The 144179-nt window shown below is 38.5% G+C and overlaps 2 protein-coding genes and 1 long non-coding RNA gene across 7 annotated transcripts in view; 2 read left to right on the forward strand and 1 right to left on the reverse strand.

Moving 5' to 3' along the window:
* The first annotated feature begins 9243 nt into the window (after positions 1-9243).
* LOC309505355 lies at positions 9244-11717 on the forward strand. The gene is made up of 3 exons (XR_014208399.1): positions 9244-9490; positions 10218-10252; positions 10562-11717. It is a non-coding gene; the product is annotated as an uncharacterized lncRNA (long non-coding RNA).
* A 32008-nt stretch (positions 11718-43725) lies between these two features.
* gria1a (glutamate receptor, ionotropic, AMPA 1a) lies at positions 43726-119510 on the forward strand. Of its 5 annotated transcripts, none has more exons than XR_014208152.1 (16): positions 43726-44257; positions 44422-44556; positions 68589-68828; positions 73555-73739; positions 76561-76614; positions 81353-81511; positions 81664-81831; positions 82812-82916; positions 83168-83278; positions 85430-85636; positions 86098-86525; positions 104230-104428; positions 105320-105567; positions 110135-110277; positions 113291-113425; positions 117048-117185. XR_014208152.1 is itself a non-coding variant. In XM_082177972.1 (16 exons), exons 1-16 carry the CDS (start codon positions 44176-44178, stop codon positions 117213-117215), a joined length of 2739 nt encoding a protein of 912 aa, XP_082034098.1. In that variant the 5' UTR covers positions 43726-44175; the 3' UTR covers positions 117216-119510. The 5 variants fall into 5 exon arrangements, 4 of the variants coding, with proteins under 4 accessions (XP_082034098.1, XP_082034099.1, XP_082034100.1 ...); XM_082177972.1 differs by lacking the exon at positions 110135-110277 and adding an exon at positions 110741-110855 and having other exon boundaries at positions 117048-119510; XM_082177973.1 differs by having other exon boundaries at positions 110135-110249; positions 113291-113541; positions 117048-117171.
* A 22183-nt stretch (positions 119511-141693) lies between these two features.
* Positions 141694-144179, reverse strand: part of lonrf4 (LON peptidase N-terminal domain and ring finger 4) — a 14499-nt gene continuing 12013 nt past the window's right edge. The window contains exon 12 of the mRNA XM_082177686.1: positions 141694-144179. This exon is cut by the window's right edge and continues 179 nt beyond it. The gene's annotated coding sequence lies outside the window, so the exon portion shown is untranslated.

Raw genomic sequence — 144179 nt, forward strand, 5'->3', positions numbered from 1 at the left:
GAACAGGCCAATGGTATCTTTAGAGAAAAAGGAACACTGCTTATCCCTGATATTAAACTCAAGTCTGACATACTCGAGGGGTTGATCCAAAAAATTGTTCAATACAAACTCTATGTCACAGACAGGGAGTTTGAACAAGTCGCAGATGCACTCACGAAGAGGCATCCATGTTTAGCAGAGAGGGGCTCAGACACTGGCTATGGAGGCTGGAAAGTGAGTCTGAAATACAAACTATCGAACTATCGCACACATCTCCGAAAAATTGGTTGTCCTGAAGTTACTGTAAATGAGTTAAAAAACAAGCCAGATGGAAAACAAAGTCCTGCCTACAATGTCAAGAAACCCAGGAGAGGTGAAGTGGACTACTGCCCGTCCTACCCCATTGGAGAGAATGACCAAACGCTAGAGACTGCCAGAGTAGAGCTCCTTTCTGATGTTAAAACAAGAAACAACAGAGAGACTATTAAGACTAAAATGCAGCGAACATTTGCACTAAGAAGACGTGAAGTTCTTCGTTGTGCTCCTATGATCAGCGACTTCCTAACAAGATGGCCAGCTCTCTTTGATGTGACTGAGGTTTGTGACGGGTGTTTACTAGGGCTGGGTATCGATTCAGATTTTACAATTCGATTTGATTTCGATTCGCAAGCTATCAATTCGATTCGATTTTGATTCACACAGGACATTCACGTCATATAATTGCATAGGCTTGACATCGCGATTGCGATATGATTAAATGTGCAGCACTAGTTGAGGTTATTTTATGATTAAGATAAAACAAACAAAATCTCACAGCATTAGCTATAAAATGGAGTTTGCAAGCCTATAAACAGTGGAGGAAAACTAATACTGGCTTTTGGGTAATAGATAAATAAATGTGGAAAAAAAATAGATTCGTGGCGTTTGAGAATCGATTTTGAATCGACCACATTTAAAAAAATGATTAATCGAAAAATCTATTTTTTTGCCCAGCCCTAATGTTTACTACTTGGTGAATATTTATTGTAATGAGGCATAGCTTATTGTTGAAACTGCTTTCATGTTAATTTTCTACTTTCAGGTGAATACAGAGTTTAAAAGAATCACGACCATTCCTCTACAGTCAAAATTTCTATCTCAGCTTGACCTTCACTATGCAAATTTCCTGAAGGTTTTTGAAAGGCGTCCAGGACAGCAAGGCAGAATGCTGAAAGAAATGATGTCAGCTGTAATCCAAGTAAGAACAACAGATAGTTAAAGGTGTTTTTTTTCGTGTGCTGGGTTCGCAATGTTTTTGTCTACTATAGTCACTGTGTCTGATTATGATTTTGACTATGAATTCTTGTCATGTAGTAGACATGAAACATGTCAAGTCTACACGTTGCAGTGACTGTTGTTGTGCACTATGACACTATTTGAGATGAAACAATTGATTCTTGCATCCTGACACTCATTGTAGTTTACAGATCAATGCAACACCCTATGTCAAACAGATCAGGCTGATATCAAATGTTAGAGATGAGGCAGAAATATTTCATTAAAATTTTCTATAAAATTCTTAGTGAATGAGACCCATTTAGCTTTTTTTGTTAGTGTTGAGTAGTGTCTATAGCTGACCTTTTTCCATTTCTGCTCTGACTTCTTTTTAAGGATGACATTGATGCATCACGAGAACTTGCCATCAGAGGACTCTGCATCTATCTTAATGAGGACCCTAAAGATCTTATGCAGGAGTATGTGGTAAGTGGTTATAGCTGCATAGACTGAACTTGTTTGTTCTAGTTTTAACGTCGCCGTCGTCCTCAACCACCCCCCCCCCCCCCGTACGCAAAAAATAATTTCTAGGTTGGCAGGTATGCTATGAACAGTGGAGGAAAACTAATACTGGCTTTTGGGTAATGGATAAATAAACAGGGTTCGTACGGTCATGAAAAACCTGGAAAAGTCATGGAATTTTAAAATGGCAATTTCCAGGCCTGGAAAAGTTTTGGAAAATGAATAAACTCAGAAAGTTTTGGAAAAGTCATGGAAATTTGTTTTTCAAAATATCCGTGTACTTGAATTTGTTTAATTAATAATATTGGTGAAACAAATTGCAATACTTTTTTCGTTAGGGTGATCAGTCGAATCACGTGACTCACTTGCGGCGGATTTTGATTGTAGGCCTCCAGAAAACTAGATGGGCCAAAAGAAATGGGTTCCCCTTCATGTCCGTTTCAGCGCTTTTCTGTGGCACTGAGGACAGCGACTAAGTAGCCATACCTGTGTGGCTCTTGTGTCGCTGTCCTCAGCTCAGTGCTTCAAATGAAAATAAGCTGCTTTGCGTTTTCATATTAGCTATAGGCTAGCTACCGTCTGTATGCGCCTTTCCATTACAGATTTGAGCAAAACTTTTTTTTTCTTCTAAATATCGATAAATAACTATTGCAAAATGACGGCGTTTCCATTAACCGATGTTAAGCAACTAAAACTTATTTTTTTCCTCTCGCGATCAGTCATTCCAAAAATCATGGCAACGGAGGACGTTAGTAGGTTTATATCTCAGCCACCGCCCTACAAATTATTATTATTAATGGAAGGAGACGTGTCTTATCCAAGCATTAATGTCAGGGAAAGACCCTTATGCGAACGGCACATATATAGGCTAAGTTTCTTCATGTTTCTCCCTTGATTGTAGGGCTGTACTCAACCAAAGAAAATCTTGGTCGACTGAAGTCCTGAAATTTTCGACCAAAAATCGACTAAAAATGACGCAAAAAAAAACGTTAACTTAATTAGATGCGCACTGTGCGCAGTACTTGGTAGCCTTGTTGTCCGCCTAAATGAATTATAAATAAACATAAAAAACTAGTAGGCTATTTGCAGTATATTAAATCGTTTTTGACCAAATTATTTTGCACTGAAATGAGTCTGACACTCGAGTCTGTCGGCTCTGACAGCGTTGCATCACGTGCACCTGCGCAATATCATAGCTTATGATTTCCGAAAATAGTACTATGTTGTCAACTAGTGATATCATCACAAGAACTGTTGAGGAATATGCAACATAATTTAGACAATTATTTTTGTCATACGTTATAATAATAAGTTATAACTGTCAGACACTATCATTTCACTGTGCATGTCCTCGCACCGAGCGAGGCTGAACATGAGCTCAGCTTCGCAGCTGAGACACGAATAGACTATTAACTTAAAGCTTTTACTCTTAATAAACACAAAAGGCACGTCCACTTTAATAAAAAAAGAATATTTATTAAACAAACCAGATCAAGAGCAGAAACGAAATAAAGTGCATAACTGAAAAATAAAGCATCCTAGGCTCAAAACTAACACAACCAACAGCACAGCGCAATTGCGCATTAAGGCTCCAAATAAAAAATAAAAAAGTTAGGTTATAACACTAAAACATTGAAATATGCAAATTCTGATATGTTCATATAGCCTACTCAAAACAGACAGGGCAAGCTAACGCAGACAAGTGAGCTTACCACTTTTAGATGATATATGTCATGTTTGTCGTCGAGCTGTGGAAAACTGTTGCTTGCAAACTTTGCATTCGACCTTTTTCCTGTTATCAATTTTAACAAAATGCTGCCACACTGTCGATTTCTTTGTTGTTGACATGTTAGAAGAGGACTGACTAAAACGCTCTCACAATTAAATCAATAATATTCAGCATCAAACCTTCTATAGTTATCGCTCTCTCTTGGGTTGGGCTAATCCAAAAAAGGTGAAAACAAGGGGGGGGGGGGTTTGAAGACAGACTGTTACAGTGGAACAAGGGTACTCTGAAAACACCCCCATTAGCAGTTAGTGCTTTCCACCTGACGAAATGAGCGCGCCTCAGCTCGGCAAAACTGATGAAATAAACACGGCAAAACTGATGAAATGAACGCGGCAAAAAGAAGAACCATATTTTTTTACAGTCTATGGTTTAAACACAATTTAAACAACGTAGGGCTATTATTCCATGCATTACTTATATTAAGTTGCTCAAGCAAGTGGTCAAATATTTAACTTAAAATTGACAAAAACAGCCTTTTCTTTTGCATTTAAATTTTAATAAAATTAATCTTGCATGTCACAAAGAATGTTTTTCCACCTCCACGAATAAGACGAGTGTTGTTCATTATGTCGCCTTGTTGAAGCAAATTGTAGTTTTACTTGCTTTACCCAGGTCTTCTAAAAGTAAAAAGATGACTGAAAAATAGTAGTATATAATTAAATGCATTTATGGTGAGATAACTACATTTTATTTAATTAAACGCATTTATGGTGAAATTACCACATTTTCAGGTCAATCTTTGTTCATTTTGACCACGAAACTTGCGCTGTCACTTTAATTCAGCATTTCCAGCACAGCAAAAATAGACTCGGTGCGGAAATGATCGCTGCACTGCTGTATACTGTATTTGCCTGTATGCACCTGGAGCGGATCAACGGACTGCAACCGCGTGCAGTGTGATCTAACCTGATAACATGGGTACGTAAGGAGCACTACTGTGTGCCACTTTGCTCTGCTTCAAGTCGCTAACAGCCATTTGAGCTTCAATTTCGCTGCAAAAAATAGACATTTTGGGTGACGCGCAAGTAAACCGGAAACAGATATGCCGACTTCTGGCGACAGCGAAAGTTCATCACTACCCTTGTGCACAGAGGCTATTAGATTAGTGTTTATGTACTGCAAATTATAAAAAATGCACTTGCCCAGTAAAAACTCTAAAAGCCTTATGGCTTTATCCCTTATGGTTCGTGTTATTGTTTTAATTATATACCCATCTAATCTTTTAATACTTTCTTCAGGACATGGATGAGGATCTGTTTCACAGTGCCATTGAGAAGACCACCATGGGGATCTTCGTGATAAAGCACATTGCTGAGAATGAACCCCGAGATGTGGGAATTGTCCTTGAGGGTGTCATTGTGCTTCAGGACCTTGAGAATGTGGCTTTTGCAACTACAATGTTGTTTGGTCTAATTTATTCTCTTAACCTGAAGTACCCCACAACGTTGCGCTACACTTTTGAGATTTTGCAAAAAATCATCATGGAGTTGGATGGGGGTGAGCTCTCTATCAAGGCCCAAAACTTCAAATCCAAACTTCACCTGTGAGATGTACTGCTTTTTCACAGGATGCATGAACTAACAGTTCTCTGAGTACTGCCTTTTCTTAGGCACTTACAGTTTTGAGGTTTCTTCTACACATTCAGCACAAGTTCTACACATTCAAGTTGTGCAGAGGAGTCAGAGGACAGTTTTTTTTTATTTCATGAAATCAAATTATTTGTGCTTCAATGTTCTATTTGTTTATAAAGACAGTTTCATGAATGCAGGTATGAGATATAACTCATGTTCATGATCTTGTTAAAACATTTCTTATGAAGAGTTCACATCTTCGATCTAAAATGGGCATGCATGCATATTGCGTAGAAAAGGAAGGGTTTTTTTCTTCTTTTTTTACACACTAGTTTAAGTCATGTTGATATTTAATCACCAAAGAGATTCTAAAAAGATGTCATTTCATAGTCATTTCAAGACGTCAAAATTTTGTTCAGTGCTGGACTGACCGTTTTGATGTTTACATTACACAAGGTCTGCACATTAAATGTTGAAGAGAGTCTGAGAGAACAAAGTTCTCTTTGAATTGTGCAAAATTTTGTTTTCACAGAAATTTTAGATGTTATTTTCTTATATATCTATGATATGAATCTGATGGTTTCGTAAATGAGATTATATGTCTAGCTAGAAAATAGAGACTGCATCCATCAGATTCAGTACTTGTACTTTTTACTTGCATAATTTTTAAGTGGAGTCAGGACAGTTTTTTTTATTTCATGAAATCAAATTATTTGTGCTTCAATGTTCTATTTGTTTATAAAGACACAGTTTCATGAATGCAGGTATGAGATATAACTCATGATCTTGTTAAAACATTTCTTATGAAGAGTTCACGTCTTCGATCTAAAATGGGCATGCATGCATATTGCGTAGAAAAGGAAGGGTTTTTTTCTTCTTTTTTTACACAATAGTTTAAGTCATGTTGATATTTAATCACCAAAGAGATTCTAAAAAGATGTCATTTCATAGTCATTTCAAGACGTCAAAATTTTGTTCAGTGCTGGACTGACCGTTTTGATGTTTACATTACACAAGGTCTGCACATTAAATGTGTTGAAGAGAGTCTGAGAGAACAAAGTTCTCTTTGAATTGTGCAAAATTCAGTTTTCACAGAAATATGAGATGTTATATTCTTATCTATCTATGATATGAATCTGATGGTCTTCGTAAATTAGATAAGTCTAGAAAATAGAGAATGTTACTGCATACATCAGATTCAGTACTTTTTGTACGTTTTTACATGCATAATTTTGAATTGAAATGAATGAATGTTCAATAAATGGTTTAAATTAATGCTTTTTTATTGTTTTGTACAAAAACACATTTAAGTAACCACATAAACCATTAAAAATGTGATTAAAAAAATTATGTAAAGATAACTTGATTAGATTGTGTAGAATTAACATGATCCAGGCATCAATCTAAATTAAAAGAATAATGTTCAGCTAAAATGATTGAATTATGTTAGGTTAACTTAAACGGAGCATGTACACATTACTTCATTAAAATACATGTGATTAACACAAAACTATTGTACAGAAACTATTTGAATGTGTAGGATACTGTGAACACAAACAAATTATGTGGAACCAGTGTCCATAATTCAATTGAGTAAATCCAATGGAATTTTTTTTTCAGTGTGGCGCTGTCAAATCCATCTCATGATTTTTTCATAGCTGTAAAGTACCAAATCAGATTGTGAAGTAAAGAAGGCAGGGAGAGGGTGTCAGGCATGGCGAGTGCAACTCTCAGAAGTGATTCGGAAAGTGACGCCCATAAATCATGCCAGGCATATGCAGCAAAGTGGTTCTTGTGTCTTATGAGGCTGCAGTGAGCCTCAATTTAGATGGTGAACTATAGTGAACAAACAGATGTGTACTCTAGTTCAGACGGAGCAGAGCTGGGTTGATGAGGGTTGATATGGAATGAGTGCAGTGCTTTTAAGAGCCTGGCTATCAGAGAATTTTAGATGCTACACTTGGTAAAAGCAGTCATATAAAAAGCCTGTCTGGCACAAGAAGTATAATTGTCTGGCGATTTTTTTTTTTTCTGTTTGGTGGGACATTTTGTTAATGGAATTGTCCCGTTTATATTTTTGATCCAATGTTACTGTGAAATATCAAAAGTTCTGACCAATAGTTCTGAATTCTGATCTGTAGTGCAGTTTGGGGCAAGTTATTTTTTATGTTGTAATTTTACATACATTTTATTTGTTTGTAATTTTTATACAGTTGTTATTTAGAATTTGATCAATGGAATTGTATAGACTCTTTGGATTCTATTTGAAGTGTAATTGGATTTTTGGGTTTGGCTCGCGTCCCATTTGATTGCATGGAGAGGGCGGGGTTTATGACGTACTGTATATACTGCAGCCAGCCACCAAGGGGCTATCGAAATGTTTTGACTCCACTTTTCAGTGGAAAACACACTTGTGCTCAATTCAGAACCGCACACTAGTATACAACTTGTACTACTTTTATCATATCTTTCTATAGCAGAAATAGTAAGACTAGAATGCTATGTGTGGTTCCGATCTCAGCATTGTTTTGCTTAAGGTCCCCGTACAGAAACTGAGCCCCAAAATATTAATTTGAGCATACGGTTTCGATAGTTAGCTCTATAGCTTTGACAATTAGACTGTATGACAATTAGATGCCAGTATTAGTATGCATGCTTGTCTGACTCAACCACACAAGATAAACATAGTTCTACACATGCCAAAAAAGCAAACTGCACCCCATCACACCCCATTCCTCCACACAGATATCAAAAGTCGGCCATCTTTGAGAAAAATGTTTGCTGCATGCAAGCCATGTTGTCATGGAGTAATGAGGAGTGACTGGCAGATGGCTGAAGGATAACATGTGTCATGAAATTGGCCTGTGTCCAAAAAAAGAGTGTTGATTTCACCCACATGGCTTTATTTAGTCTATCCCACATGGAAAGAATCTATATGAGGATATATGCGCATATATGAAACCTATATGCAGTTTATATGCACATATATGCTGCATATATACAGCATATATGCACATATATGATAATATATATGCTGCATATATGCGTATATATGCCACATATAGGCATAATTGAGGTGCATATATGTGCATATACAGGCCATATAGGTCTCCTGTATTGCTTCTTTATATATACATATAAGCCCTATATGTACATACAAGATATGTCTCCTATAGCTCATGGCAGGATGGTCATTTTGTAGCTCATATCTCACTTTGGAAACTGTCATACATGATGCCTAGCTCAGATAGGCACATCTATCAATTCGAAGCTCACGGAGCTGAGATCAAAAAGATAAAAATAAAAAAATGTAAAAAAATTCTGTTCAGTTTTTTGTCTTATTTTTGTTCTTGTACTATTTGATTGTTCTTAAGTAAATAAATAATGTAAATTTCTACATTTTGGGGTTTTATTTATGTTGCCTACACTGTAAAAAAAAAGTGTACTTTTACAGGTAATGGTCTGTATTTTTTTAACAGAATTTTACCGTTTTGTCATTATAGTGAATGCCTGTTATTTTACAGATATTTGCTGTAATTTAAAGGTCCACTATTAAATTTACAGGTAATTGCTTGTATTTTGGTTTTACATCAATTTACGTTTTTTAAGGAACTTGTCTGTATTTTTACAAAGTAATATTTTACAGATTTTTTTCTGTGAAATTAGAAAACAAAGAAAAGAAGGTATAACTGCAGAAATCTGCATCTATTCAATATGTTGTCCTTACAGATTATTAAGCATGTGGGGGTTAAAGTGAGGTTTTTTTTAAGGTTAAATAATAGTATTTGTACATACAGCCTACCCTACATAGGCTACAGTAGACCTGTATTGAATTGTTTTTAGGCTATAGTCTTTTAATCTTGTCTTGCAAATAGATGCTCATTTTGATCATTATTTCATTGTCTTATTCTCCCATAATTTCATGTATATTTTATTAATATTTTTCTAAATCTCCGTTGCTGCACATTCAGGTCTTTGTGTGTGTGTGTGTGTGTGTGTGTGTCTGTGTGTGTGTGTGTGTGTGTGTGTGTGTGTGTGTGTGCGCGCGCGCGCGCACGCGATGACGCAGATTCAAATTCGCCGCCATTACGTTTCCGCTGTTTAGTCTCGCCCACAACGGTCAGCTGATCAGTCGACTTTGGATCTGTATCAAGTGCAAGTGGGAGATTTGAATTCAGTCTACTCTCCTGAAGTGGATTGTGAGATTAACAGGGGTTCAATATGACACCTCATAATTCAAAGCAATCGTGTTCGTCGAGAGCAGCCGTGAGCAGGAGCCCTAGCTGTTGTCAGTTTGGATTCTTCGGAAATAGCACCCTTTTTAGTGAGCCTGGTTCGTCACAGCGGACATCATGCCAACCGATCACCGGCTGAGGTAAGAGTCTGCATGTGAACGATATTTTATATTACATTTGTGTTAAGTTTACGTTACAGTTTTCAAGCTAACATTAGCATTTTAAATGATGAGCTGGAGGCAAAACACTGAAAATGTAGCATGCATCTTTACATTTTCCATCTGTTTTAAGAAAAATCAGTTGAACCCACACCTCAAAAAAATACCTAAAACAAGCTTTCGTAGACTTGTTATACATAAAGTCCGTTTAATTGTGTATAAAATCTTTGTTAATACGCGATAGTATCTGTCAGTAAATCAATCTCTTAAATGGCGGGACATTTTTAAACACTGTCTGGAAGCTGAAAACTCTTCTCTTAAAAAATAGTAACCACGTTTTTGGCGGATTTTTATTACCATTTTTAATAACCACAGTTATACTACAAATAGGCCTAACGTTACCAAGGTTTTTTTTTTTTTTGGTTAAACCATAGTTAATTTTCATAAGGGTTAATGTGGTTATCAAGACCGTTAAGAAAACGAATTCAGTAAATACTGTACTTGTTGTTGATACAGGAAAACACATGAGGCTAGAATATGAACACCACATGATAAATTCCATATTCTGGCTGCATGCTTGCCAACACGTCAGTTGAGGTTTTGCATTGTCCCAGTGGAACATATTCTGACATATGCAAATGTAATACTGAGTTGTAAAAAAATATATATATATATATATATATATATATATATATATTTGTGATTTCAGGTCAAGTGGAAAGCAGAATGATCATGGCAAACAAGGTATGGGAAAAAGTAATTTAAAATATTGTAATGGCCGAGTCTTCTGATTCCATATGATTGCACTAAAAGTGGCAGAAAATTTAATTTGTTTTATACTATATTTTCCCATGTGAATATTCATTTGATCCTTGTGAGGCCACTGGAGCTGCACAAGGTTTGGTTTTGCTTCAGTAAGACCACGATTGTGTTAGATTCCACCCATCTATTATTATTATTTTTTTGTATTGTAACTAGGCTCTGTCATTTAGAAACATGGGTGTTCCTATCACTTATAATGACATAGGCCTATATCTCTACCTTTCATTCCAGCCAGAGGATCTGACGGTTGCTGCTCGCATTTCAGCCTACCTGATGGAAAATTCTTGCTGGATGAATGACCTTCACCTTCAATTCAACCTTGCCAAGACAAAACTGCTTATGGTTTCACTTTCAGCCAAACCATGCGATCCTGCTGATTTGCCTTATACAACACCAGAAAGATCCGGCCCTTCCTGTCGGAGTCACACAACTCCTTGTCTAAGCTCTTGTTCTATCCAGACTGGACTATTGTAATGCTCTCCTGGCAGGCCTTCCAGCATCAGTCAAACCTCTGCAACTGATCCAGATGCTGCAGCAAGACCTAAACTCACTGCTTCAGATCTATGTGTCTCCAGAAGCTTGTGTTCTGCAAGTGAACGGCGCCTTGTGGTGCCATCATCCCAAAGAGACACAAAACCACTTTCACTGACCTTTACCTGGACTGTTCCCTGCTGGTGGGATGACCTGCCCAACTTAACACATTTTCAAGAAACTGCTAAAGATCCATCTTTTCATAAACACTTGACCCAATAATACTAAATCTTTGTTTTAATAATAAATAAATAAACTTGTATACTGTGCTACACTAACTGGGACTTGTCACTGCACTTGTTGCTTCTATTGTTCTCTTAATTTTTAAGTCACTTTGGATAAAATGTAATTGTAAATGTGTAAAATAAGTTATATTAGAGTATAAAGGCATACAGCAATTGCCTTTTAATGTAGATATTTTTACATGTTCTAAATTATATACTAAGATTGTATTTCCTATCATTCACATATCTTGATGTTCAGTGTTTGTTTAATGAGTAATACTGTAAATGTGCAGGTATTTTGTACTTATACGTTTAATTAATTTAACAGAAATTGACTGTACATTTGCTATTATTAAGTACTTAATTAGAGATTGGTCAAAGTTGTGAAATTGGAAATGCCTTAACTGTAAATATACAAACTTTGAATTTGAATTTATGTATTTAATGCATTTTTATACATAACTTCATAGTTATTATACACAGGAAAAACTATATATTAAAAGATAATTACTGTAGATAGACAGCATTATTATAAAATAACTTTATAAAACCCTAAATTTACAGTTTAACTTGAAAGTTAAATGTTTTTTTTTAAATGTAATTTGACATCATTTATCCGTTTTTCCACGGTTTAATAAGCCATTATCAACAGTAATGTACTGTAATTTAATAAATTTTGACTGTAAAGTCAATTCTGTATTTTCACTGTTTTTGCCTGTAATTTTGTGAAATGGTTATTTGCTGTAATTTAACGGAATCCGTCTGGAAACTTTGCTGCCAGAGATTTACCGTTTGTATACGGGATTTTTTTTTTTTTACAGTGTAGGCCTAGTAGCTATGGATTTTAATAATTTTACTAATATATAGTAGGTAAACATATAGGTGCATATATAGGTGAACATATAGGTGCATATATGTGAACATATAGGTGCATATATATGTGAACATATAGGTGAGCATATATAGGTGAACATGTAGGTGCATATATGTGCATATATGTACATATAATATAGGAAAACGGCCAATTTTATATATGTCACATATATTAAAAACATATATCAAAACATATATTAAAACATATATGTTTATATAGGTTCTTTCCATGTGGGATTTGACGCTCTCCTGCAATATATCAGTAACATCTATGCAGTTCCTTCAATAGCATGGACTGACTCCCATTTATTTCTACTCAATGTATGGCTTCACTCGTCTCTATATATGCACTTATTGATATCAATCAATCTATCTGATGCAGTCACACATTCTTTGCTCCTGCTTTTCATTGGACATTTGAATCCATTAAGAGCAGGTTTTCCTCATCAGTCCTGGTAAGAGTGTTCTGTTTTGTTCATTTCTTGCTGTAGTCACAGCATCATTCATAACTGCTGCTGTTACATTCACAGTGTGTTCTTTATCAGCATGTGTCACGGTGTTATTTTAGGTTGAGCCCACGTGGCTTTTACACATGTATGCACTAATGCACATAAAGAAGGATCAATTAAAAGAAGAGCTTCCTTCCCAGTCTTTTACAATTTGTCACCATCCTCTAGAATTTGAAGAGCTGTTCACTCTCAGAACATCATGTCTAGAGTGTAATGTGTTAATCTGAGTCTTAATGCATTATTGTTGTGGTATTTCATGATAAAACCCACTCCTGCAGACTCCAGAGCCCACTGAAACCAGTCTTTGGAAAGCTCATTAAAATAAACCATCCAATTTTACAGTCACATTGCGAGTAGAAAAAGTGAATGTGTCTTCATCATTTTTAAAGTCAGACTGTGTAAGACTAAGGATAGAGATAATATTTCCTCACAACAGTAGAGTTGATAGTCGCTGGAGGGTGTTCACTGGGAAAGAATGAATTGCGGAAGCCGTTAGTATAGTTTTCTTTCTTTTTTTTGCACTTGTTAGATTAGCATCCATTTCACAAAAGGAATTATGCAAATCTCGTACCAGCGCAAACTAACAAAATCAGTGTTAAATGCAATTTGTATGGTGCAATTTTCGGCAGGTTATAATATGTGCATAATACAGCAGGCTACTGCAATCTACTGCTCTCACCTGTATATATGCCCTGCTCATCTGTACCATTTGATGATTTACACCTGCTATTATCAATTATATATAATGAAATGCTTTCAGCACAGTTAATATTATATTATATTATATTATATTATATTATATTATATTATATTATATTATATTATATTATATTGCTTTTAATAAAAACAGAGCATAAATGGCAAAACAGAAATACTATGGATTGAGGTATATATGTTAAAATTCTATTCTATGGTGTTCCAAGAGCATGCAGTAATATGATGTGGAAATGCTTTACAGTCTGTCTACTCTGTGTCTGTCTCTCTAAGGTGGATTCGTGTATGAATTTGATGGAGCTTGCTGCAGAGCATGAAATTACATTAGCCCTTGCACTGGCTCTGGCTTACCACACCTGTCAGCCCAGTCAAATGACGGAAGGCTTTTAGTAATAGTAATGGTAATGTTAGGGTGGACTTCTCCAGAATTTTTCTCTTCTGTATTAAACGCAGAGCTGAACATTTCATGTTCAAAGGGTCGAGTAGTTTTGCCTGCAGCCAGTAAACCCTTCTGCACTCTGACCCCTGCAGTAAACTGGAGGTTTATCTATTTTATCTATAATCTATTTTCTGTTTATCTGTCTGGAACAAAGTAAATCACAATTTTTGTGGGTTTTAACTGCCATTATATAACACCTAATTAAGATTATTTTTGAGTTTTGTAACAACACCATAATGGAAAATGAAACTAGGAAGTGTCATTTGCTAATTCTTTGAAAAGTTTCAACCACCCAGCTTTAATCCCTATGTAGGTGTTTGATTAATAACTAATCACCTCACTTCCACTTTTTGTGATCAGAAAGTCACAGAACTGCAGATAAATGACTCTAAAATTACTGAAACAGTCCCCCAGCATCATATAATAGTTGGAGGAAGGTTTTGTTGATTCATTCATAACCTGTTATATCATCTCAAGTTTATGCTGATTGTATAAGCAAACTTTAATCATTTTTAATCACTTGTTCAAATAGAAACTGTGAATACGAAAGAAGCAGACGGGAGACCTATGATTAATGGAGGTGCTGGCTCAGGGTCTCTAGACAAATACATAGAGGAGAAAGCCATTGATGGTCTCATTGATCTTTCCCCAAATTATTCACTACATTAGTATCGTTCTGATTTTTAGATTGCACCAAGAGATTAGATCCTGTCTGATGAGTACTAAGATTAATTTCAAGTAGCCTATATTTCATAGGTTTGTAAACAAGCCACAGCTTTGACCTGATCCATATAAAATGAATGCAGCTGTGAAATGCTTTTAAAACTGTGTGGGCTGCATCTATAAAAACAGCTTTTGCACTTAACCCTGAGTTATCGGCTTTATAAACCCTGGGCTGAGGTCACGTTGAACTGTGGCTAAAGCAACGTTTCATATACAGTGTGGAATATTATACAATGTTAGTTGTTGCAGTGAGTTGTTCAGCAACAGACAAGCAATCATAAATTAAAACTACACAGTGCTTACATCATTATATATTCATGAGCTTTCTATAGTCCCAGACATTTTCACATGCTGTTTAGTTTTTTTTTATCATCTCAGAAAATAACAATTATAATAATGATTAAACATTGATATTGGCAAACTCGTTAACAGCAGGAAACAGCAGGAACAGTTTCCTGTTCAAACGTGTCTGATTTGTCTAAAGTTATTGACCTCATTATTATGCAAATAAGAATGCCGACAGTGTAAAATATCTAAAAGGATCAATAACTAAGGAATGAGCAGAAACATAAAAATCTAAAGTTAACTATTTGAAATATAATAAACCGAAATGATAATCAACTGTGTGGTTAAAAAAATATATGTTCCAGAGCGAGATGTGGAAAAAGAGGCTGATTTTCTTCCCCTAACACCATGAGAACATTAGCTTATTTGTTCCACAGTATGGAGAACAACAAAAACAAGGTGAGCCAAATGGTTTCTCTCCCACCGCAAAGACAGTGTTCTCTTCAGCTGTTAGCAGATGAATGGAAATAGGTGTGATGGGAGGAGACTGATGCCTGCTAGGAATATAAAGAACTGTGACTCTCTCAAAAGACAAAGACTGCAAGGGGTTAATGAGTGGGGGACGGTGACAGGAGAGAGCCTATTATCACGCAGCTGAGATGGATATTAAATTGAGTCATTTCTTTCTGGTCCAGCTGGCAGGCTGCGATAAGGCCCATTCCACTGAACCTGTGAACCCTCCAGAATCCATCAAACTACAGAGCATGGGCCTTTAAACACCACACACCTTTGTGTCTGAGCCTCGTTTAAACTCCACAGAGTGATGGAGGATTGTAGCGCCAGGCTAATTGATAATTATTTGGTCTCCGTGAGTTTAAGATATCTGAGAAAAAGAAAGCTTGTGCAGACTTGCGTGGTTTTCAATGCCAATTTGTTTCTAACCAACCATAAAAAAGCCAGAGCTCCACAATCTGCTTCCCAAACACATATGACATAGTTGCGCATCATTAACAATTGAATTTTCAAACTCATTTTCTGAATGTGAATTTCATTTGAACCAGTGTAGCAAACAGGATGCTGAACTGTAATTTGAGACAGACAGACAGACAGACAGACAGACAGACAGATTGTTTGACTGAGCGTTTAGCTGCTCGCGGGACAGCAGCATAATCAGTACAGCATCGTAAAAGGCAATTTAGAGTCTAATTAAAAGAAACATCCCAAAACATCACTGGCCTCTGCTCATTACTGCATTACTGTGCTGGGTCAACAGTCTAAACATTTGGTTAATCATAACACAGCGAAAGCTGCCACGCAAGCCCTGCCAACATGGTAATTACTATAACTGGCACCCAAGACAGAGAAGCAGTGAGCTTCAGAGCCAGAGATGAAAAACTATTAGTCATCTTCATCAGAGTAAATTCAACAACAAATTAACACACTTTACAGCAGAGTTCCTTTTTTGTTCTGTATTTCAACTGGATCTTATTGACAACCTGAGATAATAGTGAAGATAACTTCATAATGTTATCGAGTATCCTAAAGACCTTTTGTTTTTATATTATCTTGTGTGCATCCATGATTAAAGCTTCAGGCTGCTGTGGAGACGTTGAGGTTTAGGCCTTCCAGGGGAGACACATCCATTACCTGTCCCCCTCGTGGCAGCAGAGGGCCAGACGAGCCGTCACACTCATGCCTGATTTATTGGAGCTTTTAAAGCCTCGTCATCAGCGGCCCGTTTGATTTACACAGTGCTGTCCTGACAGCTGACGACGCTTGGCAATACAGCAGCTTACTGTAAACTAGCCACTCAGGACAACGGTTTTTATCACAGCATGACTTACAGTCTGTCTCTAAAACCCAATAGTCACTCTGAAATTCCTGTGGGGGGATCTGTGCAATATAGCTATGCAGCACAGTGCGTATGTGTGATATAGACTATCTTTGTTGTTTAATAATGCTTTTTTTTTCCATTTTCCATTATACTCTATTATATTGCAGCCAGGACCACTTTTTTTTTGTCACATATAAATGTTTTACAGAAATGAGAATTTGTGGCAGTTTCTGTTGGTGTTGGCGGGTTCTGCTCTGTTCTGGGCAAACTCTAGGACAGAGCACAAATTAAACCCCTCATGGGTAACGGACCAGATCCAGCAGAATAAGATGTTACAAAATGACTGACTGATTTGCATAGAATACAACTGCATCAAATAATTAACATGAGTTTGTTTGTCAACATGAACTTATCTGGAATTTGAAGGTGTTTGAGTTTGGAATAATTAAGATAATTAATGAGCATATTAGAATGATTTTTCCATCTTCTTTTTTTTTTTTTTTTTATGAATGCAAATCACATAAACTAAATGGTCCATTCCCTTGTTCTTTTAAGATTTTATACTCATTTAAAATTCTTAATTCATAATATGTAAGGATTATTCAATTCAATTTGATGGAATTTGATTCAGTTCAAATTGGCTATTAAATAGTATTTGAGAGGATGGCTCAATGCATCATGATGCCTAGATTTTCTCAATTTATTTTTTGCAATGTAAAAATGGTGTTCACTGTGACTTTTGCACCCCACTGTATGTTTTTATAAAAATAGAATTGAATCCAGGGGATGCTTGTGAATCAATTACAGGAGTGATTCGGTGATTGCTTTTGAAACAAACCAAGGAGCTCTGCAGCAGTGAGTGCACTTGAAAGTGAGTCAAAATATGTGCTGTTTTCAGCTGCCGTGTATGTGATAAAACACTGATGAAAGCTTGTAAGGGTTGCCCCACGCTCTCCTGACCTTGATAAGGCATTGAGCTGCTGGCTGCCGAGCTGCAGCTGTTCTATGGGAAATTTAAACAGGGTCTTATCAGATTCTGCAACTCACCAACTGACTGAGTGCTGATATAAACAGAACTTACCGGGGAGGAGAAAATGTCTCACCGTCTGCATCTACACATAAAAGGCTTGGTGCCGCAGACATTTTGAGCAGTGGCGGTCATATAAGTGACTCGGGTTCGAACCTGGTCTCTGATGTGCCACGATCCAATTTCCCCCTCTCTGTCTCTCTCAAATACTTTCCTGGTGCTCTCTGCTCTGCCCAATAAAAGTGGCAAAAGCCTATTTTTTTTAAAGGGCTCGCCTCACTATAATTGCTTCCTCTGGAAATCTTACACAGTCCACATCAGGAGTCGAATGCAAAACCAGTCTACAGTTCTCCTAGAGAACATAAAAGTCATGCTGCATAATTTGCAGACCCAGAATTATAGTATTTATTACTTTAGAAAGCACTGGTGGCTATTTTAAATATATAACACTTTTGAAAAGCAGTAGTGGCTGATACAGGGCTTGGGGTAGTAGAGTGCATTTTGAAGCACGGTGATAAGTGATAAGTTATAGAAGCCATATACGCATATATTCATGGTGTTTTAAACAGGGTTTCTGCTCAACTGTGCTTGAAATGGAAAAAAGCAGTTACAGTGGTAGTCACACCACGTCCTTCTCTTTCTGCATCACTGCAGCAGATGTATCAGGTGAGGAGCACTGACCTGCTTTACACTCTAACATGCAAGTATATGTGAACATGTTGACAACTCTCAGTCACATACTGTAAAGCTCAGGTGTGCTAAGGTTTGATGTGTTGTGAGCACTGGAATGCATTTCATCTTAAAGCTGGTGTACTGATCCTCCCTGAGGTCAAATACGTTTAATCTACTGTACAATCTTCTTTGATCATGCATTAATAGTCAGAAGCACACATTAAACATTTGAACTACATGCTTAAAAGAGTTCACAGAACTTAAAGTCGGCATGAAATGGAAATTGCGATTATCTTGTTTTACCCATTGCGACATATCCTTGCACAGATAAATAATTTATAATAAACACTGTAATATTCCATTCCATTTACAACAGGCGGTTGCCAATACTTCAAGTACTTTTTCTAAACTCTTAACACAGCAACACACCTTCATCACACAATTAGCCAAATAGTTCATTTTGGACTATAAAAAAAAAAAAAAAAAAAAAAATCGGTTCAAAATCGAATAATTCGGTCAAAACACTTGCACTGGTTTTCTATCCAACAGGAACATAGTCAATCAAGCGCAATGACTGTCAAACTAGTTGGTGGCAATACAAAAAGTGTTACTTGTCATGTTTCCGTTCTACCTGTATAGAACATACAGTATGAAATCCATTTTTTTTTTTTCAGTCAGCTGTAAACCGCTCTATATTTTTTGTGTGTTTGAATTCATGGTGCATTGGATAAAAATTTGTAAAACATAGTATCTGAAAGTGAAGGAGTCATCAATACTTTATAGAATGTAAAACTGAGAATTAAAATCAGTAAGTGACAGAACTGCTGCAGTAAAGGCTTTATTAGCAGTATGAAATTGCTGCCAGTGATCAACAAAACAAAAAAGACAAACATACATGTCCTTTGGTTCAAAGTGTGCAAAAATAAAACAAAATGACAGAAAAAAGGCAGAGAAAAAAAAAGAACTGACTTGTTCTAATCTATACGATCTTCAGCATTTGCCATATGTTCTCGTCCACATCACATCTTATGTTGTTTCTCGCTACACCTTGGATAGAAATGCTTGGCATGCCTTATCCACCCCTGGCAGTCTTCAACTGAGATGCCTCTGCATCCAGGAGGGACATTTGGTCATCTGGCCTATGATCAAAGACGTTCCACCTCCAAGAAAAGAATTCCTCAATATTGGGCAAAGGAGAGTGAATGGTGGAATGCTACATTGTCTCATGCAATCACAAATGTCCTAACTTTTCCTACCACCTGTTCTGCTCCTGGCACCATTTGTTGGTGGAGGTCATCTAAAAACATAAGGCACTCTGTGTTGTAGGGACCAATCTGGCTTTTCTGCAGCACCAAACCAGCACTTGAGCGGCACACACTGTGATATTTGTTCCTCTCTGACCCGGCACATCAGCGATGGCCCTTTTCCCAATTATGTTTCTTCTTCCTCGTCTACATGTTTTTTCCAGGTTAAACCCTGCCTAGTCTACATAAATGTATTCATGCAGTGTCTGATTAGCTCCATAAGGGAAAAGAAATCTCTGAAAGATATCAAACACACAATGTTTAAATGCTTTTCAATATGCTGTGTTTAAGCATTTGTATAATTTAATTTTGTGTAATTTAAAAAAATTTAATAAAAATAAAAAGTCTATAAAGATCCACGATTTTGGTATTGGGTAAGTTTATATGTAAAGAAAATGTAGGCATTTTGGAAACGTGTTAATTGTGCAAAAGTGTATTATTTTAAAATGCTGACATCATCACACTCATGAGTTGGCTTTAAAAGCCACATGATGACCTCAACATGGAACATGACAAGAATAACTATCACTTACATGTAACTGCTCATTTTACCAGAGAAACAAATGCATTTGTATATCACAGGACAGTAGGTTACCAAACATGACAACAATTGACAATAACAACTGGGTAAATAAAACTTGCAAATGGTCAAACAATATAAACATAATCATTATTCATTGCTGGTGAATGCCTAAAACCATTTTTTCATTCTTATTTGAGCTAAAAAAAAATGTTTTAACTCAACTCTGTGACGATTTCCCTTCTCTCAGTTATACTTTCCTGTTTCCACTCCACTTTCCTTCAAAATAATGGTAAAAAGTACAAACAAATGATTGCATGGTGGTGTTTATCTGTTTCATACAGACTTACAGACTTTGTGGTTAAAAATGAATATGTCTCCATGTAGTAAAGCATAAAAACATATTTTTTTAATAGACAGAACAATGGTCCCTGTATTCTTTCCTTAATGCCAAGAAATTAGATCCTTTTGCATAATTTCTCTTCAGAATCCTTCAATTTGATGTGTGCTCTGCACAGACGGTTATGGCAGTTTATCAGCATTTTACTTATATTTGTCTAAAGTCAGGTTTAGACTGATCATCACGGCACAAGGCCATTAGAAAAAAAAAACACCTGGAAGAAATTATATTAAAAAGCATATCTTAAGCATGGCCTGCGTTCATGTTCCATCAGACAATCTCCAGCACATTACTCACTGTCATATCTCAAATGATTCAGCGTGCCATGCATAATGCATCAGTGTGAATCTTTAGAGGTTGCCTGCAGATTGCCAATGTTCTGACTGCAGGTTAATCTATCCTATATTCAGTGGGGAAAAAACAAACCTGTTGTTACCTTCTGCTGTGTAGATCTAACTTTTACACAGGTGCCTCCCCATCATCTCTCCATCACTTCAATCAAGCCACTGTTCAATTAATAGAGCCTGGATATGGTGGTTTTAATGCATGTGGTTCAGGGTCTCATTACCACCGTATTGTTCTCTCAGATGCTGTGTAATGCTTCTATTAAACTAACCAAGTAAAAAAATAAAAAATAAAATGGAGATGGAATTGCTCTGGGCTTTGGGAGTAATTGAAGGAACGATCACCTCGCTACCGTCATTATCATGGGAATCTGAGATTGACTGTGCCATCATCCTCTGTGGGTGCTACCATTTCTTCTCATTCTTCTCTCAACATCCGCTCCAATATGTCCTCCTTAATAGCTATCTTTCACTTTTATTCTTTTCCCCCAGCCTTTCAAATGACTGAGAGGTGCATCAAAGGATGCCAAGATTCTAGGCAATAACAATAAAACGCTTCTGGTGAAAAAGAGGGAAAGCAATAAGAGAAGAGTGTTCTCCTAGTGTGCCAGCAAGCAGCCCTGAGACTTCTGAGAATTAACCCATCTGCTTCAACTCCATTTTCGCTGTTGCGGATTACACAAAATATTGACGGATTTAGAGAATTAAAGAGGAGGTGGTGATGAGTTAGCATCTCCAGATATTTGGCTTTTAACTTTAATGTTCTGGCTCTTTTAATGGCTCAAGAAACACATTGCAATGTTCAGGCAGGGAAAGGGACCCAAGGGGAAGTCCACGTTGGATCTGGGTGACCAGGAGGGCTGAGGAGAGCCGGGGGATCAGGAGGATGAGGCAGAGCCAGGGAGCAGGACGGAACCAGCGAAGGAAAATAACTGGGTGGAACCAGCAAAGGAAGAGGAGCAGAGGAACTGGGCAGAGCCTGGGAACTGGCGGAGCTAGGAGACTGAACGTAACCAGCAGAGCATACTTCAGAAGTAAAGGCTGATGAAAATTTAGCATTGGAATGAATATATTACATAGTACAGTATGTTAAAATAGAAAACATTTATTTTAAATTGTAATAATATTTCACAATATTACTGTTTTTAATGTATTTTTGGTCAAATAAATGCTGCCTTAGTGAGCGTAAGAGACATCTTTTAAGAACAGTAAAATAATTGCCAGATGATGTTGCTATCATTTGGGAATGGAATTGCATTTCTTTTTTCCTATTAATTCCTTAAAAGTACTAAAAGAACTGTTAAAGAAATCATTGACGATTCCCATCCCAACTTCTGTATTACCATTGGCCATATGCTCAACGCTCGACGCTAATATCATTGTGTGAGCATGCTCATATGAGCATCCCAGGTAATGTATTCTATGTATTTTTATATTGTCCACCTGTCATCAAGCGTATTCGTTTTTTCTGTCCTCTCTGTATTACTTCAAGGCTTCTCTGAGGCTTGGAAAAGGTCTGTAAGTTTATATACATGCAGCATTTATAGTTTATTAAACTCAGTGCCATGACATCAGTTTCCCACCCCAACCCCCAATCCCCAATCCCCAACCCCATTCCGAAGGGCTGGAGGAAAATCTGTAATGGCTTCAAAGTGTTCTGCCGTTTCCATGGAAACAGCAATAAAAGCAATTAATTGTGATGCGCAAAAAAAGTGTACAAAGAGCCATCACTTCCGAATGGCCCTTGAAATTCCATCAGAGTCATTGCTTTGTCTGTCTTGCTCTCCTGCTCTCTGCATGAAGCTTTGAATTGTTCACATGCTTCGTACATTTGATTTTGCATTGCAGTTTTCCCATCATCGGATCTACGGCATCTGGGGGAGGGTGGCAGAGAGCAGTGCTCATCCCTGATGTGTGGCACATTAGCTGGTATTTGCATAATGTCTCCAGGCCTTATTAGGGCCATGCAGAAATGCTTGAGGGAGGATCTCCTGGGTCTGATCCTGCACGGACACTCATGTTTCACACCTCCCACTACTTTGCAATGCAAATGAATCACACATGTGAACAAATCAGTTAATATATATATATATGAAGAGTTCAGATGCAAAAGCCTCTATGTGACATCTGAAATTTTCTTCTAGAATTATAATTTTTATGAAGCTCGTATATTTAAGTTCAGTAATTTCACTTAAATGGCAATGAAAATTACCTATGAATTGCCATTTAAGTGAAATTGCTGAACTTAAACGAGCTTGATAAAAATGATCATTCTAGAAGAAAATTTCAGATGGCACTTAGAGGTTTTTATATATATATATATATATATATATATATATATATATTTCTGATATTAAACTTTCCCTATTTTTAGTTTTATTTTCATTATTATTATTATTATTATTATTATCATTGAGGATTTGTTTAAGGCAAGACGCTACAGGCTAAACAGACACTGGTCAGGTTTGAAATTTTAGGCTATTTTGCTTCTTTCAGACTAGTTGAAAGAAAACTTCAAAATTGAAGTGTTTATTTTATTACACTTTTTCTATTTGTATTTGTAGGTTTCAATTATAAATATATTTAAAGGCCGTTTTCTCAAAATGTTTTTTCTCATGCACTGACAGTAATTACCACGTCAGTAACACTAAAATGCACTAAACCTTCTGGTTTTATGTCTATATTATTAATGTTCTTATAACTCTTGATATGTCAACCAAATTAAACATTAATTTTGAATATGGCTTTATCAATTTATCAAGGATAAATAAGCAATTGTGCAAGTGTGAGAGGTTGGTCAAAACCAGCCTGCAGTGAGCCATAGAGAATGCATCATCTCTGTGTAAACCTCTTCTTGCAAATATTCACAAAATACTGTGTACAGAACTGTCTATCTCCGAACAGCCTTTTGTGATTGAGCACAACTTGACTTCAGGCTCTGATTGTGCCAGCAATGGAGACTGAGAGGCAGTGAAACAAAAATGTTCAATAGGAATGTGTTGTATCTGTGCACCATGGATGCTCAGGGTTAAAATAAGATGTAACAATCAATATCTTCCTCATCTTGTAATTTGCCTTTGGCTGTATCTTTCTCTCCTACACAGCCTCACACATAGCACTATCACATAGCACATGAAGGCCATGCTCTAACAGATCATGGCATTGTTCAGGGTTTTTGTTGCCCACAGTCCCACACCCTATCAGAAGATTAATTTATTTTGCAGCAATTAGTAGGCCATCCATGATCCAGAAATTTGAGGCCCTTCACAATTTTAAATTATTATATATAACCATAGCTCACACATTAGCGGTATTAATGAAAAAGGGGCCAATGGTGTTGACACCATATTGACTAATGAAAGAAAATTACATTATATTTGTGCATAATTCAGCTCCTTTTTTTTTTTAAGTATGGTGTACAGTATATAAAGAAAAAAATAAAATGTTTACAAAACATTCGTAACCTGATCACCTTCTGAGCCTAAATAGTTCATGCAATTCATGAAACCTTGGCACTTCTGCATATAATACTGTGAGGAATCCAAATGTAGATGCTTGATTTTAACCGTAGTGTCAGAATTAATTTAATTCATAGGGTGAATTGTTACATTTATTGGAATATGATCAGTAATTTGTTGGAATAATGCATAAAATGTATAATGTATAAAATGGCTACTAAACTGTTCTGTCAGAAACTGATTTTAAAAGGCTATATTTCATGAAACTTTATCAAAAAAAAAAGTTTAATTTTGAATGAAGAATTTTGAAAGGAAACTCCTAATAAAACAAATTCACTCTCAAACTCTAAAAACTCATTCATTCCATTGTGATCTTATGTAGGTACATGTATGGAAATGGCGTTAGCTTAGCATAGAAAGCTAAATTTGCAAGCTGTTCTCAAAACTGTAAACATATATTTTTAATGTACAGTGTTTTATTTTAAACTTGTTTTATAACTTCTGATTTTGATTGATTCTGTTCATAGGGTTGAAAAAGTAGGGTAAAAAAATAGGACTACATTAAACAAAAATCTGCTAAGCATGTTACAACTGGGTTAACATTCAACTTATTAATATATTTGTGGGGATAAGTGGGGACTTTAGAGTGAGCAGGGCACTGCCATTATGTAGCAGTTTTGGAACGCACTTGGTGAAGGGAGCAAAGAAACTCTCTTACTGAAACTTAACATTCAACTTATTAATATATTTGTATCCTTCTAAAATGAACAAAGATGCTTAGAAAACATGGATTTGAAAACCACATATTGCCACAATCGTATATTGGCTTCACGTTTCATTAGTCAAACATTTCTGTCATTTCCCCGTTGGTCTAGAAATGTAGCCTCCTGTGAGGACGAATATTCGCACATGTGACATTACGGCGCTCTTCTTTGCCTAACATTACAGTTCAAGAGTGGCCTGACTGTGCGTATTAATCAAGCATGCATCATAAACGCTGAATGATCAGATCGACATGATTTTGCATAAACATGGTGTCCGAGAGAGTTCAATGCGCTGCAACTGAAGAAAACACATGCAAATAGAAAAAAATCCGCAAATTAAGAAAACATCTTCATCAGTTTCACAACACATGTGTGCTCCAAATACTCACAACAACACAACCAAATACAGAAACACACAGCAAAAGTTCATAACACAACCAAATACAGAAACGCGCTGCAAATAGCACAGACCACAATGAAAATGTTTCCAGGGGAAAATTGACGAACCCGGCTGGGACGTGGTTATTGCCAAGGGGGTAATCTTTCAGAAAAAACTGAAGCTTCCCCGGGCGCCGCCATTGATTAGCAGACCATCACCTGCTGTTAGCATTCTATTGACTCCCATTCATTTTGGCGTCACTTTGACAGCGAATAACTTTACATCTGAGGCGTTTAAAGACTCCATTTGTCCATTATTTATTTCTAAAGAAACACAAAAATGTATAAAAGGCTCCATTACCTTGTATCTTACGTTATGGCCCCGTAGAAGCAGTTTTTGTAAAAATAGGCTAACGATTGCGTCATAACCACGTGACTCTCTGTCGCACAGTAGAGAAATGACCGTATGGACAGGAGGAGAAGCTCGCGCGCAATCGGGGGGACGTGGAGGCAAAATGACAAAATAATTAATAAGAATGCTTAGCAAAAGTTTCTCCTGCTCCTAGCTTATGGACACCTCCTACTCACACTCTCCGTCTGCAAGTTTCGGAAGGGAATGATTCAGATTTCTCTTGGCACAGCTACTAGAAGACAGACAGATTGCTCACGTCACATCTACGTCGTCAAGCTCAGTTTGAGTCTGCGCAGTACGCTCAGCCATCAGGAAGTTAGTGCTTCTAATTGACTTCACTTTTCTCCGTTGAATCCAATGGGGTCGCTGTGTCCATACTGTCTATGCTTATTGCTCGTGAGCATCCCTATCCTACTCCCTTCCAAGGGCAGAGCCCTTGAAGTGGGGACTTTAGAGTGAGCAGGGCACTGCCATTATGTAGCAGTTTTGGAACGCACTTGGTGAAGGGAGCAAAGAAAGACAACGTAATTTCCTCATTATTTTCACCTGGGATGTTCCCATGACAACGCATCACAGTGTCCATCAGCTGAACAAAAAAAAATAAAAAAAAATAAAACAAAAAAATAAAAAAAAATAAAATAAAATAAAATAAAATAAAATAAAATAAAATAAAATAAAATAAAATAAAATAAAATAAAATAAAATAAAATAAAATAAAATAAAATAAAATAAAGTAGACTTTGAGCTGTAAGCACGTCCCAGCCGGGTTCGTCACTTATTGGGGTCCCCTGGAAACGTTTCCATTGTATTCTGTGCTATTTGCAGCGCGTTTCTGTATTTAGTTGTGTTGTGAGTATTTGGAGCTCACATATGTGTTGTGAAACTGATGAAGATCTTTTCTTAATTTTCGGGTGTTTTTCTATTTGCATGTGTTTTCTTCAGTTGCAGCTCGTTGAGCTCTCTCGGTCACCGACATGGATGAATTATGACTTTAAGTTTTGGACGTATCAACACTTTTCAAGCTCGCATGACAAGTACGTGCTTTTTAATTACATTCTGAAATTTCTCAGTGCTGTATTGATTTTTTGTTTTATGTTTTATTTGTTATCCTGACACAAAGTAATATTGTCCCTTGACCATAGCGTAAAACAGTAGTTAAACTTGTATGGCTGAAGTCTTACAGTTACACCCAACAATAATATATCATTTTCAAATGTCATAATTTCAAAGTACACTAAGGAAGTTGTTCTCTGATTATTCATAGCACATTAAATGAATGCCATTGACATTTTTAACAGTCAAAATGCATTTAATTACCTGCTATAACTAAATGCTTTCCCCCAGTCTATTTATTATTCACTTAATTACTCATTACTGTACGTGAGATTTCTCAAATGGACATTTCAATTCGCATTTAAGCCTATATCTAAAATAGCTGTATTGAAAACCATTAAAAATGAAAAACATTTAAAAGGGTTGAGTCAACAAGACATTTTTTGCAGGGATTTGATACTAAGCTGGGCTGCATTTCCCAAAAACATTGTAAGCCTAAGTTGATCAACAATTGCCACCAATGGTCTCTACGATCAACTTAGGCTTACAATGCTTTTGGGAGACACAGCCCTGGTTTAGTCCAGCTAACCAACATATGGTATTTGGGTTGCTGATCATCCAGCATGAGATACAGTACTGCTGTTTGTACCAGACTTTCTAACTAGCTTAACCAGCAATAATATTTTGGTCTATAAATAATACCATGCTAAATGACCAGGGCTGCGTTTCCCAAAAGCATCGTAAGCCTAAGTTGATCGTAAAAACGATCGTACGACTGATCTTAATATTACGGTCTGTTTCCCAAAAGCATCGTAGCTTAAGTAGCACTTGAAAATCTTCGTAGATCTACGAGTGCTCTGGAGTAATCGTACATCACCAAGTTCATCGTAAGAAGACAGATTTATGAGGACACCTGCAGGACAACCGACAGATTACACCTTTAACTTTATTCAAATACAATGTGATTATAATATAAGGTTTGATTGTACTTTATTGTACACTTTATTACTCTTTTTTTGTTGTTGGTTAAATTAATGTATAAATTAAATAATAAAAAAGGTCAGAAAACAAAACAAAAAATAGAAATAATTTAATCTAATAATTTTAATCAAAATTAAATGAATGAACAAAAAATAAATAAAAGAAATCCTTTTAATCTGTTAAAAATTACATCTTTGTTTCACTCTATCTCCTCTAAAAGGACATTAATTTCATCTTTTTGAAAGGAATCATTTTTTTTTTTTTTTTTTTTAGCTATTTTGTCAGTGCCTCCGCCTGTAGGTGCTTTATATAGACTTGTCTTGATTGCTAATCCACAACAGATGACAATTATTAGGTTAAACGTTCCATATAAGGTTATGTTTCAGCACTTCACGAATGGACAGCGACTCTTAAGTAGCACGTAGAGCGCATTCTCGCGCGTTCATGTTAAGTGCATTTTTGGGAAACGCTCGTGGAATTGCTGCGAGCGTTCGTAACCTTGCACGTAGAAAGCGCTCTTAAGAGCTAAGATACATCGTTATCGGGAAACCCGGCCCAGATTCATGAGCTACATTTATTTATGAACAGCAAGCCAATTCTAGTCCACCAGCTAGACCAGCACTAAGTTAACCACTATAAACCAGCTTTTGTGGTAACATCTAAATGAACTGTTTTTAAAAGTCAGTGTGAGTCAGTTACGACCGACTTTACTTCAAGCATGAAAAGTATTTTTGAGCTTTTTTTTAAGCTATGGTAGATAGCACATTAATGCAGTAGTTTCTTTTTGACCACAAGGACTCCAGTTGTCAAAAACAGTATTTGAAGCCCTCTTCTGCTGAAATCGTACAAATTTGTACGAATTAGCCACCTAATACCAAAATACCTAAAATACGTACAAATTACCTTGAGATCAGGTTGTCCTGTCTAACTGAAATGTCTTATTACATTGGCCAGAAAAAAAAAATCCCTAACTGTTTTTCTTGGTTGTCCATGGAAACTTGAGCGCAGATGCGTCTTCAAAGGGTTCCTCACATTTATTAGCATTTTCCATGCTAATGAAAGTGCTATCAGCACTCTTTTCCCCTCGGCTACTCCCACAGCCCTGCTTTGTCTTGCCATTTCCTGAGGTCTGACCACCAGACACTGAGCTTGAGCTCAACCATTACAAGGCCATCAGAGAAAAGAGAGATTATTTCCACCTCCGGTCACATGGGAGCAAAAGCCACTGGGAGTCTCACTAATTGTGCTAGCAACAAAGGACTCAAGCAACCCCAAGGCCTTAGTGCTCCAGAAGTGACCTGAAAGGCATTGCCATTGAGAGAATGGTGAGACGGGCTTGTTACCATCTAATGGGCGACCGTATTTGTGGAATGAACTAAGAGGGGTTTGTTACCTCAGTCCGACAGCTGCCTTTACTCTCTGCTGACAGTTGGGACGGAAAAGGCTTTTGAATAGTAGTCTTCCCTCATCTCTGTTACCATAGTTGCATGTCCGCTCTCATCCAGGCCTGGGCAGCACAATCCCATGTGAACTCAGAAGGAGAAGGGAGAGAAGCAGTATGATGTTTTGAGAGATGGCGATAGGGCTAATCAGCGGGATCCACTGCATAATACTGGGTCTCAGAGAAAATGTAGGTTGGTTTTGCACCAATATTTAAAAGCCGGATATACATAATGTTTCTGATTCATTATGACCCAAATGACATTTGATGACCTGAGAGATTCGTCAAACTAAATCAGAATCAATTAGCCGCAGGCTCTACTGTTGTGTTGAAAAATTATTTCTTAAGGGGATTTTACACGTTCCAATATGTGTGAAGCTTTGATTGCGTGTATATACAGGCGATTCCCAATCCATACACACAAAAGACGATATAGAACGATGGCCACTGCCGCTTCTGCTCAATGCTAGAAAGTAAATATCTGAGGCAGTTATCATAAATATTGTGTTGCTCATAAAAGTGATAAATTAGCATAATAACATGCCATTTAATTCTCCATAAAATGTTTTTCCATATAGTTAATTATGAATAGCACTCAGCCTGAAGGTGCAGTCACATTAGTGACATTTCACAGACAAAAAAAGTCTATTGTCAAATGTGTAGCAAGGTATTAAACAGCTCACACAGAAGTCACTTTCAAACCAAGCAGCTTTCTGTTGGCGCCAAATCTGTGTCTTGAACAAGTTGTAAAATCTGCATGGGACAATCCTTCGCTCTACCGCAGAATTCCAGATCATGCGGATTCGTATTGAAATGACTGGACTTTGCTAGTGAAAATTTGCTGTACAATGGTAGATGTGACCGCATGTGAAGTAATGTAATGTAATTTGTGAGAAAATATTTGCTGTATTTTAAATTTCTCACTTGTTCACTCACTCACTGTTCCTTACATACCCTTACGAAAAAGAAGTTTATTCAAGTGTGCTATTACTATACTTCTAAATAGTAAACTATAAGTTTGATGTTATGTTCACTTAAAGAAAACGTACAAGTATACTTGTGTAACCGGTCCTAACCGAGCGGGATTTGAACCGGGGTCTCAGGTGTCGGAGACTGGCGAGCTATTAAGGATGCTAAAGAACGCAGCCGTTAGATCTCCTTTTGAGGCAAGTGGGGGGTGAGGTTTACACGCACAGCTCTTACTGGCCTTACTGGCCTTACTGGCCTTCAAGTCAAGCACATTGTATTGTGGGATACTGTGTTTTCCTTCAGTAAGCTCTGTTGTACCACACATTTTGACAAATTGCACAAGCAAAAGTGCACAAGCTTTGCATGTAGTTCAGCCTCCATTCTGGCACCTTTCATTTCTTTCTTATTGCTAATGAAATGGAAGCGCACACTGTATAAAACAGGCTTCATCCCCTGTCACATGTGCACACTGTGATTGGGATAGATTGGTTGTCGGGGGTGGTGAAATACTCCTGGATCAATGATATATGTACAATGAGGTAATTCTTTGTTTTTCTGTGTATTTATTCAGCAGGGATCTGAGTGTGTGCCAGGAATGCTTGTCTTGCTCTCTCTGTGGAGTGACACTGACGACTCTCTCTTCTGACACTCCTCTAGGGTGGCCCGCTTCCTCTCATCCATCCATGCACTTGTCTGCCTTGTTGACAAAGCTTCGCAGGTCTCTCTCCATCAACACCACCACCTGACAGCACAGCATTTTACGCCGCATGGAAGACTGTCGCGGAGTCAGGTAATGAGTTTGCTGACACAAACTATGCGGGTCAATAAAACTCAAAGATGTTTCGGGGTCTGGGAAATGTCTTTTCTGTAATGTCTGCCGGGAATGGGATCTTTAATATTGACCTTTGGCTATTCACAGACACCGAGCTTTTGAAGCCATTACAGAGTCTGTGACACACTTTTCACAAGAAATGTTCAGAAGCTCACTTTGAAATACTCACCGCATTCACCGTTTTGAAGTTTTTAAAAACATCCCACCAGGGAATTTTGTTTTTAGCAAATATCAAATTGAAAGATCTTTTCATAAAGATTTTCCTTGCAGAGATGTAAGAGTTTATTTATTGATTGATTGATGATCAATGTATTTTTAAACTATTCTGTTCATAGAGTACCTTAATTAGCCTTTGGCGCTGACGTGGCTTAATTCAATAAACGGGTTTTACTATAATTAAATGCATTTATAGTTAATAAATATAATATTTATTTATTAAAAAATACAGATCGCATCAAGGCGGTAAAATAATTTAGGTTTTTAATAAAATAGATTTTATTTTGGTAGATTTTAAAAAAATACTTGTATTATTAATACTAATAGTAATATTTGTAAATCATTTTTTTTAAGTTTCTGCCAGTTGGACCCCTCCAGGTGATTTGTGGATCGAAAATGAATATGAAAGGCCTTGTCCATCTGACACGGTGATGAGCCAATAATAGAGCAGTGGAGGCACCACATGTGAGTTTTCACCTGAATTTCGCCATTAGCACCCTTACATTCACGTCAGATTTTAGGATATCAATGACAACGCAATAAGCTTGAGGGTGGAGAAAGAGACATTGCCTTCCTCTGAATCCTTATCTGTATCTGGTGTCACTGTTCGACAGTCACTTTTTAGTCACTTTTGAAAAAATGACTTAAGACACTTTTTGAGTTCAGAATTTTTAATATTTACTTTTTAAAATGATTTATTAAATATTTTTTGTCTTGCCGATTATTTTCTCATCAGATTTTTCCCTCAGAGGTTTTACTCCTAGTATGACTCACTTCATGACCCCCAGTAATTGGCATGAGACCTTTACAAGATCTGTGAGCTTTAACTTCATGTTAATACAGGACAAGAAGACTTGAACCCTGCTGTACATGCCTTTAGGTGCAGTAAACGCATACATTAAATTTAAAAGGTCATCTAGGCCATAAATAATACAGAGCATTCCTCTTACAAACAAAACAGTGTCTCTTACGTTCATGTTTCATTATTTTAATGAATTCCAAGCTAATATGTGCTGTAATGTGCACTGCAAACTATTTCAGGACCCTCTAGTGACTTTTTTTAACATCCTAACCTCATAAAAAATGTAGGCAATACTGCTGTTTGAGGCAAAGAAGAACATGGGCTGAATCTATGCTGATGAGGGTACGTCTTGAGTCTAAGATTCTCCCAAAAAAGGTAAGCTTTGGCATGGTGTCTTTTTATTATAAGATATATGTAAACATTGTTGTATTAATAGGGCTACGTTTGTGATTAGGGAAATGCGTGGGTGGAGTTCACGCTACTGTATATTTAAGTTTGGAAACAGTCTAATCTTGGCTGCAAGATGGACCATGTTACACATCTTAATGGTCTCAAAGGGAAATCAAATGTGTGTTATTCCAGAATACACCTACGTACATAATGTAGGTTTCCAGAAAACGCCTACACAGCAACTATACATTAAAGGTGCTGTAATAAATTTCAGACGTTTCTCAATGTTCTGCGTTCCACCACTGAATTATCAAGCACAGAATAATTCTGATTGGTTAAATCAGATTAAAATCGGTTGGTTAAATATTTTCCCAGTCTGTCTTTCACGTCAGTGTTGTTAGCTTGTCATGGCATCATTTTCCTTTGGATTCAGAATATTTAGTCTCATAGTTTTATATATCAGGTGACTGGCTCAAAACCTGTATGTGGAAGGATGAAATCAGTCCTTATGGTCTTTTGCTCTTTCTCTAATTCCCTTCACTCATTCATCCTGTCATTCACTTTTTGTATGGCATTAAGGCGATTGCTTCAGACAGCCAAACGATTGAGATCATTAGGCGAACTGATTTAATGAACAGGAAGCGTCCTGCTTGGCCGTGGCAGGTGTGCGATACTCACACAGACAGGCACTAATTGATTTCTCAGCCAGTGATTTCCCCGGATAAATATATGAGGGCCCAACACGTCCACGCGAGCCGTCAGCTCAGGTGGCTGCGAAGGTGCTAGCACAGCACAAGGCATGATACGCAAATCCATCAGTGCTAAAAGAGCACCTTTGTTTACCTCACATGGCCTCCCAGCATTCTCGCCTGTTTCCACGTAGACTCTTATATCACAGTCAGGGTTTGAAAAGTGATGGTATGACGGCTGAAATCAGGAGTGACTGTTGTATTGTATACAGCATGATGGTTTTGTCTCTTCAGTTTTGACTTTGTTCATCTCCTGTTTTTCTGCTCTTTTTTTGTAACCCTCACAATACCATTTTCTTTATTATTGTTAATTATTAGGTAATGCGTGCAAAAAGAGGTGACTATACATAGGTATGCAGCATCTCACAAATACTTATTTTTCATGTTAAAGGGATAGTTCACCCAAACATTTTAATTAGCCCATGATTTACTCACCCTGAAGCCATCCTAGGTGTATGACATTCTTCTTTCAGACGAATACAATCTTAGTTATATTAAAAAATGTCCTGGCTCTTCCAAGCTTGATAATGGGAGTGAATGGCTGTGAACGGCAGACGGTCGTACGCAAGACGACTTACGCCAAAAGAGTAACACTTGAACTTGAAGCACAACGTAAGGACGGAAATTGACGCCTCTCGCGGTTCACACTCGTTCGTCATTACGTTGTGCGTCAAGTTCAAATGTTACTCTTTTGGCGTAAATCGATGCGTACGGCCGTCTGCCGGAAGCTAGTTATTTTAGTCAAAGTTTTAAATATGGATATTTTTCTTACACAAACGCATTGCTTCACTTCAGAAGACCTTTATTAAACCCTGCAGATCTGTGTCGAGCACTTTAATCATGAATAGATGCGCTTTAATATTCTTCCAAAGTCAAACAGCCATTCACTCTCATTATCAAGCTTGGAAGAGCCAGGACATTTTTTAATATAATGTCATATACACCTAGGATGGCTTCAGGGTGAGTAAATCATATGCTAATTTTCATTTTTGGGTGAACTATCCCTTTAAGGCTGGAATACACTCAACTTTTTGCCCTAATTTTCAGTCTAGATGAGTCAACGCTTGTTGCAGATTTTAGGCAGTCAAAATTGACCGATTTCACAGAAATTGTGTAGTGAATAATGGGCATCAGACTATGATTCCATCCGGTCATAGGATATCAAACATGTTTGATATTTTGAGCTGATTTTAGAACACATATTGTTATTATATGTCACTCATCTCTTGAGGCACATGTTTCTGCATGAGTTTGTTGTGTTTGGAAAAACTTGACAGTCTGGTTGTCTGTGATCCATAGTTGTTTAGTGTATGATGCACAGGTTTTCTCTGTAGCCATTTACAAAGTTGGGAAGAGTATGATCTTTCTTTACCTTTTCAGTTTCAAATCTGTTTCAGATATTAAGTCATGTAGTATATTCCAGCTTTTAGTGACATCCGAATCCTAAAAATGCAATTCAGCATTTGTGTAAATAAAGATGTCTTCCTCTAGACATTTTTGAAGGCAGCATGAATGAATGTATCCTGTACTGCTATTGGTGCGTACATGTCATTTAAAAAATCATCATGTTCTCGAATTGAGCAAACATGAACACAACTTAAAAGTCTACTTCAAGTTGGAGTTATGCCAAATACAGATTTAGAAGCTGTTCACACTGACACACTGTGCTGCTTTTCGATTGTGTTCATGTCTCACACATGGCACACCATTCTAAAAACACTGTGCTCAAGTTAAAAGAAGTGCAGCTTTAAAAAAAAAAAAACTTTGTTGTCCTTGCATTTCTACACAAAAATGTGTTGTGTAAATGGCCCTTTAAATTGTAATGAATCTTTATAAGTGATTGTATAGTTTAGTTTGTTCATAATTTGTACAGACTTGTTTACTGTTATTGAAGAATAGTCTGTCTGAAAATGCTAATCATATAGCGGTTGATGAAGAGACTGACTTTTGGAGGGAAACAATCCCATAATCATTCAGGGCAGAATGACAGTGGTGGGAAAAAAAAAACCCTGGAAAAAGCATCAACCACATACAGTACCTAATGTGCATATTTTGCTCTTCATTATGTAGCATGAATGCTTTAAAAAAGATTCTTGTCTTGGAAAAAATAAGATAACATTTTTTTCTGACCAAAATACTTTAACGCACATCACACATCATAATTACAATTTCTCAAAGTGGGAGTTTCTAAAGTAGAAACTTTATGGGAGTGATTGCAAGATTTTTATTCAGTAATCAGAAGTGTCCTTTTTGTCAATTTCTTCATTATAATAAAACAAGTTTTGTAGTGTTAAAATATTTACTTTTCTATATCTTGAATTTTTGTTCTATTTCATTATACATGACGTTATGGTGCTTTGGGAGGTACTGTCATACTAAAAAGTTGTTGATTTGTGCTTTAGGGTTCAGAAACAGCCACTGTTTTGCACTGTGATCCCACGGGTGTCCAGTATGTATCTGTCGATCGTTTGGGCCCCATCAAATACATCTTTACCCTTCTGCTTTCTGAGGTCGCTGTGGGGTTTGGAGAGAGCCAATGATTGGCAGTCGTGGTGATTGGCACTCATTATTAGCCTTATGACTGCTTTGCAACCTAGTCCAATTCCATTTAACAAAACCCAGCTATTGCTGTCAGCCATTAATTTGTTTTGATTGATTTTTAATGCTTGTCAACTATAGTCACATTTGGACTGAAGCAACCACAGTGTGTCTCGCTCTCTTTCTTTAACCCACGTGTCTCTGTAGCAGATCAGATTCATTTCTTAGTTTCCTGCACCTTTTATTAGAGGGCGCAAACGTATCTGTTACATAACTGTTGTACACTGATAAAAATGATTTTGTGGTGAAGTAAATACTACAGAAAAAACGATGTAATTACATGAAAAAGTTAGTTCAGGCAAGAATAAAAAAAACTAAGTAAATTCTATATTAGTACTCAATTCAACCGTGTAGAAATGAAAGCGTAAATATCAACGTTATAAAATTAAGTAAAATTACTCAACTTTTCTGAAACTGGTGTTCCCACCATGCACTGGGCCTTGAATAATTAATGAGGTTGATTTTTCACTGTTTACAGCTGTATTTACACTGTTTTATCATTACTTTTGTTGTTGGGATTAGTAACTTGCCATTTTTTGCCATTTGGAGTTAATTTTCTACTGAAAATGACACATTCAAACACAAAAACGATCCATCAAATGTTACCGTCATTGTGTATTGTCTACCAGGTATTGAGGTCTCTTTGTTCATGTGATGTGGAACTTCAGATATATAGATATGGTGTCACATAATTTTGATTGTATTAATTACATAACTATTTCAAAGTAAAGTTTATTTTTTAAAGGTGTGGTTTAATTCAATGTTATATTGTTTAAGTGAAATGTATTGCAAAGGAAACTTAAACTAAATAGATATTACTCAACCTTTTACTAGCCAAGTTAAAATTACTTATTCTCTTTGTAACTTTCACTTACCTTGGTTAAGTTGAGCTTACTTAATTCCATATGTGAAATTTACTTAAAAATATGCGTGCAAAAACTTGCCAAAGAATTAAGTAAATTTTACTTATGTTTTTTTTTTTTCTTCAGTGTAGATGTATTTCGACTGCTTTTTAAAATGTGGATCAAAGACTAGACGTAGTTCAGAAGTAATAGCTGTTTGTCAGTATATACTGTATATCTACCCGTCGAATACCCTCCATCTCTCTCTTTTATCCATCCTCATCAGTGAGAGTTTCCACCTCTTCACCTTGTCTTTATTTTCTCCTCCTCTTCTATATGAGCGTACCAAATGAATGGCCATATGGCAGGCAAAGTTCAGTATTCACAATATTTCTATTTTCCCTGAAGGAATTTATCATGAGTCAAGTGATAATAATTTGTTCCCTGAAATTTGTCATGTCTGTGTGCGGGGGTGTTCGATGTTCTGGAACCTGGCGAGGTATCGACTCCATCAATCAGTATTACCGCGGTAACGTTCTGAAAGCCCTACATCCAGCGGCAGGCAGCGGGATGGAAAGACAATTATACCGGCGGGAACATGGAATGAGCGAGAGAGACAGATGGGGGTTTTAGGCCTTTAAAAAATGCCAAACACACATATCTTTGACTCACTTGTTTTCTACCTTTCCATCAGTTGGTGTCAATCGTAGTTCTTAACAGTGTAATTTGTCCCTATAGACCCGCCATGATTCAGAATATTCAAAAATAGAGAAAATATGTTTTGTGCCACATGCAAACAAAGGGATCCGGAGACAATTAGTCTGATAAGGCAATTCTCTCCAGTCAATCAAATATGGTATTTAATTCAGTCGTAAAACCATTACCATTAGCCTGGTTAAAACCAGACCATTCTCAGTAGTAACTGAGTTATGGTCTGGCAAAGCTTCATTAATAACTCATTTCCAAAGGGGCGTCACCAACGGACGTCGCTCAAATGCCTCTGGGCGCAATTGGATAGACCTAAAACCAATCAGAGCGATCGTCATCGTGTAAAGCCATTTGCTGCGCCCCAATTCACCTAAGTTACACTACGCCATAAAAGTATGTACTCTTTTTGTGAAGAAAAGGTATTTACTTTTGAATGTGTAGCAAAAAAGTAGGCAAGCTTTGGGACATACTACTTCGTCATCTTTATCGGACGGATCTGTCGCGTGCCTCCTGTCACGTAAACTGCCCTGTCAATCATCTTGTCACAGTTAAAATCCTCTTTTAAATCTAATTTAATTTCCTACCGTTTCGGAGAGAAATGTAGTAGCACGTTCATCTGCCAGTGGGTCTTTCATTGAGACTGTCCTCATGTGTTTGCAATTTGAATATAATAATGCATTTAAAAGTTGGTGCGCTTCCCCAACGGACGTCGCTCAAATGCCTCTGGGCACAATTGGATAGACCTAAAACCAATCAGAGCGATCGTCATCGTGTAAAGCCCGCCCCAACGTTTCTGATTGGTGCCGCGATTTCGACGGATTAGAAATGGGCTTGAATGAGCTCTTTGCCAGACTACTTGCAGAGCAAATCTAAATTTGCCGGAAGTTGTCTGGGTTTTCCCAGGCTACATTACCATAACAATTTATGTAAACTTGCTGTAAATAATACATCTTTTCCTGGCTATCTCTACATGTTCTATTGAATCTACAGAGGTACAGATCTTTATCCTAAAAAAAAACCCACCACAATTGATCACAAAGACTAATTAAGTTGCAAATCAATACTCACAATTAAGACAGAGTTGAAGTTAACATGCTTCCCTGCTTCATATCGATCTTTAGCATTGAGACATTGGTCCAACAAGTCAAAAAGGCATCCTTAGCTAACAGTTAAAACTAATTATGAGAAACTGATGTTGTCTATGAGTTTACAGCTATTTCGAGCATGCAAAACCAAGTTCTATCAACATGAATGGAGAAATACTGAAATCTCAAAAACTTCTTTTCAAATCCATATTTCTGTCATGACAACTCTCTGAGTGTTTGGCATGGTAGTGGATAGCGAGGAGGAGCGAATGTAATTTGGGCCTAATGGGTGGAGCTAGAATATCCAACCACACCCTAACCCTACCCACATCTCTATCCCTCCACCCCCTTTAGAGCTCCAGAGAGGAGGAGCTGGTCGTCATTTGACTCTGCAGTGAGTACCACATGTATATTTCTGGTCTTGGCTGAATAGATTACAACCCTGCTGCTGCTGCTGCTGCAGAGCAAGTACAGGACTTACTACTGCCAATGCAAGACATGCTGCTGCTGTACAATATAGCTCACATGAATTACCCATAGCAGATCTATACAGCTGGAGCTGGGGAAGGTGGAGTGTCTGAAAGCACGCTGCAACTGCTACAGCAAATGCTAACCAAGTATTTGAAAGTTGAGCACACAAGTTCATTGGCTACTGATACAGCAGGAACCAATCAGATGTGCCCTATAGAGAATAATTTGATTGCAAGCAAATTGAGTTAAGAACTTATCAGCCTGTGCCATCCAGAATTTCATGACAGAACTTTGTCTTTCTTCCATATTGTGAAGTAAATCCGAGTGTAACATATTGTCGAAAAAGAAAAAAAGGTAGGGAGGGGACTTTGTTCTATTGGTGGTTGATTGGATTTTGAGAAGTTGGCGTTGCACTAAAAAAAACTGACATGAACTGACCCAAAATTTTTGTTTATTATCCTCAAATAGCATTAAAAAAATCCATATATTTCAGGTTTATCCAGCCAAGGCGCATGTGCAGTCCAAACATACATCTCAGGACACTGACTGTTTCTATGGGAACCGGAGCTTCTAACGGCAGCTGCAGTGACTTGATGACTTTACAAACTGGCAATTGGCTCTTTTATTTTGAAGGTGGGACTTTTTCCACCATATGGTGCACTGCAGTTTCTCTTATGCAAGTAATCTCTCTTGGTATTTGCGGTCTTTTGTCTTTTGGTTGAACAGCCATCAATTTAGTCCACAATCATGAACTAAACAGAACATGACAGACAAAATATAAACCACATTTCTATAGGTGTCATTTAACATCTGATATAATCTGTCTGTCTGTTTATATGGCCTTCTGGGAGGTATTATGTGATTAGTGGTATAGGCATAATGCTTAAGCATGCTTCCTGTGAAACCAAATGCGTAAAAAATGAAATACTACAGAGAAAACAAATGTAATTTGTACCTAAATCATTTAGTTCAGGCAAGAATAAAAAATAAAAAATAAAGTAAATTCTAAATTAGTACTCAATTTAAGCTTTAAATTAAAGTATAAATATCAACGTTATAAAATTAAGTAAAACCGACTTTACTTTCTGATACTGGTGCTTGCACTGGAGCATGAATAATTAATAAGGTTGCATTTTTCACTGTTTTCCGGCTGTATTTACACTGTTTTATCATTGCTTTTGTTGTTAGGTTTAGTAAATTGCTGTTTGTGACATCTGGAGTTCATTCCACATTCATATTCAAAAATAATTCAAAGAATGTTACCGTCATTGTGTACCAAGTATTGAGGTCTCTGCGTTCGGGTGGGTAACATATCACTGCTATTATGTAGATATGTTGTTTCAATATCTACTGGATGTTCTAAGTAAAATATACACTTTAAAAGCATGACTTAATTCAGTGTTATATTGTATTGAGTAAAATGTACTTGAAACAGAGGACTGCAAAGTAATCTTTAACTTAGTAGAAATTAGTTAAACTGTTACCGGCTTGAATTTAGTTACTTATTTTCTTTGTTGATTTTACTTAACATAGTTAAGTAGATATTACTTAATTCCATATGTGAATTTTTTATTTAATTTTAAATATATACGTGCAAAAACTTGCAAAAGAAAAATTAAGTACATTTTACTTAGTATTTTTTTCAGTGTGCAGTATTATAAACTGGAGGAAAATATATGAATTGAAGATGATTCTACGAATCAGTATCATGTCTAATGCACAGAAAAAAACACATGCTGGCATTAACCATTTGAGTTCTTTGACAGCAAACATCGTCTTGAAAAAGAGATAACATTAATTATGTAGGCCCCAGAGAAGAGTGCACAGGGCAGAGAGAACAAGCTGTGTGTACAATAATCAAAACATCTTACGTAATGTGTGCAACTCATTTTCCAAGCCTCTAACTACTTGCTCCTTTTGCCTTGATGTCTAATAGAGGTCTTTTGGGTTGAATATTATACAGGCTTAATGAGAAAGGCCTCCTCACCTTCTCACTTTCCAATGAGTAATTGAGCTTCATGGTAAGAAGCTGGTGTGGCTGATTTCAGCCCATATGCTTTATCTCGCCTCATTTGTATGTGTGCCTTCCTCTTGAACTTAGTTCATACCATCTCTTTCACACTTTGCAGGTGATGGTAAGATCTCAAAAGTCCTCTTTCATTTTCTGCAGTGCTACATCTCACCAGATTTCCTATAGTCTCAAAGATGTCACAGCAGCCAGACACCTATCATGTTTTATCACTGGCGCATTGTGCATGTTAAATTGAAGACAGGGGAAAAAAAAGGACTCTTGTTTCTCACTCCACATCCATTAAATCGCTTAAATTGTATTGTCAGTGAAAATATGCTAATTGGGTCCTCTTTTTGCATGAGACAATATTAAAAGGAAAAACAATTTTTTCATTATCCAGAGAAGAGAAATTGCCAGGGTCTGATAAATGAGTTTACCCTTAATCCTAATTATGTCAAAGACAGGATTTGCCCTTTTTCATAAACAAGTAGGGAACTTCACAAAAGACTTGACAAAGTAACATGGATAACATTTAAGCCCACACTGCATTTAAAACACCTGACACCAATATAGTTTCACTGCAGAAACTATGGTTGGTTGAGCTGGGCCCAAGTAGGTTTGCTTATCAACAAGGATAATATGACCGAATACATATGGCATTTTTACTGTATCCTCAGATATGTGATAATTTAACCTAGATGCATGATATATAATACATAGATCCATGAGAATATGAGCATCTTGAAGGGCTCATGTTTGAGAATTACTGTTGTGATGCTGCAACAGTGACTGGCATGTTGTTTCCTGCAGTGTTTGCCAGGTAATCTCTATAGCACTGAAAGTGCAGTGGATTATAAATAACCCACTGTTGTTCTGAATCAGCCCAAAAGCTCTAATCTTGTCATTGCTCTCTCCAGCTCAAAGTGGCTGTGAAGCCGGCTGTGCAGCTTTAAGTGGTAGAGATTGCCCAGCAACATCATAAAGGATGGTTTCAGTGCCTGAGCCTGTATGTTACAAACCATCAAAATTTTAACTCAGTTTAAATATTGTGTGAACCAAGGAAGATAAACCATAAAGTGGGCCTTAGAATTTACTTGGAATCCCCTGCAACATGATCAAACACAGACAACACTTTATTAATTTCTATTTATTTATTTTTTATTTTTAAATTACACAATACAATAATTATACCAAAAAAAAATACACATTTAGAAAAAATTATAATTTCTATACATTTTTAATCTATTTCTTCAAATTCAAATTGCAATTCTACATCCTGTTTGCTACCTCAATTTAAAAGGCATTGTCCATTTAGTTCTGAATGGCGCACAAAACCCTGGTAAACAGTCTTGAACCACATCAAATTTATGTGAGCTGTATACAGTTTTTTTATTATTATTATGATATGGCCTACTGGGAGGTATTATGTGATTAGTGGTATTCAGTGGCTGATTAAGACTCTTTGGTGCACCCTGGGCACTCATTTAAACTGCCTCTTTCTGCATCTTTTTTTGCAAAGTAGGTTACAACGTGAAAGGCTGATGCTCTGTAGTGGATTCACACATACATGAGCGTCGCGAGGCAGTTTCATTTCGATTGAAAGGACGCAAAACACGCGAAACCGCACAACACACTCCCAGAATCTGCATGGTGCGTTTCCACTAGCCTAGCGCGGAGCCGAGCGAGCGTTTTTAGTTCAAATTAGCTTCGCGCTCACGCGCAAGCTTTAAGCTCAACTTACATTTGGAATTTGAAAACACTCGCTCTGCTCCGTGCCAGTGGACACGCTTGTAATATGGGCGTTTAAATGAAACGCGCGTGCTCACGCAGTAGTGTGAATCTGGCGGTAGATCGCGCGTCCACAAAAAAAAAAAAAAAAAAACTTGTAAAATAATGAGTAATAAACTTTCATTAAAACATTCAGGGAAATTAGAACGTTCTGATGAAAGGATAGGCCTAGGCTAGAAATACGTTGGTTGATGAATCGCTTGTTTTAAAAGAAAAAAATATATTTGCGTGGTGCCCCCCTGGACATGGTGCACCTGGGCACTTGCCCAGTTGCCCATATGGTTAATCCGCCTATATGGACGTAATGCTTATTCTAAGCTTATTCAAATGTTTGCATCTTCCTGTGAAACCGGATGCAGTAAACTGGATTGAAATATCTAAATTAAATTATCTAAATCAGTATCATGCCTAATGCTAAGGGAAGAAACATGCTGGCATTTACGTTCTTTGACAGCTGACACAATCCTGAAAAAAGATGACACGATGACATAATTATATATATAGGCCTATATATATAGACTTAAGATGCAAAAGCCTCTAAGTCCGTCTAACGTTTTTCTTTAATATTAAAATTTTTATCAGGCTCCTATGTATAGGTTTCTACCTTAGTAGGCTACCGATATTTTTTAATGGGCTGAGGCTGGGATTTAGTGAGTTTATTTGATGAACGTATAGCCTACTATATGCGGAGAGCATTCACTAAATATTATTATCTAATTTTTGACATAGGTGGCTTTTATGGCTTTTGCATCGGAGGTCTTCAGTCTAGCTTAATATGGTTAAAAATGAAAGATGTCCAACATGTAGCAGCAGATTTCTTATTTCAATTTTTCCCCACAACAACTGTTTTTAATAAATAACATACAGTTCTTGAAACCGCTGGAATCACAATACATTATTTTAATCACTCCATGTTCTGTAAAAAAAAAAAAAAAAAAAAAAAGAAGCTTTATCGTCATTACAAGAAACCAGAAGAAATATCAGAGCCCTGCGAATATTATCTTTGACAATGAAGGACCTTGAAGTGGCAAAGGTTGAGAAGCACTTTTCTGAAACATCATTTCAAAGTATGCGCTCTTTGTTTACGCGTCATTCGCCATCGTCTCTTTGTGCGTAACAAGACAGTTAAACGCGAGAAAGATCGCTGGGTAATTCAATCATACAGTAAGTGGTTAATCGTGAACGTGAGAAGAAAGTCCACTCACGGTGTTGCGCTGGAGTGGAATACGGTTATTGGGGTCCGTCACTCATTCTCTCTCTCGCGCGCGTCCGCGGCTCTCAGAGGAAGTAGTACTGTTCGTGCTGAAAGAACGGCTGGGAGCGCAACACACAAGGACGCAGCGCGAGAGAGGACAGCAAAGAGGTGCACCTGTAATCCACGCTGTTCACTCGCCGATGTGCGGATAGTGTGAGAGCATCCAGAAGAGATATTCTACACCTCGCGCATACCCATGCTTGGGATTTGGCTTTCTTTTTCTTCGCTAATGCAAAAGGAAATATGCAGCGAAGCCTCACACTGCTCTGCACCAGTTTTCTGGGATTGTGCTTCGGTTCCAGTTTTCCAAGTAATATCAACATAGGTGAGTGAATTACAAAAGTGAAGGGTGGAGTGTTGCGTTGTGAATAAAAAAAAATTAAAAAGAAGAAATACTCGTAATTATGGTCTTAGTAAATTTACTTATTTTACCAGAAAACTGCTTGTGTTGTTTTATTAACGTATTCTGCAATTTATCTCTTCCCACAGGAGGACTGTTCCCAACCGAATCACACGAATATGAAGTGTTTCGGTTTGCGCTCTCGCATCACCAGGATATCCCTAAACTGGTACCTCAAGTGGATATGGTCAAAATGGGGAATAGCTTCTCCATGACATATGCTTGTGAGTACAACCCATTTTTACAGTGTAGAGAAAATGTGTGTAGTGAATATCAACACACTGCAGCTGCTGTTCATGTCTATCTGTTGCGTTGATGGCAGAATGATAAAATGAAGAAGTCTGTATGTGAAAGTTTTGTCTCCCTGTTGCGCATACAACGCGGAGATTAAATCGATCTTATTTGTATTAAACACTAATATATCTGGCATGGCAAACGTTTTTGAATGTATTATTGATAGGCCTATATAATTCACAACTGCATAAAGTGCATGGTTAGACGCAAAAAAAATGCGTCGAACGCGCGTGTGGAATATGTGGTTAGGAAATAACCCAATTATCAAATTAAACACATTTTAATGCACATATGCACGTAATTTGTTTGTTTCTTTTGTTATACTGTGCGTACAATTAATCTCAATTATGCGTCATGGACGCGAGCGCTTCGTTGCTGATACATCATGAAACCGTTATGTTATGCTTATAATGCGGATCATTATGAATTTATATCTATTTTGCGGAATTTTTGAGGATTGTCGGTCAGTTATGTTGGGTCATTTTGTGATTAAGTAGCTTGTAAGATATTTGTGTTTCTAGTCTTAAAGCGCACAACGTGTACCTTTCAAGCTCATAGGCTCACGAAGATGTCTAACAGCAGGAATATAGTATAGGGATATAGACCAGGGATCTCTCTCTCTCTCTCTCTCTCTCTCTCTCTCTCTCTCTCTCTCTCTCTCTCTCTCTCTCTCTGTCTGTCTGTCTGTCTGTATCAGAGATTCCCAATCAGGAGTAGCCTACTTTCTTTTATGAATAAAATTAATTATTCGATCTTTCTTTGAGAATACTTTTCATATGTGAACGTAGAAATGCTTTAAAAAATACAATCTCAGTTGTATTAGAAAGTACTTAAAGTATTGATCATGTTATGTTTGAAAGTGAATCATTGTAATAATAGCCATTTAATGATAACGCTGAGTGATATCCAGTATGAAATAACATGATTCTTATGATTCTTGAGCCTTACTCATTGGAGAATGTAAGACAAAAAAAGAAGGTTGGGAAACACTGCTCTATATCTGTCTTTGTCAGTTTCTTTTTGTCACCAAAGCATCAAAGAATATATAGGGAGAATAGAGTTTAGAGAATATAGTTTTTTTTTAAATATGACGCAAACTAGACACTTGAGTAGGAAAATCAGTAAGCAGATATCTTTCAGCTCTGTAGCATTTTAAATATTCTTTGTTCTGTAATACTACTGAGAGGACATCAAAGATGTTCACATTCAATCTAAGGATTCGTCTCCCCAGGCTACCAATATTTCTTTTTTTGATGTGAATTTTGAGCTATGCATAGACCCTCCTGCCTCATCCTCTATTCATGCATTCTGTGTGTGCCCATCCATCAGCACCTCATGCCTTCTCTCTGGTCTTGAGGAAAACCAATCAGATGAAATGAAAACAATTGCATAATGGCCTTATTAACAGATATTAGGATGCAGATCCAAACACTAATGTGAGGGTCCCCAAACAGTGCAATTAAACTTCATCCACTGATTCTGTCAGAGCTGGAGGTGTGCAGTGGGATTTGTAATGGAGTGAAGAGACAAATCAGTCCCTCTATGAATTTCACAGGGTTCTCTCAGGTGGAAAATTCAACATGCTCATTAGTCAATGAGGTTCTTGCACTTTTTCCTCACTGTCTTCCTTTTTTTCCCTCAAGATAAGACATTTGTTATTCACTGACCCATTATGAAGCTCAGTCATATTTAAACGCTGCAGCAGTTTGTCCCGGATAATCGAAGGTCTCTTGTATTGCTCGGCTGTGCTCCCATCCTGATCCGTTGCATGGTGAATGGGCAGCCCTCACACAATGAGCTGTGAGAGGAGTGCTGTGAAGGCCCCGACTCTGTGTATTGCTGAATGGCCTCTTGTGCCATGGACTGAATGTGTGTCCGGAGACGCCTGAGGAGAGTTACCCTCAGTTGCTCCCCCTCTGTGTGGGCTCAGTCCTTAGAGCAAATCACCCCTGTCAGCACCTGCCAGGGTGAACCAGAGGGGGGTGAGTACACAGAAAAGGGGGTAGGATTGTTCTGGGGAAAAGGTTGATTAAATAAGAAGTGGTGTGGCACCTATAAAGCACAGTTTTATTAATAATTGGATACCGTAATGAGAGTACACCTACCCCTCATGTTCTCTTTGGGGTCTCAGAGACCTCAAGGTGATTTTAGTAGCTAATGTTAAAAATGTATTTTCCTAACATTGATATTTTAGGTTAATACTTACCAATCTTAAGAGAAGTGATGATACATGAGCAATATCACACGAGTAGCTGTGCGATATGGCTATATATCAGCGTGGCTGTGGCCGAGTGCTGTAATTCACAGTGTGCTGATACACAGCCATATCGCATGGCTACGAGTGTAATATTGCGTTTATACAACAGTTCGACGGCACATGTGAGTAAATAAATATGAAACAACAACGGAGTGTTTTTAAATCCCTCTTTTGTGCAGAACTACTTCCTTCCGTCATGGATTCAAATCTCAAGTTGACAGTTTAACAGTTGAGCCCAAGCCTCCGTTACTATTTCTAAAACGTCACTTTAGAACTAGTAATGAAGGAGTCGCTTCATTGAAGCTTGTTGTATTATGCAGAGTACAGTATTATGGTATTATGAGAGAGAGATCGACTAAACGAGTGTGTTACTGCATCTGATAAAGCATTCATTCTTCAGGTCGATGTCCATAATATTATATCCAAAAAATCCCTTTGAATGTCCCCAAATTAATTATATCTCATGTTTAACCACTATCTACATAAGAGCCAGAGGCAAATTCCCGAAGGACTGGCTGAGATGACGCTGTTCTCTGCGGGAACATGAGTGCTGAACGGCCGCTGACGGCCTGGAGCTCGCATCTGCGAAAGTGTCTAAACAGATTGTAAAATAGGCACTATGATTATATATTAGTCACATATTTGAGGTCCAAATAACTACATTCTTCCCTAAAAAAACTCTTAAAACTACATTTTGTGACACAACAACAGTCCTAAAAATATGGAGGATTTGCTCAACCACCATGACAGTCGACGCTAGCGGAGTGATACAAACGGTGAAACGGTTAGAGTGCTTTTACTGGGTGAATAATGCACGGCGAACTGTTGTATAAACAATAATAAAACTCTCATTCTCCATTTAATGTGTTATTAATATTTGGGGTCTAAGAGACCCCTGATATAAAACATGAATGAATGCGGTTCAATTAATTGTCTTTTTCTTTAGTGTGTTTTTAGTTACATTTCTGAAAAGTGGACATTTACTTTGTGGTAAAACAGCAGGATAAAGTCACAATAATGTTTGCTTACTGGGATTTGATTGAGTAAGAGAAACGTATTATAATAATTTTAAGTTTGAAATTAGTTTTATTGTTTTTACCTTAACAAATTGTGGTTTCCGGAGAGCATCAAAATCAATAACATAACCTGAGGGTTAAGACTGTCTTTTGTGATTTTAAGTTTGGAATATTGTGTGTGCTGCTATTGATCATTGTTATATGAAATACAGCATCAGCTGAATATGATATCTCTGTTGATTTCCCAAAGCCATGTTTGATTTAATTGTTGCTGTAGTCTTGTGTTTTCATGTGTTGTATTAGCAGTGTTGGATGGTTTCTGATAACTCTTATTATATTAAGCTGGAGTAAATTTAAATATCCTGTATATTTAGAGGTAATATTAATCAGATTACCTAATGGTAAAAAAGTCATTAAAATAGTTGATACATAAATTGATAAACCAGGACCTGTTTCAAACACTCTCCCACTTTCCAGGAATAGACACGTTTTCACTCCCAATTTCAGAAGAATGTGCAATGCAATTTATTCAATGACCCCCAACCGTCTCGCTGACATTTGAAGTCCTCACAGTTAATGGTGGATTCCTTTACTTGATCCGTGAGCTGATCAATAGCCGGACCCCATGCAAATGGCTCCACAATCAATATGAGATTCTCACCGATTCCTGCATGCAAAGACTCAAGAGCCCACTTAAAGATCTATGGAAGAGTGTGCTTTCATAGACCTCCAAGAAAGAAAGCCTTCAGACCAGAAGAATATTAGCACGCTTCTGGACAAAGAACTGAATCGAGTGTATTTCCTGTTGCTATTATTGGATCTGCGTTGAGCAAAGTCTCATAATGCTCTAAATGAAACATCTGTTTTTTTACTGCTCTGCTGCTGGTGAAGAGTAGTATGTTCGTGTGTTTCCTTTTATTTGGTGTTTCAAAGTTTGTAGTTTACACCTTCGTATCTGATGTGATTGCTCTTGGGAGATGGCTGTAAACATGCATCAGAGTATCTCAGTATAAGCAGCGGCGGCTTCTGTCATAAGCCTGAAATGTCTTTCAGCACTTCACACTGAGAAGAAAATAATAACCCTCTACAGCATGTCGTACAGTCACAGGGAAATGTGTACGTTAGTGAACCTCTAGGATTGTGAGTGTTTGGAGAGTTGTCTCCGGGGTATTATGTTATTGTGTAAGAGGAGAACGAAGCGGTGGAGGGATCGGCCCTCAGCCACTGCAGGACCTCCAAATCCTGATCAGAACAACAGAATCATCTGGATAGGATTCCCTAAAGCAGGATATTCAATTAAAGTGCCAAGAGGTTCCGTCTTTAAATGTTCTTTCCAGAAAAGGTCAGAACAATCAGAGTTTCAAAACCACAAAGTCGAATTCTGTTACAGGTTGTGCTGTTGCTTAGTAACCGTAAACAACCTACAGTAAGCTGATAGATCACTCCCATTATAATCAATGTTCTGTCTGTACTTGTAGAATTTTAAGCAGTTGACACATTTACTGTCGCATGGCACTGGAAGCGTGTGAATGCACCTTGTCAGCTTCTGGGTCGTCTATGCTTTATAATTATACAATCGTTAAAAAAAATAGTTTTTTTATTTTTATTAAAGAAATTAATCATTTTATTCACCAAAGATGCATTAAATTGATAAAGTGATCCTAAATACATTTACATTTATTCATTTAGCTGACGCTTTTTATCCAAAGCGACTTACAATTGCTATATATGTCAGAGGTCGCACGCCTCTGGAGCAACTAGGGGTTAAGTGTCTTGCTCAGGGACACATTGGTGTCTCACAGTGGATTCGAACCCGGGTCTCTCACACCAAAGGCATGTGTCTTATCCACTGCGCCACTACCACCCCTATATATTGTTGCAAAAGTATAGTGTTTTTCTTTTGAACTTTCAATACATTAAAAGGTATCAGGATAAACAGAGGACCCAAGAGCTAATGCAGGTACAAACAAAGTTTTAATGATGTTTTATTAACAAAGTTCGGGAGGAGCACGTTCAGATAATTAACATGAGTGGAGAGCATGCCAAATACGCATTAAACTTTACTTCCTCTAATTGTATGTAAGTGTGAACTTGTGAAATAGTAAAGAGAACAAAGGCAGTCAGCCGCCAGGCGGGAGCAGAACTGGATAACACAATTATAATTGACTTGGCTTAATGAAACAGAAACAGCAGGGGATCCCCAAGCTGGATAGCAGCGGTCAGCGAGGATAACACAGTCTTTGACCAGTAGTTGCAGAATGGAAGGTGAGCAGTAGTCGAAGGCCACGAGCAGCAGGATGGCTGGGCAGAGCACAGTGTAAGCAGACAAGTAGACGAGAACTGCAGATAATACAGGAACGAGCATTGCAAAGGCCCCGTTTACAAGTACATGGTTATTTTGAAAAAAGGAGACATTTCCCCTCGTTTGTGCCCTTCGTTTACACGCAAACGGAGAATTCGCCTCTGAAAAAGATTCTTTCTAAAAACTCCGGCCAGAGTGGAGATTTTGGAAAACTTCTTTTGCACGTTTGCATGTAAACGCCTCGGTTACGACTGTAACCTCGGTTCCCTGAAGAGGGAACGAGCGTTGCGTCGAAAAACTGACGCTATGGGAACGCTTTGCGTGATGACGTCTTGAAGCACATGTAAAATCAGTCCAATGGTGTGGCGGAACGTCAGAGGCGGGTGACGTCACGTACCAGGAAACTATAAAAGCCGGCCCAAAACAGAAAACGAAAGCTTCGTAAAAGTCTGAAGTCGAGCTGACAGGCATGAAGGAGATATGGCAGGGCGACGCAACGCTCGTTCCCTCTTCAGGGAACCGAGGTTACAGTCGTAACCGAGGCGTTCCCTTTCAAGGGAACTCCCGTTGCGTCGAAAAACTGACGCTATGGGAACATCTATACCAACGCCTCCATAGCTACAAATGTCTGTCCTGTGTGTAATCATGTGAGCAGCACTAAGAAGACAAAACATGAGACCCTGGAGTAGAGTCTAAATCCAGAGAGTAGAACCTGACGAAGGTGTGCGGTGAGGACCAGCCTGCCGCATCACAGACGTCCTGTAACGATACTCCTGATATAAGGGCCTTAGAGGCCGCCATACTCCTAGTAGAGAGCGACCGGACAGCCAAAGGAGAAGGCTGTCCAGCCGCCTCATAAGCCAGTGAGATAGTCTCAACCACCCACTTGCTCATTCTTTGCTTAGACACTGGACCTCCCTTGTTAGGGGAGCAAAAGTCACTTTTACGCCACAGGGCAGCTCTGTGGACATACGCGTCTAACGCCCGAACAGGGCAAAGCAAATTATTCGCCTCCTGGTCCGATTTCGAAAGGGAGGAGGACCTCCAAGTGCCACGAGGGAAACGAGATACCAAAGGGTCTTTCCCCACAGACATTCCACCCAAAGGACTGTGGTAAGCACCTACGGCCGCCACATAAACCTTTAAAGTGGAGGGGGTCAGACCTGCAGTGAACCGGTCCTGCAGGAACTCCAGAACTGTACCAATTGGGCAGTTGACTGGATCCAACCGACGGTCACTACACAAAGAGGTGAATACTCTTCAGTTCAGGGCATAAAGTTTCCTCGTGGAGGGAGCTTGGACTGTAGAATGGTCTCAACAACCTCAGTTGAGAGACCTGACTCTATGAGCTGGGCCCCCTCAGAGGCCAAGCCCACAGGTTCCACAGTTCTGGGCGGGGGTGAAATATTGAGCCCCCTGCTTGGGACAGAAGGTCCCTCCTGACGGGTAGCTCCAGAGGATGCCCGTCGAGGAGGGACACAAGATCGGGAAACCATACTCTGCCCGGCCAGCGCGGGGCTATAAAAAGCAGGCAAACCCGGTCCCTGCGAACTCTTTCCAGAACTCCCGGGAGCAGAGCAACTGGGGGAAAGGCGTACAGACGTAGCCTCGGCCACGTCTGTACCATAGCATCCAGTCCCAGAGGAGCTGGATGCGTGAAGGAGAACCAAAGTGGACAGTGAGACGTCTCTCGAGACGCAAACAGATCCACTTATAATTTCCATATCAGCTCCACCACCTCGGGGGTGGAGCCACCATTCCCCGGGCCTCGGCCCCTGTCTCGACAGAGTGTCTGCTCCTATATTCTGGACCCCGGGGATGTAGGCTGCCTTGAGTGACAGCAACTTCCCCTGGGACCACAAGAGGATATGGCATGCCAGCGCAAACCCCCTTGATATAGGCGACTACCGACGTGTTGTCCGTATGTACTACACATGGTGTCCCCTGAGACCTGTGATAAAGCTCCTCAGAGCCCGGAAGACAGCTAACATCTCTAGGCTATAGAATGCCAGGAACGATGATGGTCTTCCCACAGACCTTGAGATGAGCGACCCTCAGGATCGCTCCCCAACCCGTGAGGGAAGCATCCGTCGTTAGCAGTTTGCGACGACAAGGAGCTCCCAGCACTGGGCCCTGGGACAGGAACCAAGGTTTCTTCCACATAACCAAGGCACGTAGGCATCACCGCGTGACCTTGATTGTGCGAAATGGGTTGCCCCTCGGGGAAAAACCCTCTGGTCCTGAGCCACCACTGCAGGGGCCTCATGTGCAGCAGTCCAAAAGGTATCCCGTTGGAAGCTGCTGCCATGAAACCCAACAGTCTCTGGAACTGTTTGACAGTGAGTAGCTGGCCTAGCTTTACACTTCTCACAGCTGCCAGGATGGAATCGAAGCGTGGCGATGACAGGCGCGCCTGCATCGACACTGAATCCCAAACCACGCCTAAAAAAGTGGTCCTCTAAAATGGAGAAAGCACACTCTTCTTGGCGTTCAGCCGTAACCCCAACTCTTTCATATGGGCGAGAACAACATCTCGATGTTGAACCGCCATCTAATGCGACTGAGCTAAAATCAACCAATCGTCGATGTAGTTCGTGATGCGAATACCCCGGAGGCGCAGAGGCGCCAGAGCTGCATCCACGCATTTGGTGAAAGTGCGGGGTGATAAAGCCAGGCCGAATGGAAGAACTCGATATTGGTATGCTTTGCCCCCGAAAGCAAACCTCAGGAACTTCCAATGACACGGACGGATGGAATATGCGTCCTTGAGGTCTATCGTGACAAACCAGTCCTCGGACCTGATCTGTGGCACGATTTGTCTCAAGGTTAACATTTTGAACTTGAGCTGCATGGCTGACTCGTACAGAACTCGAAGATCTAAAATGGGACGCAATCCCCCGTCCTTTTTTGGAACTATGAAGTACCGGCTGTAAAACCCGGTTTCCCTGTTGGAGGGGGGTACATATTCTATGGCCCCTTTCTCTAACAGAGTGTTTACTTCATGTTCCACAACCAGAACCTGCTCGGGGCCCACCACTGTGGGCAGGACCCCCATAAACCGCGGTGGGCGTTAATAGAATTGTATCTAATACCCTTTTTCCACGGTCTGCAGGACCCAACGAGAAACATTTGACAGTAGCTTCCACGCTGTCAAATATTCTACTAGAGGTACCAGTCTCTCGAGACTGGTTTCTGGATTTTGTTGCTGTTGAGTAGTCGGTTCGTCGCCCTGTAACGGCGCACCGGCAGGGAACGACCAAACAGACTGCTCCAGCACCCTCCTCAGAGGGGGCGGGCATCCCGAGGCCACTACGTTTCCGGGTGGACCTTGAGATATGTGCTCGCCGGAGACCGCTGCGCCCTGTAACACCGGAGGCGGCAGGGTTGGCAGAACGGTCCCCTGAGGGCACCGAAGAGAGACGGCACCGTATTTTTCTCCTGCTGTTGAGTAGTCGGTTCGTCGCCCTGTAACGGCACACCGGCAGGGAACGACCAAACAGACTGCTCTAGCACCCTCCTCAGAGGGGGCGGGCATCCCGAGGCCACTACGTTTCCGGGTGGACCTTGAGATATGTGCTCGCCGGAGACCGCTGCGCCCTGTAACACCAGAGGTGGCAGGGTTGGCAGAACGGTCCCCTGAGGGCACCGAAGAGAGACGGGCACCGTGAAAAGAGGTGTTAACCGCTCTGCTTCGGGGGGACTACCCTCATTTGTCCTGAGCCCTCAGACATCAGGACTTTTCCCCAGCAGCCTTCTTGGCGGTAATAACGGTCCGCAGATCCGTTTTACCCCTCGAAGACTGCTGGGTTTGAGAGCGCCCTCCGTGTCCCCGAGATTTTTGTGGGGGAGCACGGGAGGAAACGCTCTGTTTCTGAGTGGCGCGGTGCTCAGCGCTCTTTTTAGACTGCTCCCGCTCAGCAGCCTCATAGAAAGAACGGCGGGGGAGAAGATTCTGAAGTGCAGCTGCCTGTTTTGAAGCTTCTTGTGACTTCGCTACAGCACTATTAACTGCGTCTCCAAATAACCCTTGCGTGGATACTGGTGCATCTAAAAGAACATGTTTTTCTTTGTCCTTTATGTCACTTAAGTTGAGCCACAGATGCCTCTCAGTGGCCACCAGGCCATAGAGAGGCCGATGGATTTAGCCGTCTCCTTGGTGGCCCTGAGAGACAAATCTGTGGCTCTACGCAGTTCAGAATCACCCAATAACTCAGCCTGGTAAGCCTGCATTATGGACATTGTATGTAAACACGCTGCAGCTTGACCGGCGGCGGCATAAGCTTTATAAACCAGGGAAGATGTAACTTTTACTGGCTTGGATGGAAGTGCAGGAGCCTTCAGAGAAGATGCCGTTGCTGGAGAGAGATAGCTCGCGAGCGTCTCTTCCACCCTCGGCATCTCCCCATAACCATGCTCTTTATAATTGTGAATGGATGAATAGTGTGATGTTTGTGCAGTATACACTCGATATGACACTGGTTTCCCCCACGATCTCGACACCTCAGTGTGGAGATCGGGGAAAAACGGAAGGCTTCTGCACTGAGGCTGTGCACGAGATGGCAGGAAACGTTCGTCGAGCTTGCTTTTCGAACGAGCGCCCTGCCTATCTTCTGGCCACTCAATAGATAATCGCTCGACAGCTCTAGTGATAACATCAAGCAATTCTTCAAACGCATGATACTGAGGTGGCGAATCCTCAGACTCAGCGTCAATACTAACAACGTCCAACTCCTCAGAGCTGGACAATTGCAGTATTGGTGCCTCCATCGGGGGGGAAGAAACCGCAACGCGTGCTTCCACACCCTGATGAGAGGCACTGGATCTATCAGAAGGAGGCTGAGATAAGGCAGAGCCCGTCTCAACATCCACTGATAGATCCATTTGCGAACCCCAGGTCTGTGATTGCCGCCGTGCCTCGGCAGCGGCGGGACCAGAGCCCTGGGGAACGCGATCGGGATCGGATCACGATCGCGGGTTCGCGATCGTGAACCGAGCCAAGCGGGATCGGAGCGAACGCAATGGAAGCGCGTCGCAATGCACACAGCCACCACCCTCGAGTGCTGACTGGGTATGCTCCTCACCCAAACAAACAACACAAAGAGTGTGAGTATCACCTCCCGTTAAATAACGCGGGCAGGGATGGACACACACTCTAAACTGCTGCTTGCTCGCCATACTGAATATATATATATATGTGATATAGACAGACAACACCAAATATACAGACAGATTTCACACAGAGCGCAACTGAAGACTCAGAAAGCTTTCGTTTTCTGTTTTGGGCCGGCTTTTATAGTTTCCTGGTACGTGACGTCACCCGCCTCTGACGTTCCGCCACACCATTGGACTGATTTTACATGTGCTTCAAGACGTCATCACGCAAAGCGTTCCCATAGCGTCAGTTTTTCGACGCAACGGGAGTTCCCTTGAAAGGGAACTGAGAAAAATTGAGTTTTAGGCAGCCAACGTCACAGTATGCGACAGAACTTGCACCTGCGTCAAAAGTGCGACCAGAAAGAGGAAGTGATTCGTTGCTGTTGTTGCTATTTTCGAGATTCTGATTGGCTAACGTGGGCTTGAGCTTCTCGTTACACTGCCACGTAAAGGTTTGGCATGCTCTTGATGGCATATATACACAGGTACATGTAAGCTAACACTTTTCTGAAAACTGACAGGTGTGCACGGTGTTATTTTTGAAAACGGAGAGGGTGAAATGTCCGTTTATGAATATAGCCGGCCACGTGTAAACGTAGCCAAAACAACAATAATCTGGCACTGAAACAGGGAGAATGGTAGCTAGAAGTAGCAGGCAAAATCAGGTTGAAGAGAAAACAGGTGTGGAGACAATCAGCGCGAACGCTGATTGCGATGAAGATCAGCTGTGTGAGAGAGAGTGTGTGTGTGTGTGTGCGCGTGCGTGCGTGCGTGCATGCATGCGAGAGAGATCAGCCCTGGTTCATGACAAAAGGATCCTAAACATTTTTTATCACGCTTTCCACAAAAAAAATTTTTTTACCAGCACAACTGATTTCAATATTGATAATAGTAATAAATGTTTCTTGTGCAGCAAATCAGCATATTAGACAGATTTGTGAAGAATCATGTGGCAATGAATTTTCAGCAGCCATTACAATGGTCATCAGTTTTGCCATCACAAGAATACATTATATTTTCAAATATATTCAAATTGAAAATGGTTATTTTAAATTGTAATAATATTTCACAGTAAGTGAGAATAAGATACCTCCCTCAAACTTTTACCAGCCTCAAACTTTTGAACTGTTGTGTATATTAATTTATGAGAAATGTTTTGCGTTTCACATGAAACCAATCCTGGTCTGGACCAGTACTGGTCCAAAACCAAATGTGGATCTCTTGTTAATTGTGACCTTTGACTTAAAGCAAACATGAATAACAACAACTGCCTTTCACAATATCCTATGGCAGCTCTGCACACCAGCAGCTTAGGAAAATGCAATGCAATTTCATACATTTTGGGCATTCACAACGATAATAGGGAGGTGATTGAGGCCACTGTGTGGTGAATTTGTGTGGTGGCTTTTTATCTCTGATTTACTATAGCTGTTGGTTTTTGTGAGAGCTGTGAAAAAGGATCCAGCGAGGGATGTACTTCTCCAATGAGGAAAAGAAAGGAGCTGTCATGTTCAGTCTGAGACGAACAGAGACTCCCTTGTCTCGCACAGTCCTTTACATTAATGAGAGATACAGAGAGAACCACGTCTGCTCTCAACTGTCTTCTCCTCCTCAAAAACATGACAACCTTGCTGTTTTTTATTTTATTTATAAAACTAGAACAAAGAATGTAAAGGTGGTAAAACACTAAGGGAGTCTTTTGGTTTTCGAGCTGCAAATGACAAATCAAAGAATGAGTGCAACAAACTGAAGCATAAATTCAGTATGAGACAATCTTGCCTCGACATTGTTATCTAGTGCAAGAGACTCCACTGTCCCCATACCATCATATAGAGTCATTTTAAATAGTGGAAGCAGTCCAATTATGCTTCATTATGAGGATGCCCCATATAGCCTGAGCTTCCTGTCTTAATGAGGACACATGCGGCTGTCTTGGCTGACATCACCATAGAGAATTTAAGAAGGGTTTTTTAATTCTAATCCCTGTAGGTCTTAGTGCTTGTGAAGACGTAATCATGTACTGTATTATCCATGTTAGGAAAATGTTTTATGATGGGGAAGATCTGGCTCAGGTGTAGGGTTGAGAATCGATAAATACTACACTAAGAAAATCAAAAGGTACACTGAACCTAATTAAACTGAAGAAAAATTTTCTATACAATTAAATAAAACCTAGCAAAAACAATAAAAACACATATTGTTACAATCGATTTTTGAGTCATAAGTGTTCATTGAATCGATTGTAAAATCGATTTTCCATGTCTAAAGACGTTTCCATTTTCAACGCCAAAGATAGGCAAATCCACGGACAACTAACAGGCATTAGGATGAACATAAAGAGGGCGCTTGAGACGCGCACAAGTCAGCAATATTTCTGATGATTTATTGGCGTGAAGTTTCGTGCACAATGACAAACAGGAGTGCAACACTCTCGAAAAACAATAAGCAGAGTGGACTGCCATAACATCAATGAAAAACATTACTGCAGGCTTCAACATGGCTGTGCTTACGATTAGAAATGTCAAACAAATTTCGCCTACGTAGGCGATTGTAGACCGTAGCCCGAATCTGTATCTGTATGCACGAGACTGTCTGAATACCGGCAGAATTCACATTTTTGTAGTAAAAAGAGACACATTATACAGAAGTATAATTTGCTGTTATGTGTGTTTGTCAGAGCCTGCAGTTGCTGTGTGACGCGCTTTTGCTGCGGGCGTATCGTGACGAGCTGGACCCTCTCTGAGAGAAGGCGGTTAAAATCGATTCCCTATTTTCGTTTTCGAAACTTGTGTTGGTTGGTTCGATCGATTGTGCAATCGATTTTCGAACGCAAAGTGACAGCACTAGTAAACATGCACAAACAAGAAAATACTCGAGGAAGAATTAATATAGATAGCTAGAGATACAAACGCAGGAGAAATATTAACCACATCAACCTAAATACAGCACCGAACACTGAACTGAGGAAACCAAGGTCTTAAATACGCACAGAGTAATCAACAGAACTAAGAACAGGTGTGAAACTAAGGAGGTAACTATGGAAACTAACAATCACTTGGAATACATGCAAACAGGAAATGAACAAAATCAAACAAAAACACAGAACTAACAGAACTAAACAAATGTTTATTTAGTTATGCCCACTAGATGATAAAAATATGACAACAGAACAACATTGCACATTTTCACAATTTATGGCTTTTAACCACAATTTGACTAATAAGTAATACAGTAATAATACATATTAATATTTCTTATTATTATATAATATACATATTAATATGATGTCAAATATTAATTCTTATCTAAGAAATAACCATATTTTAATTAATTAGAAATAAAATAAATGAAATAAACTTTGAGTGGTGGATGATATTTGAAAAAAAATAATTACATTTTAAAATATGCTAAAATAGAAAACATTATAAGTGATTTAAAATCGTATTAATATTTCACAATATTACGTTTTTTACTGTATTTTTGATCAAATAAATGCAGCCTTAGTGAGTATGAGACTAAAATATCTTATCAAACCCCGAACTTTTGAACCGTAGCGTGTTTCTGTGATGCCCATACACTTTATTTAATTTAGCCTATGCAGTGTTACGTCATGAAAATCGCGAGTGTTTAGGGTGCCATTTGGGACAGGGCCTCTGATGACGTGTGCGTCGGCACTAAGGCGGCACATTAACCCCTTCCTTAAAAATGTTTTTTTAATTTACTAAAAATAGAATAGAAAATCATGATCATAATTTTCAACACGTCAGTCTGAATTTGGGTTTTCTTACAGTGAGGTTGATTTATGTAGTTAAAACACAAATGGATAAAGTAAACTTGTGTTTCACACATTTAAATGGATTTCACACACTGACCAATTATTTAAGAACTGCGCCACATTTACTCATTCTATTTAATGTAATTTAACAAGCAAACCAAATGATTTTCATGACATTCTATTTCTATGACTATTTATGCTTTTGCTTAAACATTTGCATTCTTCCACAGATGGGGACGAAAATTGCACTAAAACACTGCTATTCAGTGGTTTTGTTTTACTGCTACTACTGAATTTATTTTAGTTGAATTGTGAGTTTACCACCTGAATTGAATGTGATGAGAGAGAAAGTATGGGTTCCACGAAATAAGACAGCACATCCTTCTATTTCTCTTGTTTCCTCAGAAGTACAAAAAGACTTGTTAATGAAATCTGAACCAGGCACTTTACGATTCCAATCCCTGTGTGTGTGTGGGGGGGGGGGGGGGGGGGGGGTCAGGCTGCTGTCTCTTAAGATGCCTTGTGATTGGAGTGGACGGAGGTCTGGTTTTCTCAATTATCCGTTTAATTAGGCATTAGGTTCGTTTACACTGTTGTAACAAATTGTGGAAGAGAAAGTAAGAGACCAGCCCTGTCCCTGAATATCAGCTGATATCGGCCTCTTTTATCCTTAGCTACTTTGCTTAAGCACAAGAGCATATACTGTATGCGTTACTGATGCCTTTCTGAGGACGGCGTTTGTCCTTTCTGTGATGTCGAGGACACATACTGAGCTCAGCAGCCACTGACTCACAGCGCTATTAGCACTCTTTGAAAGTGTGACCGTTTTGTTCATCCCCTGCACACCAAGACCCGAGTGTCAAGTTCTCTGGTCAGCCTGCCCTTACACTATTCTGGCCTACTTGAGTATCCTAGACTTGAGTATATCCATCCAATCGAGGGGAAGGGTTTTCAGCTGAGAATTATTGTGCTCACATGTATTAATGATTATGTGTGTGAGAGCTTGCAGATATGTCCAAACATGCTATTTGAATGTATGCTGTAGAATGTGACGTCAACCAACACGTCTACTTAAAATAGTAGCTTGTTTCTGGAAAAACTGCTGTTTAGAAGCAGATGAGCTGTTGTTAGTTGTGTTACTATTTTTAGTTAATTTCTCCACACCATGGTCTATCAACATCCTTACTTGTTTCTGAAACAGCATTCCTGTCAACCAGACAATTCTTCATAAGCTATACGGTTTACTTTAAAATGCAACTTTGCATAACATTTGTAATGTAAAAGACTTTTTCCTTGAGCTAATTCTTAAGCCATTCACACTGATAGTGAATCAGCTTTAAAAAAAAATTGTTTTATTTTTATATTATATATATATATATATATATAATTTATTTTTATTTTTATTCAGCAAAAGTACTTTAAATTGATCAAAAGTGCCCCTATTATGCTATTTTAAAGTTTCCCAATGATGTTTTGGAGTTTCCTACACCGCAAACTAAACACAGTATTTTACCATACACGATTTTACCATACCATATCGTCAGTAAAATAAAGGGAACACAGCAATAGTTTAGGTATTGTGGTAAAGATTAAATTTAACCACTGATTCTTCACATGCTCGTCCTTGGGCAGTGAAAAAAAACTGGCTTTACCTTCACATTGTAGAGCACAGCGTCTTCGCGACATGATGCTATCCAGTATCTACAGGAATCAGCTGCAGTGTTTGAGGGTTTAAGTTTTCCCTGGTGTCTGCGCACGCAATAAGTGGGCGGGCAGTATGCTAATGTTTCGTCTTGATGTCACAACAAAACGGCGTATGACTCGTTTGAAAAAAGATTCATTTCATTGACTCAGAGTCGACTCTTACTTTTGAAAGACAATAACTTTATATACGGTGCAGGATGTTTTCATTCACTTAGAGCTATGTTACACACTACATGAAAGGTCATTTTCAAAAATCCATAATAGGGGCACTTAAAACTAATTTATAATGTTAGCAAAAATGTATGTCTGTTTCTGGTTTCAATATTGCCAATAATCAGAAATATTTATTGAGCAAAAAACTAGCACTGGAGTAATGATGCTAAAAATTCAGCTTTGCCATCACAGGAATACATTTAAATAAATAAAAACTATTTTAAATTGTAATAATATTTTGCAATATAACTGTTTTACTGTATTTTGATCAAATAAATGTAGCCTTGGTGAGCATTAAAGGCTTTAATAAAAAAATTAAATCTTAATGACCTAATTTTTTTGAAAGGGTAATATAATGGTTTTGTTGGACTTAAATGTGTCATGTGGGTTGGGGTTGGAAGGGATAAAGAGCAGGTTAAATGTATGTTTGTTTGTTTGTTTGTTTGTTTACTTCGGTTGTAAGAGTGATGGCATTCCTGTTGTTTTTATTACCCTTCCCAAACAAAAGAAAACTGAAAGACAAAGACATTTCAATAAGACAATTATTGCCCTCCAATTCTATGCTGTTATGGTTATACAGTTTGGCCTATGATGGATATGTGCTGTGTGAGCACACAGTTGTGCCACCCAGCATGTCTGCCATCATATTATGCCATATTGTCTGAGGTGGTTTTTATTCTCTTCCATGTGTATCTGATTCTCTCACTCTCAAGCTCAGGTTGTGCGAGTGACTCATTCTGAAGAAGTGAACTCTCATTTGGCCAAACCAGCGGTCTCTGCACCTGTGAGCTTCCACCCAACCAACACAGGATCACTTTTGCTGCATTGAGAGCTATTTGTGGCCTTCAGTATGAAGGACCTGTAACCCTTTATATCATTATCATTAAAGTCAATCAAACGCAGTGAGAGGTATGGCTTAGTTATTTTCACACCGTTTTTAACACTTCTAAATCTAAACATAGACTATATGTTCTAGACAGACAGACTTTTAATCAGACCTGTAAGGAAATCGTTCAAGTGTTTGTGTGGCTTTTAAATAATGCTTTAGGGCCACAGCAGTAACTCTTAATGTCAGCCACCAGGCAGGACAATTTAGTTTAGTTGTTTCCATAAAATGAAGCAAACATCACACTGAAGCTTAAACTGTCAATATTTGATTCTTTTTTATTGCAGCAAACATGATGGACAAAATGACTTGCAGTACTCAGGCTATTTGTTGTGTCTGGGTAATAGAAAAAAGAAAATTTTTCAGAGGTTGCTTCTGGCTTTCGCTAAATTGGTTTGTTCTCCTGTTGCAGGAGTGATAACAGCCGTTTCCACCCTCAGAGGCCTTGTCAGCAGACAGGTTCAGGACATGACTACCGTTATCCACAATACAAAGATTTCTCAGGATCTTCTTTTGCACATTCAGGGTAGAGCAGAAATTATCCTATTGTAATGACAATACTTGAAACTTCTGGAACATGTGGATGTGTAGAGACTCAAATGATCATTTTTTATATTATTACTTTTTATTATTTAATTACAGTAACAAAAACAAAATTGATGATTATTATTTTTGATGGAATATACTATAAATTATTTATATCAATGATTTAGATTTTGTATTATTTTTTTATTTTTATTTTTTTATATTTTGCCCTCATAATCAAAAAACATTAGGGTCCACCTCCCCATGCAACAACATCTCTTCTCTGGCCCTGTCCCAAATGACACACTTTCATATGCACTTACAGTCCTGTGGACTTACAATGGCTGCCATGTACACGTGTCCGTTAAGTCGTTGAGACCGTAGGGTGTCCCATTTATCATTTTAGTTATCAGAAGGGTGCTTGCGAGCGCCCCCTTTGTGGTCTATATGCGCCCTCGATGCGCACTTTTGCCGTGCCCGCACAGAAGCGAGCTCCTCAGCAGACTTCTTCTCGACAGTCAAGGCATCACGAAAGTGCGGACTCGTGGGAAGACCGCAAGTGTTTAGCGTGCCATTTGGGACAGGGCCTCTGATGACGTGCAGACCGGCTCTAAGGTGGCACATTAACCCCTTCCTTTCAGCAACCTGTCACTCACATCAGATCACAGAAATTAGCAAATGACAATAATCCAATCAAAATCAAGTACCGTTCTACTTTTTTTTCATTGCCAGCTGTTTCCCTCAGATGTTTGTCAAAATAGGAATGAGAAGATGAGCACAATTTTTGTTTCATGCTAATTATAAAATAATATATTGTAAAAGAAAATGTATATTAATGGTATTAGTGCAAAATGCACTAAACCTGTAACAAAGTTAAAGGATCAGGGAAGAAGGAGGTGGGAACGTTTCAACAAGTTTAATGTATAAAAATAAACAAAACACAAAACGAAAGTAAAAGCGAGAGCCCCTCACTGACGACTGCCGCACACACATAAATAAAACATAATGCAAAATAGTCCAGGCCTGGTCCTCGAGACTGCTGCGCCGCGCAGGTGAAGCTCATTATCAATCACACCACCGGTCTCATCCTGCTTTCCACAACTACCAAAACACTTCATACATGTCATTCTTCCATAACACTAGCAAAGGTTTTCACCCAACAAACCCACTTTGTCTATCATAAAACACAGACCTAAAAAACACAACATCAACATATTTTTACTTTTTTTTTTTACAAAACAAGATTGACACTCTATATTGCTTAATTCACTGCAGTAGATTACATAGTCCATGTTTACATTACAGTACAAAATTAAGTTTTCCACTTTTGAATGAATGGTAATGAAATTGAAAGACTCACTCTTGTTTATGTGTTTAGTTACATCTAATTGCTTTGATAGTATTAGATTTTTTTTTAGAATCGGGATATATTTCAATTAGTGGTATTACTGTCTTGTTCATTTTGTGTGTTGTGCTAGGTTTTGAACTTCAGTTTAACAGTTTTGAAAAGAGTATATTAACGTGCAAATTGGCTTGTATAGTACAAAGTTTTGGTGGTGTTCGCGTAAGTGAGAAAAGATATTGTCATTGAAGGCATTTTGTGCCAAAGCAATGAGATCCATATTTTAATCCACATAGATTGCTGTTGTGATCACTACGTGAAAAGTTTTGAAAAAGTGACCTAAGTATTGAAAAATGTGTCCTAGAGATTGTTAAAAAAAAAAAACAGTGATTTCAGTCCTGAGGATGTCGGTTCCTTTTTGGAAAAAATAAAAATGTTAAGACATTGATAAGTCCTCAGCCATTGTGATTGAATGGCAGTATCATAGGATATGAGCAACAGTACATGCAGTACATGCAAATGATGAGAAGCCCTCATCCTGGCTTATGTTGTCATACCATGCACATACTGTATTTGTAAAGGTCGAATTCCTTGGAAATAACACATTATGTATAGCTGACCTGGAACTGTCCACTAAGGGCATAAATACAGCAGGATACAGGCGTGATTATTACTACACATTCCCTTGAGCACCCACAGCAATACGCTCCACTGTGTAGGGTAATGACGTGTAACTCCCACCAATGAGTGTGGACAGGCTTCTGTGTGTGTGTGTGTGTGTGTGTGTGTGTGTGTGCGTGTGTGCGTGTGTGCGTGTGTGTGAGAGAGAGAAAAAGTCATGTCTTTGTGTAATTACTCCGGTGATATTTGCAGACATTTGTGTGTAGCAAGAGTGAGATTGCTGAATTATTTTAAGTGTGTGAATGTGTGTTTCATATTTGAACTGTGAAGGTAGCTTGTGTGTGTATGTTGTGTGCCAGAGGATATGATATGTGTGAGTGTGCGTCTATGTGTGTCTGTTTATACAGTGGACTGGAGGCCAAAGGAGCGAGCAGAACACCTCATTAAAGCAGTAGATGTGGATGGAAGAGGTGCTGCTCACTGTCCTTTAAAATTTAGTCCACTGCAGAGTTATTCAAATAATCCATATACCGACACGTCATCAGGCATCAACATACACCAAATAACTGCACATGAAAGAGCACACAGGCTCCAATAATCCACAGGGTTTCTGCTCACGATTGGAGGAAAAGATAAATAGGGAGTGAGTGAAACAGATTGAGAAGGAAATGGCTATTTAGTCTCCACAGTTCTCCTGAGGGAGTCTACCTGAGACTGCTTTCAGACTGCAGTTTAAAGCAGGTTTACTCTATAGTGCTGCCTGGCAAGAACCTCTCAGACATTCTGTCGTTTAAATAGACTGGCCTCACATATATTAAGTGGAACTGATGTAATTTAGGATAAGGAAAAACAGAAAAGCCAGTTCAGCAGTCCAGCTACAACCAATATACTGTTTCTTCACTGTTGCCAGTTGATTTTGGAATTAGAAAGTGAAATATTTCTCGTTTAACGGAATAGTTAACCAAAAAATATAAACCCTCACTCTCATTTTGTTCCAAACATGTCAGACTTCCTTTGTTTATCAGGATGCTAAAAGGGGGGAAAAGTAATTGTGTGTTTACATAACATTTTTAAGTTTAAAAATGTCATTTCAATAATGAAACTGAAATCATACCGGTCCGTTTTCTGTCAAATCGGACTAGCAGATAATGGGACTGTAGATTGGCTTCATTCACTATTCAGCATGAACACACTTGATCTCTGTGTGTGTGTGAACATACGTGTTGCTGTCAGTGGTGTTTGAAATGACATGGACATGAATTATTCCTTTAATTAATTATTAACGTATGGAATATGAAGCGAGTTAGAGATTTGTGATGTAGAAGAAAGTGCATGAAAAATTACCATGTTTTTTTTACCTTGAACTTCTGGCAACCACAGGCGCTGTCATTTTCTTTTTTTCTAACTGTAAATTCAACAGGATATTTTTACAGTAGCTTATAGGCTTATAGCATCAGCTTGGCTAAGGCTCTACGAGTCTCATGACCACAGACAAGCTGAACGTTCAATAGAGTCAGTCATCCCTGTCGATCGTCTGGTAGGGCCGAACAGAACTGTGGAGATCTGTTTGCGAGATGGTGCCAGAACGGGCAGATGCTGCCAGGATCTTTAGCAGGGCCACAGAGCACAGGTTGGCCAGAGGTGTTCACATCATGTTTTACGCCTCCACTCATGCTAACACAAACCACTGCAGGCGGCCAGTGTGTTCCTGTCATTAGAGGGCCGGATGACACGGCCATGTGCTCCCTGTCAGTGGGAACTTTTCAGAACAGGGAAGCAGATGTGAGCGAGAGAGAACCGCACACTTGCAGCCTGCTTCCACACTATCACACACACGTAGGAAGTGGCAACGGCCGTGTGGCAAATGGTTTTCATTGAAATTTGTGTAAATTAGTTACTGATTAAAAACCAAATGCTACTATTGTTTCTCCATTTATGTTACTATTTTTGCTTGGATTGCATTAAAAATGTCTTGGAAACTTCTTTCACCGGATATTTATTTTTTACTTCTTTTCAAATGACAAATGATGGTTGTCCTCCACTTTATAAACAATTTTGTTCCTAGTAAAGATTTTTGTGAAGAAAATATTTCTGAAAGATTTAGTAAAGACATTTCCTAAACTAGTGAGAGTGTTTTACTAGTAAAACATGTTTTAGGAGAGTTTATTTTCCACAGGGCCAAAAATAGCCATATTTGAAGAAACACTCATTGAGGAAATTGCAGTAGATTTTATTTTTTTATTTTTTGTAAAGAAATTCATACTTTTATTAAGAAAGGATACATTCAATTGAACGAAAATGAAAAAAACAAGAAAAAAAACACGGTTACGTTGTTACCGCAAAAAATCTATTTAAAATAAATGCTGTTTTTAACTATTCATAATCAACATGTATTATGGTTCATCAAAATGTATCACCATTTCCACAAAAAAAAAATATTAAGCTGTTTTAAACATTGATGATAATGAGAAATGTTTCTTGACCACCAAATCAGCAAATTATCATGATTTCTGAAGGATCACGTGATCAATGGCTGCTGAAAATTCAGCTTTGCCATTACAGGAAAAATATATACATTTTTAAGTATTTTAAAATAGAGTTTATTAGAGTTATTACATTTAAATGGTTATTTTACAATACAAAATATTGTTTTTACTGTATTTTTCATCAAATAAATGCAGTCTTGGTTAGCATAAGCATTAGGTTGGTTTGGTTTTATTGGTAGGAAAACAGAAAAACAACAGGAAATGGTGCATGGAATAGGAGGCAAAGGATCCGGAAAGGAGTGTGTCTCACACTCGCATCACTCTCAAGTGCATCAATGTGACTATCTCAGATAGCATTGCAAGTTTAAAAAAACCATGAGCAAGACACTAAAGCTGTGTTCGGTAGGCTAATATATCACTGTTATTAAAGTTAAGTCATTTAGAATGAATTATGCCTAATGATATCAAATAAAGGTAATGAATATGTTCTGCTGATGCTTGTTGCCAGGAACCAGTTCAACAATATGTTGTAGTTGAATGAGCACAGGTTATTAACAGTGTATGCATTGAAATTTTTTTTTTTAAATATGTGAAACCATTCAAGACAAGCGCATATGGTATGATGAGGATCTCGATTCAATATGCCATATGTCTTCGGTAATAGCTAACACAGAGGGATGCATTCCCCCACCTTCCTTTCTCTTTTCACTTTCTCTCTCTCTCTCTCTCTTTCTCTCTCTCCGTGTCCACAAAGCTCAGCCCAGACAGAATTAATGTGCAAGTCATCAGTCACAGAGGAAGCAGAGCCGTGTGATAAGAACACCCCCCAATATTACCTCAGAGCTCACGGCAGCGTCTGTTATAGATGTGCCACACTCATTATTGCTTAGCACCAAGCGTGTGACTTTTATAGACAATGCATGGAGAACAGTTTAATGAATGTGCCTGTGTTGAATATCACATTCTCTTTATAAGATGTAATTTACTCCGAATGAGACAATGTCTATCATACAGATAAAGTGTTTTGGCCGGATGTTAAAATGAGCCATAGTGCATGTGATGAAGGCCAGTGGTCACACACTCACACACACAAAAACACACATGCTGGAGGAGTTGGCACCCTGCACTGCTTGTGGGCTGTTGCATGATGGGGCAGGCAGTTTGGGTGATGGCCATGCCTATCGCTCCTACTCCCCCCGTGCCCCTCAGGCGGCCCCTGCTGGGATTTGGGCCTTGGGCAGCGAACAGACTGCAACTTCAATCTGTTTAGTTGCGGGACTGAAACGTGAGGGCCGGAGCCACGGTGAAAAATAACCTCCGCCAGGGCAAAGATAGCAACAACAGAGTATGATACAGCATTAAAATACACCGGGAAACCTGGTTCAAAACTGATGGAGGCCATTTTGCCACCAACAGGGAGAGAAAAAAAAAAGATACTCATCGTTCAAGGCAGCAGAGATAGAAAAGCGCCCTGCTGTTTGCTAAATGTCAGCGAGACCCTTTGTGTGCATTGATTATCTGCCTCTTCAGAAACTCCATCCGCACCATTTCCAGTCCAGTGATGCACATAGAAACGTTTACTAATTGCTTCTCGGAAATTAATAATAAAAACCAGCAAGATGCTAACAATGCGACATGAGTGATGTCTGTATTGTAAATCGTGTTCTGTTGTCGTCTACAGTCTGTTCGCAGTTCTCAAAAGGGGTGTACGCCATCATCGGCGTTTACGACAGGAAGACCGTCAACATGCTGATGTCATTCTGCGGTGCACTACACGTCTGCTTTGTGACGCCCAGCTTCCCCATGGAAAACTCCAACCAGTTTGTCATCCAGCTGAGACCCGAACTGCAAGATGCCCTGGTGGGCGTTATCGAGCACTACAAGTGGTCCAGGTTCGTCTACATGTACAGCTCGGACTCTGGTGAGGACTGCTTTTATGATCGAAATCTTTGGATTTTGGGGGGAATTGTCTAAGACTGAATTGCACCCACTTATAGCACTGTTTGTTTACACACTATTATTTACAGCATTTTATTATTATTTTGATGTATAACTGCTTCAATGATCTTGTGTTTAGAAGAAAAGAAAAAACATTTTTTATTTAATTTAATTTTGATTTCACAATTTTTTTCTCACATTGCCCTTACCATGGCAAGGTATTCATATTTTTGGGTTCTTGGCATCAAAAAGTTTTAAAACCACTGACATAATCAATACAAAGTCTCTATAAAACTGTCTAAAAGTGCTCTAAAATGTGCAATGTTTAATAAGCTTAATTTGCATAGAATGGAGGAATGTTTTCCACTCATTAGAACTCAAATACAGAATGCAACATTCTCATTATGTAGTGCTGTAGCGATGCATTTAGAAAGTCTTGTTTAAACTGGTTTGTGGGTGCTTAGTGAATAAGACTCTGGTTTTTGTTCTGATATACCATGCGCTAAACTGAATTCGCCCCTTAGAGTTCTCTTTTGAATACATTGGTTTTCTGAGACCCAATATTTTCCACCACATTGCTGGTGTGCACATTGAGTCAGCTTTTGTTCCCTGTTTGTTTGTGAACATGTTGGTATGTAATGACAGATATAGATATGACTCATGAGAGAGCTGCCTGCTTGTGTGTTGCTGGGATGAACAATAGTGTTCTGATCTGAGTGGATGCATCTCTCCCCTGCACTTGGAGCTCATTTGTGCATCTTTCTCCATGAATATCTGCCAGAATGAAACCATTGTGCCGGAGTAAAATATATCCAGCTGAAGGCTGAGGAAAGAAAATCCCAATTCCAAAACACCTCTGCACATGGTTTCATTGTTATCCCAAGAAGGGTCCAAAATTAACTCTTCTACCACACATGCCATCGTGATGAATTGAGAAAATTTACCAAACAATAAATATTTATTACAAGCCATGAAATTATATTTTGTTTGATTTTTATTTTAAAATGCATTTTTGTCCTTTTGGAAATTATTTAGCTGTTTTCTCCTTAAAGGCCTAAAGGCCTTTTTTGTTTTCCTTGATTTTTTTGTCCATAAAGTTAAAGTAAGTCAATGCATTCTTCAAATTTATTTTTTTTGTTCCATAGAAGAAAGAAATGCATACATGTTTGGAAATTTTACTTGCATTTGGTGCATGACGAGTGTTAATTTTGGACCTTTTTCCACCTACCATCCCATAGCACGGGAATTTTGATTGCCAGTCTCTTCTCACTTCAAAATAAATACCTGAAATTCCCAGATCTGCTCTAGAAAAGTCATGGGCATCCGGTGCTGCTCCACGAACAGGTAAAATCTGACACACCTGTCAGCACCAGGTGTGCTTTCCCCCCGTCCCCCCCTAGCCAATCGGCTGCAGTGTCCCTATAATGTGTCACCATCTGTCACAGACATTCAGCTCAGCCGACCATGATGGGCGTGATCTGCATATTAGTCTTTTTTAAGAAATGTAGTTACCCATAATGCTCTCACCGCCAGCCCTCTTCTTTCCAGCTCACCTTTTTGCTTTGTCGCTGTGAGTTCTGTCATCGCTGTACGCACACAATAGGTTTGATGCCTGCCTATATGCACGCCACAGGTGTCTCAGTGATGGTTTTATCTTGTTGAAGTGCTGAGGGCTCTGGGTTAAGATTGTGGGATCATTAACTCTGTGACTGAGAGGAACCAAACTGCAGGAATCCATATCACCAGCCTCTTGTTGCCTAGATACAGCGCTGCACTGTCTACTCTACGGGGTTATTTTAAGCCTTTTAAGGACATACGTGTGAGAGTGTATGTAGCCCGTATGTGAACCGAGTCACGCTGTAAGCTTCCTATGCGTATAAAACCGACCCCGCTGCCGTGTGCTGTTTTGCATGTTGGCGTAGTACTCCATTGGCGTCACACCACCCCAGATGAGTGAGAGTGAGGCTAAAGAGAGACGTCTTCCCCCGCTGGCCCTGTTCTCTGTGTGCATCGTGAGCCATTTGTTCAGCCTGCTGGGAGTGTGAGCTCCTTAATGTCAAATCACCCTGCAGTCTTAAAGTGGTCCAGCTGTACTCACACTGAGTCAAACAGGAAGAAGCACTGAGATGCAGAGGGGTCAAAGGGCAAGTGCTCAAAACAGAGGCGGACCGAAGCAGAGGAGGGAGTCAATATTTCTCGCGCCTGCCGTCAATATGTGCTTTCTTTACTTGGGAATCCAACTATTATTGACTTGTTTTTCAAACTTCACTGTAAATATGATTTGCTGTTGTCTAGTTGGACTGTTTAAATAAGTTTCTGTGACTGTTTACTCAAATCAGTTTTTCCTGTAATATTCTGAAGAATTGCACCTGTTGCTTTTTCTATGCATTTAATCCTCATTCGAGGGGACGTCAAATCTGCTGAAGCCACATGGTAGCTTTGTGTGAGAAACAGACTGAAATTTAAATCATTGTTCACTGATAATCTTCCCCTCTGGTGCCTGTTAATCACTGCTACTGAATCATTATGATTGTGAACTCAAGAACTGAAACAGTTTGATTTATGAATGAAATGAAGTTCCAAACATAGGTTTGGGAGGAGCCTAAACATTCAGTCCTGTCAATCATCAGCAGTCACTGCACCATCCTTCCTCTATTTCTCTGATTCTTCCTCTGCGCAGTGCTGTTAGAGGAGAGTCTAGCTCGGAGCTCGAGCCGAGCCTCTGGTCCGAGCCTCCTTCAAGACAGAAATTAAGACTGAATGGGCAGGCGAACTCGTGAATCTTTTATACCAGTTTTGTTAACAAGATCAACTGATTTATTGAAAAGATCTGACTCAAAATAATTACTTCACAAACTGGATAACACTTCCTAGTTATGAAGGATGTCAAGTTCTTAGTGAAAAGGACTCATATAGACTCCTTTGTCTATATCAATACTTTTATGGTGTGTTTGCTTCCTTTTAAGCTTGAAATCTACAGTCCTTATTCATTGTAATTGCATGAAAAAGAGTGACCGAATTTAATTTAATTTAATCACAGTTAAAAATTATATATATTGTATATATATATATATACATATACATATCATTTATTTATTTATTTTTCATCACAGTAATTGACCAAAATGTATCCTTTTAGTGTCCCACAATTAAAATAAAGTCATATGATGTTGAGGTAAAATGGTGTGAAGGTAAACAAGCGATGACTGAATTTTGATTTTGGGGTGAACTAATCCTTTAACTTTAAATCGTTTTAGTGTGTAGTCCCTATTGTAGTCTAGTGCACAGAATGATTCTTCTGGAACAGTCACAGTTTCCTGTAATTTATTTCGTGGTCCATCCCACCCCATAAATGAAATATTTATACCTGTTATCGCTGCTGCGGGATCCATTGGTTCCATAAATTATAATGTGTGCATCCTTGTTGCTCTCCTTTTAATTGCAGCTCATACACCAGCTGGGTGGTGTTGCATTAAACAAAGGCTATAAAATTCAAGTACATGCTTTTTCTTTATTTGTTTTTTACTTAAATTTGTTTTATGTTTTGAACAGCACCCAAAGTCCATTAAACATTTCATAAACAATTTCCCATATAAATGCTCACAGGGGAGTTACTGTATTTATGTCTCTTTGTTAAGCTTGCCACAATTTACAGGCAGCCATAGACTTTCATAGTCAGTTTTTGAGAAGGATTTAAAAAAACTGGATACTGGATTACTGGATGAACTTGGGCTTGTTGTGTGAAATACTCGCACAGCAAAAAGCATAGATGGTTGTGAAAGTGTGCAGTTGAGTGTTTGGAGAGGTTTTGATGAGTTTGGAGGAGCTGGCCATGGTGCTGAAGTACTGAGAACACAAGGAGCATAAGCTGCTCTCAGCAACAGCATAATAAGAGCAATCATGTATGCTTGTGCTTTCAACTGTCATCACGTCATGGGATCATATGATCCTTCAGAACTGTTCAGTTCTTATGTGAGAGATGCGGCTCGTGTTACAGTATGTGTTGACACCATCACTCTGTTTCAAAACCTAGTGAGCTGCTTCCACAGGCAACATTTTAAGGCATCCTAACCGTGTTCTTGGTTTGAAGGCTGATCCAAAAAGTTTATATGGTTGGCTCTAATGGCCACTAAGCACATTGTTTTTGATCTAGAGAGATTTTTGTTGGTGTCTGGGGAGAAAGCTGATTGGTCCTATGGGGGTTTCCCACATGCACATGCAATCCTATGCCAAGATCAATGTCTTCACTAATCGAACCCAATTTCCTGTCTGTGAACAGTGTGGCTTTCACTCTCCACTGGTCTGTATCTTCCTGGCAGGTTTTTCTGAAATTACAGCTAATAAAGTGGCATTTGGATGGTTAAATGATTAGTTGCTGGAGATAACAGTGTCGATACTATACAGTCTCGAGCTGCTTTAGAATGACTTTTTTAATGAATTAGCTTAGGCATATTTACACAGTACTTATGTCATATTTATGCTATACATATTTATGTCATTATTTACACAGTACATTTCACACAACTTGTCACATTAAGTGTCCCATCTTGCTCCAAAATTGTAAGTTTAAGTGCAGTTAGATTGCTTGTGAAATGCAAAATTAAAATCTAAAGTTCTAGTAAATTAACTGTGGAGTTTATTCACTTAAAATTGATGTAACTCAACTTTTTTTAGTTCTGCTAACCTAATATTTCCCATTTTTATTCAAGGACTGGCAGTTCTGCAGAAGGTTCTGGACACAGCAGCAGAGCATAACTGGCTAGTGACCTCTGTGAACGTGGAGACAATGACAGAAGCATCCTTCCTCAAAGTGTTCCAGGACCTGGACAAAAGAAAGGAGGGCCAGATCATCCTCGACTGTGAGCTGGAGAGACTCAGCTCCATCCTGAAGAAGGTAATTGGCTCTCGCCAGTCTTATTACTGTCATACATGTTGTCAGATCCTCCAGATGAATTTGGGATTCAAATTTTCGATGCAAATTTTCGATGCTTTAAATGTACTAAGACTACAATATGTCTTATAACCAAGTCAAACAGTTAGTCATCTGTAATGCTGCTAATAACCGTGCTATTATGAATATATAAGAGTAATCATTTGCAGGCTCAGATGACTCAACTTAAAATGCAATTCTGAGCTTGAGTACTTGGATGAAGCCTGTGACCACTCTTATCAGATGGAGTGGCCTGTGCAACAGGCCCCAAGATGCTCTCTCTCTCATAGAGCGCCAAGGACGGAGCAGATAAATAACACTGGGCTGACATTTGGGGTTGGCAGCGGAGCCATAGTGACGCGTCACTTTCTCTATCAGCTCTCCCCACTGCCTGGAGGAGGAGGAAGCACCCAGTTACTGTAATTAATGAGAGCGTGTCTTTTCTTCCCTTTTTCTTCTTTTCTCTATTTCATGACTCAAACAGAAGACCCTCGACAGGCCATGTTCTGTTATTGATAGCACAGTGGCCACAGTTAAGGCTGTTGCATCATTTGGTGGCAATTTCCACAGCATGTCTAGACAAATTTTTTCCTCTCTGAAAGCAATCATCCATCACCACGCATCCACCAATCATACCGTAAAACAACATTGGTGTAATTTTCCCCCACTTTGATTCTTTCACTAACACCGGGGGCCAGACGGTTTAACTGAGGAAAAACTCTCTGTACATGTTTTTCATCACTCTCTTAGCATGCAATATGTTGTGTGGAGCTTTTTAGATATAAATATTTCCTATTTTTAAGACCCCAGTAGTTTGACAAACACAGTTTACTCCTTTAGTAAGAGATGAAATCATCATTATTTTGGTCCACTTTCCTGTATTTCCCTCTGCTACAACTTTTTTGGAGCATGTTATCATATAGATTGCCTCAAGCTTAAGCTGCAGTCACATTTACCATTCCTCAGCAAAGTTTTGCAAGCAAAATCCAGTAGTTTCAATAGGAATGCATGCTATTGGGAGTTTCACATAATGGTGAAAAAGTTCCACACGCAGATTTTGCTCATGTTCAAGTTGGTCACGCAAATGTGCCGTGTTAACCAACAAAAAACTGCTTGGTTTTAAAGTGACTTCTGTGTGAAATTTTGCTGAATTTTTGCTAATGTAACCGGATCCTTGCAGACATGGACTAAAAGTCACAAAACAAATTTTAGTTTTTGAGGCTTCTCTTTCATTCCTGTGTTCTGCATTAAAGAAAAATGAAAATTCGGTCATCATTTACTCATCCTCATTTAATTCCAAATCTAAATGACTTTTTCTTCTGCAGGACATAAAAGAAGAACATTTTTAAGATTTGGTTACTTTTGACTTCAATTGCATGGACAAAAACCACTGAGACATTTCTCAAAATCTTCTTTATGTTTAACAGAAGAAAAGTCATACATGTTTGGAACAATGTGATGGTGAGTTTTACATTTTAGGATGAACTCTCGTGTGTTCTCCGCCCTGGGCTGGCCTGCCGGATGAAATCTTACTGGGGTCACCATTAATAACTAATGCTACTGTCTGTCATGGCCACTAGCTAAAGTCAGCTTTCGCAACTTTATTTTACAGAAAAGTGTGTAAGAGCAAACATCTACTCACATACATACAATTTTGTCACAGAATTGTTCTTTACGATCGCTCATTGTTATTTCTGAGTACCCCATTAGTCCCGTACATCCCGAGTATATGCAGAGGATTTTCTTTAATTATAGCCATAGAACAACTTAACAGTTTGATGGTGTCAAAGTCTTTGATACCCCTTGACACTGCACACTACGCACTCACGTACATCCACACAGGTTAAAGCTGTGACCCTCGGTCAGTGTGTACCAAACAGAACTGAGAGCGCTGCTAATGTGTTCCTCCCCCGTCAGAGTATGACTCATTGTTTTTCACCACTGTTGTACTCTTCATGCCTGCAGAAGCTTTGTTATCTCTATAGCCACACACACACAAAAACGAACATCACAAATCTTCATTCCTCTCCTCTTTGTTACTTTGAAATCATAGCCATCTTGATTCTGAAATACCCTGAACTCAGTGTAAAGATGAAAGCTCAGGATTGTAGTCATATTATGGAGATGAAATGTGCTGTTGTTGTTGTTATTATTTAAATGTTTATGCATTTTGCAAACACTTTCATCAAAGTGACTTACATTGCATTCAAAGTGACTCACATTACACATTTGATCAATTCATGTGTTTGCTAGGAATTGAAACTATAACTTTGGTGTGTACTCTTTGAAGTAAAAATAAATATTATTATTATTATTATTGGTGTTGTTGTTGTTATAGATAATAATCATTATTATTTATTAACCATAACTTTGGTGTATACTGTTTGAGGTAAAGGAACACTAAATATTATTATTATTATTATTGATTTGGTTCAAATAGTAATAATAAATATTATAATTATTATAGTGAAGTCAAATTTATTTATATAGCGCTTTTCACAATAGATAATGTTTCAAAGCAGCTTTATAGAAAATCACAATGTCAGTGTTTATACTATCTTAATATCTTAATGCATTATTGTCGGATTTAGCAAATCAGAGCTGGGCAATAATATAGTTTAACACATGCTCATTGATTACTGATTCAATTGATGAATGCAGTGAAAAACAAAAAATACAATACGTTTTTTGCAGTTATAAATAAGGCTTTATATAGTGCTGTGTTCTCCAAAATGAATACTGACCGCTGTTTTTTTTTTTCATCTTATTTGTTGGTCCATTTCAGATCATCGAGCTGGGGAAGAACGTGAAGAGTTATCACTACATCCTAGCAAACCTGGTAAGCAAAAAAAAAACACACAGCACTCATTTCAGCACTATGAGAGATCTCATGACTAAACCTCAGCATTAGGCTTTCAAATGCCACTGGACTCTTGATATTACAAGTGATTTGCATATTTTCACTACTGACCAATCGTAAGAAGATGCTCACTATGACTAACAAATGAGATGTTATATAAACGTTGCCTGGAGAACTGCTCTGTGAATATGAAAAACTACAAGTGATTTCTGCAGTCTTTGTCTGTATGTGCGCTCAACGTATGAGAACGGAGGGCTAAATTGATTTAAACAGAAATGATGATAATCGCAGCATTAATATGCTGTGGTGTGCTCCTGGATGGCACACTGCTGAGGATTTTAAATTAAACTGGTCTGGACGTTTTGTTAGATGTAATTGTAAATGATAAACGATAAAGGTTGCAAAGCAATAAAGAAAGATTTGCAACTGCCTGCGATTTCCATAATGGCCAAATTTTAAGAAGTGAGCAAATTACTCCCAGTGTCCTACGACGGGGAGCTCAATTCTATTTACACTGTGTTTGCGTGCGTGTGTGTGTGTGTGTGTGCGCGCGCATACATGGACGTTTGTATCTGAGTGAATGCCTGTGTAAGCTTCCCCTCTGTGTCCAAGCCTTTTGGGTAAAGGCTAGTTTCTATAGTAACATCACCAACTCGCTGCACCACATTTACAGGGATGCCAAGCGGAAAAAGATACAACTCCATTCACTCAGTCGAGAGATAAGAACACCTGCTACAAGTACATCCGAGAGGAGAGAATGGGGAAATATCGAATTGAGTCAAAATCAATCATCATTTTAAAAATCCAGATATTCATTCTTAAAAAGATTGATATTTTACTCTTTTAGAGGATGCATGAGTGGCTCCTGTTATTTTTTAAGATCAATATTTTCATAATAAAAAATTTAGGAGGTTCACTGTAATGTACCAGCATTTCCTCCATGACCTTTCCATCTTTAGCACCACGGTAAAATATTATATTTCACAGTATTTGACTGTTAATGTGTGGTCACATTAGCAAAATATGACCACGGGGTGAAATTGCAAGCACACTAGTCAACAGTCACGGCCGAGTCAGACTGGTAACCCGAAGGTTGTGCGTGACGTGATTCGTGAACCGATCATCTCTTCTGATTTAATTACAACTAATCATGAGTTCTTGTTGAAGTAACTATTAATTCAGGTATTAGTACATGATTATTCATGCCCTGTTATTGTAAAGTGTTACCATAAATTATCCTGGGGGAGGATGCCCCTAGACATATTTATGTACAGATGACTCTAATGATCAATTAAACAAAAGAGGAAAAAGAGGAGCTTACTCTTTTGTTTTTTGCAGTGTTGTGGAAATATCCTAATGGTGTAACACAGACAGAGACTGTGCACGCTTTCATAGGAGGCACGTCCACCATATCTCACATTAAGTCTTGTGCTTGACTGATGTGATTTGAGAACTTGTAAGGAGAATACAGGTGTCTTTACCCAGAATCTTGCATTCCTTAGATCATTCACTTGGTTTACAGTGAGTTTGTGTAGGATCAGATGTGCAAAAGCCCTCTCTGTAGTTCTAGAGTGGGAGGACCGCCTACGCCTGAAATTGAGAATAATTACGCTGAGCCAAGAGAACAAGACTGGCAAAAATGAACGAAATCTGTCAAAAACCTGTAATCAATTATAATAGTCACATACAACTGAAGGATATCATCAGTGGTGCCCTGTTCCAGGAAACAGGATGTCACTGTTGCTATGAGAGCAGATAGTTGACATGAGAAGGAATGCCAAAAGACGTGCAGCTGAACGAAAAAAAAGAAAGCAGAGAGATGCAGCCAATCATGAGAGAGCAGTGGCAGCCCTTCAGAAAGCAACTTGCTGTTGTAATCAGTAATGACTCCTGGCCCCATTTCTCCTCCATCTCTCGACTGGTTATAGACTCGTAGAGTCCCTTGCGTGATGTCTAACCAGGCAGATTCAATTCAAGGCAAACATCACTATTAAGATTAGGCCTACTAACTCCTGCTAAATCATTCAACTTAGTTCATCTTGCATTTTAACTTTAATTTCATCATTCAATTTAGTTGTCGAACATTTCAAATTTTCGTTGATGTTCTCAATCTTATTTATTAATTACCAAAAAATATTTTTAATTATTTTAGTTAACAATAACAACACTGCTTCAATGTAGGCTACTGTAGTTGTTGCGAGTATTGGGCTACAGTTGGACCTATGAGCTAGTGATTATAAAGTTAAAGAAGTGAATGATTAAAAAATATATAACCTGTCAAAATCAGAAATTTGAAACATTTATCTTTCTGAAATGAGAGTTTTGCTTTTTTGAAATTAGTGAAAGTTTCATTCTGCAAACTGCTTGACTTTGTTTTCTCCTTTAATTTATTATAAATTTGTTTGGTGAATGAGCTCTTGATTGCCTTCAAAGACTGTAGTCATGTTGATTGAGGGAAGAACGTGCCATGTTTCAGACTTGAGAGCTTGTGATGACATGCGTCCCAGTTGTGCGCTCAGTAACAGCATGGCATACGGTATGTGCAGTGATGCAGGCAGCCTGTGTATCTCTGATTGCCTTGTTCACTCTCACCGCAGAGAGTGATGAGGCTGTGAAACGAGGTTGTGTGACGCTTCAGCCCTGAGGCCAGCCGTGTGATAGCACATCACTCCAAGAATTGATTTGATGTTACAGGATACTTTGAGTTGTCCCTGTGGAATGGTAGGTTCCAGTAGGGAGACATTTATATTGGTCAGGGTTTTTTTATTTTTATTTTTTTATAAATGGGTCTTTCTTTATAAATGAAAACATACACTAGCATTCAAAAGCTTGGGTTAGTTATGTTTTTATAAAAAAAAATGTTTGGTTAAAAAATTCTGTAAAAACAATAATACTGTGAAATATTATTTCAATTTATTTCAGTTTATATATATATATATATATGTGTGTGTGTGTGTGTGTGTGTGTGTGTGTGTGTGTGTGTGTGTGTGTGTGTGTGTGTGTGTGTGTGTGTGTGTGTGTGTGTGTGTGTGTGTGTGTGTGTGTGTGTGTGTGTGTGTGTGTGTGTGTGTGTGTGTGTGTGTGCTGTGTATATGTGTGTGTTTTTAAATGTAATTTATACCTGTGATGGCAAATATGAATTTTCAGCAACCATTACTCCAGTCTTCGGTGTAACATTTCTCAAGAAACATTTCTTATTATTATTTAATGTTGAAATCAGTTGTGCGGATTATAAAAAAAATGTCTGCTTCTTTTTTTTTAAGAAGCCCTTGGTAAATGTTATACATTAATGTTGAATAAAAGTATTAATTTCTGCTAAATAAAAAACTGACCCTAGACTTTTTAACATTAGTTTATAGTTGCCTTTATATTTTTGCTAAATATATTTTCTAGCGTTGGGATCATTTTTTAGGGGTGTGTGGCACCATAATATTTAGGTTGACAGCCTCTCCTTCTGCATATTTAAATTAGTGGGCAACCAATATGGGCCAACATTGGCATATGGGACTTCCCTGCGGTGCCATTTCATTTTTGCCTTTCAGTGAGGATGTCAGAACGTGATATGTTTGATTGCCCAGTCGACACTGTCAAATGTAACAAATGTCCTAAAGATTTGCAGCATATCATATAGTCTGACATAAAAAAAACACATTGCACGGTCTGCCAAGTATACTATTCAGTCTTATGATTCTGAACAGTAGTTTATGTGTGTGTGAGGGTATGTGAGGTAAGACACAAGCGTGAGGTCATGTTAGAAGTGTAGTCAGTCTTGTTCGTTGTCCTACGGAGCAGATGTTCCCAGGGTACACAGGGACATGTTACTGCTCCTGGGGGACCAAGCGTGTTAAGGGATAAAAGATCAAAGATCAACACACTTACAGCCTGACAAGGGCTATTACACTCAAAACTGTGTGTGAGACACACACCAACGTAGTTTGTTGTTGAGCTGAACACAAACTGATCTTTAGTACACAAACATTTATATTTGAGTTTATAAGAGTAAATAGTCAGCTTCATGAAATGAAACATTCCTTGTAATACTTCAGGTTAGATTCAGTTCGGTATGATCTCTGGTACGGAGAGTGTGTGGGCTGCTCTGGGGCAGCTTGCCTCAGCTGATAGGATTGTGAGAAAAGTCCTTGAATTACTGAATAGAGCCATTGGGATTAAAGACAAACCTCCAGAAAACTCTCATGGTGTGCCACTGTTTTTTTTCTTTCTTTTTTACTTCAAATTCCTATTCACAGCTCCTGCATTTTCCAGCACCACATCGGATAACAACCGAGCTTTCTTGGATAACCAGCCTCAGTGGATGAGAGGGATTAGCCTTTTTCATTAAGTGATTGACCCAACCATTCTTTCCATTATAATTTTAAACCCTGAATTACATTTGACAGCACTCCACAGGCCCGGCCTCATGCTCTCTCGCTACACTTGACCATTATTGTGGAAATGACTCCCTCTACTGCGAATTCAACCTGCATTTCTTGTCGAGGTCTCACGCTGGAACTTTTTTTTTTTAACAATCGCAAGGGATTCGTCATCATATTTAATCTCAGATTGGTTTCCCTTTTCAATTGAGTCAATTACTTGCCTTTAATGATTGGCATTTGGTTGAAATTGGATTCTTATCTTCTTATTGACTATGGAAACCTTCTGCTCTACTGTAACTGAAATCACAGTATGTCATGCTAACATGTTTTCTGTTCTCCTGCAGGGATTTCTGGACATCGACCTGACAGAGTTTAAGAAGGGTGAGGCGAATGTAACAGGCTTCCAGCTGGTGAACTACGCAAACCCTAATATTAGTAGAACAGTGCAGCAGTGGCTGGACTTTGAAAACAAAGATGCCAAAGTTCCCAAGCGAGGACTGAAGGTACATTTCACCATGTAAAGAATGAATTCAAACCTGAAGTAAAAAAACAAAAAACATGTAATTAGGTTTATATGCATTATATATATATTAAACATATAATGTGTATGTACATTAAATAAAACTAAATACATTAAATGTACTTCTTTATGCAGTACACTGGAGCTCTCACATATGATGGGGTCAAAGTCATGTCCACAGCCTTCCAGAATCTCCGCAGGCAGAGGATAGATATATCTCGGCGCGGAAACGCTGGAGAGTGTCTGGCCAACCCACCAGCACCTTGGGGCCAGGGCATCGATATTCAGAGAGCACTTCAGCAGGTATCTTGCCCTGTTGGGACTGCACACAGATATATTTTTGAATTAACACATTGTTCACAAACATAAACGTTCAATCTGCAAGACTGACACTGGTTCTAATCTATTCTGAGTGCACAAAATGAAACCCCAATAAGCAAATTACATCTTTATTTTGTCTCATAAAGTTCACATTGATTCACCAACGAGACCATCACAATCAAATGTGACACTGCAGATAATAAAGCCTGTTGGCGATAACATTTATGCTGGTCCTAACAGCACATGACAAGTTATATTTACAAAGAGAGGGAAAGAACACCTGGCTTTGTTGCATTACCCTTAGGCAGATGTTTGTCTCTTCGCTTTGGGCAGCGTATGAATATTTAAGCGCAGAGCATAGAATTTGGCTGACGAGGTTGAGCAGAATTTGTTAGCACAAACCAAATGCGACTTATTGGAAATATTTTTTTAGAAATGCCCTCTCTTTGAGAAGCCATATACAAATTGGTATTTTCTTCCAGCCGTATCATTCGTTTTTTGAGTTCACTTTACTTAATTATAAGTGTGAGGAGGTCTAAGCAATGTAGTAAACTCAGTGTGTAGCATTCTTCTTGCAGAGGTAGGCTCTGTCACACAGTTGCCCACGGCTGTGTCTGCTGAGAGTCTGATGTGTGCTGGACTGAGGCAATTTGGTCCATCTGCTGGGAGGCTAGGGAGATTGATGTTCAACTCGGTCAATTAACTCCATCATTCGGCCTGGGAGACATTCTGTACTGTACACACAGAAGAGGCGCTGTGAGAGATGTACACCCTTCTGGGGAGGAGTACTTGAGAGAGAGAGAGAGAGAGAGGGAGAGAAAGAAAGAAATAAAGAAATAAATAAAGAAATAAAGAAAGAAAGAAAGAAAGAAAGAAAGAAAGAAAGAAAGAAAGAAAGAAAGAAAGAAAGAAAGAGAGAAAGAGAGAGAACGAAAGTCATCTTCTCTGTGTTTTTTACTCAGGTTCGGATTGAAGGCTTAACGGGACACATTCAGTTTAACGAGAAGGGACGAAGGACAAACTACACTGTCAGTGTGATGGAGCTCAGGCCGACGGGACCGAAAAAAGTAAGTACTTAAATATCAGGAAAAGGATTAGGAAGCCTCTCGATGTGACAGACTGTTTCACATTTCTCAGATGGATTTCTACTCTTATAGTTTAAACGAAACATTCACAGACTCCTGTATGGTTATTGTTTCAGAAATCCACTCTGGCCTAATAAATGAGCACTGTATTTGATGTAGTGTCTCCTGTGGGAAATCTCAGAAAGGTTTCTGATGATGCTCAAGTTCCTGTCCCTGATTTGATCTTTTCTCAGGTGGGTTACTGGAATGAGGATGAGAAATTTGTGAGCACGGCGGCCTACATGCCAGGCAGTAATGAGACTTCCGGACTTCAGAACCGCACATATATTGTTACCACTATTATGGTATGTCTTCAAATCATTTTTGTGATTTACTGGTTTAAACTTGTGCTGGTTTGAAAACACATTAAATGTTATACTACTGTTCAAATAGTTAGGGTCAGTAAGATTTGTTTTACAAATTAATACTTTTATTCAGCAACACGGGCACCTTCAGATTACCAGAGGCCCCTGGACTACCCCGAATACAAATGTCACGAGGCCATTAATCAATATAAACATTTCAATTTGTGCTCACGTATGTATAAATTCATCTGGCATAACTTTAGAAACTTTTCTTCCAATCTAATTTTTAGTGAACATCACTCTTGGTAGACATAGTTGTTTTGTTTTTTGTTTAAAAAACAGTCTGGTTCCATTCACAAAGCAGGGCTTAGCCGAAAATGCGGTTGTGATTTCTGAAAATTTACGGATGTGAGTTCGGTTATAGAATGTAGTTGTCACTTCTGTAATCTCCCATATATAAAAATAATTATGAAAAAAGTAATATTTTTGTGCAGCCAGTAGGCCCCTCCCCAGTGTAGGCCTCTGGGCTTCAGCCCATAGAAGCCAGTGCATTAATTCAGCAAGGATGCATTAAACTGATCAAAAGTGGCAGTAACGACATTTATGTTACATAAATCAAATATATGTTTCTTGAGCACCCAATCAGCATATGATTTCTGAAGGATCATGTGACACTAAAGACTGGAGTAATGGCTGCTAAAAATTCAGCTTTGCCATTACAGCAATAAATTGCATTTTAAAATGTACTTATATAGAAATCAGTGCATCAAATGTCTCTATTGATGGGTGTTCCAGGGCCCTTAGAATCTTCCTAACCTTCCCCAACATTACGGCGCCCCAAGGTCAAACAAAAATACAGGAATTTGGACAGAGCCCACCATCTCATGATTGTTCTTCTCCTTTTTTTTTATTTCTTAGAATGGCTGATGCATCACCTCCATGTTTTTATCCCTCAGTATGATGGCGGTAATGCTGTTCTGTGCAGATAAAAGCATGAAGGCTCTTTTGTGCTCTGTCTGTAAATGAGACATTATTGCTCCTCCAGCCACAGTGTTTTCATCTTATACTTAAAGGGGAACCGTGGATTGAATTGCCAGCAGTGGACAAAAGATTAATTTTCCTTTTCTTTATCCTCGTCTTCTTTGAGGCGATCTTTGGGCTTAGCCTGCGTTTTAGCGATTCTGTCGCAAGTTAGGCTTCAGAGGGCATTTATTAACCTTTCATATGTGGACTACCCGTCTCTTTCCAAGCCAGAGAAAGGGCAGAGTGAGTGGACCGGCCTCCTGATGGAAGGATGTTGGGGGAATAGGTGATGGGGTGGGGGGAAACAGTAATGGATCAGCGTGTGGGTTAGGGGCTAAGCGCTCACAAGGGTGTTGGAGGGATTGCAGGAAATAGTCTGAGCTATGCTGTTTGTCCAACAGAGACTGTTTATCAAAGAGGCTGGAAATAGTGGCATCACCACGGGTGCTCTAAAGAATGATCTGTTTCTCTTGAAAGACAGCATGTACTGTAGGCCATCTCGGAGGTCTACATTAGCAGGTAATATGGTGCCACTGTTCAGGTCTGTTTCAGCTGCATTGCAGCACAGCTGGGTTCAAATGTTTTGTTATACTGAAACATTTGCAGATATGACATTTTGAGGTTTGTTTCTGGAAAAGCTGTTTGGCAAAAAACGATATATTTCTATTTGCTTTGGCTGTGTTTGCTTTCAGTGTCAATCCTATGCTGATCAGCAAGGGGTTCTTTTCTATTCTTTGTCACCTCACTCTATTTTTCTTTCCCTCCTCTATACGCTCTCATGTTATTTGTGAGCTCCTTAGAAAAGTCCTGTTACTGAGTGAGCTGTCAGCAGGGCCTCAGGTGGCGTTTGTTGTAATCTCCTCAGGATGTCCAATCTTTCTGAAATATCACAATTGAACTGCTAACTCATATTACAGACCTTCCACAAATAGAATCACCCTACACGTTCTACACAATTGCTAGCCAGGTATGTCCCTGATGCTAAAGAAAAGTCATCTGAAAATAAACCTGTTAAGTTCACCATGTTCTAAGTAACAAACCACTATTTCTTATCTGCTTTGTCAACTATTTCTTACCCCAGCTCTCAATGTCTTAATATATGGTTTCCATCTTGTGTGTCCTGACTAGGAATCGCCATATGTCATGCTGAAGAAGAACCATGAGCAGTTTACAGGGAATGATAAATATGAAGGTTACTGTGTGGAACTGGCAGCAGAGATAGCCAAACATGTGGGATACCACTACCTACTCAAAATAGTGGCTGATGGGAAATATGGAGCCAGAGATGCTGAGACCATGATGTGGAATGGAATGGTGGGAGAGCTTGTCTATGGTGTAAGTGCTACATCTTATTTTCTTCCTACATAAATCCAGACCCGAATATCAGAGTGTTAAGGACGAATGCCAAAGAACACAATAGCTTTTTTTACCAGTTATGCTACTGATTAAAAAAATTGCTGTCATAAAATCTCAATCATTTTAATTAGCATTCCACTATTGAAAATCGAATCATTATTGTACTGAGAAAACCCGACCTCATGAGAAAAGGTTTAGCAATTGACCAAAAGGCTTCATATTTTTACCTAAAGCATAATAACACGAAATGAGAAAAAAAAAATCCTCCTGGAAAGGCATTTACTGTAGATGGAGGATAGATTAGAGCAGGTCCGATCTTCATTTACTTTGTCCTAGATCGACTTCTTCTACTGGTTCTACTGGTTCATGTGCAATTTAATAAAATATATTACAATATATACTTGGTATTTATTGCAATAACATCATAAATTCCTCTGCAGAAAGCTGACGTAGCTGTGGCCCCACTGACCATAACCCTTGTCAGGGAGGAAGTCATTGATTTCTCCAAGCCTTTCATGAGCCTCGGCATCTCCATCATGATCAAAAAGCCCACCAAGTCCAAGCCTGGTGTGTTCTCTTTCCTGGACCCTCTGGCCTATGAGATCTGGATGTGTATTGTGTTTGCCTACATCGGCGTGAGCGTGGTGCTTTTCCTAGTCAGCCGCTTCAGTCCCTACGAGTGGCACGCAGAGGACTATGACGACGGAGCTGAACAGAACCCTAACCAGCCCTCCTCGTCATCCGCCCAACCGGGTCAGGGCCAACAGAACCAGCAGAGTCAGGAGCAGAGCAACGAGTTTGGCATCTTCAACAGTCTCTGGTTCTCATTGGGAGCTTTCATGCAGCAGGGCTGTGATATCTCCCCCAGGTGAGATGCCAATTTGTGTTTTAGTTCAACGCTTCCCAACTGGTTTTGCTTTACGATTTTAAATTGGACATAAAGCGACAGCTCAATACTGAAATTGTTTATCACACAATAGTGAACAAAAATGTAACACATCACTCTAAAAAAAACGCTAGGTCATTTGGCAACCCAGTGTTGGGTAAATATTGTACAGATCACATGGTGAGGGTTTTTTCGTTTGCTGGGTTGTTTTTCCCCCCTTGGTGCTGGGTCAAAGAACCTGATGTTGAAGGTTATTCATTTATAAATCACTGTGCAGTGACTATGAAATGGCCTTGTGTCTGTTCCAGTTCATTAAATGACAATTTAGACCTATAGAGAGCTACCATTGGAGTCAATGGAGCTGTATTCACTGCATGTGCTCGGCAACTTTGTTACAAATGACAAGGATGTTACATTGTGTCTCAGCCCTGGAGTGTAGATCTGGTGTATGCTGGGATTGTAAGACTAGCGTTCCAAACAGATATTTGCTGCAAAGTACATCTATTAAAGAAAAAAGGTATAATATGAGACTACAGACGTTTTCAACTGTAATCATTTGATTACACAATTGAAAACAATTGAATTTCATTCAGTAAGATAAGATTCCCCTCTGGAAGTTTTCCCTCAGAAGAACAGAACACAAAATCACTGTTGGCAGATGTATGCAGTTTTAACCGGTTTGGCACAGACTACCCAACATTGTGTTGCACCGATCCAGCTCTGGTTGGATGTGTGAAGGAGTATGTCAGTAAAATTGACAGGAGCTGAGTTACACAAATACCCAGTATCTGAGTAAAAAAAAGATTTTTTTTATTCTAGATATTTATTAATTGGTTTATAATAGTTTCTTTTTATTATTATTGGTTCATGCACTCAGTTTATCTTTGTTGCAAATAATCTCCTATTCAATGTCATTTTTTTTTACTTAACTTTACGAGTACGAGTATGACGTCATGTCATGCAACTTGTCCATGTTGGGATTTGTCTAATTTTGCTTCTACCAGTACCAAGTGACAGATGAATTGCAGCAAAATACCATAAAGTTTGTTTGGGCACACACACATAGATGTCAGTAGAAAATGAAAGTGAAAGCAATTTCTTTTTATTAGTTGGTAAGCTGTTTATTTTGCTCTGGCACTGCTACACTATTACATGGTTAGTTGCATTTCATTATGATGATTTCTTCATCATGTCTCGTTTTATGTTTCGATTTCAGTTTCAAATGACACAAAGGTGCGCAGCAATCATATATCGTTTGCCGAAGATTTTTTAAATGTTTAAATGTCTAGTGATTTCTCAGCGGTACTGCTGTTGTGTTGCTCTTGGCAGATTACTGATATGTGCTTGCAGTTTAGCCATTTCTCATTTGCACAGCTGGTTTGTGGTATATGGCAGTATTTCTAAAGATCAAATAGAGTTGCACATCCACTTGGACCGGACACAGCAAGCCTAATTCCACAGTGTCTAATGAGAGGAAGACAGAAGCTCTTTGAAAGGCAAATTAAAGTGCTGTGAGGGCTACATTTGAGCCTTCCACTCTGTGCTGCTGGTGCGCAGGGCCAGAGATGAAGTGTCTCTCACTACACAGTTGCTGGACTCTTAAAGGTCACCAATTAAAAACCTAATTAATTGGGGGTGAAGCTGGCAACATGAGGTCAATGGCTGTGGGTTTTAAGGGCACAGGGAGGGATGGTACAGTATTTCTCAGAGAGAGAGAGAATGTCAACGGCTGAGTTCAGGCACCAGACAGCATTCGCACCTGTGGGCAACACATTGAAGTCTCGCTGATGCTTAAAGCTAACATTCCAGATGGATATCCTAGATTCCTGGTTCTGAAATATAATTAAATTTCTGTCTGATCTGTGAGTCTCTGAAAAAGTTGAAGAGAGAGGTGAAAATGTGTGGCTATGTTCTGTTCCAACATATAGTGACTTAAAGGGATACTCCACTTTAAAATGAAAATTCTGTCATCATATACTCACCCTCATGTTGTTTCAAACCTATGAATTTCTTTCTTCTGCTGAACAGAAAGGAAGATATTTAGAAGAATGTCAGTAACCAGACAGTTTCTGGTACCATTGACTTCCATAGTATATATTTTTTCCTACTATGGAAGTCAATGGTACCAGAAACTGTCTGGTTACTGACATTCTTCTAAATATCTTCCTTTCTGTTCAGCAGAAGAAAGAAATTCATAGGTTTGAAACAACATGAGGGTGAGTATATGATGACAGAATTTTCATTTTAAAGTGGAGTATCCCTTTAAATTGCATTCAAGGTATATGTATATTTTTAATCCATTCATGTATTCTCTATGAATTATAGGCTGTTCTAAACATGTAATAATAATCCTATCATGCATTGTAACAATCTCAGTTGGTGGACAATGTGGGAGAAACTGATTATTAATGCAAAACACATTTCACTCAGTATTGAAAATTATCAATAGAAAAAGTTCAGTGTAGTAGAAGACTAATTATTTTACCTAAGATTTGTGTGCATATCACTATGTTAGTTTAACAACATTTTAACGGCAAACTGTATTGGAATCAATTGAGTCTGCTGTGCGCTTTTTGTGAGGAGCTGTTTGTATGACACACAGAATCGATGTCTAGTTTGGAGTCTGGACATTTTACATCAGTCACTTATGAACTTCCGTTTCAATTCAGATTCTTCCTTAGGAAGCGCTTGTCTATGTAGACTGATGGTTTCTGTTGTTTTTTGCAGTTTTGCCTGTGGATGTCATTTCATCAACATAGCAATAATTGTACCTTTCCTTTTTTGGAAGGGGACAATTACTACCATAAGCATAATTACAAATGGGTACGTTGGCAGGGAGTCATTAAAAAAAGAGATGTGATGATGAGTAAATAATGAGTTCAGTTTCAAAGGTAACATCTCACACCTTTTAATATGGGTTTTATGTTCAGCAGTGCCTGTATGGCAACATGCACTTTAGGTACCATGAGTGCTCGCTTTTTGGTCGTAATATTAATATTTTTTATTATGTAAATCTTGCCATTAATTTGATTTGTCTACAAGATAGAGAGAGCAAAAACGAGAGTGTTTGTGTTAATGCATAGAATCTTTTGTGAATCCTCATAGGGCTCTTTTTCCACCAAATGTTTCAAACTGACTGTCCAAGCTAGTTTGGTTGGCCGTCACCACAGACACTCTCAAATGCATGCATACTCACACACACACACACAGTATAGTCAAAATATGTAAAGGGGTAATAATGGAACCGCAGTTTTAAAAAGTGATCAGAGAAACACAGGGCTTCAATATACAGAACAAACTTTAAAGGACAAGTTCGGTATTTTACACTTAAAGCCCTGTTTACAGATCGTATCTGATGAAATAGAACGGTTAAGATAAAAATTTGGACACATGCTGCTGTCCCGAGAATTTTAGGTTTATTTCGCTTCCCCCCCCCCCCCCCCCCCCCCACACAATGGTTGTCTATATGCACTGGAAGATTCCGTCCTAAAAACACATTCAACTTTCGTTTACAAAGACGTGAAACTCACCGAGTGGTCAGGGGGTGTTCACTGATATGTTCCATCAAAAATCGCTGAAAAATATGCATTCCAACAGGTTTTATCGTAGTTTTTGTCCAACTCCATTGACTTGTATAGGACGCGCTGTGAGACCGCAGCACCTTTACGGTATTACTCCGCCGCTTCTTCTTCTGCTTCTTCTGTGTATTCAATGAAATGCCCGTGGTTTGCTTGCAATTGGCAAAGGTGCATTATCGCCACCAACTGGGCTGGAGTGTCTATTATTCAAGCTCTCAACGGAAGAATCACGGGTGTGACGCGTTTGGCAAAATAGGTCCACAAAAGCGAAATAAACCTAAAATTCTCGGGACAGGAGCATGTGTCCAAATTTTTAACTTAACCGTTCTATTTCATCAGATACGATCTGTAAACAGGGCTTTAAGTGTAAAATACCGAACTTGTCCTTTAAGAAAAAATGATGTGGACGTTGAATATCTCAGTTTATTACAGCATAGCAGTGGCAAGGTACACAAAGCACCTTGGGTTCACCGGTGTTAGAATGAACCCAGAACATCCAAATCTCAAACCTTTTATCCTGTTACAGTTTTACCACTCTTAATGTAAATGAAGTTGCTGTTGTTGCAACAGCTGTGGTCTATATGTTAATGAAGTTGAGACACCCCATTGTCTGAGAAGGTCATCTGTGTCCCACACCCATTCCCATTCTACAATTGATGATGACCATTTGCTCAGGGTGTGATCAACCCAAATGGTGAAGAAACAATATAACTTGACTTCCTTCATCTCTATGATAATTAAGCCATTGTGGGGATGAGATCATTCTAAAATATATTTTGGAGTGGAATCTGGGTCGAGGCAGACTACAATTTCTTTCAAAACCAATCAACAAAATGAATAACAGGTGCGCAAATTAATTAAACAATGAAAAACCATAGAAACTAACTGAAAACTAGAACACAGAGCTAAAACATGTGACCCACCCAAAACAGAAACAAACCCAGATTATCCCCTACAGATTTGAACTTTCCTGATTTGAATATTTCCAATAATTTTCTATTCTTGACTGATCAATAGATGAACTACAATGAACTACAATCCCACAATGCAGTGCAATATGGTTATATATGGTTTATTTATGTACTTATTTTTTGCTATGTTGGTATGGAAAATGACCTTAACCTGAACTGATTCACAGTGATAAGTCTTGAACAATCCCTCAGTGTGTCATCCAGCATATCAGAACTTCCAGGCGGTATATGTCTCTGTGAGCTCCTATATGAATTGATCGTTCTGTCTCAGCCGTGATGCTGAAATGTCAGTGGTGTGAGAGAGAGCAGACCGTCACTTTCCTGTGGATGTCTCCTGTGATGGGGCGCAGAGCGGCTTCAGAGGATCTTAATTAGACTGTGTCATTTCTCCCTGTCATTTTTTCACTGTGACTCAGACTCTGCAGAGTGGAATCGACAATGTGGTTGTGATTATACCTTCTCTCTCCGTGTCACTGAAGTTCTATAAACAAGTGAGGATGGGTTGCGGATAGCGTGTCCGCATTGCGGGTGAACATGTTTCACCATCTAGAACACGTCACCTCAGACATTGCTGTATATGAGCCGACATGCATGACTGGTTCTGTTTGTGTGATGACATTTAATTAGTGACTAGAGGACGATAGAGCGAGGACGGCAGCAGCATTACCACCTCCATTACGCTTCTTTAATCATGGGTAGTCAGAGCCTCTTTCCTCTGTGATCATCTGCATGTGAATTTACACACTTACTCCTCCTGTCTAATGAGCGCGGATAGGTTGAATGGTGAGTGGTCTGGCCGCTTGATGGTAACAGTCAGGCTAGTTTGCCCAATCGTGTGCTATTTATTCTTTGGGAGAAAAAAAAAATCCTTGTTCAAATGTCAGACCTGTCACTCAAACCTACCCATCAGGCCTAATTTATGCAAGCCACTCAAGATAATGTTTATCTCCTCACACAGGTGGGCCCACAATCTTACACTGTCCTTCTCTTCTCTTCTCTTCTCTTCTCTTCTCTTCTCTTCTCTTCTCTTCTCTTCTCTTCTCTTCTCTTCTCTTCTCTTCTCTTCTCAATTATAAATAGTAAGATGTTTTGTTTTTAAAAGAAGCATAATATGCTCAGCAAGGCTATGTTTATTTCATCAGAATTAAGAAAAACGGTCATATCATAAAATATTTTTTTCCTTTGATGGTAAACGGAATTTTTAGCATCATAACTACAGTCTTCAGTGTCACATGATCCTTAAGAACTTTGTTGCTCAAGAAACAACCATGACACATTTTTTTTTTCCGGATGCATGTGTTCATACAGTGCAAAATAACTGCACTTTTCTTACTTAGTATTTTTGTCTTGTGGCATAAGTTATTATGTCTTGTTTTCTGAAATAAATAAATAAAATTAAGTGAGTTTTTGATTAAACAAAATTATCTGCCGGTGGGGTAAAAAACATCATCTTAATTCAATATTATAAATCTCACAAACAAGATTATTTGTCTTACCCCAATGGCAGATAATTTTGTTTTTTTGTCATCATAACTTGTAACATCATAATTTGTGTCATTTTACTTGTCTAGTAAATGCTTCTTGATTTTTAAGGGTAACTAAACCCTAAACCAACTTTTTTTAGTTGATGATCTGTAAGAATGGGGCTTTATTAGTGCTGTTCATTGATTCAAGTAGTTTTTTTGACATTTGTGTTTAAAGTGTTTTAATTTTACAAAATATGGTGTAAAAACGTCTGAGTGCTGCCCTCTTCAGGTTGAACAGTGGCTACTGCAGTTGAATTTTCCTATTGGAAGTTGTGGTACCCTCTGACGTCAGAGAGTACCAGTTAACCACGCCCTTACCTGCAGAGAGATATGTCACAGATGCACGCCCCCTCTCCACTGGGCTCTGCCTACTTTTCCAGCATTTTTCAAATATTGCCAGTGGGTGGAGTCAGGCTCTGACCAGGGGTTTAGTTACCCTTTAAGAATTTTTAGATATTTGGACTGTAAACAAGACAAAAATACTAAGTGAAATTTTTTTTTTTTTTTTTTTTTTGCAGTGTAGGAACAGCATTTTAAATATATACAATAGCCCACTACGACTGTCAACTGTCACCCATATTTACAGAGTGACTACAGAACTACCACTGTGTTAAAAAATTGAAAGTGAGACTCTTTAGCGCAGAATAGAGTGGTGCATGACATCAGAACGTATGAAAACTCATTCGCCGCTGGTTCCGTCGAAATTTTCGAGGTTTTATGGTTTTTTTTGTTTGTTTTTTTGTGCGAAATAAAAACTGTGAAAAACATAACTTGACGATACTTTGATGTTTCGGTCTGCAGCGTACACTGCGCACACTCACACCCCGAACTGTCTAATGTAGTTAGGCTACTTATTAAAAACATACATTTTCAAAAATGAACATAACTGCTTCAAAATTTGCACTTTTCCTTATGGATGTGTGTAATTTACGTTATAGAACAAAATGGCAAATTATAGTCATATATTATAGTCATAAAAAACTATAATCTAGTATTTAATAAAAATCATAAAAACCCATAGAATTTTTTTGAAGGAACCAGCGGCGAAAACCTGCATACCTGCACACTCTATTGTCATGAATTCCCATATGCATGTTTAGACTGAGGTCACATTGCTAAGCATTGGACCTGTATCTGATCTAGAGCCACATACTGTATGGAAGTGGCCCAAATCAGAATGGAAAAGATCAGATTCCACGTGGTTTGTGTTGTTCACGCTGATAAGAAAATAAACATCTGAGTGACATTATGAGCAAAAAGAAATTGGATTTGGGCCTGCAGTCTGACTTTAACCATGTTTGGCAATACAAATTGATGTTTTAAATTCAGCTTGTCATTTTAGTTTAAGCACTTGTTTGGTTTCCTTGATGTTTCATTTAACCCTCTACTGCATAGCGTTGCCCCCAGGCAACGGAAAGTTTTCTTAAGCCCTGTGTTCAGTACATTTTTCTTTAAATGATTGCAACCAATTAGAATGTTTGAAAAAGTATCAAAGAACAGTCCAATAAGGTTTGGGAGTCACTATCAAGCACCATTTGAAGGCGGGACGTCCTTTTCTGACACATGGTCACAGGAGCACATGGTGTGAGATGAAAGCAAGATTATTTGCTTTAGTAATCATATTTAAAATGACATGAACTGTACATAAAAAATATGTGTGTGTGTATGAAGGTGTAGAGAAGCCTTTTGGCAGGTTTTGTGAATTTCTTTTTATTTTGCATGTTCACAAATTCAGTTTTTCTTTTTGTTGCCTCAGGGCAACGTTATGCGATAAGGGGTACTTTTCAAGGATGTCTTGGACAATACCTCACAATGGCAAATAATGTGTTACAAGTAGGGAAGATGTAGGGTTCCTGGGTGCACAGGAACACCCAAAGTCACCAAAGTGACACTAATGTGCAGCATCCACAGTCATGTTAGAACAGAAAGGGGCCATCTACAAACTGTTCCCACAAAGTTGGGAGCATGAAATTGTCCAAATTGTCTTGGTATGCTAAAGCATTAGGAGTTCCTTTCACTGGACCTAAGGGGCAAAGCCCAACCCCTGAAAAACAACCCCACACCATAATCCCCCCTCCACCAAACAACCCCACACCATAATCCCCCCTCCACCAAACAACCCCACACCATAATCCCCCCTCTACAAAACTTTACACTTGGCACAATGCAGTCAGGCAAGTACCGTTTTCCTGCCAAACCCAGACTCGTCCATTGGATTGCCAGTCAGAGTTATTTAAGTGTTTTTCCCTTTTTACTTAAATGATTTCTTGACATTTTTTAATATTTTATTTTATTTTTGTATTGCTCTCTGAGAATTGTATAATGATCATTTTCTCTATGATTCTTTACCATTGTTGCATAACGTTGCCCTCAGGCAACAAAAAAATATTTTGGGGTGGGGGGGGTTGGGGGAGGGACATTTTTCAATAAATCAATAAAATGTTCCCAAATGAGCCAGGAAATGATGTGAAATAATTTTTATCATGTGTCATCAAAATTCATGCAGTAGAGGGTTAAGCAACTATTCTTTGCCAACATGCGTTTCTTTCTTTCTTTCTTTGTGCTGCTATTAGTTAATCCTATTGCGTCAGTCAAAGATCCTTACAGGATAAATGAAAAGATACTGTCAAACATGTTTTTGGGAGAAGATAACAGTTTTATGAGGTTTGTTTTTTCTTAATGTGTTATGCAACAGGCCCCCTGAAGCGAGAGAACGAACATACAATAAGAACAGGAGCAGCAACAGTTTTCTTTTTAATTATCTTCAGTGAAGCAGTCCCTGGAGGACTCCACTTAGACTTTGTTTTGCAGTTCTCTCTACGTTTCCTCTGAGGAGTTACATCGCTTATTAGATATTTAGAGTAACTGCCTGAGTCAGTGTCCAGCGTTCTGCATATTTACTTGCGTGCTCATGATCTTCCTCACATCAGTTTGTTTATTTCCACCGAAACAACTGTCTTCCTGCTTCCTATCTACTTTGTGTTCTACAGTAGAAAGACATTAAAACAGATTTGGAACATGAGAGTGAGTAAATTATGATTTTATCATTTAAATAATTGTACAAATTCATTGTAATACTAACTCTCTTTATGATTACACACATAACATGTGTTGTTTGCTTTGTGTTTTGATTATACTCTTTAAAGGTATAATTCTGAATACGTATTATAATTATTAGTATGCCTCAAAAATACGCGTGAGTGCACATGTGACTACGTTGGAGAAGAAAGAAAACTTTAATTTAAAATACTTAGTAACCCAAAAATCAATGTGTACATTTAGTATAAAGTAATGCGTTACTTCTTACATCAAAAAGGTAATCTGATTACGTAATACACGTTACTTATTGTCACGCTAAACTGTGGCTGTAATGAATTTGCACGATGATCAAAGATAACACAAACGGTCTTTAATATAATAATCCCCCCCAAAAAAACGGAAATACACGAGAATATCACGGGGAGAAAACACACAACCACTTAGCTAAAGACGACACGGGACAATGAACAAACAGAACTCAGGGTATAAATACACAGGGGTAAACAAGGAAACTAAATAAACAACAGGTGAACTAACAGACACACACTACAAAACTGGGTCAACATACAAATAGCAGGAAACAGGAAAAGTACAGAACCAGTGAAACTAAACAGACTAAAACATAAACCTTAGACTTATAATGCGCACAACACTGTCTATTTATTTATTTACTTACTTAAAGGTCCCGTATTATGCCCCTTTTCACAAGATGTAAAATAAGTCTCTGATGTCCCCAGAGTGTGTATGTGAAGTTTCAGCTCAAAATACCCAACAGATCATTTTTTACAGCATGTTTAAATTGTCATTTTTTGGTGCTCAGAAAAACGCGCTGTTTTAGTATGTGCCCTTTAAATGCAAATAAGCTGCTGCTGGACGACCCAGGGGGCGGAGCTTCATGAGCTCGCGCTCAGTCTCTCAGGACAATTTCATCTCACGGAATGACGGAATGATGATAATATCAGAAACTCTCAGTAACGGTGTTCATTTCGAGTCGGACAATAATGCCTACAGAGTCAGAGTGCTGTATAGAGATGGAACAGGTATAGTTTAGTAGTTTAATTACGGTTATTATAACGTATTAGTCATTTGCTTGAATGTATCCATTATTTATTAACAGCCTACAAGTCTGCTGTTTCGGACCAGGTCAGAATGATGATCAAACATATACTGATGAGTTTAATAAAGTTTATTGTACATCACACAAAATATGAAGCGTCAGTTTTACTTCAGAAAATCACCGTAAGAGCTGAGTAAACACAGTAAGTTATAAGAAGTGCGCAAGTACATAAACGAATTTCGGTAGAGTTGAGGGAGCATTCCTGTGGGCGGAGGTTAGTCAAAAAACTGTTCTAGTGACGTAATTAAAGAAGGAAGTAGAGGGATGTAGTCCAAACGAGCCGTTCGATGTAGGCGACTTCTGTTAAATAAAATATCTCGCTTGGCATTGAACTTTGAGCTTTAGAATTTTACAGATATTATTTATACTCGAACAACAACATTACACACTAACTAAAGTTTGAATCATGGGATCACGAAGAACGGGACCTTTAATTACATGGTTCAGAGTTACCAAAATATCGGTCCTCTGTTGAATGGTGTTATGCCTGCTACAGACTGTGCGATTTCGACAATCCTATAAGATCATTACAAATCACATGACGTGGATCTTGGACGACATATACAGCAATTAGACTTTACGATGATGACACCTATTGAATAGTAGGCTACGACATAAGTTAGTATAGAAGAATAAAACGTAACGTTGCGCTAGTGGTAAACAAATAGAGCAAGATGAATCACACTTTGGCAATTTATGTGCGCTGAAAAAAGAGGAGGAAGTGAAAGAGAATATGGACGCGGTCATGTCTAGGCATAAGAGGACAGTTTTGCATGCCAGATTTGCAAATGGAGCTTGGTAAGTATTTTTACGTTTTAACGCGTTGATTAATATGCCATTTCATGTTGCATTTTTATTGGCTGGTCAGTAGATCATACGCAGATCGTAGCAGCAAACACACTGTGAGATGATCATGCTAAATTTCTGTATCAGAAAATGATCGCAGGCTGTCTTTGGTCGCAAGACCGTGACAACGACCGTCTTTGAACCTTTCTCACTGTATGACGTAGGACCACCGTTTAGGAACCACAACCACAGAAATCGCCACGATTGGTCATCTTTCGTCTGGGACAGCCCAAAATCGTACAATGTGTTCCAGACATTAGACATTTTAGATATATGGTTCTGTCATCTGCTTTACATCCTCCCCAGGAGAAAGGCATTTCTGTGTGGGACTCAGAGTCAGATGGGTAGAGATATTCAATTCAATGTCAGATAAAAAGAGAAAACCTGCAGCGGACAAACAGTGGGCTTCTCCGAGCTGCACAGAAGCATGCTGGCTGTAGACGGGTTTCAGTCGGTTCAGTGTGGACAGAAAGCTGCTCAGTGACAAAACCCATCTCAGCCGCCTGTTTGGAGAGAAGAGAGCGCTGCCATGGCAACGCTGAAAGACATGGGTGTTTCCTCTGGAGTGGCACAGCTCACAGTGTGAGAGCACTGCTGACTGAGTACCACCATCCGCTTGTGTGTGTGGGGGAGAGGCAGGTTTAGCCTACATTATAGGGACCAAATGTCCCCACAATGATGGAAGAACAGTGAAACAGTGAGAGCTCAGTCAAACAGTCAAATGCAAAAAGGTTTATGTGACGGAGGTTTCGGTATTGAAAATGTAATTAGCTGGCATGTCAATGAAACGTCCCCACTATAGAAAGCCATGTGTATTTTAACCGGGTTTATGTGCCCTATTAGTGTCTGTAAAGTCATATTTGCATAAGAATGTATGGCTTTCATTGGTTTTCATGATTTATCAGGGGGTGATTTGTGCTTTTAGGTGCATATTGTAACTAATGCTGGTTCTAGGTGTGTGTGTATGCTGTTGCAGGGAGAGTCAATAGCCACAAATATCCCGGCCACCTTCAGTAGTAAGTTATCTTGAACAGGGCAGTGCAGAAGATTATGGCTATCATTTATATAACACAGGAGGGCAGTTATATCTCAGCAGTGGATTTCATAAGACACTTACACATCCATCTAAATAAGAGACTCTGAGCCAAGCGTGTTTTATAATGATCTGTGAGATTTATGAAATTAAAAGTGCACAAATAAAACACAGCAGTTTCATATCTCTACATACCGAGTCACATACATGTGCTCTGCAATGTACATATTATGCAGACATTAGGGAAATCACCCACAGTTTTCTCTCATTTAATTGCAGTCGTTTGCAGTAAACGGCATTTGCATAATCATCTCATTCCATACATGCAGAGTGTAAATACTGACCTCGTGAGGAAGAGGGAGCGGCTGCTTGGATTTAAGCACGGAGAGATTCTGACATGTGACCAGGAATGAGATCAGTGTGTCAGCTTCACACCGCTCAAACGGCGCCCGGCAAAAGCTGTCAAACAACATCAGAGCACTGAGCTGCATTTCCCTCTGCCAGCTTCAGATTTCTGGTGCCCGAGCCTCCTGAGCACATTTTGCCTGTGGTATATTTGCAGAGTTTGACTTTTTTCCACAGCCCACTGATGTTTTCAGGGGTGTAGGAATTATCTGAAAACTGGGTGGGAAACATACATGTTATTAGCTTGGCTCATGCATATTAGGTGATTAAAAGATTTGCTTAAAGTGCACATACTTGAAGTGGGCACTAGCTATAAGGATTAGCACTTATTAAATTCTGATACAGCCGATTGGAAAAGGCTTCCGCTTGAGCTTAAAGCTGTTGTTTTACACCGCAGGCTACTTTTTTTCCTTCCAAAACAAAGCTCTTTATATATAAATATAATGGTTATTGCAAAAAACAAAAAACAAAAAAAAAACTGTGGGTCCCTGAATCTCAGTATAAATGTGCTTGTGTAAATCAAGAAGGGGAAAAAAATATTCGAAATATTTTGAAATGCATTTAAATATGAATAATTGAAAATGTATTAGTTATAAGCATTAATTAACTATCATTTAAACAATATATAACATACAATAGTATATAGTTAGTGTTATTTTTTGTATTATTTATTATTATAGTATTTATTATTATTTGGAATTAGCTTTTTTTCTTTTTCATTTTAGTTTAAGTTTTAGTAATTTGATTGTGCCTTTTATTCTTTTTTTTTTTTTCTTTTTTTTTTACTTTATTTTTCTTTCAGTTTTGGTTTTAGTAATTTTAGTACTTAAACTTTTTTTTACTTAGCTGCCAAGGAAATATTTCTTATGTTTATTAAATTTTTTAATTTATAGTTTTTCATCATATATATATTTTATTTTAGTTCATATTTTTTCCATGCAAAGTAAGTGTTAAGATGGTTCACATTTGCTGTGTGCAGCATTCTGCAGTGTTTCAATAATCAAGCTGTTATTAAAATCACAATATGGTGACTGCAATGCTGACATTACTAATCAAAGGCATCCCTTAGTATTGAGTCATCCATTTTATTTCCACAAATAAATGTACTTCAGTATGCCTTCACATTTAAATATCGCTACTTGGTGTTGTAAATATAGCATGCTGTGTATTTGTCAGAATATGTATAGCGTATTTAATGGTAATTAGCTAATATGAATTATAAAGCTGAATAAACAGCAGACACAACACATCAGCATCTTCATGAGACCAGTTTAGCACTAACTCAACACACTTCGGCAAGTCCTGTCGTGAATCATTTTTACGGTGTAGCCTGGTATTGATTTACCACCATCATTATATTATAATACTGCTGTGTACTAAAGCATTCAGCAAATAAATTTCCCATCCTACAGTGAGTAGGTGCTTACATAGCTTTCTGTACACAGCTGGATTTGTACACATTTCACGCAATGAGAGAACACGGAAATGAAATATAGACATGAGTAAGAATCTCGTATTTTTATTTTTTTTACCTTAACAAAGGTAAGCAAAGGTACCAAAGGTACCAAACTTCCTGGTTCCGGAAGTTTTTTTCATTTTTTTTTTTTTTTTTCATTGGGATTTTAAAATAGTCTTTGTTAAAAGAGTAATACTAAGCCATGAACCAAGCCAATCAGCTATGAAGTGAATCACAACAAAAGTTTGATTTGAAGCAAAACATATTTTGGAAATAGGACAAAACGACAAAGGTACAAGACTGTGTACTTAACGGTTTTAGTGAGGAAAAGAACTAAAATCCCATGAAGCATTGCGAACAGCATATGCCATCGATGGAGAAATCTAATCAACATAAATTAGTAGGCTAGTTTTAAATGTATAAACAATATATTTTAAGTTTATTGCAAAGTATGCATATACCTATAGTATTTTTAAGGCATATGGGAGTTTGACTTGATTATGACTTTCACAGTGCTTCATGGGAGTGGGCGGAGCTAAAGAGCTATTTTGGAGCATGTTGCTTTTTTTGACTCTCTGATTGGTGTAATTTCCTGTACAGCACCATTAAAGGGTAAGTCTCACCAAAATTGAAGGTCAATATTGATTTTCACTAACGACAAAACAACAATAAGACAAAATAGCGATTTTGATGCTATTATAGAAGTGCCCCATGCACTCCCATTCAAAAGGCATTTTGACCTAAAAACGAAAATACGGTCAATATTAAATGTGCCGTTTCCATTCTAATTATGCCTTTACAGGAAAGTTTGACTCGGGTAGATTAACAAAAAGAGCCTAGGTTCAATTTTGGCGAGAGTTACCTTTAATATTTCATCAGGAATTTCACTGTTAAACACAAATATTGTAAAAATATAAGATGAAATAATGCAGACTGACGGCTTCAGCAGAAGCAAATTCCATATATTAAGCACCTCGTTGCTCTCAGTAAGTCTGTTTTTAAAGGTTTATAAGTTATCGTTCAAAATCAAGGTTTTTTTTGTGCTCTGCTCAATTTTCTGCTCCGTGTGTGAGCGTAGTGCGCTCTGCTCTGTCGCTCACGGCCCAAATGCTCCACTCATGTACTGATCACGCTCACAGGAAAAGAATGAGGGGAAGTCTGCTCAAATAACGTGCGGACATGAAATTTCTCTGTAGTAGACTTGTTTCTGTTTGCAATAGCCCTGTGCTGTAACATGGTGTGTATAGCAGTGCTGGACAACCCTGGTAACATGACGCTACCCTCTCGTTCACTGATCCACTCCCTGCTATCTGCTCACATGCTCTGATAATAATAGTTTTATAGGACTATACTTTATTTTGATAATTAGTCAAGAAATAAATCTGTTAAATCTGAGTATGTTGCATAGAACTGAATGAAGAATAATATATTGATATTAAATCCCTAATTACTTTGTTACTTTAAATAAAAGTGTGGTTATTTTGTTTTATTGGCTTGTAGGTTTTTTTTCATCTTTTATTATTCAGATTCAGTAAAATTATTGCATTTAATTTAAAAGTCTAATAATAATCAAATTATTTTAAAATAATAAGAAACTTTTTTTTTTTTTGGTTTCGGTTTCGGCTTCGGCCCAGAATTTTCATTTCGGTGCATCCCTAGTTGCACTCTATAGACCTGTTAGCTACACTGTAAAACAAAATGATTTTTTTAAAGTTCTAAATAAAGATTATTGGAAGCAAATGCTATTTAAGTTTTTCTATTTCAAAATGTCACATTTAATTCAATGTGTTGCTTGCTTTTGTTATTTTAAGATTTGTAAAAACTTTTTCAAATGAAATCCTACACCAACATTTTTCAGTGTCTCCTGGCTATCACCCATCAAGGTGGATTCACCATGTAGACAGTTAACCCCACTCTTTACTCCAGCAGAGAGAGAAGATTATGCCGCCAGGCTGCCAGGAACTCAGTTTATGCCTTCTAGTCCTGCAGGTAGACCATTTAGAACTCCCTCAGAGACATTACACTGATCTCATATGCCTGTCTGAGCTTCATTCAGGCTATGGGATTAGAGACCACCCCCAAAGATCTGGCAGGAACTAAGAGATGCTTTAAAAATATTCTTGTCACAGTGTTCTGGCCAGGATCTAGCCAGGGGTGAAGTTGTTTTTCCTTTTTTTTTTTTACCATGTAAAATTGGAATTTGATATATCTTGAATATATATATTGAATTTGAGATATCTCAGTCCAGCCTTTAAAGAATAAAATCAAATATCCGTTATGCTCTTTCTCTTAAATATATTTTTGGTTGCCCTTTTGACAATCTCTGCAGATTCAAAGGGTTCACAGGATCTTGCCTTTATATTTCTGCTTCTTGCAATCTTGACAGCCTTTCATCACGATGGGTTTCGCCTCCCTCACAGCTTAAACGATTAAACCGTGCATTTGTTTTTGTTTGTGTTTTTATCAAAGCAGCTTTTCCTGTTCCACCACACATCAAACTGCTATTTCCCCTGTAACTTTTTTCACACACCGTGTCTTGTTGTGTACTGCTTAGACAAATTTGAACAAATTGTTGTTTTCCGGGTTTATTCTTATTATTATTCATCTTATTATTATTGGTTTAAGTGCAATTACAATGGCAGCGGCTGAGTGTTCTCATCACCATTAATCCCTGACAATTAACATGCATGTATTACTTTAACATACTGGCAACTTTCTAAACGTGAGATTAATGCGCTGCTGGTGAGTTGTATTGTGATGGTCCTTATCTCGTTTCAGCACATTTCACTAAGAGTTTATAGCTGAGTGGAGTCAGAGAGCAGTGTATCAAACAGACTAGACCACCGACCACTGTAAGCATCAACGTGTGCATTGAGAAGCTACAGTACATGCCGGCCAGTATTTGTAATGCAGTTAGGATTAAGAAAATGTTCAGTGCTCCACAGAAATGAGATTTTTTGAATGGGTACACTTGATAAACTCATAATGGATCTCCATTTGAGCATGTGATTTCCATTAGTTTCTCTGAATTATTTAGCAGCACAGATACAAAGTATTCAGTTCCTGAGTGAAATTCTGTCTGATACTCATAAACCGATAATTATGTTCTTGTTGACTGATAACTGATCATGACTGATGTAATTTTCTGCAATGTTTTGTCTATGTGCACTACCATTCAAGTTTTATCAAAGTTGATATCACTGATATATGAAAACAGAAAACAGATATTTTAAATTGTAATAATATTTGACAATATTACTGTTTTTACTGTATTTTTTATTAAATAAATGCAGCCTTGGTGAGCATAAGTGACTTCTTTCAAAAACATTCAAAAAGAATTTACTGACCCCAAACTTTTGAATGGTATTGTCAATTAAAAATAAAACACTTTAAAATCAATCATTTTAAATGTTAGAAGTGAATTTAGGCACCACAGCATTATGTACAGTTTGAAAATTGTATATTCATTTTTAAATTCGCTAAATATTTACATTAACTATGGCCATGTTACACTAACATCTGAGAACAAGAAATTGTCCAAAAAAAATAATTATTATAATTTGAAACCAATTGTGTGTTTTGTTATGTTTCTCTAAAATAATTGGTTTGTTTTTTTAGTTTTATAATACAAAGACACATTTTAAAAATGGCATTTCAAGTGTACTAAAAGTTATTGAGGATATTTGCATTCACATATACGTGTATGTTTCCACAGGTCTCTCTCTGGCCGTATCGTGGGTGGTGTGTGGTGGTTCTTCACTTTAATCATCATCTCCTCATACACAGCCAACCTAGCTGCTTTTCTCACAGTGGAGAGGATGGTGTCCCCCATCGAGAGTGCAGAGGATCTGGCCAAACAGACTGAGATTGCTTATGGGACTCTAGACGCCGGCTCCACCAAGGAGTTTTTTAGGGTGAGTGGTGCCATGAATGAGGGGAAATGTTAATCTAAAAAATGTTAACCTCATTTTTTTTATTTAAGTCAAAGATATTATTCAGCTTAACTGAAATTTAAAGTGGCCCTATCATGCTATTTTAAAGGTTCCTAATTTTGTTTTGGAGGTGCCCTACAAGAGTTTTACATGCATCCAAGATCAAAAAACACATATACAATTTACATTGCGCATCACCTCATTTCTCAAAGAGTCTGAAAACGGTCAGTTTGAAGATTCAGTCTCCCTAAACCCCTCCTTTCCAAGAGCCTACGCTGTTCTGATTGGTCAGATGGCCCAGTATGTTGTGATTGGTCTACTACTCACAGCGCGTAGTGAAATGACCATTACCATAACTGAACTTCAGCTCCAGAGGCTTCCTCAGCACTTCAATACACAATGATACGAACAGTAATGCTAGCATCAGTTTTTTCATATCTATATGAGCCTGAGTCCTCATCCTTTTGAAATGCATGCAACGTGGACTTGCTTTTGCAGCGCAGCGCATAAAAAAGCGTCTTCTCAACATGTTGACAACACACTTTCAGACCTCAGCTACAACTGCAGTGTTTGAGAGCGGCTCATTGAAGATCATAGACTGGCATTATGCTAATTTGCTACAAACCTATGTAGATTTGTTTAGGAAGTAAGGCTAGACTCTTTCAGGCAGTTCAGAATCGGTTAGTTCTTTTGGGAAACGATAACTCCATTTCATCATGCACTTTGATCTTTGAAACTTTGTTGATTTTTACATTCACAAACAGCTATATTACATTAGAGGTAATTCAAAACAATTGTAAAGCAAGTGCAAAACACGTTACCACTTTTTACAGAGTGCAAATGCGTAATATTTCACTTTCTTTCCTCTTTTAGAGGTCAAAGATTGCGGTCTTTGAGAAGATGTGGTCCTATATGAAATCAGCAGACCCCTCAGTGTTTGTGAAAACCACAGATGAAGGAGTTATACGGGTGAGGAAGTCCAAGGGGAAGTATGCCTATCTGCTGGAGTCTACCATGAACGAGTACATCGAGCAGCGCAAACCCTGTGACACTATGAAGGTCGGAGGGAACCTGGACTCCAAAGGCTATGGCATCGCCACCCCCAAAGGATCAGCTCTCAGGTAAAGCCAGCTGTCCACTGTATGCTGACTGTATTTGACCATTATGAAAATAACTTCAGATGGTGGTTCAGTTGTGGTAGAGGCTGGAAACAGTACTAAATGGGTAATGCTCACCTTAGCTAACTTTTACATCTAAATTTACATCATCTACTAGTTAAATAAAAAACAAAAGAGAAAAGAGATGGGAATTCATTCAAATAAGTATGCCAATCATTTCATAGCACAAACATAGCCAAATAAAAAAAAAGATATTTGCATGTTGCCATTCCCAATTTTGCAAGCCAGTTCTGAATAGATTATGATGGACTCAGCAAACTAATGCAATCTGCTATACTTTACTGAAACGGTATAGCATCACTCCCTCACTGCAGTCCAGGCACCTAAATCAGCTCTTTAAAATGCCAAGTGTGCTTGAGTACACTGCCTAATCTATATGTGGAACTATATGTGCTGTTCTCCATCATTTGATGAGTTTGAGTTTTGCAAACAAGACACATTCATAGCAAAACAACAGGGTTGTGCTCAGAATGTCAGTGACTTCATTTAATACTTACGGCACAGCGCAAAAAAACAAACCCAAAAAATGCACATTTAGTGCCTGGATTCCAGGTGGTTTGTGAATAAGGTGGAGGTTTTTACCAAATTGGTGTGGCTTCAGTGAATTCTTCACTTTCTCTTTTGAAGGACTTTTTAATGACGTCATACATGATCATTTGCACCAAGGGCGAGGGTAGAAGTACTGTGCTAAGCAGCCTCTGCTATAACAGAACATCCTGTTGTGTGGGTGTACATATGTGTGTGGAGCTGTTCAAAATCCCGCCTCTACCTCATGTTGCCTCAAGGGGTTTTCAACACACTCCACCAGAAGTGCTTGCATAAGAAACGGCAGGAAAATGACGCGCCCTCTTCAGAAGCTCTTTAGGAAACACGTGTGTTCGCCGTCCTTTCATTAAACAGCAGCGCCGCTCGGCAGAGCCCATTGAGACACCACAGACATTATTCACGACAGGCACTTTGAAGCTATAGGTCTACTGGATGCTAATTTCAGTTTCTCTCCTTCATTCCGAATTACGAAAGCTCTATTCTCACTGAGTGACTTGTACATGAAAGAAATTGGGCAATCAGTTGTTATTCTTATGCAAGCCACTTCTAAAGATGAATGTCGACATTAACATGTTTCTTTTATATTCTCTGCAATATAAGGTGAACAGTTGTTATTTCAATTGTACACCACCATCATTAACGTCACATTTATTGTGCTTGAATGTACCCATCTGACTAATACACCATGGCCCACATGATATTACATTCATTGCAGTGCAAAGGGCCTCGCAAGGGCAATTTGGAGCTGTTGAAATAACCTCAATAACTCCATCTCTCTCTAATAAGATAAGCTCCTTGGGGAAACGACCTCATAGCAATTGTACAGACATTTTTTGGGTCACCTTATAGCAAAGCGAACATAGAGGGTGGATGGAGTGGGAAAGAGAGAGACATCAGATACAAGATGTAAATTACTTCCATCTTGCCACATAGAGCAGGACTCGAATTAAATGTAATACTAGCTTGCCATTACATTGACAGCAAGAGTGAAAGAGGCTCAGAAATGGATTCATAAATGTGTTTCTCTGTCTGTTGAGTTACCAGCTGTGCGGTGTATATCTGATTTTGAGAGAGAGCAACTCCCTTACTGACGCATTTACATGAGCCGGTAGATTCTATATGGGAACCTACTGCATTATTTCAACATGTGAAAGACAATGGGAGATTTTGCTCTCTCTGTTAAAATCAATAAACACTGAATTGAGCATTTAGATTTTTTGTGATTTGCTGAACTAACCATGTGGTGCAGTTGTCAAAATGTAATAATGCTCCTGTGTATCTTTACTGAATTTAGCATTTTATGGCTTTATTTACAGTCAACCAATTGTATTATGTATAGACATCTGGCACAGATCTATGGAAGCTTCTTTACGCCACAGAATAAAACAATTTAGATAATTGTGACTTTTTATCTCGCAATTCTGACTTTATAACTTGTATTGCAAGTTTATATCACGCAATTCTGAGAAAAAAAGGCAGAATTGTGACATAAAAAGTCACAATTACCTTTTTGTATTTTTTATTCAGTAGCGGAAACAAAGTTCCATTGTGATCAGATCTTGTTAGGTGCAAAAACTGTTTTTGTTTTTTTACGTCTATAAATCTTTTTTAATTTTTTATTCATTCAAATGAATCCTCTAATCTGCAAAAAATGCAATGACTTTTTCATTGAGATTTTAATTAAAAATCACTTTTCAAATGGACAAATATTTAAAATTGCTTACATAATTTTTAAAATGTAGTTAGAAGAAACAATGAATAAAAAATCATAATTTTCAAATGCAACATTGCGACTGAATTATTCTGATCAAAGGCTTTAATAGGGATCATTTTTACACCTTACTATTTTATATGTTATGGTCTGCTAGTCTCATCTTGCTTTAATTATCAATTTCATAACAAAGATGTTAATTGATCTTTTGAACTTGTTTTACCTTGTACTTCACTTTGTGTTTTATAGGTTAACTGTGTTTTATAGGTTTACTGACTGATGGAATAATCAGTTGTTTTGGTGCATTTTGACAGCTGTTCCCCATTTTCCTTGTCTTATCTCAAACTGACACCTTAAATCGGTTTGTTTTAGTCAAGATGTGACAGCCCTAAAGATTGATGTGTGCGCCCTTTTATCTCTATTCATCTGTGCCATTCTTTGAGTTTAGTCAATGAAATCATCTCACCCAAAGCACTGCCACCTCCTGAAGCAAATGCTCATCAAACTGAATGTAGATTTTTGTTTCTCATTCCTGAGACACTCTCTGACTTCTTTCTTTCTGGTACTTCTGGGATTAGAAAGAATTCCTGGGTTTTATCAAGCCAAAGAATCACTCCCTATACAGGCAGAGCTGCAGACGACATTTGCTCACAATGCAGATCGGCCAGCCGATTCTGTGGGTCGTGAGGAGATGTATATTTGTGCCTTTGAACTGTAAGGGGTGTTTAAGACCTGAGGATGAAGCAGAAGATTAAAAGAGAGACACACGCTTCAGATGTGGTTCCTGATATCAGTCATGGGGGGCGGGGGGTTAAAATCAAAAATTCTATTTTTATCATCATCTACTCTGTCATGTTATGTATAATGGTCTTGCTACTATGAAACACAGAAAGAGAAGATTAGCAGAATGTTCATGCTGCTCCTTTCCAAACCATGAAAGTGAATGGTGACCCAGCTCCAAAAATGACAAAAAGCACCATAAAAGTAGTCCATACTTATAAATGTATCTCCTGCAGCTCTCAAATCTTATATTTACTTTACATTTGTGTATTTTAAAATATGGTGCATTGCATTGTTTGTGAAATGAGCTAGCCAGTCAGTTTTCCAAAATCGTAGTAACAAGATCTTGACCAAAAATGTATGCACCTTTTGATTGAAATAAATATTGTGATGCTATTTCCATCAAGAGGTGCATCAATTTTTGGTCAAGATCTTGTATTGACAATGCAAGAATCAAGCACTCTATAAAGTCTACTGTAGCACATCCCAAAGTCTTTCAATGAATTTAAGGACTCAGAGGTGCCAATTTATATGTGAAAATGATTCTTCATGCTCCCTCCCAAACATTCTTTGACAATTTGAGCCTGATGAATCTTGACATTTGAGCCATGATGTGTCTTCCTACATGGTTGTTTAAGAAATGAAAAGCTACACACTCCATCAATTAGGGTTAAAATAACTGTTGCCAAACATATAACATGCTAGAAACATAATAATCACAGCAATAATAATCCAGTCATAGACTCTTAAGTATTTGCCTATTTATATCCAAACAGCGACTTTCTTTTTTTTGGCCGGGCAATATATATATATATATATACACAATATAATATATATATTACACACATACTGTGTACATATATATTACTCACAAATATATACACTGTAACCACTGTTATGGCCCCTTTTTTGTTGTTTTTATAGTTTGACAGCCCTTGGTCACCATTCACTTTCACTGGAATTCACTTTCACTGTTTTCAACAGAAAAAAAAGAAAGAAAAGGATAGAAACAGTTTGGTCTGAGGGTGAGAAATGATGACAGAATTGTAATTTTGGATCAACTATCACTTTAAGAATTTGCCTAATGTCTTTAGTCTGTTGTTTTAGATTCACATTGTTACAATTCCCTAAAAGGGAAGAACAAAATGCAGACAGCAAAAACCAAGGAAATCTAAGGACATCTTTTTTCTTCTCCTCTGTCTGAAGAAGTCTTATTCTTGTGCTTTATAAAACCTGTCTTTCTCAAAGGCCACTAACAAAAGCATTGTTCTCCATTAAAACACATGTTAACATACTTTATATACAGACTCAGGGCAAAACCACTGCAATTGCCATGCATTTAACATTTCAACCTACATAGAGCAGTGGCTGTTGTGTTCAAACCAGTTTGAGTCTGTTCTCCCATCACACTGTCTCTGAAATGGTTTATCTGGGCTGACACTGACCAAAATATTATTTCATTATCGTTTCAAGAAACCCAGTAAACCTGGCAGTGTTAAAACTGAATGAACAAGGCCTGTTGGACAAATTGAAAAACAAATGGTGGTACGACAAGGGAGAGTGTGGCAGCGGAGGAGGTGATTCCAAGGTCAGCCCCAATGTGACAAACCCAACGGGTAAAACCACCACTACCATGGGGGGTAACCGGCAACTCACGCCGACCAAACACTCTAGACGAAAACAATATGATCTAAATTGAGCTTACTTCTAGCTAATTTTGTTTGATTAATAGCAAGTAAAGTTTTGATCAAATTATGGCATATCATGGCATGTAGTCAATAATAGCCAACCACATTTAAGTTATTCCAGATGGAGTGTTTGCGGTCTGCCGGTTACCCAAAGTGATATAATAATGCACATCTTGCAGCAGGGAGCAAGGAAGCATCGCTAGATGGAGTATTAACCCATATCACTTTTACAATGAACTACCAACATGTTTCTGATATGTGTGCAGTCAATAAAAAAAATAAAAAAACACACACAACAGTTGAGTTGATATTGATGGGTATATGTTTAATGTGTGCTGAATAACATAAAATAACATGGATAATGTTATTTATGTTATTTCCCTGGTTGAAGAATCCCAGTTAACCTAGCGGTGTTGAAACTCAGTGAGCAAGCCGTCTTAGACAAACTGAAAAACAAATGGTGGTACGATAAGGGGGAGTGTGGAAGCAAGGACTCCGGAAGAAAGGTCAGTTCACACATTTGGTCCTGCTCTGTTCCCCTCAGTTTAGCCTTCCCAGAACCCTTTCAGAAGGTTCAGTAAGGAATCTGGACATGGGCGGCTCTTACTCTCTCTCCAGAGTTGTATTCTTTCATTTGGGCTGGCAGAGGGCAAATTAAAAGGCTTTTGAAAATATTTTATGCATGATTTGAAACTGCTGGTATTTTCAATGACTTTTAAAACACTTGTGTTCGGAGTAGAATATTTATATACTACTTACTGATTTACAGGTTTAAACTAGCAAGCAAAGACGTAGACATGCTAGGTCTGAAGTATACAAAATTGTGTCCTCTTCCTTATGCATGTGACTGGTGTCCAGTTACCAGTTTGGTAGTAGACACTGCCATTTTGCATTTTTAATTAGATTTTGTGTAAAAGCATCTTACCTTTTGACAGTCAGGTAAAAAAATATCAAAAACAGCTTATTTTTTTCTTGTTCATTCATCACACTGGAAATGGAAAGTCAAGTTGTGTGCATTTCTTTGTGGTATTGCAGTTTGCACCCTACAATGTTATCCATTACCGATCAAAAGATTGGTGTTGGAAAGAATGAAAAATTATTTTAAAGAAGTCTCTTACGCTCCAAGGCTGCATTTATTTGTTCAAAAATACAGTAAAAACAGTGATAATGAAGATGTTTTAAGAGTAGTATGTTAGTGTGCAATTCCGAACATTTCCGACCATTATTTTTGTCCTGTCAGAAATGACAAATTTGTGTATATGTAATAACTTACATTCTAAGATTAAATAAATTAGATAAAATTGTAAGCATATTCCTTTTTTTATGCTGACAGGTTTCTTCCCATTTTTTTGAATAAGTCAGGGAAATGTTGTATTTCAAAATTATAATATTTAATATGATTTTTATATTATTAATTCAATTGTAAGTAATAGTATGTCTAGCTCCTGGAGTCGTGAGGTGAAAAGGCCATTGTTATAGACTGGATGACTCACTGTATGATACACACACATACACACACTTTGTTTAAAATAGCCCGGTGGTCTGAATGGAGCTCTGGAGAGAGACTCTGATCATCCGTAAGAGTCAAGCCCCCTTGTGGTTCTCAGCCTCTGTGTTCTTCCTTCTGTCTGCCCTTGGAGTGTGCATGTATTTGGATGCAAACCCAGTGGACAGCTGTCTGTGCTGTCATAGGCCCCGGCCGCCACACACCCCCACCGCACCAAACCCACCTGCATGGCACACACACACACACACCACATCACACCTCCCTTAGATTGCCTTTCGGTAACACTTTACAATAAGGTTTCATTAGTTAACATTAGTTAGCTACATTAGTTAACGTGAACTAATAAGGAACTGCACTTCTACAACATTTATTAATCTTTGTTAATGTTAATTTCAACATTTACTAATACATTATTAAAATCAAAAGTTGTATTTGTTTACATTACTTAATGCACTGTGAATTAACATGACAATGAACAAGCTGTATTTTTTATTTACTAACATTAACATTAACAAAGATTATTAAATACTGTAAAAAATGTATTGATCATAGTTAGTTCATGTTAGTTAACTAATGAAACCTTATTGTAAAGTGTTTCCTGCCTTTCTTAGAGAACCGGTTCCACACCAGTTAAGCTCCTTAGATTGTTATTGTCCTTATAAAGGAAATATATCACCTTTGAACAGCTACATATCCAAATCTCCTTAGATTCATGGCCTGGGCTGCATGGGTGCCAACCACTAATATAAACATTTGCAGATGTTATACTGTGTGTATGTGTTTTAAAAGATTGTAATTTATGGAGATGCTAACTAGTGGGATAAATAAATAATTATTAAATTAATCAAAGGTGAACACAGACTTGCCTGTGTTACTGCATGAATGCATGTTCCTAAGGCCTTAATGACAATTTGTGCCATGTTTTAAGATTTATGTATAATTTAACAGTTATTATTTGTTATATAATTATTATTAGTTATGTTGTTTATATCATATTAACATCAATAGTATTAACATTTATTGAATTATTTACTAGTTAATATTATAATAGTATTTATTTTAATATAATAATATATTTATATTAGTTACTAATATAATAGGATGTTTCATAATTAATATTATTATTGATTTATGAATATCATTTAGCAATAATGCAAGATAACAGTTCAACAGTCAAAACAGAAACTAAATCTTTACTGATTATATACTCAGGTTATGTCTGAGCAGGAAACATTTTAAGCAAACTTGCAACATTGTTTTAGACAGTTCTGATTTTAGCTTTTATATTCAATGTCTATGTTTAGATGTTTGGTGATGAATGCATAAAAGTGTATATGTAATTTACAGGAATGCTTGTATTGTCTTTGTCCATGTGAATTTGTTAACGGTGTAATACAGTAACTCTCATCTAAGACGCTGTTCCTTCTCCTGTAGGACAAGACCAGTGCTCTTAGCCTCAGCAATGTGGCTGGGGTCTTCTACATTCTGATCGGTGGTCTGGGCCTGGCCATGCTGGTGGCCCTGGTGGAGTTCTGCTACAAGTCCAGAACAGAGTCCCGCAGAATGAAGGTGTCTGCGCGGGCCACTCAGGCCTTTCACTGCACCGCCTTAGACAGCAGCTACACTGAGCTGCAGAGTTACGGCCTGTACGGTCCCGACACTGTTAAGATATAAAGCACTCTGGGGTAGGAACCTCAAGTACCGCGGAAAACTAGGCCACATTCTGCCCACATAGCAGCCTAAGCTGCCCCCCATCTAACCGTCACCAGAATCAAAGCTTCTGCTGCCCACTTTCAATATCATTCTTTTTTCCACAACCTCTTCTTTTTCTGTTTCTCTTACACTGTTGTTTTAAAACTAAGGCTGTCAAAAAAAAATTTGATAAAGTAATTTATAATTCTTTAAAATTTTCTGATTATTTAATAATATTAATCAAAATTAATTGCATATATTTATATTTGCTGGGAAATATCTCTATTTTATTCATTCTTATTTAATTGGATTTTTTTTACCTAATTTTAATAAAAAAAAAAAAGTTTTTAGTTATGTTTAATTTATTTGTTTTTTTATAATTTATTTTTAATTGTTGGCGTATACAAACATGCAGACAACATTTATCTTGACAGCCCTATTTAATACTTCTAATCTAATCTAATCTCTCTTTATCTCTTTATCTCCCTCTATTTCCTGCTCCCCTCAGTTTCCCGTTGGCTGCTAGCCTCTCTGTCCATAGACTAGAGCTTTGTTTATATGCATCGTGTCTCTGTTCATTCATGAAACAGAGCAAGTGTTCCCCGGAGACACTGCAGGTCTCTGTTTTCCATCATGACTCCGAAAATAGTCCGTCTAGATTTATGATTATGCTTCATTCAGCTTGTGTGCGCCTTCATACATTAAGACCCAAGTCAGATCTTACCTAATGTACTTTTGCTAATGCATAGTTGATTAAAAGTATCTATCAGGTAATAATTTATTTTATTCAGGCCAAACTGACAAATCAGAGAAGCACCATTAAAAAAAAAAAAAAAAAAAAAGGGTCCTTGCTGAACGTAACTCGTTGAATATACAGATACCTCAGTGTGATTTTTGTAATAAGTATCTTTATGACAGGCAATTACCCAAAGTAGGATTTGTAGCAAGTTTAGCTGGGTATTACACACTCGTGTAATGCTATAATAGCACAGATTAATATAGATTTGCTTTGTTAATTCAATTGACAGGAGTCACATTTCACAGCTGTCCATTTTTCATATTAGGCGAGCTGGAATCTGAGTCATTATGGGCAAACTAATTAGTCTGCATCAGGCGTATAGCTTCATCCCCCAACGCGTTGAAGTGTAGGGCAATGAAATCATTCCTAGATTGGAAAAACGCGATTTAAAGGGACACATCATTAGCCTTGGTTTCAGGCCCACTGGCTGTGACTACAATAGCGGATTGCTCTTCACTACAGCAGCCATAAAGCGATGACATTTCTCACTTCCCCACCACCGTAGCAAATTAAGCTCGTGTTACACGCCTATCAAGACTGTTTATTGTCTACCCACAAGTCAGAGATGCTTTACAGTGTCAGCTTTGGTTTTGAGGGCCTAAATACGGTGGTCCTTGGGGGCACAATGCAACGACAGCAGCAAAGCAATTAAAAATTGACAACACAACAGCATTAGCCCACAACACATCTTTAATGCAAATAAGGGTCGTTCACATATTGAACATCATTTTGAACAGAGTGCCCAGTACAGTTATATGTAGCACAGCATGGAATTGCAACACAGGCTCATGGGAAACAACGTGCCTGTGGCAACATTTCTGTAAAATGATATTAAGTCGCTGCTTGCACATTTTGCAACACTTTCAAAGTGAAATGTCCAGTGAGTAGCGCTAAAAACGCATTCAGTTTTGTTCGAAACAGATGAATGTTAATCTGGCCATGTTTTATTATGATGCTAAAAGGTTAATGGTCTATCGCATTTGAAAATAGCATGGCACCTATACTAAACCTAACCGATAGTGTTAACAATAGCAAACGAGAGATAAAATCGCATTTGCTGAAGCAACCATGTCATTTTATCTTGCTTCTACATGTCTTTGAGCTCTTTTATTGTTTCACGGGACTCGTACCCGAGTGCTCCGCATCGCAAGAGCAATGCTGTACCAGGTGAGCGACCAAGCCAGTTTATTACCTTCAAAAAACCATATGGAGCTCATTATGTGATGCAAACATAAAACAATATTAGTTTACAAATCATGCACTTTGGTAAAAAGTGTTTTGAGTTCATAACATTAATCGATAATCTGCCACTGTATAATGTGTTTAAAAAGGAATAAAAGTGGTTTTACTGCCAGTATTGTCCCAGACAGCAACATAGTGTCGGTCCAGATCCGGCTCACATCTGGTACACATGGATTCCACACGGCCCAGATGTGGGCCGGATCTGGGCCGACACTAAAGGGGCTTTCGCACCAAGTGGTTCTAGGAACTTAGTTCTAGGAACTAGCCACCAGGGTGGTTCCCTTAGGAACGTTTTCCTGGTTGCATTCGCACCGCCAGTAAGAACTCTGAAGTGACGTAAGCCGTGCTTGTTGTTGTGACTTTTATTTCGACAGCGCGGCAGACCTTTATTTTGATGGCGCTGAGAATGCCGGCCAGCCAGAGCCACACAGTGCTTGCATTCTCCTTGTTCATTAGTTTATGATCTGTCTAACAGTCCTTTCTAATACGTTATTAGACATAACTGTTATACATAGAAAGTAGACAATATATGAAAAGGTATTAGCATATGCAGTGTGGTTGATGTCCAGTGTTGCTAGCTGAGCCGAAATACATATTCATGACTTGCTTGGTCCCCTCAAAGTTGCGTTGGATGATCTCTTTAGTGTAAAGGTTAAGAGGCCCATCTATCACTATTTTCCATGTTCGTAGAGTTAGTTTCTGGAGTAAATATAGGCTATAATCTGTGAGTTTACACAGCTTTTTTTTTTAAATGGCGGGTGCTGGTGTTTCGCGTGGGTTCGGCCAATCAGCGTATACTAAAGTCACTGGTAGTTCCTAGTGCTGGATTAGACCCTACTCTGAAGTAGGAGCTAAAGTAGTTCCTCCAAAAGGATCACTAAAATCGTTCCTAGTTCACGCCAAAATCCGGGTTCTTCCGCCAATAGTTCTAGGAACTTTGAAAAGGTTCCTCCGGTGCGAAAGCCCCTTATGTTGCTGTCTGGGGTTCATTTTAACAGAAGTAAATAGTATGTATAGGTATGAGTTTTGCAAAAATGTATGTAGATGTACATTTTTTCAATGAGCCTATAGTATGTTGTGAATTGAAAGGTTTTCAAGTGGAATAGAGTGCTACTATTGTTATTTATTATAGCAATATGGCTAATATTGGATTGTTTCCTGAAATGCATAATTATAAGAAAAGTTTCATTAGTGTTTCATCTTTTTGCTTTGCTAAAAGCGTTGTGTCGCGCCCTCCAGGCCATCATGCTGATCAATTATGTCAGGAAACCCAAAAGATGGAAATCTGTTGGCATAGACCTCACAAATGTTGTCTAACTAATTATCCAGTCATCACATGACAAAACATTTTATGTGCATACTCCATTAGGCAGATGCTTAAATCATCATCCTACTAAAATTGAGCATCTTTCAAACATTTCCATTTTCCTGTCTAACGCTGTTGTATCTCCATCCCAGCAATCCATCAACGACGCCATGCGCTGCTCCACGCTGACCAGGATGAGTGGGAATGGTAGCGGTGGGGAGAACGGGCGGATCGTCACACATGACTTCCCCAAAGCTGTGCAGACGCTGCCGTGCATGAGCCACGCGGCCAGCATGGGCCTGGGAGCCTCTGGCATGTGACCATCTTGACGGAGCGGCACGCGTCACATGTAACGCACGGACCTCCCGTTCACCTGCCGTCTGCCCCTATGTCTGTCTGCCCGCCCGCAACAGACGCACCGTACTGCCAAAATGCACTCGAAAACTCTTCTCAGTGAATAGCCACCAATAAAACTATTTTCTAAAGAAAGACGAAACATTTTAAAAAAGGGGGGAAATGTGCTGCAATAACAAGCCTGTGGGACACTTTTGGGGGGGAAAGTGTTCGTTTATGTCATGAATTAAAAAAAACAAAAAAGAGAAGTCACGTGTCTGATTCGACACTCGCGCTGTGCCAATATTATAAACCTGTTTACTTCTGTCTGAGTGTGCAATATTTTAGTTCATATCAGTGTTCGGCAATGTTGTCTCTAACTTGATTTTCTTTACAAGGATTAGCTCACAGAGATGTTTGGTTATTTTTGCACAGATGTGTTCTATGATATGACAAATACAGCATTTCTTGTAAGTTCCTTTACCTTATACTTACTAGAAAAGAGTTAAAGTAAGCTAATGAGCAAGATCTTACTCATTAAGATGGATCCAGTGCCCTGTAAACAACTTTGCTTATTTCTCTCCATCACTGCATATTGAAGAAACATATCAGCTCATTTAACGACCTGTCGATAGTGTAAATACTCTGATGTAAATCTGAAACTGAGTGAGGGATAAATTTGATTTGTTGTCGATTGGTAGAACATAGCTGAAATGAACTTGTTGATAATCTTGCTCTGTGATTTCCCACCTCATGGACCTTGCATAGCTGCTACGCCTCGTTTCAGGCACCATACCTCATCGGAGACCTGGGAGCGAGTCGCCACATGTTTTGATTGCCACTTCATTGTGAGGTCTCCCAGGAAGGAGGAAAAATTTGACCTCAGTTATGGGCAAATAAGCTAGTTTGTCCCCAACACAAACCACTGAGTCTCATTAAGGTGAAGCCATTGAGTATGCATTATGAGAAATTATTCTTGAATGGTGGTGCTGTAACAAAAAGGGACTTATTATGATACTTTGCTAATGATTCGTTCACCTACAATTAGGCCTGCGTGGAATATCCAGAGATTTCCACCAAATCCAAATGCCCATCGTTGAGTTTTTTACATATCCCCTGTCATATTTGGCTAATTTGATAATGCTAAAAGTGTGACTTTAATTAATTTAAAATCCATTCAACAATTTGCCCCCCTCAATCAGTGCAAAATTTGTAAATAAATGTATGTGGGCCTAAAGTGATAGTTCACCCAAAAATTTAAATTATCATCATTTACTCACCCTCATGTGGTTCTAAATGACACTCATATGACATTTTCCTCTGTGGAACACACAAATTCTTTGAAGAAGAAAAAAACACTTTGGACCCCATTGACTTTCATTGTATTAACAAAAACATTGATATTCGCAGAAGGAAGTTATGCAGGTTTGGAACAACATGAGGGTGAATAAATGATGACAGTTTTTTTTTTGGGTGAACTATCCTTTTAAGTTGTTTTCTGTTAATAGAACAAACAAAAGGGGAAAAAAAGCAGATCAGCTACAAGATCCAAACATAGGCTGTTCTGTCTTATAGACACACTGTGCAACAAGGCTCCTCATGAGATGATGTTTGTGGAGGTATCATTGATCGGCTTCTGGGGTCAAGCTGACCTTTCAGGGCTCTTGGCTTCATCACTGCAGGCTTTCAGAACATGGCTTCCAGCTCTACCTATTCAGCCTTCCCCTGCACACTGCCATTGTACCGCGAAAACATGACACACTGTGTGGCCATCGAAACTTGTATTTCTCTGGCTTTTTCTTTCCATTTTCTTGACGTGTTTTATTAGGCACAGAGCACTGCAGTCCTTTATGGCCTCGTGTGAAAGCAGTATTTTATAAGCAGTAAAAGATTTGTAAAGTTAAAGTGAGACATTTACCATTTATACCGCTGTGAGATTTTGAAGAGTTAATTGAACTGGTGTTTTACACATTGCTGAAGCATATTCTAATGACGGATATTCTCACTGAGAAACCTGGTCTTTGAGAGTCTTTGTGTTTCTGCTATAACAGTGTTGATACTTCTTATTTTGGGGGTATTTTAATGCAAAATGTGTTCTTCATGCTCACCTACTTCTTGACTTTTTCACAAACTTTAGCATTTTATTTGGGATCTTAATGATTTATTTTGTTCTGTTTTGTTTTTTATCATACAGGAGAGATGTGGTTGAAATTTTACTGGAAAATACATTCAATCAATAATGAATAAAACTTTTCTAACCACAATCATCAAGAGTCTGGGCTTTTCAACAATGGGAAATAAATTACATTTTATCCATATATTTTTAGTCGTAATAGGCTACTTGTGCATTAGGTGTGATATTTTTTTTATGTATTCAAATTAGAAAAATATTTATTGCTATTTTATATGAATAATGATTGCTTAAAAGCAGGGTGATTATAAATGTTTTACTTGATAAGTGGCCATCTGTGAAAAATTGGTGTTTAATGTATTTCCCACTGATCTCTAGAGCTTGACTCACTGTAGAGTATTTTAATTACCTACAGGTGCATTCCACACATAATCACTGATGTTTAACCAGTTGGCACATGTTGCCTCAAACCTATTCATTTTAGGAATTATTAATTATTTAATCTTTGTCAATTTGAGCTCCCCTGCAGAAATAACGGAAGGAGTTAATTGGGATGCCTCATGGCTCTCATTATGGAGATGTTAACAAAATATGGAATAAAGAAACAGGTGTTTTTTCCCCTCATTTTTAGTTTGGTGTGATGCCATACATCGCATTAAAAGTCTCATCAAGGCATCTTACAGAAATCTAAACCGCACTGCAGCTACATTATCGAGCAGATGATAAATCTGGCATGTAGTAAAAAATAACCAAGTCACAGCTGTAGCCAATATTTGTCACAAACATATATGTGCTGAAACTTCAATGATCACCCATGTCTGTTTCGGTTCCTTCAGGATCCCTCAGCCACACTTTAGAGATGCATTAGTAACTGAAGTTTGTTTTCTTTCTTTAAGAATTGTGCTCCGGAGACTCATTTGTGAAAGTCTGTCAAGATGATTTGTAGTGTAATTCCACACATGATAGGCAGGCCTCTGTTGTGACTGAATTTATTTTTTTTGCATATCAGATTTATAATCAGTTCTGCTCTATTTCCATGTAGGACAGTTTATTCTAAAAGCTGGCATACTGTGCAAAGTGTCAAATGTGGCATTTTCAGCATAGTCCTGTTATCCGCCGTGACACTGGAGAAAATGAATCGTTTGTTCATGGGAAGCTGCAGTCAGGCAATGGAATCTGGGTTTGTCTCTTATTTCCCCAGAGGAGGGTGACACAAGTTAACCTCCTTAACTTCCGTGATCTTCCAGAACATCATTACTTTCTAAAGTAAAGGATATGCTATAGGCCACTGAAAAAAAAAAAAAAGGAAAGGAAAAAAAAGAATAATTGTTATATATATATACATATATATATATTTGTGTTCATGTTGCTGGAAGGTATAGCTGTGTTTGCTGTTCTTTGCAACACATATGGAAAAAAATATGGAAAAACAATATAAGCAATAATGAAACTGTTGTCAGAGTTATGTCTCGTTTTATGTGTTTGAGTTTGACTTTGAGTTGGTTTTCACTGTTTCTAGATCAGTTTCCTTTTGTTCATTAGTTATTATGGTTACTCGTGGGTTAATTAATGTTTGCGCTTGATGTTCATTTAGTTCATCGGTTTGTTTCAGTGTAAGCTCTGTTTATTACAGTTCTAGTCTGTTGTCATCACATTTTGCTTAGTTGATTATGTTCCTGCCTAGTGTTTTTTCAAGTTCTTGTGTAAATAAAGTCTAGCTGCATTTAGATCCTCTTCATTAATCTTTATTTTCAACAAGCTGTGAAATATGTAATTAGCCATGTGGATATTTGGATACAAATATCCAAAACATTTTAGAAGCAATATTGTCAGTTACTTTATTTGTTTTTGCTCTGTCAATGGAAATAATTCCATACAAAGCCACAGAAAAATAACCAAGTCTTCAAGCAACACAAAGTACTGGTGTAACTGAATTAACGAGTGTTTTTGAGAGAATTGCTTAAGGTGAATGATTCAATGGCTCACTCATAAAGACAGTCTAGTTTAATTCCTGAATGAATCACTTAATTTGAACAAATCAGATGATTAAATGATTCATTGACTTACTGATAAAGACATTGGCTGCATCCAAAATCGCATACTTCCCTACTATATAGTAGGCGAAAAACAGCATGTGACAAAAGAAGTAGCCTGTCCGAATTCACAATACTCATAAAATAGTAGGCAAAAAGTACCCGGATGACCTACTACTTGCGAGATTCTGAAGTGTGCATATGATGGACACTTAACTATCCCATGAGGCCACTGGAGAGGATTTGTGAATGGCAGTGAAGCGACATAACTGACACTGGTAGGGTCACATGATAATGACAACATGGCGAATGTAGTGCGTCCAGATTACGTTCATAATGCACACACTCATACTACAGAACATACAGTACTTTTTTAGCGGTTGTGAAGTAATTACTTGTTAAAAATTCTTGCAGCTATTCTTGTTTCATTTCAGAATGAATCAGCATATTTGAACAAATCGGTTGAGAGAATGATTCAGTGGCTTACTGATAAATTCAGTCTTGTTTCATTCCTGAGTGAATCAGCATATTTGAACAAATCGGTTGGGAGAATGATTCAGTGCCTTACTGATAAATCATTCCTGAATGTATCAGTGTTTTTGAACAATTTTTTAAATTTTTTTAATATCTCACTCATAAAGACACTCACGTGTCAGCACCTGCCACTGAAAATTCCCTCCACTAATACACGAACAGTCCATTTCGCTTGTCTGTGGAACTTGCAAACACAGACAAGCGAAGTGATACAAACAGGGAAAAGTCACTGTAATGCAGCTTAGCCAATCAGATTCAAGGACCGGAACTGACTGTTGTACAAGTATTCTTAATCTGGGGCCCTGCATACTTCAAAAACTTCTTTGACATCATCTAATCAAAAAGACTTGAAAAGCATCCAGTATAAAAGAAAACCTCAATTTTAAGGCAGTCTAAAATAGCAGTATGCTTCCGGATAGCCTGAGCTGTTTGATTGCCCACACTGTGACTGTGGCATTGTAATGTGTGTGATTGTGTGGGCCTGAACAGCATACATAATGAAGGCACAGTGTGGGTGTGTGAGACGCCATGAGAGGATCCATGACACCTGCCACTGTGCCTCAATCCCACGCTCTTTCTTTTCCTTTCTTTGCTATTTTCTCACACACTCCTCCCTGTGAATTGTATTTCTTCCTATCAATCTATCTCTCTTCTTTTTGTCTGCACAATCAAGTCACAGCCGCTTTTATCTGAGCAGAGGTTCTCAGACCATCCAGCATCACGTCCAGGTTTTCAATAAAATACAGACACAGACATTCATGAATATATTACCCGCAGCAGTGATGTACTATGAAAAATACAAGCAAAGGATATCTTAAGTGACATGCAGTCTCCTGCCTAAGCTTCTCGGCTCCGAGATTGATATTAATCATGAATAGTAAAGGGGGCAGAATATTTGATCTGGGTCTGATCTGACACTACCATCCCATCACTGAGAGACAGAATGGCTCGGGGCAACGCGGTACATGGTGGATGGATCAATGTGGTCTGAAGAAGCAAACATACATGAAACATGACAGAAAGTCACCTCCCTTTAGATCATATCATACTCCATACTTTTCCATGCAATTACAAGGGTTAGAAGCGTTCCATTTAAAAAAAAAGCAAAAGCACTGTAAACTATATATAGGCTATGACTGGACTGGATTGTTGAGCCAGTGACTTGAACTCGATATTCTGATCAGTTTATTTCATGAATGAATAAAACAAATCGTTTATGTGAACAGGATGAAATTCATTAAAAAATATCAGACTCACAAGAACTGTTTGTTCACAAATCAGAAAAAAATAGAGCCCTAGCTCAAATGTTAGGATTTTTTATAAATAACGACAAATTTGAATGTGCTTCTAATAAAGACATAATTTGTATATGGACGCCCATTTCTACCACATAAGAAAAACTATGATGATTATTAATCAAAATTATTAGATACTAGGGCACATAATTGTGACCAAAAAAAAATTATAATTATGACTTAAAGGTTTAATTTGACATACTGAAGATATTTGCCATGATTATGACTTTTTTTACTTTTAAGTTAAAATTATGACTTTTTATGTCACAATTTTGACATGTCGACTTTTATTATGAAGTACTACGTCATTATGAGATGAAGTCAAAACTGTTACAAAAAGTCATAATTATGGCAAAAATATGCAGTATGTCATCATTTCAAATCTTCGTCATAATTATGAATTTTGTCACAATATTGACTTTTTATCTCATAATGATGTACTTTTGTAAATTATGATTTACTAAATTTTTTTTTTCTTGTGTGGTGAAATGGGCTCTTCTAATATGAATAGAAGGCTTGTACTGTAATATGGACCACTTTTATTGTGTTTATTGTAATGGATTGGAAAAGAGCATTCAAACCATTCTCCTTATGTCTCCTTATATAGAAGAAGGAGTAAAAAATGTGAGTAAATAATCACAGTTTTCATATTTTATGGTTTCTGTAAGAGGTATGATTTGTTTTTATTTGTTTGTTGCAAGGGGGAAGACGTGAGTGGGAGCGATGGAGTGATAGACAAAAAGAGAGAGCGGGCATGCTTACGTACACATGTGAAAGAGAGAGAAAAGAGCATTGTATTTGTAAGTTGGCTCATCCGCTGCTCCCACTGTTCTGCAGTCTGTGCGGAGAGCGGAGGCCTGTTAATCACGCGGGCTCATCATTGCAGTGACAAAGATAGATCCCCTGCCTCCTCTCCTGCACCGCCACGGTGATGCGTACGAATCACGCTAATGTGCTCATGATTTCACTTCTGACCTACAAAGGCGCCCTTCACCGTTTAATCCCAGCCATGTTAATGCACAGCCTTTGATCTCACCCAAATCTCCTCTCAGAGAGGGAAATCACTAAACGCTACATGCGGTGAATCAAAAGTTAAAATGAAGGCGCACCCCACTCCTTCTACAGTGGGTGAAAGAGACAGGCTCACTTTGCCAGTATTCGTTTTGGGCGTAGATGTAGAAAGTTGCCAGCGTAAGATGGATGGTGAAGTTAAATGAGTAACGCAGAGAGCGGAGAGATGTATGGTGGTGCACATGGGGTGAGACGGGATGACGGATGAATGGATTACAGTCACACTGGAGCCTTGCTTGTCACTGTTGAGAGGGGAGCAGGAACAGCCAAGCAGGACAGTCCCAGCTGACCTCCAGTCTGTTACAAGCCCGACTATAGCGACATCACACGGAAAGAACTGCAGGTTATGCCTCCCACTTGAAGGCATTTTTGTTTATTATGATTGACATGGCTAGGGTTTGTTTGAGGCACTTCTGCTAAGGAACCAATTTAAAGAGATAGTTCACCCCAAAATGTTCCAAACATAAAATTGCTTTATACAACTTGTGCCTTTTTTTGCTCCTGGAGGGCCACTGTCCAGCAGAGTTCAGCTCCAACACCAATTAAACACACCTGAACCAGCAAACTAAGGTCTTACTGGGCATCCTAGAAACTTCAGACAGGCGTGTTGAGGCAAGTTGGAGCTAAACTCTGCAGGACAGTGTCCCTACAGGATCGAGTTTGGACACCCCTGTTGTATGTTTAATCAAAATGTCATAACTCGATCTTATGGTGAAAACAATAGTCTTCTCTCTGGTGACGTATTCCGGAATTCTTGAATCATGTTAAGTTCACTTAAACCCTGTCCCTCCACTATCGACCACAAGCTCGCATTTATTTTTTAAGTACAGTGGCCACATCTCAAAATCCAATCGACAACCAATGGACAGAACCAAGTCCCTGCCCTACATTTCTTTTCCCCTTTTTTGATTAATACATTACACTTGGATGTGTCACAAAACAGAAGAAAATATCTGTCACCACTTTCATAGTGACCTTAAATTGTAGTAAAATCTCTGGTTTATCTTTTCCAGCAAATGTACCATATCTGATATCCACACACACAAAGGCTTTGCATCTTTTATTCCATACACTTTTATTCCAAGTGCAGAACTCGTATGGCCCACTTTTAATGTTGATCGGTGTAGTTTTACAGTTGGTCACAATGAACTGTCATTGTATGGCGGCAGAGCTCTTCCACTCCAATCCAGGAGGGCCACCCAGACAGCAACACCGGCCCAGATCCGGCCCACATCTGGTACGTGTGGATTCCACGTGTACCAGATGAGGGTTGGATCTGGGCCAACACTATGTTGCTGTCTGGGCAGTGTCCTGCAGACTTTAGTACAAAACCTAATTTGCAAGTAATTCTGAACACCTTGATTAGAAGTGAATTAGAGTTGAAGTGCCTTGTTGAAGCAAGAACTGTGCAAAAATTGTCAAAACTGTCAAAAATGTCTCCTTAATGTTCCACAGAAGCAAAAAAAAACATCATACATGTTTGTAACAGCATGAGGGTGAGTGAACAATGACATTATTTTTTAATTTTTAGGAAGAAATATCCTCTTCATACAGAGGAAAGCACTAAGTTGTACATAAGTTGTGTATGTAGATCACTGGTGATCACTTGTGTAATGTTTCATAATTAACATCTTGAGAGCAATGTAAATGCAGTGCAGTTTTATCTCATATACAATTTCCTAGTAGCATCTTTGTATTGTCAAACCGTACATTACTTCTTACAAACAGAAAGCACCACTTGTGCTTTGAGTGTAATGTGAATGTATAATAGATGCAGCCCATTTTCAGTTCAGTAAACAGCATCTCTAACCTTGAATAATGGATTCAGCGCCTGAAAGAATGATCGGTGAACCTTGATCTGAGTCCATTGAAGTTTAATATCATTCAGAATGTCAGAATGCTTTACGGCAGAGAAGCATAATCCTTTTTCACTGAAGGTTGGGCTTGTCACCCAGACGTGCTCCAAATTATCTGAGATAAATATTTGAGCTAAATTATGGCTGAATAATCATTTCAATTGATTTATTTGTTTCAAAACTATTTGTGGACTTTAATATTTTGTCATTGGGTGTAAGGTGGTCCAATTACTGAATGACTCGCAGCTTGAGTCCTAAAAAAGACTCCATTAGAAATCTCTCTGGGTATCTTTTCCCAAACGAGTAACAACCCAATGTCCTCTGAGGTTTTGAGTAGCACATCTAAGACAGCAGAACAAGCTTTTCCACTTCTTGATCCCCGAAAATCACTTGAAAGCATGAGGTTTCCAAAAATGAATGTTCAGTGCGGTCACTGCCATTGGCTGCTCAGACCCGCTCATGGGATCAGTATCTCAGTCGACATGTTCAGACCTGCTTTTTAAAGGGGACATATCATGCTAAATCCACTTTTTTAGCCCTTAAATGCATTTTGTTGTATATTTGGAGTGTTTAGAAGTACAGAAAAGTTGAAATTAGTCTTTTCAGGTGCTTCGTTGATATCTTTATACTCTGTTTTGGTCATATTTTGCAACCTGTTCCGATTTTTCTATTCTCTATTACGTTTTTTTTAACAATAACGTCACAGTATTTGCAGCGGAACTGCCAAATAAGGACATCGACTCCCGGCTCAACACTTCGAGCAATCCGCCATTTTTATTTCTCACTGCGATTTTGTAGTCCAAGCTCAAGGATGCAGAAGTTACAAGAGGGTAAGTCAAAATGTTCGGTTGTTGGATGTAGTAGCCCACACGCTTCATTACACCGTCTCCCAGCATCAGAACCTCTTCGAAGTGCCTGGTTGAGTTTTATTTTTCACGGAAATGTTCCCACATCTGTGGGTAAAGTCATTTTTGTTTGCGCGAAGCACTTCAAGGATAACTACTTCAGCAACCTCCACCAGTATAAAGAAGGATTTGCCGATAGACTTCGTCTGATTGAGGGGTCATATCCTTCTATCTTTGGAGATGACGAACAGAGCACTTCGGTAAGCTGTAAATAATGTTAAAAAAAAAGTAAAGTACTTTACTTTCTTAAAACACACGGTGGTCATGGTTTAGCAGTACCTTTGTCTTAAAAAAAAAAAAAAATTAAGTACACGTCTGTAGCAGTATTACTGTTGTTGAGTGTCATGACTAGGGATGGGAATTGAGAACCGGTTCTAAGTTTTATGAACAATCGATATTGTATGCCCTCGACGTTAACAATTCCTCTTATCAACGCTCCTGCTCCGAGTCCCAGCCATAGACCGTGAACTCACAACTTTCGTCATGACGTCAAAGTGATTTGAGCAGAGGAGGTTATCATGAAGAGGAAGAGGCGATCTAAAGCTTATTGGCTATATTTTACGAAACGAGACAAATTATGCCGTTTGCAATAACAGTGTTTTTCCTGCATTGAACTTGTTTTAGCGCCCGCCAAAGCGATTTTTTTGTCCCGGCCAAAGTCTTATTTGATCGGTGAGTAATGTAGATGAACTGCCGCGCTTGTGACAGGGCGGATGTTTAACTGAAAGAACGAGCAGAGAGAGAGACCCGGTCGCACGCGCGCACTCTCTCTCTTCGGAGCCAGGCGAAAGTGTAAACAAGACTTCACCGTCTCCAAACTAGGCGCTGTCTTGCTCTCTCTCCCTCGCACATATTAATCAAAATAAATCCGACTCTGGCTCGAACATGTAAGGCTGGATGGACAAGTCTTCCGTTGTTGACATTTTGTTAATAACGTGTGAATAAAAAGTTTCTGTGCCGCTAGATAATCGTATCTCTGCTATCAAACTACAAAAATGGCCGAAATGGGGTGGAGTTGAACCGAGTGTCACCTCCGCAACCTGGAAAGGGGGCTGGGTATGAAGTGTCTCATTTGCATTTAAAGAGACCGCACCAAAACGAGTTGCTCTTAGACGCACATCAGAAAAGGGGTAGAAAAGGGGCCTGTGGAGCTATAATAATGAGGAATTCAGACCCAAGCATTGCAGTTCCGCTTTATATAGACCACAAATGTATGATTTATATGTAAAAAGGAACGATTTAAAAGCATGATATGTCTCCTTTAAACTGGCAGAAGTCCACATGATCGCCATCAGCAAATGGTAATGGGAAAAATAAATCAATTGGAAACACACAGCACTTGCCTTTTGTCATTTTACCTGAAAAGTGAAGATTTGCTGTCAGATTGCAGAGTATTACTGTGGTTCAACTCAGCATGATGACCATTTAAGAGTGAAATTTACTTAAAGAAAATGTTAAGAACATTTCTTTCTTTCGAATGTAAATGGGTTTATTTCCAATACACTTCAACAATGTATGTCACCTACAAAATGGTGTATTGCCCAATAAATAGGACATATTTCAGAATATAATGGTCATGTAATGTGGCAGTCTTTTATATTTCTGAGACAGCATTCTACAAAAGGCAAACTATCAGCTCATCATAAAGGTGAATTAAATATGGGCTACATCATGACTAAACTGATAATTAATCTTGTCACAGTTGTGACATTTAAGTTTCTTTCCTTTGCAGGCAGAGTTTTCATTTTCCTGCCTCAATCATAGTGGGTCTTTAATAAGAGAACAAATTCTATATTCACGAGCATCCACTGGACCATTGCGCTGGAATGCAAATAGGTTGGCTGCAGAGAGGGGGGAAGTGTGCTGGGCTGCCATGTCCTATTGTGGATTTTTTAAAGACATGGCAGTTTTGATGATTATTCTAATCCCACCAAGGACCTCTTAGTCTGAACTTTCCTTATCTCTCACTCCCAGTCATTCTCTCATTAAAAGGCAATCACAGGCCACCAACTCTAATAAACCTGCAAGTTCCCTTTTGAAATGGGGGTAAAATTGACATTTCTGGAGGCTGCTGTTTTTCCTTTTCATGATGGTAAAACCACTAGATGTTCGTGCAAATAAATGTATATTGAGCTATTGGCATAATATGTATTGTTTCTAGATTGTAAAGAGTGTAATAGCAAAAGTCACATATAATAAAACTCAATGAAGGGCAAGTCCTTGTATTTATAAAAGGCAGGTATAATATCTGTTCAACTGGCGTCAAAGATTTTTGGGTCAACTAATCCTCAAAAACACACACGTACAGGTACAAACAGAAAATCTTACCTGAAAGTGGGAACTCATGTCAGAGCTGTGGCACATTCATTAGTGCACTGCTATATCTATGTTGGAGCTGCAGTGTTTCTAAGGATGCAGGTTTGGATCTGAAAAAAAAGGGAGAGAAAATGTTTTTTTGCATCAGGTTCAACAATAATAATGTGTCTCAGATGCATTGTTGTAAAATTCTCTAATTCTGTTAAATATATCACATCTGTGATAATTGCAATTTTGTTAGTAAGTGGTAATTCAAGGTGCAGTCATTCCACCTTAATATCATTAAAATCATTGATGCTTTTGCAACTAAGCCTGTCATGATAATGAATTTTGGTCTGATAATTATCACACAAATAAATTAACGATTTGGGATTTTATTCTGTTTTGTTCATGTCACTTACAGTGTAAGCCTATTTTTTACTCATATATAATATAATACAAATAGATGCATATGATTTATTATAATGCTGTAAAAATGTATAATATTTATATAATTCGTTTATAGTTAATTTATAATATAATATTATTTCCCTTAATTGGATGGCAAACATGAAATGTGTCCTAACAAATGTTTAAAATTAGAATGGGTGGATTTCCCTCACTTCCGTATTAGCAAATTTTTGTCCTTTGACATCTAAAGATCTAAAACTTTCAAAATGACTTCCAATTAACCTCCATGGTATTTATCTTTATCAAAGGCCCTGTTATGGTATTAAGATATGTTTTGGTCGATTAGATCACAAGTAGCCTATATGAGGGAGACACATACTCGTTTACACCTGGTGTTTTAAAGAGGTTACATGCAACTTTCCCCCCAAAATAAACGTAACAATAGCCTTTTTATTTGACCATTTATGACTCAAACATCTCCTGATGAGCATACTGACACCTTGTCCGCTCACAGTGGGTGCACCTATAAGCCTGTATCCTATTTTTCCTATTTTCTGTCGGGGCGGATTTTTCACGCGCTGTCTGCGGATGTGACGTCAAGCGCGTTCATGTTAAACGTTTCAGATCACTCTGCCACCACCGCTAGTCAGCAAACAAACTTAGTTTCTCAAACAATATATGTATTTGACTGTTCTTACTTCTGTAAACATAATGTTGACTTCTTTGCAGCGGATGACTTGTGAAGTGTGCACGTACGAGAGCGAGCAGAAAGGAAGAGCGCAGTTCCGTTTTTTGGCCACAGGTGTCAGTCGCGAGTTTAAATTTCAGAAAATCGCATGTAGCCTCTTTAATCCGTCACCTTTGTCAGAGACAATTTATATAAGAGACATGCCACTTCCTCAATCCTCAATACAACTATATAAGGAAAACCCGTAACGGCAAAGATGGCGGTTATATGCACATGTCCCGCCCCTCCCGCTGGAAAGCCAATCATCTGCTTTTAAAAGTCAAGCCGGGAAACATTTAAGCCTATCGTCTGGTTCCACTGACGCATGCGCACAGTTGAGGTTTTGCGACACCGGCATTCTGGATAGAGACGTAAATGAAGTTGGTGTCGTGAACCCTTGCGCATGCATAGTAAAAGTATAACCTGTGGGGGGAAAGGCATTTTAAACCTTATTTTGGGGCAAAGTCATCAAACTTTTATCATATTTTACTGCTGTTTCTATACATGCAGTTTTTATGTCCCGATGACCAGTGAAAGTGCAGTTCTGACTCTCTGCCCATTCATTTAGACAGGAGCCTGGTCTTGTTAGTCCGAAATAGCTGCCCGGAGGCGTTGCCAAGATGGCGGCCGAGTGGCACGACTTGCCTAAAAGGACTTTGCCTTTGTCCACTTTCAACCACTTCTGTCCTGATTTCTTTGAGGACTCTATCGCAGCTTTCATTGGCCAAGAACCGCCCAGAGGCCATCTGACTGACATGTAAAGCAACCAATCACAGTTTGTTTTGTTCCACGTCATGTTTAGGGGCGTGAAAATCTTCTATGTCCCTATAACAGACTGGTGTGTATAATTCTTGGACGTATTTAAAGAGTCTATGCCACGAACTTTACACACTTCCCATATACTTTTGAAGTCTAGCATTTAGTTGATCATGATAAGCGCTCATGGTCACAGTTGTAAAAACGACGGCATTCTTCTTCCATGAGGAACATGTCTGTAGAACTCAACCAATCAGATGACGACTTTGAAATTCCTGAAGTGTTTCCAGTTAAGTGTGCCATACAGTATGCATCAGACATTCAGCCAGCGGTCCGTGGGCATGACGTCTGAGGCTGAGACTAATGAGCAGGTAAATGTATGGGGTTTTTTTTCTGATCTTTCGATCGAATGGACAAAATAAGCTTGCGCAATTTACATATAAACGTGCACAGACACGACGGAAAAACATACGGAAAGCAGCAGCTTTTGTTTCTGCTCTGACAGCCGCAAAACCGCACCGAACTGTGTGTGTGTGTGTGTGTTAGAAATCATGAATGGTGAGAGAACATTGTGCTTGGTTCGTTTTTCATCTTCAAATCAAACTTGGGTCTCCAGCCAACAAAGTTTAAATCCCATCTGGCTAGTGCTCTTCCCATAATATTTAAGCATTAGGTCAGTAGGCGGAAAGTAGGCAGTCTTGATTGATGAAACCCTTCTTAACCTGCTTTGGTTGGATTTTTCGCACTCAGATATACTTGTAGCTTGGAGCTGTTCTTCCACCACATACACTCTAATAATTTGGCATGGATATGGAGTACCATTCAGGGACAAGGCTTTTGCAGTTTTATTGTTCCACTGAAGAGTAACATAAAGCTTGGGCTCTTCCCAAACTTTCAAGATCAATGATTAATGCACTGAATGGCACAAAGCCAATCGTTGCAAAAAGAATTTATGTAAATAATATGCATTAAAATAGAGCACCAGCCAAACTCAGAGCAAGCGGCTGTCACTCTGTGTGATTCACAAATCTATATAAGATCTGATATAAGTCCCCTTTGTTACTAAATTACATCCACAATCTGTTAGTGCTTCAGGGCTAGAGGCCGCCTGCACAGATCTGTGACTCGCGAAACAGCCGTCCACAGCAGTGGATCCACATTTTAACACTTGCAAGCATCCAGTGGGGTTTATTTTCAGTCTTACGCAGCATGGGCTGTAAAGTATCAGGAAGACATAGCATCCTGGGGCTTTGCAGTGGAGAAAAACAAGCTAAAAAAGCACTCAAAAGCAGGCATACTCAAGTCATCATTCTTACACAATATGCTTACACGTTTGCATTTAAACATGCATGTGAACTTTGAAATAAAACATATGTTCTGCTGTATTAAAGAGTCTCGGCTCAATTGCGCTGGATGAGAGGCACATTTCCTCAGATGTCTTAGGATATGCATTATTTATGGATCTGTTCACACAGAGAAGCCTCATATGGTTGGCTGCCATGTCCCAGTTGTGCTCCCAGAATCCTCTTCTCATCATCTTTAGGAGGAGATAAACCTCCTTGGTGTAATGCAGAGGACCTGTGAGATGATACGGCTCTTTTCTCACAGCACAACCAAGATTATGTGCTCCACGACTGCGTCATGGCGGCGATGAGACTAGGATAGTTGTACATGTCACATTTTGAGTCTGTGTAATCAGACTGTGACAATATTTTACAAGCACTGTCTATTCTGTTTTTCATGTGATATCAAAAAGTATTTATTTGTCTATTCACATGTCATATATTTGATATGCTGTGTGTGTGTGTGTGTGTGTGTGTGTGTGTGTGTGTGTGTGTGTGTGTGTGTGTGTGTGTGTGTGTGTGTGTGTGTGTGTGTGTGTGTGTGTGTGTGTGTGTGTGTGTGTGTGTGTGTGTTGTTTGTTTACTTAATTTCAGCTAGCTTTTCCAATTTCGGTGCAAACAAAGCAAACAAGTTTGACTGATGAGAATAATCTGATTAGAGAATGATGTCTGCGTACCGCACTGAAAAGCCATTGGCTGCTGAAGGTCTGTCACCATGACAATGCTCAGTCAAAGGAATATTGAGAACTCATTGGGGCACTGATGAGAATAGACGAGCATGTTTTCATCAGTCAGAGCAAAAAGGCCAGTCCGGCTAGCAGCCAAATAAGAGTTCATTCAGCCTCTGTGCTTCGACAGACAGACGAGAATGAGTTATGTGCCTAATTATATATAATAATTACAGTATATAATAAAGTGTATATAATATAATTATATAGTAAATATATTGCTGGTTAATGGTTTAAAGTCAAAGACACAATAGCAAAAAAGCACTACTGAAGAATCATATCAAAATTGCTTACTGGAAAAAGAAAAAAAAAAAGCAGTAAAAAACATGTAAAACGTAAAAAAGACAGCTTCAAATTTTAAATTTGATTTAATGCGAAGAGTCTTTATCCTTAACATACATCATCAAAATAAGCACTGATGGTTAGCTAGGGGCACCAAAAGACATTTGACCAAATCAGTATTTTAGAATGATAATGATATCTGAAGGATCATGTGACACAGAAGACTACAGTATGCTGTAATGATGCTGAAAATTAAGCTTTGCCATCACAGGAATAAATTACATTTAAAAATATTTAAACGGAAAAGTTTTTATATAGTAGTAGTTAATTATAATATCACAGTTTTACTGTATTTTTGATATAATAAATGCCACTATGGTAAGCAGTAAAACAATCTTACTGATCTCAAACTTCTGAACGGTATATATGTTTATAATAATAATAATATAAGATTGTATATTAACATAGCAAATGGCAAAACACTTAGTAAAAAGTGCTGGACTAACATATTTCTACTGCACTGTTCAACCTAAAACACTCAAAATAAGTTCCAAATAACATCTTGTTTCTTACATTTTATTTTTCTGTTGAATATAATTCATCATAATGCAATAACACTGTCACTATCTTTTTCCCCCCAATAATCTGGTATAACCTTATTTAACACAAACTTATTCAATGTCACTCTGCTAGGGTTGCAGTAACCCTATTGGAAGAGTATAAAGAAAGCTCCAAAAAATATGTAATAAAGACTTCAACTCGCAGTAAGCAGAAGCTGGTTTTCTATGGGGAGGCTTTTGACAGTCACTATTTCTTCGGTTGCCTGCTGATTTCAGGTCTCTATTCTGAAGCTCAGATTTCTATGCTGGAGAAAGCTAAGAGACTGCTGATTTTTGCAGGTTTGTGGAGAATGAGAGCTGAACATGAATGGCATTTTTATCAGCCAAGTTCACTCGAATACCTGTCAAAATGAATATGTCTCCTGTTTGACTATAAAGATAGGGAAGGAATATGCTTCTCTTGTAAGTTCCTCTTTAATGCATTAGGTATTGTGCTCCCCTTACAGGTAATTCAGTAGACCTACTCAGGTAGACACCATTACTGTTACAGCTTTATTGAGGATAAGGGGTCATGTCTTGTATGAAATGATGTGGGCTTTTCATCCATAGCTGTTTGGCATTAAACTCAGTACTGTGCATCTAAACCTGATCTTTGAATAAAGTTCAGGTTTGCCTGCCATTTTTTTTTTTCTGTTTCAACCACCATTCAAAATGTTTATTTAATTTGCTATACGGCTGAAGCTCCGTCGGCCGTGGAGCATGGCCCACATGGACCGCACCATCAGCCAGCACAATCGCGGCCACTGGACCTGTCCTAGAGTGGAGAGGATCCAACATGGCCAATCCGCCACCAACATTTGCCCGAGCAGCCGGTATCCCGAGATTTTCACTGGTCTCAGCACTCTCAAGTCCCCAGGCCACTACGCAATCAAGCCCGCCGCTTGACTCTGAGGTAGACCTTTTGCTTTCGGTTGTCCCTGTGATTGCTATCACCATTTTGTGTGTGTGGGTCCATTTCTTCCGAGGTGGTGGTGGCTTTTATTTCTGAACTTTCTGTTGCTACTATCACAGCCACGAACGCTAATCCTGAACTCCCTGTGTTTCCTAATGTCTCTGTTTTGTCTGCCGGCACTCGAGAGTCAACATGTCTGGCCCGCCTTCCCTCCCCCTGTTCCACCTCCCACCTGGACTTGTTTTATTCCTTGTGAGCGTCTGGAAGTCATCATATACAGTATCATATATGATATATCTGTCATATATTCCCTGTGCACTTTTGGAATTTGTTATTTCCTGCCATGTGCTTTGCTTTGAAGTTTTTCATGTTGATTTAGTTCCCCAGGTGTTTCCCATTTAACCATTCAACCCTTGTTATCTTGTTTGGATCATTTGTCTGTGTATATATAGTGCAGAATACAACAGTTCAGACTTCCTTTTTAAAATAGGAGTCACAACACAATTCTACCCCTTTTTAAAGAACAGAATATTACTTCAGATTTAAGTGACAGTAATTTAACCTTGGCTTCCGAACATCACGTTTAGTGACTAGACCAGTGGTATGAACATTTGTTTAGTGAGTAGTGTTCTCAGCCGGAGTTGTTGGTGTGCATGGAAATGCAGTGAGATTGGCAACCATCTACAAACTTTCGGTGTCCCTTAGGAACATGCATCCGTACCCTCACTTTATCCCCCTCCTAGAAACAAAAAGTGTGAGTACCCCGCTTAGCATCAGTGTACCTTTTTATTTTGTGTTCCAGCCGCGTAACCCTTCAGCAAACAGTCATGTCAGTGGGTGGGTGCGCAGTAGCAGATGGCAAAATAGACAGCCTTGTGTGCATTTGCCTGCTATCGGGAATCTGAAAGTGGAAAGTACCAGTTGCAGTATGTGGAGTGGCACGGTACACCTGCAAGAAGTCAATTACCACAGGTTTCCATGTTGATGTTGCTGGATGGCCATTTGGACAGTGTGTTTGAGCACAAGGCTGAACCTCTCTACAGCACCATTAGCTGCTGGGCAGTAGAGAGAGGAACGATGGAGACGAATATTCCTTCCTTCCAGAAAAGCAGAGAAAGCAGCAGATGTAAACTGAACACCGTTATCAGTAATAATACTCAATGGATTGCCTTGGTGGCTGAAGACTGATGACAGAACCTAAATCACAGAAACCATAGTGACAGTGTGAGTAAAGGAGACCTCAGGCCATTTACTGTAATAATCGGTTAATGTTATAGCAAACCTGCAGTCTATGCAGCAGTGTCAAATGGCCTGACTATATCCACAGGCCATTCTGCCATGGTCCATCTGGCAGCAGCACCGGCACCGGCTGGAGAGGAGCAGGATGTGACTTGACGGTTTTGTCACTGAGCTGACACACGTGGCAGGAACAGACAGCATCATGAACCTGAGCACCCATCCCTGGCCACCAATAGAGATCACGAAGCTCACCTTTTCCTGATATCCTTTGTGTGCTATGGAGACCAGCACAGATCGAAGAGGAGCTATTGTCCTTAAAGGGATACTCCACTTTAAAATGAAAATTCTGTCATCATTTACTCACCCTCATGTTGTTTCAAACCTGTATGAATTTCTTTCTTCTGCTGAACAGAAAGGAAGATATTTAGAAGAATGTCAGTAACCAGACAGTTTTTGGTACCATTGACTTCCATAGTATATTTTTTTCCTACTATGGAAGTCAATGGTACCAAAAACTGTCTGGTTACTGACATTCTTCTAAATATCTTCCTTTCTGTTCAGCAGAAGAAAGAAATTCATACAGGTTTGAAACAACATGAGGGTGAGTAAATGATGACAGAATTTTCATTTTAATGATGTTTTATTAACAAGGTTCGGGAGGAACACGTTCTAATGATCAAGCAATCAAGTCATTCTAACCAGCTGTCATCAATCAGTAATCAACAGGTCCACTCAATCAGCATGAGTTAAACCTATAAATATACGCAGTCGACTCACCCATATTCCTCGACAGTTTTCAGCATCCCTCCACCACCCCATCTCCTCACACTTGCTTGGTTATCTTCCTAAACCAGAGACGGGGGGATTACTCTGGGTTCGGGCCCAATTTCCGAGCTCGGAGCCCTCCCCCCGGAGTCGGACAGCACGCCAAATATGCATAACCATAAACTCTTTTGACATTTCGTCTACATCGAACGCACATGGCACCCTTTAGCGTCAATATGAGACGCAGATAGATATGGGCCAGAAGGCGCCTCCTAGCGGTCTAACCCTAACCCTACCCCAGACCTAAACCTACCCATAACCGAACAAAGCTCTGTGCGTCTCATATTGATGCTAAAGGGTGCCATGTGCGTTCGATGTAGACGAAATGTCAAAAGCGTCAGTATATGACGCCCTAGGATGAGAATGCGTTGTCATTCGTAAGTGTGAACTCGTGAAAAGTGGAGTATCCCTTTAACAGAGAGATCCAGTCGCAGTTTATAGTATGGCAACAACTCAACGTCACACCCTTGGGGCATTATAAATTTGTGTAAGAAGTTTGGTAAGAGCAGGACAAGAAGCACATGCAGCATCAACATCAGCAGCAGACAGAGAATTACAGGTGGCAGAAAAGCAAACAACTGTTCAACTGTTCAGCCTCTTTTGACCTGCTGAATCAATTTGGATTAATTGGAATCAAAAGTCCAAGAAAGCAGCGCTAGGATGCATCAGAAGGTGCAGGGGCATTGAGTACCGCCTGTACACGTGATTCCTCAGGAAGAAGACCCTCCGCTGAAACAGTATGACCTAAGAACAGCAGGTTGGTTGTGCCACAGCCTACTGTCAACCACTAAATCCAACAAACAATCCACTGTGAGTCCAAAAAAGATGTAGTCACTTGTGTTGCTGATAGTACAAGCTAAATATTCGGTGTACAGTATACTTCTTCAATTTCACAGATCTTGTGAGTATTTGATTACACTGATTGGCGCAGTTTAGCATAATGTCCAATCTTGCAGTTGCAGCTGGGCAGTTCCCAGCGTTAGCTAAGAGTGCCTCCAATCCACAGCGAAAGCATGACTTCCTCTTCCCAACCTGAGCAGAATTAAGAGGCGCATGTGACAGTTTCTCCCTTGTTCTGTGTTTTACTGTGTTTTGCACCACTTGTATGGAGGCGGTCACTTGGTGGGAATGGATTTAGCCTAATCGGCAGCAGATTCAATCTGGCTTGCTATCGTAACAGCTCTGTCCGGTGTAAGATCAGTTTCTAGTAAAAGACACTCACATATTCGTGGGCTAAGCACATTCTCTACTAACTGATCACGAATCAGTTCGGCAGTACTGGCGCCACTTATATGAAACAACAAGCTCTCGCAAAGCAACAACGTACAGTAAAAATGTCTTGTGAAGCGCCTGACAGCATTTACGGAAGGTGTTTCGTTTAACTACTATGTTAGCACAAAGTAGGCTTTCCATGCATCCTCTGCATCCTTATACGTTATGCCTTTGTTAGGCGATGAGAAGAAAATCCGTTGTCCCTCTATATACCGAGGCAGTGAAGTAGTACAGCTCTCCGTCTTTCGTCCGCCTAGGCATCCCCTGTAGCATCAATAACTCGTAGATAATTTTCAGAAATCCGCAGCCATGTGCTGAATGGTATAGCAGGCTCACCTAACAGGGCAAAGCAGGAAAAACTGGCAGAGCACATTACGCCGGGGACAAACATACTAGGCCGATTGAATGTAATTTGATACTTATGACTGGTCATGCCCAAACGCGCCGAGTCAAAGACAGTTGCGTTAAGTCGGTGTTCACAGTCGGTGTTTAAAATCTGCTCCAGTCGTTGGAAACAGTCTGTAAGTGTGTTCAGTTCAGTCTTAGAATGTTTCAGCTAGTCGTTAAGTGTGTTCCCGGCATTAGCAAAAGCCATCTTCGTGACCAAACCATAGCAAAAAAATGCCTAATCCTCGTCGCCAATTTGTAGTATCTGTGATCACACGAGACAGGAATAGCAAACTTCATCCATCTTCTTTACTCATTCACTTCTGTTCTCACACACATTACATCAGAATACAACAGTTCAAACTTTTTTTTCAAAATGTATCACAATAAATACAATAAGATGTGATAAATTCTAGTATGGGTGGTCGAGTAGTTCAAAAAGCTTTCTATCTTTTCAAACTAGGAGACTAAATGGTTAGTTTCTGTCATTAATTACTCAACCTCAGTTGTGCGACAGTCTGAGGATACCATGGAAAACTGATTGTTTGGCCAATAATTCAAGAAGGGCCAGACTTTAAAGCTCTTGATTCTAACTTGAAAATGTACATAGTTCTTGTAATTGTTTAACTGTAGCATATGTTAAAATAAGGCTGGCTGTAATTACAGGTAAGACCAGTGATGGCTCCTCAGTTGGCCAATGTTTACTTTTTTCTTTTTTTACTGAAAAATAGCAGCCTACACATTTAGAAACTATAGCTACAACATGCCATAGTTGTAATATAAATCTCGTGAAAAATATATTTAATTAACAGATTATCTATTATAAATTATAAAAGTTAGTCAAAATTTTATACACATTAAATACAATAAAATGTGATCAATTCTAGTATGGGTGGTCGAGTAGTTTAAAAAACTTTTTTATGTTGGTGCAAAATGATGTTTTATCTGCTTTTCATTCGTTTAGATCATGTTTGACTGTATGTGTGTAAACGCCATGATGTAATTACCGCAATTACGTGATTTCAACTTGTAAAAAGGGTTCATGTCCTCCTAGAGCTCATAATTACAGCTTGTAACCCAGCTAACCATTTTTGGTTCCCAGAAAGTTCTTTTTTGAAGGTTTGCTTTTGGAGGAAAGTTTTCTTAGCGAAAATAGAACTATGTTTTTGGTTTGTAGAACGTTACATTCTAACGTTCCCCTAACTTTATTGTTTTGTTTTCAAATGTATTAGCTCTTCATAGGGAGGTTAGAGATTACTGTGTCTCATCTTGCCACCTCAGCGAGGGGACAAAGCCAGCTGCCTCTCATGGAAGCTAATCTCCACCTCTACGAAGGGAGACGCGCTGCCTGCGTTTGTCTTATTATTACCAAACGCACCCTGAGACTCAAGTACCAAGGCTCTGATATGTTTACCTTAACTCTTTTGCACACAGCATTTGAAGCTTTATCAGTGTATTGACACAGGGGGATTAGGTTAGTGTGGAACAAGGCTGCTTTATCAGTCCAAGCTCTGCCACCCCTTAGACGCTCCATAATCCCTACAAAGAGAACCAAGAGAGGGAGACAAACAGACATATTTGGTATCATCTCATGCATTCACCATTTATCTCTCTGAAGTATTTGCATTTGACACTGCAGCTCAGACTGTAAACAAACAAAAGAGTTTGTGCGTGCACTTGAAAAGTTTATTTTCAATTAACTTGCTACTTAAAAGTTTTATTTTGTCTCTTATCTATCATGCAATGGTTTCCATGGCAACACGGGGTTTTTGTTTGACAGGCGGTGACGGGCCTGCATCATCTCTTCAATCAAAACTCTCCATCTCTGACTGTGTCGCAAGATTAAGATGATGATGATGATGAAGGACTGAAGACTCAAATTATCAACGTAATTTAATCCAACTAAAGACGACCTGGTGTAACTGTAGGCTACTGCTAACACAAACAATACCGAACAAGGAGTGCAGGTGAAGAAACAAACGAGGATTATTAATCACTACAACTGACACATATGAAACGGTAAACGGTTAATGATAACGGTAACCAAGGAGACAAATGGGCGGCGGGAATCTGAACAAAGAAGACACGTGACAAATGAAAACAAACTGAATGTCCATGAAAACGAAACTAAACAGAACAGATTGGTGACATACTGGCTTTGTGAAAATTACATTGATTTCATCCCAAATTAATTGCCATCATTTTGACACAGCACTTCAACTGTTTACTCAACACAATGGGGATTTCATCAGCACACGCAGACGTCCTATGCAGGTTACCCTTAAAGGGATAGTTCACCCAAAAATGAAAATTATGTCATCATTTACTCACCCTCAGGATGTTCCAAACCTGTATGAATTTCTTTCTTCTACCGAAATATCTGTTTTTTGTGTTCAGCAGAAGAAAGAAATTCATACAGGTTTGGAACAACTTGAGGGTGAGTAAAAGATGACAGAATCATTTTTGAGTGAACTATCCCTTTAATGCACTAACTTACTAACATTAACAAGTGGGATCTTGATGTAAAGATATTTCGTCCATACATACAAAATAACAATAGTCCCTATTGACCTTTATTGAAAAAAAATTAAAAATAATAATCAAAATATGATAGACCAGTCTGCTTGGAAGGGGGGGGGGAAACTAACATCTTTACTCTTTCACGGTAAGAAATGGAAGACGCTGATAGATGCTAATACATCAGACAATCTGGTGCCAATCATGTGATTGTATGACGCCATCTAGTGGATGCTTGGTAATACAAACTATAAATAAATAGGTTTGATTTTAATGTTTTATTTATATTATTATTATTAATTTGATTTTGCAATTTCCAATGACAGAAAAGCATTGATATTTTGAATGATTTTCATGTTACATTTATTGTAGTATAATGCATATCGTATAACTCCTTAAGAGTTATACAACAAATCTCTCAAAAGAAAAATCACTGATACAGGCCCCTAGTTTACACCAGGGATTACAAATTATAAAATACTCTGGCAAAGGCTGCTTTAATTCCAAACACATCAATATATGACAATAATAGAATTAGTGACAAAAAAAGAAAGAAAGAAGACAAAATACTATCCATGGATCATTTAAAAACAAACAATCAATCATTATTTGCCATTGACTGGAAAATATTTGCTTCTCGAGCAATTCTTAACAATTTCTTAACAAAACAATGGATATAATCTTGATTATTAAGTTTGATTTGATTGGACTAATCTATAAAACCAAAGTCTCAACTGATTTGAGGTTTACAGGAGAGTCCTTCTCCTTGTTTCTGAGACTATTAGTGAAGAATAAATTCACACATTGCACGTGTACTATCCCAAAGCAACACCACAGGATCTGCCACTTTTACATACACTAGTAATAAACAGAAGGGTGAACATTTGACATTGTCAGACTCGATAGCACGTAACTGAGTCACACTACAGATGAAGCAACAGTTCTGAAAGCATTTGTAAGTGATTTTCAAGTCCTTAATCCTGAGACAACAAGAGGGCACCTTAGACATGAAAAAACACATCAGATGCAACAATCAGTAACGTTTCTATTATTTAAATTACTAAAGCAAATTAAAATAAAATCCTATTCTGATTTGAATCCCTTTCGTATATGTGTCTCTCTGATTCATTGCGGTCTCGTGAGAAACATAACTGAGGCCTCTTTCAATCTCAGTTTAAGAACCTTTCTGTACCTAATAGACGAGCCCTAAAAATCTTTCATCCAAAAGTACCCAGATTTATATTTCCTCAAACAAGACACCGTTTCTGTACGTTTAGGCATGCTGCATTCAAAACACCCAAGCACCCACCTGGTAATAACTGGTTTTCAATATGGAAAATTGACAGTAATCTTCAGAGCAGTGCACAACAGATAAAATCTGAAAAATGTGGAAAAAAAATGTACAGTGCAGGTTGGTGCATTTTTACCCTTGTTGGACTTCCAGCTATAAAAAAAACAAAAAAACAATGGCACCAGAGTAAAAAAAAAAAAAAAAAGGTAAGTTTTAAGCCCATTTAAGTGTTACATCACATATAACTTTGCAGTTTTAACATTCCTCAGAATGTGGCACTAAAACAGAAGAAAAAAATAAGGAAATTAAATGTCACAGTCCTCCTTAACTAAATATCTGAAGCTAGATTAAGGCCTAACACAAGGCACAAGCGCACACATAAATAATCCAATATGACTGACACAAAGTGGTTTGGAGAGCTGTACTGATCGACCAGATGGCTAAAACATTCACAACACCTCCCACAACGGCCCTGGTGCCCATGACAAGTCTGAAACTGCCGTTTGATTGGGAATTTTATACGCTACTGTTCAAAAATTTGGGGCTGGTAAGATTTTTAATGTTATAATTTTTTATAGTCTCATCAAGGCTACATGTATTAGATAAAAAAAAAAATTTGTAAAAACAATAATACTGTAAATTATCATTAAAATTAAAATATCTGTTTTTCTTTTGAATATTTTTAAAATGTCATTTTTTCCTGTGATGGCAAAGCCTTATTATTATGTTGTTGTTGAAAACAGTTTTTAAACTCACATTTTTTAAAAACAGAAATAAAACTGTCACTTTTGATCGATTTTGAGCATTCTTGCTAAATAAAAGTATTTCTTTCTTTCAAAAAAAATACTACAGACTGCTAGAATTCTTTCCTCTTTTCCTCTCCTCCTTAGTGTTATGCCAGCAAGCTTGCAACAGATTTAATACAAAAAATGAAACAAGCACAACTAGCAGCTTTCATTCATGGGAAAAAAAGGAAGTGTATTCTCTGTCATTAGTATATCAATATTAATGTAACTCTTCATAATATTATTTCTGATTCTACTAAAACGTACGGCCGGAACTGTGAGATTTTGAGTCTGTAGTCATAAGCGTTTAATTCATGCATAATCAATGAGCTCCTATTCAGTCATCAGAACCTTGGGCCAACAGTTTCCCTCTCGGCCACAAATGTGAGCTACACATTAAAAAAAAAAAATCCTGGCCAGGGCGCAGCACTACTGGAAACATCTCAAATGTATGTCAACAAAACTAGCTGCAACATTTGGCATCCACTCTGATGATGTTTAATGAAGTGAACAGCGTGAACCAATAAACAGCTGTTCTGTGTAGAACGAGTCCTTAATTCTTTGGTGCTTCAATGACTAATTCAATAGTTGTACAGCCACTGGAACAAGTCATCTTATTTTCAACCAACCCATATCATAGCTGTCCGTTGTATAATCCAAGCACAATATCTTGTGTATGGATTATGATAAAAAAAAAAAAAAGTGACAAAAAAAAAAAAAAAAAATCTTCCGTGGGGCATGCATGTAATGAGATCA

Source organism: Leuciscus leuciscus (assembly GCF_965113295.1).
Source record: "Leuciscus leuciscus genome assembly, chromosome: 8".
NCBI lineage: Eukaryota > Metazoa > Chordata > Actinopteri > Cypriniformes > Leuciscidae > Leuciscus > Leuciscus leuciscus.

Excerpts from the sequence above, each read along its gene's own strand:
- gria1a (XM_082177972.1), top strand. The coding sequence starts at position 44,176 with ATGCAGCGAAGCCTCACACTGCTCTGCACCAGTTTTCTGGGATTGTGC. Across the intron at positions 81,832-82,811 it reads TTCAGAGAGCACTTCAGCAG|GTTCGGATTGAAGGCTTAAC; the intron begins GTATCTTGCCCT and ends TTTTTTACTCAG. Across the intron at positions 82,917-83,167 it reads GGCCGACGGGACCGAAAAAA|GTGGGTTACTGGAATGAGGA; the intron begins GTAAGTACTTAA and ends ATCTTTTCTCAG.